Genomic DNA, 113,910 nt, shown 5'->3' with positions numbered 1-113,910 from the left:
GTCTTGGCTTCAGACATAAAGGGTCATTTTTTCTGCACCCATCTAGGCATCTCTAAAGTCCTCATTAATGTGTCAGTTTGTTGATTAATTATTCTAATGGCTGCAAGACATATCTTACTGCACGGCACAGCTCAGCTAACATGCCTCTAAGATAACAGTGTGGCTATTAATGTTGCTTTTGCCCTCACTGACTTTTATCTTTGAACAGCAACAGGTTGCTAATGATATGTGGTTATCGTTTTCGCATTTTGGAACATCAAAAATGCTGACAGACTAAGGTGGCAACGGTTTGTAAGCACTCAGGTAGAACATCAAAGACCTTACTAAAGGTTTAGTACACACCAGCAGTAGCAACAGTTTTAGATCTACCTGTGCCACCATTATAATCGCTTGGAAATCTGATACTGATGCTCATATGACATCCAAGAAATGCTTTTTTGTTAAATGGAAAGCAACATTACAGCCAAATGGCAAAGCAACTGCAAGTGCTTTGTTTCTATGCAGTGCTGAAAAGCCAAGAAGTTCACAACCTTGTAACAGCTGACATTGGAGAATAACTTAATGCTGCCAACAGGTCTTGAGAGAATGCAGAATTATATGTAAATACATCAAGTAAATGTTTTTAAGTGATAGGTCTTCACCCTGTGCAAACAAGTTGCAACAGCAGTATTTATCAAAAGGGTGCCTGATGCAAAGAAGATTAATTGTTTATGCAGAGGCATTCAGTCTGCATTGCAATGAGTGCAAGCACGGACAATAAACGCTTCTAGAAACCACCTCCTTCACGGCAATGACTGTGAATGAACTAAACACAGTGGCAGCAATTCTAAACATTATTTTAATACCTCCTGCCACTTTACATCGGTTGTGTTCATAACACTTGAATATATATTTAGAGTTGACACCAAGCAGAGAGAGTAACTGTTACTAAGCAGGCCAGAAATACTACTGCTTTGTTGAGGAGCCTCACACGTGAGGATACCCAACAGTGGAAAAACACACTCTTGTCTGGGGATCCCTGGAAACCTGTTGTCCCAGGGACAATTTTTTCAACTTGAAGCTAGTAAATATTTATCTTTTCTTGTTGTACTACCAGATTTCTATTACTATAATTAAGGTCTGGTAGTGTGGCAGGCGATGCTTCCTGCAAGATGGGCAGGGATCCCAGGGATAGGTCTACTTTGCTTTTCCTGGCTGCTCTTCAGAAGTTACATCTGGCCTCCATATTTCCCAAGGTAAAACAATCATTTCTGCTACTAGGAAAGTGGGACCCAGGGATAGGCAACATGTCAATAAAACACAAATGGATCAGATGGCTTTGAAGTGAGAGCCTGAATTTTGTGCAGAATTACTTGGCACATGCTTTGGAGATCTGCAGTGCCACAGGGACAATTCCACAGCAAGGCTTCACCCCCTGGTCAGCCTGGTCAGCCCCCCAGGCTCAGCTGTGGAGCTGCAACTCAGTTTTGTCATCGTTGTTATTGTTTGAGACATTTCATTTTGCTTATGAGCTCAGAAGAGAAAGTTCTCCCTGAAACGTTCTCTGCAGCCTAGAAACTAATGAGCAACAAGACAAGCGGCTTCACTTTCATCATATCACGTGCCAAACAGCAATGAAGTAAGTACATTGATTGCAAAACTGCAGTAATACATCCTCCCTGTCTTAGGTGGTTCTCCGTAAGGGATCCTACATACTGGACAAGGAAGAATAAGACATTATATTTTCTTAGGGTACAGCTTGTTGAGGGCTGAAAAACCTGTCTTCTGATCTTGCACTTGGTTGCAAGTCAGTAATGCATAATGAGGAAAAAGGTTCAAAAAACTTGTAAAATCATTAGGGGAGTTGTTTTATTGATACATGATTTTGTAATGAAGTTCATGCAGAAGTCATACAAAAATAAAAGACACACAAACAAAAACAAAACCAAAAACAAACAAACAAACAAAAAAAACATCCTTATTCCTAGAAAGTAAACAAAAAACATTTTCTAATTAAAACATTTAATTTTGACAACTACATAAAAAAAAAAGAATATTAACATTGAAAGTCTGATTTCTCTATAGCATTCTAATTCAGGACCTCATTTTCTAAACATTTAACTTGAACAGCAAAAAGAACAGCACTGATTTCATGCACTCTTTTTTTTTACTAAAGGTAACCACGAATACAAGCATTTTCAAGAGTGTAATTTAAAGTTAGTAAACACGTGATAAAATTTAGAACAATCCCTGCAGTACAAAAAGAAAATAGTATAATAACTTTTTACCTCTTACAGCCCAGAATATTAAGGCAAGATTTATGTAGGCTTTCAAATTCTTAAACCAAGTCACTTAGCAAAAAAGGATGAATACTGAAGTTAACATGAGATAAAATCATTGATAACAGCAACCCTGTCATAGAAAAATAACTCAATACCTAAGTGCAAAGACTAGTGTCAAATATAAAAATAGAAGCTAAGCATAGGAGGATCAATCATATTTTATGATATACTAATGCATAACATGCTATATACCTGTGATGCAAACACCTGCCCCACTTTCAATTGTATGTTCCTTACTGGCCACAATAACACTGCTAGCATCCTGTTAAACCTGGGTGCCATTAAGTAACTCGAGGCTGACAATATTTTACGAAGGCTAATGCAATACCTGTGCTTCCGTAATTTACACCAGTCACCAGGCTATCTATTTATCATTCACGGTACGTATTAAACTCTGGTTGAAGTAATAGTGCATAAGCTATCCCAATAAATTATGTCTGCTACATCAGTGAGACAGAAATGAAATAAAAAAAAAAAGATACAAAATAAAAAAATTTGTAAGAAGCACATTAAAAAAAAAAAAAAAGCTGTTTTGTTTAATGTTCTTGCCATGAGAAAATCTGCTGGTGGAGTTAATGAGAGATTATCTTGGGCAGAGGGCAGGGGGAGGGGGAAATGTTACGGGAAATGCTTATCTTTTCCAAATCTTTCTTGAGGGCAGTGTTAAAAAAAGGTTGATGTGATTGAAGCATAATGTCGTTACTTGCCAGGGGAAATGCAGGATGTTAAGAGGGTGATTAACCTGCCTTCACGGTGTGAGCATGTTGGCCCTAAATTTCTCTCATATTAACTTTTTAATCTTCTGAAGTTCTCCTGTGCAAACGCACAGGTAAACTCAAAAGGTCAGTTCTGCAGTCAGAGTGCGAGACGGGAGCCGAGAGCTGCAGCTACAGCCAGAGCTCCTCTGGACGCTTTGCGAATCTGAGGAGGGTCAGCTCCAAGGGTTTAGTTTAGATCCGTGCTTAGCTAAAGGTAATTGAGGGCAAATTATGACCCCTTCAATCAGAGTAATACAGAGCAATACTGCTTTTGTCAGTGTTTCTAGGGCTTGCACAGAATTTCTTAATGTTACTAGTAGAATTTGATCTGAACCATTGATTTCTCTGTGCACTTATAAACCAAGCTCTGTGTGTATATGATTTTTATACTACAGGACAGATCCACTGTCTAGCAGCTATTTTTCATCAGCCTCCCCCAGCCTGGCAACTAACACTTTTCTGTGATTTACAAAAAAATGTTCTCACTGTCAGCTCTCGGGAGTTCCTATTCTGGCTGCCTGGTATGCAGCAGAGCATGACCGGGTGCTGTGCCTTCACCCCATTAAGGGAAGACCTCTCCCAGGAGATTCGGGGAGAGTCCAGCAGCAGGGGCAGGAGCAAGGCTTCCCAGAACATACAAAGCTCCAGCAGGAAGCCCCAGAGGCAAATATAAGCGTGCCAGCTCATGTCTCCTAACACTGTAAGAACAGGCTGTTCCAGAGCAGGCATCATGACAGCCCAAACCTTGTTGACACCTTGGTGCCTGTTGGAACACCAATGAACAGCATCATTACTCTTAAATTCGTTAATAAGCTCGCTCAGTCTCAGGTGACTCTCCAGAGATGCAAGTTTCTTCACTTGCAGGAAAACTGCGTTCGTACCTTCTCCCAGTGCTGGTAGAAAAGAGTCTTGTGTTAAAATTATATCAAATTACAGCTCTAAAAATGTTAGAAAGATAAATTTATAAAGTCAAGTGCTCCAGAGCTGAGAAATAACAGTGTTAAAGTTTCCTGATTGCTCACATATAATTTTTCCTACAGGTTGTACTGTGCTCATGTTGAGAGCTGAAATTATACCTCTTGCTTTCTCCCCATCCCCTCCCAATTACCTCGAGGAGTCAAGCTTTAAAGACTCTCATTTTTTAGAGACTTGTCTAGGCCCTCAACTGTCTTGCAGTGACACATTTTATACTTATCAAATAATTATCTTAGAGCAGCCGAGTAGATGAACTGGCCTTGCTACATCAGCAGCTACCACAGCAGCACAGCAGCCACGCACGCTAGGCTTCCCAACCGATGAGTGACGCAGAGATGTTGCAAGGAAAAGGAAAGGTGTGTGACACATAACCAAAGCCTGTATAACACTCTTGAGGCAGGTGAGTGAGATCCTGGGGCACTTCACGACCTATTTTCCAGCAAATCCCAACGCCACTGTAACTCTGATGGCAAGAGCCTCAGCCGCAGTTCTGCACGCCTCAGTCTGACTTCTCCTTGGTTGCTCTGCCTAACAGATCAGCATCTTCCCTCCCCTCTAGAGTACAGAAGATAAAAGTCTTTCTGACATCTTACTCACTTTGTCATTGTGACTTTTCCAGCTTCTGTCAGTCTGTGTCTGTGTAATCTTCCCAGGACAGTTATCGGGAGTATGTGTGTGCTTGAACCTGAAAATTTGACTGGCCAGGGAAAAAGCATCTTTTTGGAAAGCAGAGGGTCTGGACCCTGACAGAGTCTTGCAGAAGAGGACAGAAAACCTGAATTTCCTACAGCCTGACCAGCTCTTTAATCACTAATATGCTCTTCGTCCTGCTCACTTCTTTCTCTGCCATCAAAAATAAATAAATAAATAAATAAAAGGTATCATTTCCATCTTTAAAAAGAACTCCATAAGTATCTTAATTACAGAAAAGAGTCTAGCTCAGTGTAGACTACACGTTATTTTGTCCCAGTCAATCAAAATGACAGATTAAATACCTCAACACCATTCTTAGACTCACTTGCATCAATGAATAATCTGCAGTCTGTTGCAAAAAGCTTTTCCACATACACCACTAGGAAAATCTATAACCTTATGCAAAGTGTGTGGTGCCAATCAAATATTTTTAAAGTAAATCTAGAGAAACAGAAGTGGTGTAATTTACATGCTACAGTGAGCATATATGTTACTTGATTATCAAAACTTTTATTCCATTTGCTGTAACAAAGTTTCCAAAATTGGCGTGCACTCATGGGACCACCTTTTACAAGACTCATTCAGAGACATATCAACAGTTAGAGCCGATTAGGTACAGGAGAACATTGTAGAACATTCACAGTTCATATAACCTAGTATAACAACTGCCAAACTCTATAATACCTTGCTTTCAGAAGAACAATTCGCCCCTTTATACATCAAACAGCAATTTTCTTAACTGCGGCAATTTCGTATGTGATGATAAATTCTTGTGGAAATTAGCCCAATAGTTTCTCAAGAAAAGTAATGCTAAGAAACTCCCTAAGCTTATTGGTGCATCTTATTCAAAATTCATGTATGATTTAAATACTTAAATATACTTATATTTCTTTGAAAAATTGGATGCCTATGCTCCTGGTGCTTGCACAGGTCTTCTTCTGCCTGGATTAGTCTCACTGCAGCTTGCACGATTTACCATGACTACTTATAATCAGTGGTTGAAAAATTGACAGGCAAGGTATTTTTCCCAAGAAAAGTACTTTGTAGGGCTTAAGGAATATATATATTGGTAATCGAATTTAGAAAGTGAATGCACATACATGTAAAGAAGGATCATTGTTAGCTGATGTGTAACAGATCTAGTCCATATTAATCTATACTGACTTGATGAAAATCCATGACTTCACTGAATTTTGGATTGAATCCTAACAATTGCAGATCTCAGCCAAATATAACATACTCTTACAATGGTGATTTTCAGATTGGCCCACTTAGGATAATATGCTTCATAAAAACCTAGGCTGTAAAACTCGTGAGTTCTTTCTAGCTTAAATCGCTCCAAGGAACTCGATTAATTGCAATTTGAACCCTGGTTTACATAAGCCTTTATGATATTTTGAAGTATCATAATAAATCCTCAATTTTTTAATTATTGTACATTAAGCACCCTAAGTCTCCCTTAGAAAAAAATGTAAGTCCAGCAAAACCAAATAATAAAGTCTATTTCAAAAGGAGATTTGTTCTTTCCTTTTTGTTTTGCTTTTCTTGTGTGAAAATATTGTGCCTTTTTGAACCATGAGTTTTACTTCAGTCCAGTGACTTGGGATTTCAAACATAAGTTACAAGTTATAGCCTAAGCCTGTATCAGTTTACTTTATGGGAGTCCAGAGTGGTTAAACAATGATAAATTCATGATAATATGTAAGGATTAAAAATATTTTCAGTTTAATGACCATCGATACTGTGGCCAAATTCTGCTCTTTTAAACCAAGATAAAATACTTTTAACTTATTTTCATTCAATATTATGAAAACCAAGATTTTGCTTATATGGAAATCAGAGCACAGTTCATGCCCTTCTCAAGCTTTGTTTATATCTTTTCCCCATCCAGCTTTTTTTGTGCTCAGTCTTCTGGTTTCAGTTTGAGCAACTGTTGGATTGGATTATTAACAATTTAGAAAGTTTGGAACCATTGGATTAGGTGTTTTAAATTTAATATTTCTTGTTTTGTTTTTCATTTGTTCACTATGAATTGGTGTGACTAAGAGAAATAATTTTAAAATGTTAACATTTTCTTTAAATCAAAAATGACTGCATTTCAATAAATTTGCAATAATCTTTGTTAGTTCTAATCTTACCATAATCCGTTCAATTATTTAAAATCTAGAAATATCCAAGCCAGTGCAATTTATTTATTTATTTATTTTTTAAATTTTGAATAGTCAAGTGCTTAGTTAGAAGTCCTGGCAAAACATCTGTATTAGCTTGTCTTAAACAAGGTTTTGACAACACTAGCATCTTCTATTATATAAGAATATTTCATCTGCATCAGTTTATTCCACTGGTTCTGATTAGTAATTTGCTCATCCACAGCTGAAAAAAAAAAATCGAACAGGAACTGAAGAATGAAAAGGGGATTATTCTCTTTTTCCTATCTGTACATAACAATACAGTGTAAGAGGAAGAGATCTATCATCTCTGAAATTATGAAGGATAAGGATGAATGTAAGCAAATTGATTCAATTTTTAAATTAAATACAATATTCTCTTTGTTTAATAATTGAATTTAGATGAATTTATATTGTTTTCTTATATATATAGCCTACTTAGGGTAATTTATTTCAGTTGCATCAACAAGATTAATTCCTAGATTTTTTATCCGTTGGAATTATAGTTTCTACACAAATGATGATACAATCATTATTTAACATATAAAAAATGCAAATAGAAACATATATATACAAAAAATTATACAAGTGCTTCAATAATATACACTAGATATGGTGTGCCCTACATATTAGCAAACTTCAGACAAATTATAGAACCCTTAAAGGCTTTCTGCCTGATAGTTATTATTTAGAATTTTTTTTTTTTTTTTTTTTACTATTTTGATTTAAATCAATTTGACCTAGTTCACAGGAACATTTTATTTCCCTGTGGCTTGTAATTCATGGTAGATATTTGTTGACCTTTAGGTAAAAATGATGAATTTCATAGAATTATCCTTTAAAAAATAATAATAATAAAAAACAACAAGAGTATTGGCTGAGCTTGGGCAAGCTTTTCCTTATTGCTGCCACAATAAAAACATTTGTGTGTAAAAGGTTTACCATTGGATCTCTTCCCTGCTTTATTGCATACCAGAATGTCATTGTCCAACTTGGTTCCTGAACTTTCTCCTTTACTCAGTGTTCACACTGATATCTTTTTTCTGTTAACCCAACTGCCTTTACCCTCTCTGACGTTTAGATAAATATACATTTAATGGTAACCTCACATAATTTTAAATTCCTTGAGGAGTATTTTATGTTATTCTAGATTACTGTCATTTTTATCTCTTTAATATCAGTAGATACCTTAATAGACTGAATAGTCCATGTTTTATTCTCCATCTAAATCTGTTTATAGGCCCTCAGTGATTTTTAATTTTTCTTCTTCACTATCAATGAGCACTTTATTTGATGATGAGAACTATTATTGATGTACCTAACTGTAGTTAGGTACAGTTTTATCCTTTTTACAAGCTGGCACTTTCTAACATGATCCTTGGAGAATATATAATCATAAAAAAATATAATATTAAAAAAAAAAAAAGCTTATGGTTGTTCTTATTGCTTGAGTAGTAATTTTGTTGCAAACATAGCTTGAATATTTTTGGTTTTATCAGAGTAAAAATGTAAATTTTAATATTACCTATCATACAGTTCATATTAGTTTGAATAAAGGGTTTCTCCTGGATTCCTAGAAGTCATATTCTCTTTTAATGTACGCATAGAGGCAATACTTATCTGCACACATCTCTGAGTAGTTTTGCAATGTCAATTTGAATTCATTATTATCAACTCATTTAGCCAACTAGAAGATGACCTAATCCCATGTCTATCACTCACAAATGTAGTCATGTTAGAATTAGTAAAACAGCATACAAGAATAAAAAATTGTAAATTCTTTTGTTTTGTTTTGTTTTTACATCTTAAAAGACACTACCCAGTTCAATTCTGCATTTTGAGATACAAAAACATGAAGGTTGGTTATATTCTTATGAGGAAGCTATTTAATTGACACACATTTCCTGGTAAGGGGATAAGACCAACTACAGGGGTTGACCCAATCTGAGGTCCCTTCCAACATGAATTATTCCATGATTCTAGGATAAAAATGTCCCTGTAGCACTTGGTGAAAAGAGATGTCCAAGATATATTAAAAATTATTTGACTAGGAATCTCTTTCCTGTTAGCATTTTGGTCAAGAAGAAACATTTCAGCCTTCTTGGCTGGACTTGGTATTGGCCATATTACACAGACTATTTCTTCTAGTATTGACATGATAAAGATGGATATTTAAATTAAACTTTTTCTCCTCTCTCAGGCTGTGCCACTATCTTTTTAGCAATAATTTTCTTTAGGTAAACACAGGAATATCTGAAAACATAAGTATGTTAAGAGCAACCAGTACAACTTGGAGGCAAACATTACAATGCCTCACCAGATGGTCTCCTAACCCAGTGCGGACACTGACCACTGAGCAAGTAAGAGAGGTAAATGCTTTCAATATGGGAGATCCTGGAGGTGAAGGAGAAGCTACTGATGGGAGAAAGAGCTTGAAACAAGATTTCACCTGCCAGCCACAGGAAGGAGAACAGGTGCCTTGGGGGCTAAACAACATCAGAAGATAAGAGCTGGTCCTGGAGAGTGACAGAACTTAGGGTTTAGAATTCAGTTCCCAGCAGTGATTCAATATTTACAAATACTTTTATTTGCAGAAGATAATACAAGGCTGTTTGGCCCAGTAGAATTATTAAAGAACTAATTTGACAGTGAAGTCCCACGTAGTCTGCTAATTACACAAAGAGATGGCACAAGAACTTCATAACATGTGCATCAGCGCTGCCCAGTAGGAAGCATCCCTCTTTCAAAGACATTTCAACAATTATGGTAGTAAATTTGTCTGCTTTGAAACTCAATTTCTGGCTGCTTGAAAGAAAAACGCATTGCAAAAGCAACATGTGTTCTTTTCCTCATACAAGAAAATATTTATGATAATTTAACATTTGTTCAAATGGTGAAAACCCCTTTTAATTGCATAAATTTTCTGAAAAGCTTCCTAGCTACAATAGGTTTATGAGTCATTTATTAGAAAAGGTTGAAGTTTTTAAGAGAATCCAGCTGTAACTTGCCCTGAGCATTGTACAAATGCTTTAGTAACTGCTGATGACTTTTTTCATGTTTGCGTGATTGAAAAAAATACCCAGTAGTTTTGTTTATTAATGCAGAAACTTGCTTAAACATATTCAGAACTGTTTCTGGTTTTATTGAACATAATCTCTTTGTTTCTCTTATTAAGAATGCTTTAATATAAACAATCAAAATTATGAAACTGTATGCCTTGTTCACATGGAAGTTGAGAACATATAAAGGCAGGAACTCAACCACTCTGGCCTTTCTGGGAACTACTGTTTGGCACCACTGCATGCTTTCTAGTACTTTCCAATTACCTGAAGTAACAGATAAAGAAAAAAATAAGGATAAGGGAAAGTTAAATTCTTGGAAAAAAACACTTATTTTTTGCAACTTTGATGGCATTTGGTTTAAACACTAAGAATATAAAACCAGTAAAATCTGGTCCGCTTGAGATGGTCACTTCCTGTCTGTCAACTGGAATTTATTTCTAGATTCAGAGGTGTTGCCTAAATGTTCTACCTGTGAAATCAATATAATATCACAAGGTGCCAAATTCCTCCAAAGTCTCGTGCTAAGTCTGCTGCCTTCACCGAAGTGATGCCCTTACTACATGTTCGTGGAAGAAGAGTTTTCCTTTTGAGCTACTGATCTAAAAATGAGCGCTTCTGCAAGCACTGCATTTTCCTTTGTCATGATTAAAGGAGAAAAAAAGAAAAAACCTCATGAAATTCCTCTGATATTTCTACCTATGCAACCTCACAGATCCTAACGGAGAAAATGAGGCTGTAACTCAACACATGATTTTGCATAGTTGGACCCATCTTAAATTACAGTCGTCTAGTATTACTAGCCCTGCAGTCTGACCTTGGTTTTAATTTTTAAAAGTTTACTTTGCTAAAATGTCTCTTTCTCAACTTCAGTGATATATTCAAAACAATGACTGAGTAAGCTAATAACTACAAAGTGGGCAAACAACAGAGCACTCATCAAACTTTTTTTTGTACTCTGATACCATTTTAAACACAAGGGATATTAGGAACGTGATTTAAATGTGCTTTGACATGGGAGATGATACTGGGGAAGATAAATGTTTTAAATCAAACTCTATTTAAGATAAGCATGGCATACAAAGTAGCTACTTGACTCTTGAATTTAAAAGCACAGTTATTCAGATACATACTTAAATATACACAAGTATATCTGGAAAATATGTTCAATGAGCAATGGTATTAGTAAAGAAATGCAATGTGCTTGGGCAGTATGCTATTTACTATTGTTCTGCAACTAATTTCTACAGCTTTCCAAAGTGCACATTCTATACCAATTTGAAGCCGAATTGAAAATAGGGGTGCACCAGCATGTGAGAGCATTTCAACAGCTGATGAAATGGTTTATTCAGAATTGATGTGTAAATCAACATCTTCAGCTGGTTACTTGTGTGTCAGAGGAAGGACAGGTCTCAGAAAGAAACAGACTGATGCTGCTGCCATCTCTCAAAGATCCTGGGTTACAAACACATTTATTATGATTATGATTATTATTATTATTTTATGTAAGTTTACCATTAGACAACCCAAAATACTTCCTATGGACCAGGATTTATATTCATCTCTAAATTTTCCTGTGTTTCAATAAAGCTAATCGCTACTTTGAAAACAGGTGTAGTAAGAGTCTGCTTCCCTGGATCCAAGATAGTCATTAAAACCAATGCAAAGTGGGAATAACTGTTAATATTGGAATTTAGTGGCCTTCTGAGCTCATATTGACCTGGCATAATCCCAAAGTCTGACATTAATGTCAAAGTTTGAAGGAAAAAAAAGAAAGGTTTATTGAGAATTCCACAACTTTCTACTTAGTAAGGGCCTATAGACAAAACAAAAACCCACTTCACAAGCAGTATGGTTGTGGTTTGGTCATGGTTGTTGGCAGGTATGCTGCCATCTTTCCTCACAGGCAGCAATAGACAGTGAAAACTCCAGGGCCACAACTAAAATAAACAGATTTTATACCTGAGGGAAGCAGAGGGTGTCAGTTTTCCAATGGTCTAAATAATTAATATCCAGCAGTTGAGAGACACAAGTTAATATAATATACTGTGGTTTCAAAATGTACCATAGAAAAAGGATAACAATAATCCAAATGTCATGCTGAGATCAGCCATTGTACAGACTGTAAGGTCTCCAAACAGCTTGCTCAAAGCTTTTCAGATTGACTCAGCTGTCCAAGCACCACTCCTAGATCTACCCTGAGAAAAAGGCGATGCTCTTATGCCTAAGTCTCTTAAAGTGCATAGACTTCTAAAATACGTTAAAAGTATCACTTTGCATTTGGGGTTGCACTGAGTGTTTCAGCTGGCTGCTGATGTGCTAACAACTCTTCCCAAACCAGACTGATAGCTAACCTGTACGGGGATGAAATCAGGGAAGGGTGTTTCCCAGGACATCAAGACCACATATCACAACAGGTGCTCCTGACCAATGATTACCATTTCACTAAAAACATTTTGGTTGTAGAAAGAGCTCTACTATCCTAACGTGTCTCCTCCTCACACCCTGTTCCTGTGTCGGTCTTTGAACAGAGCAATGACTCCATTGGATTTTTGTCAGATTAAAATCCACAATTTGTCTTCTGAAGCTTCTGAATAAAGCAATGAGAGATTTAATATTTATGTATCTGCTAATTGTCCTTTGGTTAAACAGAGAGATATATAAATAAAAACAGGGACTTGCGATTCAAGTAATGTATTTTGGGAGAAGATTTGTGTACTTTTTCCAGGTAATAGAAAAATCTCAGAAATCTGTTACTATTTGTGTTCACAGCATCTAGCACACTCTTGAAGTGTAATGCTCAGTGTTGCTAGCCAGTTATTGCCTCCTGTAAACAGTCGTTTATTGCATCTCATGCCTACCACGGGAAAACTCAGGAAGCTCATTCCTCACATTCTATATTCTGAGTGAGATGCTGTTCCTGTCTAAGGCTACCTTATATATTAGCATATCATCAATCTTCTTTAATACAGTGGCTATCTAAAAACTGTCTTACTTCCTCTCCTAAAATTAGCATTTCACTTTTTTACCTAAATGCATAACTCCCAGTTGTTATAATCCATCATTGTTGAAAGGTTTTTTTCCTACGTCTTTGTTTCTGAGCACCTTATAATCCTGGGACTTTGAAAGATACTGTATTTGTGAGAGGGGCTTGGGTTAGGTTTTTCACAGAAGTCTTTTCTCCAAAGCTAGCTTTTTTATTAACACATATATTCGACTGCAAAGTACAGCCAGATACTCAGTTACATCAGTTGTAGTTTGTAACACTGCATGCTTCTCAGATGGATACATGGAAAGGAAAAAGATGGTCTCTTTATTCAGATGAACAGGTTAATACTACTGAATTTAACCTGAATGTTCACATATTTTTAACCTTTTCATCTCCCAACCTGGTGAATTTTCAGACAAGTTAATGTCCCACGTGACATTATCAAGAGCTACTTTATATGTTGAAGTGTCTTAGCTAAAGAGCATTAAACTATTTGTGTGTACTAAGCCTAAACAGGACCTGCCTATCCCATCCTGATGGATATGCATTTGGAAACCCATCTGCTTATTTGCTTCCCTTCACTTAAGACAAGGTAGTTGCAAATCTTCACCTGTATTCAAGAAATTTGTTCCCACCTTGGCTATTCACTATCTTTTGTTCTATTTAGACCGTGGTTTTCAGTCATCCTTCCAAGGCTCAAGATAATTTTCAAATGAGCCCTTTATAAATTTGCTTTGATCCCAGTTTTGGCAGGCAGCTCCTGTCACATATTTTGATTGTTACTTTACATAGAGGTCCCCATACAACCCAGCCAAAGAGCGAAGAAGAGGAACGGCCTCCAAATATGGCGAGAGCGGAGCTCCTTTCTGGAGCGGTTTAGCACATCAGCACGCATAAGAATGAAGAGAACTGGAACAAGTTTTAAATAATGCTCTAAATAGAATGTGGTGAAACGTTCAGAACTTAAAACTACTACAGAAAATTGTGAAACAGATAGGATAACTAAGTCCCCATTAGTAAATATAATCATGTGCAACTCTAGCAAATAAAGGATGCTTCAACTCTCTGAAATTATGCCCAATGAAACAAAGGTTAAGCATAAGTCTTTAACATAATATTTGGTTTATAAAGAGCTAGAAAAAATTATACCATCAAACATGAAGGAAGAGGGTTTGTTTTTTTTTTAATTATTTTTTTTTCTCCCAAGCTATTATACTGGACACTTATAATTGCTTGCCAGAAAAAACAGTTTTCAGTATCCACCAACTGAATCTTAATTCAGATCACATCATTCTTTTGCTTTTAATTAGGATTATTTTATTTCTCCCCACTGCTGTTGGCTGCTCCTTTCATTTAGTCTCTCAACTTAAAATTCATGCTACTTCTCTGTATTCTGTGTGTGGATTATGATGAGGCCAATTACAAGAAGGTCTCAAACTGCAGTAACATTAATCAAGTGAACTTGATTAATACATGCATTAATACATGTATTGTAGCCAACAATAACTATTTCACATTGTTAAAGGCCAGATTATTTATACAAGTCTTTAAATAGGAAAATATAAGGAATGTCTTATTCTGGAAATACATAAGCATGGCATTCACATACTTCATGCTCACACAAAAGTCAAGACCACATCTCTCATTGTGTTAATATATTTTTTTCCATAATAGCAATAACTAGCACCTGTTGTAATGCGACTCCTATTCTCTTGTCTTCCATTTTATAAACAAAGGAAAGCAAATTTGATGCTAGCCTCTTTGATAAAGGAGTGCTTTGGGCTATATGCCCAAAAGTAGTTGCACTGCAGTTTAACCCAAAGGTTTGTACAATTTATTTATTTATTTAATTTAGGAAAATCTCAGTTCTCCCAGAGCTCATTATTAACTTCTACAGTACACAAAAGAGTATATCAGATACTTTGGCTACGTAAATTTTGGAAAGTAATAATTTGTGATCTCACAATGTTACTTTACAAATTAAATATCTAACTGTGGTAGCTTTCGAATCCTAAAATATGGGAGCTGATATCTATAAAGGAATCAAAACTATAAACTGCATAAACACTTTGAATTGCTTTTTGTTATACAATTGTAATGATTTAGTTTAGAAGAGCATGTAAAAATTCCTTAAAAATAGTGCATTGAAGAATGTTTATTGAAATGAAATTCTATGCACAAGGCAAGTCTTTTTTTGTTGTTGTTGTTAAAGTGACATTTTGCATCTTGTGATTGTGTTCCTTAAAAATAAGTACTAAGTAATCTACAATTAGCAAAATATAAGCATGTTTAAGCTATGAATTGTAAGTTAATGAAATAAGCTACTTTAATGAGAAAAACTTATTACTAGGAAATAGAAATACTTACAGCTTGAGAGTCAGCAGCTGTTTTTAAAGGACGCCATTAAGCTGCTGTTATTTGGACAAAGCTCTAGCCTCGAAGAGGCAGATTTTCTTAACGCATTGTACAAGTCCTTGGCAAATTGCAAAATCAATTCATTAAATTTAAATGGAGACTCTTGGTGTTTTCTGTAAAGATGTCCCAGGGAGTCAGTTTTCAAGGAATCCCTAATGTAAGCAGCAAGTTGTCAGAGAAGGGGACATTCATCACCTAAGAAGGCCCCAAATTAATCATTTAAAGAGGTGCTATGACACATTTTGGCGTTGTACTTGTCAAACTCCACGACGCCCTGAGCCAGTCACCCACTTCAAGCACCAGTAGAGGCATTCTGGCCAGCCATGCGCTGCAGGCCCCAAATTTCATCAGACATTTATTTATACTTATTTATACTTATATAAGCATTGTACAATGTCTTAAAATGCCATACGGTTTTCAATGTACTACGTGTGGTAGCCTTCCATCACATTATTCACTATGTAGAACAGACAAGAGAGTAACAGCTTCCTTTAACAGCTAGTCTCACTCCTCTCTCTCATAAAATGGCACTAGTACAAAATAATCAAACATTTCATTTATTAATGTGGAATGAGAGATTTGATTTTCATCATGCCTTGTAACTTTACTAACACGCTTGGTGTTATACAAAAGGACAACATTTCACAAGTGAGCTGCAGCTGGAGTTTGCACAACACCCCCTTAACAACAGATTAAACAACTTAAATATGAAAATGAAATCCTGATTTTTACCCTGTATGGTTCCATAAAGAACTGACTCCAAATAACTTTAGGATATATGTAACTGAAGAGAGACAAATTGTCCATAATAGTCCTTCTAGTTTACATCTAAGTATTTTGATAGATTTTTAACTGCTAAACTATTTTTAAAGTGTCCTCGAAAAACCTGTATCAGGGAGTTGAAATATTAAATAGTGAAAACTCAAAGACCAACTCCATGCTGGGGAAACTGAAAGCTTCCTAAGGAAGTTGGGCTTTTATCTTCTCAACAGAATTACAGTTGGTATTGACTAACAAACATCATGCCTCTGAGGCAAGGAAATTACACGGGCTCTATTTTCAAATGGGCACAGGAGCTGAGAATGAAGTTACCATCTGTGAATCACAGATGAAACTGGTTTTTAATATGCAGCATGGTGCTTTCAAAAAGCCCCCACCCTCTTCCTCTTCTGCCCTCATTCCTAGTCTGCTCACCCACTAGGAAAGCTGCAGTCAGTGAGACATGGGGTTAAACAGGTGATGCAGATCTGCAGAACAAACTATGTGTAAGTACACATACGTCTCAAAATTTGGCCATGATTTCCTACAACCATGACATTTCATGGATAACTGAAAAAGAAAACCCCTTTAGAAGCCTCCTATCAAGTCCCCAAAGCGGTTCAGTGTAGGACCTGGTCATGCAGCTAGTTAACTGCAAGGAAAGGAAGCACATCCAAATGAATTTCAAGCCTCTTCATGTGACTGAATGAACTACTCATAAAATTCTTCTCCTCTGAGCCAGGACTACCCTTTTTATCTCCTTAGAAGCCAAGGAACTACAAATGTGCAGGGATAGACTTTGCTGTCTTGCTGCCTCTAGGAAGAAGAAAAGAAGACATACAGAAGCATCTTTTGCTGAGAACAGCGTGTTGAAATGCTCTCAGGAGCACTGAAAAAGTATCTGTGGGGCAAGGAGACGTCAATTTTCTGCCAGTCTGGCTGGGTTCTACTCAGTCAAGCAGAATAACAAAATCTGCAGTTTGTCCTCATGCTAAATGCAACTCTGAACTGCAGGGCCAAAGACCTAGCAATGCTCACACAACCAGAGAATCAGAGGAACGGTGCATTTGAAAGAACTGCAGCTGTCATATAAAAAAGACATACATTTTAGCACATTAACAACGTGCCCCTTCCCCCCCCAGTTGGAAGATTTGGACACTACTGAAGGGATCTCCTACAACAGCTACCCTGCATTTACCTTACATGTAGAACTGTCCTTAAGGAACTAGCCCTCCCTGTGACTTGTGAGTTTAAAATCTTGGTCCTAACAAACACGTATTTAAGTAGGGCTTAGAAGTTACATGCTTTGCATAACACAGATTAATATCACAATTCAAGGAATACCGTGGTAGTGCATCATGGTGCTTTATTAGTGTTAGACATGCATTATTTTTTTTTTTTAATGGACAGAAATTAAAATATTAAGATAACATTTAAATCAAATTAAAGGAGCGGAAGTTGCAATAATGAAACAAAAATAAAGTTTTTCATGCATTCTAAGTTTATAGTTCTCACATGTGCATATAGTTGTGATTCTGTACCATTATTAAATTTAGACAAAGTACCATTGATTGCACAAGACAAAGATCAACCTTCAAGTTATAAGTAATGCTCATATCTTTTATCAACTTCCTGTATAACCTGGATCTTCAGCTTTTTATAGCACATTGTAATAATACAAGACATCTGGAAGCTTCTAAGATGAATAGGAATGGCTCTATCACTTGTAATATACAGTGGCTTCTTCGATGTATAAATTGTGAAAGATAAAGCAAATGCCCACTATGCTTTAGAAGACCATGACTTTTTCAACAGAAACAAATCTTAAAATCCTTCATAAACAGATTAAAGTGCTACCTATTGCATATCAAATACTTCCAGTGCCTGTATCTAGATTTAGAAGGTATAAATCCCTGAAAATAGGGTTTCATTCTCAAAGTGCTGACAGACCCTTAAATCTAGCATCATGAATACAGCAGCACTATAATCCTTCACCACAGACTTCAAAGAGAGGAAGTTAGTCAACATGCTTTAAATATCGCCATTTGAAAATCATACAGCTAACGCCTCTATTGTATCTACAACAGTAATGGATACGTAAACAGCAAAAAAGCAGGAGCTTACTTTACATAATTGATACAATAATTTTTCTTTAAAGCTGGAAGTGTAAATAAACCTCCAGTGCAGCAGTAAACATATTAAGACAACAGTTCTGTTTGTTTTAAGATGCTTCTAAGAAAGGGCATCCTGTACAGAAAGAACTGCACACTAGTACCTAAGGAGCATGAGTTTCATTAGGTCCCCACATCATGAAACCTTTCTAAATGCAAGGCAACATTTTCACAGCTGGAAAATTACAAATAGTTCTTGATACACAGCCAACAGCAATAAATGTAGTTATGTATAATCTAAGGAGAATGCTACATTCATTAGTAGGTGGAAAACCAAGCTAAACATAAAATACAGCAGCAAGAGGTAACATACATAAATACTAAACATCCTTCTTGAAGAGCAGAAAGTTTTGTTACTTGCAAAATTAAAATATGGCCTTTGTATTTGTTCTTTAAGTAAAGTACATCGCTATGAGCAGAGCTGTTTTGAAGGAGAATTTCCAAGTACATTGTGTGCATGGATGAACTTTTATGCTAATTTTTGGCAGAAGAGATCGAAATAATGTAGAGATATCCAAAATTTTCATCCCTACAAGTGTAAAGGGCAAGAAAAACTAATTGTAAGTGGCGAATTATTAAATGATCAACAAGAAAATTTACAATTTTATCATACAGGAGAAACAATTTTTTTTTTCTTCAACATATACATTACTCTGTATGAAGTATTTTCATTTGAAAGCTGCATTGTTCATCAAACACAGGTGGGGTGAAGACGCTTTTCAAAAATAATCTCAAAACATAGAAAAATATTAAAATTTGCTTTCTAAACAGAAAATTACATGTGTGCAATCCTTCCGGAATTGCTCCAAAGTAGCTTATATCTTTAGTCATAAAAACTCCATAAAATATTTTCAGAGTTGTAAATGTCCCATTCTGCCTCTTTTGGTATCTTTACCTTTTCCTAAATTGCATTTGTCGTTCTCCTCTCTTTCTTGACTAACAAAAGGTGCTTTTATTCACTTATAGATCAGATAAAGGCCTGATAGCACATTCAAAGCCTCACTAGATTTCTTCACTAATGCACAAAAATTGATCTTTTCGCTACCTTTAATCTGCTTATCATTCCTGGTATGCAAATATGTCAAATGATGTGCTTTTAGTCAATTATGCAGTTTGATATTCTACATTTACATTCTAAAAGAAGTGATTTCAGAGGTGCTAAATATAGTAGAGTTTCATTTTAATAATTATAAGTTGGCTTGCAAGTGAAAAGTCATTGGAGCATATTCTCTGGTTAGTTTACTTGTTAAACCCCATCAATGTGTATGGTTTAATCATCACGGATAGCACAGATCGTCTCATAGCGTACCAGTTAGTTTTAATATGTCTTGAATTCAGAACAACTGCAAAACAATTCCCCATTTACAATATGAGAGAACCACTTGCCTCAGCCAAACATTCAAAAATGTTCAAGAACTTTTATGGAAATACTGAGTAACTGAAATACATCTTGGTGTAATTAGGAAATTAAAATCTAATTGAGTGCAAAATCTAACTTCCAACAGTAAACGTACCATAACTTAGTACATAACCTTTGGCACTTTGAATATATTACAACAAATCTATAGTCATTTAGACCTTGAGTGGGTCAAAAGAACATTCATATGGTTTACGAGGTACAGAACTTGATAAATCCTTCAGTTGTCAAAAGAGAAATTACTTGAAGTTGGCCTCTTTCTTTGTCCCAAATGTCTAAATGCACTACAACTGGTAGGGCTTGACTGGAATTGCTGAGGCTCCATGCAAGCAAAATGACCTACCCTAGTGGATCCCAACGTAGGGCTGAGAATACTCAAACTACATTAATGTTAGCACTGGGGGATAGGAGGCAGTTCCTAAAAATGGAAGAAAATGAAAAGAACAAAGACGAAAAGAAGAAGGAAAAAAAAAAGGAAAAAAAAAGGAAAAAAAAAAAGGAAAAAAATGAAATCTGGGAACAATTGTACCACAGAATTTTTTGTCTAAGAAGAATAATTCTGCGCTGTCATAGAAAACTAACATTGTCAAAAGCATTAAGAGAGAGAGCAGAACTTTTTCAGCTTTTCCAGATGACAGTTAATCTAGATATTACCAATCTTTGCAGATTTAAAAATGAAAATATAGATCTTTTATATCTGAAAAAAAAAAAACAGCTATTACTTGATGATACAAGAAAACAGATCAGGTGTAGAAAGAGGAAGAAAAGACAGTCATTCCTTCCAAATCCGAATCTAAAATGTTCCCTGTATTTTTTTAATACCTTGTTCCTGTTTCACAGCAAGAGACTGAGATGCTTATAAAGGAAATTAAAATTAAAATCTACTTATGTTAATATTGTGAGGATTCTTCTCCTACAGTATTTTCCCATTATAAGTTCATCACGATATTTTGCCAATTTATTGAATAACAGATATCCTTTTCATATGTCATCTTACAAACAATTATTAAATGATCAGGAAGACTTTCATTACATTCTTCTTTCATTTGCCTCAATGAAAACTGACTTTTAAAAGTACTTACAAGTAATACAGATCTTTTTTTTCTTCTTTTTTTCCAAATGATAACCCTTTCTAAGTACTCTAGACGTGTTTCAGCAACACAGCCTAATTCTAAAGGCATATACTTTGTTGCCTTAAGTTTAAAAACCCGAAGAGACATATATCATGTAAAACTCAACCTTAAATTGAGTTGGTTATATACTTGCAGAATTATCATGTCTATTTAAGTCAGTCTGTTCATTTCTCCTATATTTTTACTGTAGTAGACTGACTGAACAAAGTATTCTTATCTTATTCCATACTTTTCTCCCATCCTATTTCTGACTCTATTAACACTGCTCGAAGTACTTTAACATATAAAAAGGCATGCAATAACTTCATACAAAAAGATCCTCAAAATAATCCTGTCATGAGCTCACTACCAAAGTTCAATCATTATACACAAAATTCAGCATTTAAGTGTAAAATAACTGATTCCAGCATGTGCCATTAGTGAAATGGCATGATATTTTTTACATTGTCATACAAAAAGCACACTGTATACAGTACAGCATTTACTCTGCAAAGATTGTGCATCACTGTTTTCTTCTAGCATGTGTAGAACGAACTGCATTCCATTGCAACAAGTCACACTTCGATTTAGTAAAGCATACTACACTGGCTTGAAAACAGTGGTTTTGATGGCATGCTGTAATATCAGAATTGATATATTTGCATAAAACCAATAATCGGTTGAGAAAACATTCAAAACAGCACAGGCTATTCCAGCTGAAACTGCCACACAGTGAACACTAAGCCATCATATAAAACTGCATGGACATATTTCATGTGCATTATTTACTCTACTGTAAGTATGGTGTAGCTAAAGGTATTTTCAAGAAAAAAAAATGTATGTAGCTAATCCAACAAAACATTACTTTTGGCAGACCCTGCTAGTGTTTGGAATTTAAAAAAACAATAAAATAAAACAAACAAAAACATGCCATAGTTCTGTCTCCCAGTTTCTGGAATTTCTTAGGACAAAAGGAATGAAAAGAAGTCAAAATGTTGAAGTGTTATTTCCTTCCACTAACGTATTCAGCAGAAAGTACCATCAAGGGTCACTATCTTAGCTTTTGGAAAATTTGCCAGCTTTTCGAGAAGGTTCATATGGCACTCTGAGAATGCTAGGTGTTTCTTCCATTACTCGTACAAGAAGATTATCAATGTAATCCTCCAGTTCACGAATATGGGTGTCCTTCTTCTTAAGTTGCTCTTTATGTTTTACCAGCTCCTGCAAAACCTCTTCATAGGTAAGGTTACGGTATCCTGCAGTGGCATCAAAAGGATTTACATCCTACAGAAAAGTTAAAACAAAATAAAAACAAACAAAAACAGATTTTATTAAACAGCTCATTGATCTGAACAAATTGTTGCGTTTTCATGTATTTCCCACATACATGTCCTAACAGAAGCCACTTTTCTTCTACAATATACCTCCATTTGCTCTAGAGCTTTTCCCTCCAATAACCGCACTGGAGCAAACAGCTGGAGACATGTTGCTCAGTTTGAAATGTTTCCCCCCACTATCATGTCAGCAAAAAATGTTGTTCTCAGAAAGACGTATCCATGGCTTGTGAACATCTGAGCAGTAACGCCAAGAAAGGTTAGCCGGTCCATTTTGGAAACCAACTACATGGTAACATTAATAATAATAGAAAAAGAAAAAGAGAAAGAGCCCTGAGAATTCAAGCCCAACCATAACGTTCTTGAGTTCTTGCCTTTTGAGAATATTATAGCAAAACATTTACTTAGCTTTAAATGACATCAGCCCTCATCTGTCTTTCATATTCTATTTTTAGTCATCAGTGGCTTGCCAGACCTTGGCCTCTGAATCATACATTACAACTTCCAATTCTAAATCTCAGGTGAAGTTAAAAGGCTGCATCTCATTTGCACCAGAGCACTTAAGGCAGAAATGTGTACTGCTAAAAGATCTGTCTTGCTTCCTTCAAAGCAGGAGGGGCACAGAATTAAACAGCAAAGGAAACAGAGGTGTTTCAGTAATGACGTCTGCTGACTCAGTAAATACAGGTACTAGCAGAGATGGACAAATTAGTCCCTGTAACAAAGGGCAACACGCGATCCAAAACACTGCACACTCGAGTGTCTTGTTCTGTGTTAAGAAGAAATCGCTGTGACCTTAAGGAACCAGATTAGGAAACATTTGTAAATGGATAAATGAGAAAGAGATTCTGAGAGTCAATTCATAAAGGTATTAGCACGATGAGACGTGAAAAACAGTAAGTTTTCTCTGATTCAGAAACTGAAAAAAATCAAAGATAGGGAACCTCTAAGTACAATCATCTAACCTCTCAAATCCTGAACTACCAGGGCAGCAGATGAACACAAGATAGCTTTTGTTTACAGTAGAAACTCCTCATTAAAAATGATAAAGCATGCACAGCTAGGTAGCACAGCACATAATCAAGTGTTCAGACACAAGTGTTCTGCTTCGTTCCTTTTCTTCCCATACAGCTCCATATTTACACATTGGCATATGTCAAATCATTAAAACATGCAGGTGGTCAAAGTTTCCAAATAAACCTAATTAGAAGTGATGGTGTACTGCAAATAGGTTGAATTACGACAGATCAATCAGCCTCTCTACATCAATTATATTCTAATAGCAGCTCCTGAAATTACGTGCTTTTAAAGATTTCTCACTACATTTGAGATATTTAATGTCACGTTTATGTACTTGTATTTAGTATCTTAAACTTACGTTATCAAGTTGCAGCGTTTTACAGGATCAATAATTCCCAGGTTATAAAAATGTCTACCTTGATGAAATTTATATATTGGTTAGTAACTGATTTCCAACAAGTATAGAAGAGAAAATAGCTTCACTTTGTGGTTGTTAGATTTTTAACACATTTTCTTCCACAAGAAGGAAGCTAAATCTTATCTTTACAGAATTATTTTTTTAAAAAACATTGAAAAATACATTAAGACTTCAATGTCTAAAATATAGGGTTTTCTTCATTTTCTGATTTGGCAAAGGAACTGGAACAAAGATGCAATTATGTTTTTAATTATTATATAAAGTTTACTGGAAAACTGTGTGTAATACATATGCTTTAAAGATGTGTTGCCATACACATGCTCTACACAGATCTTTTGAGTGAATAACTTATCACGTTAAATATACAAGAAAATTCTAAAATGCCTTTAGTACTTAGAAATAAATATTGTTAAAACTAGGAAGATTTTAGATGTTCAGTTTGAACAATTTAGTAACACAAATATATAAGGAGCAACTATATCCTTACAAAAACAGCTACTAGAAATTTAATTCAAAATATTAGTCTTCTAATAAAGTACTTTTAAAAAAGATTTTAAATAACAGGCTATGCAAAGAAGGATTGCCTCAGCTACAAATTCCTACTGGGGCGCAAACGGACATCCAGAGGAGATGGAGGAAGTGGAGTCAGATAAAACAAAGGCCTGGCAATCTCTGATCATCTCTTTATTGTTTTAATGAGGAATTCTGCTCTGGGAATATCATCTAAGCTACTTTCACATCTTTTGTCCTACTTACTTCATCTTCCTTTCAGTTCTTAATTAGGCCTTAAAGAGCTCACACTGCCCTTTCAACTGGCTACTGCTCCCATTCAAGCACTGCTTTCAGAGACAGGTGTTGGCACCAGAGTAGAAGACATACAAACATAATTACTAAATGTGATGCACAAGGAAGAAATATAATAACTTGGTGAGGGCTATTATTGCAGAACCTAATAATAAATTACTTCAAACACCTTAGAAAGCAATCTTGAACATTTTTAAAAAAAATCAAATGGTTTCATTCAAAACTATGGTTGAGATATAGCTTCTTCTCTCCTAATTTGTATTTTGTATTAGATGAGCACCACCTCATAATCCTGCAACTGACATTTAGGATAGCTGCTATTCCAAAAGAAAAATCATCAAGGATTTCTTTTACCACCTTTAAATCCTTTAAATAAAACAATTCACATATTATTTCTTAAAAGAATTATAACGATGCTTTTACCAGCAATAAATTACATGATTTGCAGTAGTACATTTGCAAGCACACAGAAACTGTAATTATGGTTACTTTACAGACAATAGCTGCAAAGTTAAATCAATTTTTTTGATGTTGTGTTTTGTCAGAGATTAAGTAGCCGCCTGGTAGCATTCAGTTTACTATCTGATCAAAGGCAGCATTCATATACTCTGACATCTCCCACCAGTTACTTACATTATGAAAACTTGGGTGTTTATAATAACATCAAATATTATTACAAGTCATTTCCATAAAGCAGCGAAAAACAAACAGTACAAAGTCATACTTCCTTGTGAAATTTGTTTTCTATATATTTTAAAGATTGAAAACAAACCCACGTTTAAAGATTTGATCTATTCACAGAACAAATTCTAGTAAGACCATATTTTCTTGCAAACAAAGACATTGTACAGTAAATCTATGGACTTTGTTTTGTCTTTTCTTTCTTAGTACACATTTTTAGATACCTTTAGAGTCAAAAGAGTATTTTGAATAATAACTTCTAGTACATCTATTTTTAGTGTTTTCTGCGAGGCTGTTTATTTATTATTTGTGCTATTAATCCTGCCACATATCAGTTCATTTCTTCCATTTGGATTGGCCACTTACAAATGGTCCTCAGGTCTCAGACTTTAGTGATAGGAAACACCTGCTAGGCCAGCTAATGCCTTGCTGCCTAATACAGGGTTACTCACCTGACTACTCTTCTCTAGAGCTCTCTGAAATACCCCGGTGTTGTTTTTTTTCACTGTGTGTGTAAAAATCTAATTATCCCTTTCTTCTCTATATCGTAACACCAGAAGTTATCCAAATATTTTGCACATTTCCAAGTTTATTTTAGGCCTCTAATTTTCCAATTAGATTCTCTGGAAACATCAATCAAAGGCAAGGAGAAAACAAACAAACAAACAAACAAAACATAAGCATTTCCTTATAAGAGGTTCACTAAGAATAATAGCTCATATTGTGCTGGGCACCAATTAGTCGGTATTTGCCGATGGTTTTCCATGATACTTCATAACTCACCATTGTTTTCCTGAGGTCCTCATTGCCAGAAGGATTCATATTAAAACTGTGGGGAAAACAAACAAACAACTATTAAAGGTCCGTTTATCTGAACAAAACTTCTACCAGAAATTACTAGTAAACTAGGTGTATTAAGTGTACAAAGTATTTATGATGATTTATTTACCTGATTTGTGAAACTTATTATAATTAGGACAGTATTCAAAGTTAATGGAAAATTTTGTTCACAATTTTTCCTTTCCTTCTGGTCATAAAATTAGAGTAAGCAATGCTAAGATATTACAGATTGAGCTTCATTAGCTCTTTGATTATTTCAAGACTTACCTCAAGCTTCTAAGCAAAAAAAAAGAGATACTTTAAATGAAATATTCTGGAAACAGGTCCCTGGGATGAGGTTGTTTAAAAAAAAAAAAAAGACGACTAATGTGTGTTGCCAGTTTTCACTGCAGCTGCCAGAGGAGAAAGGCCCTTCAGAAATTCCACTGAGGTCACCAGGTTAAGTTAGAGCTGAAAAGCTATCTTGTATTAATAATATTTATTTTACATATAAAATTGAGTAAATAAACTATTATCTTGTAAACATAGAGATTATCTCACACATCCAGAAGGCAAAGCTATTTCACGATTTTGTTGTGTTGAGATGCTTTTCTTCCTCCTTTTTTCTTCCTCAACTACAAAAGGGCAGTAGATATTGATAAAAGCAGCCATTGTCAAAGTGTCAGACCCAAGAATCAGTCCACTGTTCACACGGGTTGATGTAATTATTTGCAAATGTCTTCAAAAATCAATGCTTGCTATAGCAAGTTTCAAGAGAAACTAAGTCTTAGAGAAACCGTGCTCAGAATTTGGATACAAGTCAGAATTTGGACATGACTCACTGATAATATTTACTTGGTAGCATCATAGTAGGCATCATTCCTTCACATCACAAAGCCTACCATTTAGTCAGGTTGTACGTATTGTCTGTCAAGGGTAATGTCTGTTGGCAGCTTCTAGAAAACAGATCTCTATAGTTGGCTGCATTGAACTGGTAACAAGCTACTACGAATGCTACAAAAGCTTTTATAGACTTCAGATCGTAATGAGTTCATTTCTTTCCTATTTTTTTTACACTAGAGAACCTCAATGGCCTAATACTAATGATTAGTTCTACAGTCAACAAGCTGGTACATGAATACAAATAAATTAGTAACAAAATACTGCAATCTTAGTCTCTGGTTAAAAAAGTAAGTCCAAAAGTTACACAAGTAATTGTACACCTTTTTTATAATTTTAAATGTAGCTTAAAGGAAGGAATTTTGTGTCCATCACTCTTTGTGATCTGAATTTGGAAGCCATGTGTTTCATCGCGTAAAAGTGGAAGAGACACAATACATAATAAAACATCAGTTAGTGTACTTTTTTGTTTCAAAAGTAGTCTTTTGCTCATAGAGAAGCCCAGTGAACCATCTGCCAGACTGAGGATATTAGATGAAGATTGGATTACATGACCAGTCACAACCAGAAATAAAAAGGTGTCTGAAGAATCAAGTTCTGGCTAATTCCCATTGTACCTGTTTGTAACAGTGATCTGAAGCATTCTGCTGGAGTTTGCTGGAGAACGGTTTTGAATGAGGGGCCGCTTTCATCGGGTATTGTCTAACCAGCGAAAGGCAGGAACCCTCCCTCACGGCCTGCCTTTTAGTTGCACACTGATGTGTCAAACCCATGATGAACTTGTTTCATTCATGGCTGCCTTTTGTGATCCGAGCACAAAAAAAAAATGAGTTAACTGAACTGGATCGAATTAGCTTGGTGAAAACCAAGAATGTCTCTATTTAACGAAGTGTGGCGTTAATTTGGGCTATCTTTCTTTTGGGACTGTTTCCTCATGTTAGACAAGATATAGAATAATGCGGCCCGACTGCTCAACTGAGCGACTTTCTGAAAGGTTAAAACAGCAAGATCTTTTACTGCACTGAATGACTTTATGGTTTCTGCGAAATAACTTCTGGGACTCTCTTTCATAGCAGCAGCTTAAAAGAAAAGGGGCGGTCCTGACCAGGAAAAGTTACATATGAAAATTAGAAATATAAATCACTGCCAATATGGACTAATTTTTTTTCAACTAAAAACGTCTCTCGTTTCTCTAACATTGCAATTACAAAAGAGTACATCCGCCTATTTCACGTGAAGTAATTTGAATACCCCTGCAGAAAAAAATGAAAAACTATTAAATGCAATATTCACCAATAAAACCCAAATCCCATGAATACTCATATTTTAGAGAGATATTTGGAAATATACTGCTTCTCAGTGAAGCAGGAAGAAACAGGTGCTGAGATTGCGTCTAACATTTTCAAGTCAGATTGTCTAACTAACTGACTTGGGAGCTCCGTGGCCTCGCCGAGCCTCACTGGGTTTCCTGCCAGCTCTTCCAGCCCGAGGTGAACGTGAGCAGTTGCAGACTCTCCCAGCTGCACCCATAATTCACTGTACAAGAACCTTTTAATACCTTGAAAGAGCATACTGTAAAATTATGAATGCACACAGCCGGGGGAGTTACAGATATTGTGCACTGAAATTAACAAGAGCATTTAGTTTTGCATTTAAATTTCATCACAATAATACACAACCCTTCAGTTATCATCCTACTTGATCACTTGATAGCTCATAACAGATTACAGAAAACACACCTCTAGGACTACAGCCCAAGAATTGCACAATGATCATAACCATCCTTCAAGCAACTCTTTTCTCAACTCTGTAAGAGCATTCCAAAAGTATTGATCTAAGCAATAATATGAAATCGTGTCATTTTTTACTACATTACCATCTCAGCACATAGGCAAGTTATAGTCCTGTCTCTCTTTTTTTTTCCCCCAGGGCTTGATAGATTTGCAGGGAACTTTTGCTATGGAAAAGTTTGGGAAAAAAAAAAGTTTTTAGATTGCAGTTCACTGTAAAAAGAGACTGTAAAATAATGGCATGCTGACTATAATTACTTTCTCAATTATGTCCAAGCTAAACCTGCTCAGTTTATAAGTAAAAAGATGTTTCTTTCCTAACAAATGGATTTTCTGCCAACTCCCCTGAGAACTGAAGTCAGACTGGGTTTCTCTGGCTCATGCATCATCAACATTAGCACTGTGTGTACCTCCCAGGTGTTACATCTGATTCTGATGCCTGCTTATTGCATGTACCTTCCAACCTACACAAACTGGCCTGACTGCTCCTTGCTCCTGTTTCCTTCATCATCTCAAGGAACGGAGTCATCTTCTACCTCTTCTGCTCATCCAGACAGGCTGAGAAGCCTCCCTCTCCATGTCAGGGTCACATTGCAGGTCCCACAGCAATTGGTATCAGGAGGTCCATAGATCTTCTCTTACAGCTAATAAACTTTCACTGTCTGATCACCTTCAAGAAATGTAGGAACTAGTAAAAGAAGGCAAATCACATTGGCAGGACTGAGGAAGAAGGCACAGATTCAAGATCAGCTGCAGTAAGATCGAGAAGGTGACTGACCAAGCACGCCACCCAGCTTCCACATCCCCTCTAGCCACCAGCGGTACAATAGTCTCATTCAATCTAGCACAGAAATTCATCATGCCCCCATTTCACTCATCTGGGAATTCAATTATTTGCCTTAGGAGTTACTTTATATCAGATATTTTCACCACATTAAATCATATCCATTATTTTATTACAACCTTGTCTTTATATGTTTACTGAACAGTAAAGCTTGCTAGAATTTCTGTGTTTTATTAGCTTAGATTTCAGTTTAGGTACGTGAGATGAGAATCCTGCCCTATTGCCATGTTGCTGGGGGGAGAAAAAAGATGAGAAATAAATATGGTATAAAATGATAATGGTGACAGACATACTGAAGTCTGATTCTAAGTTTTGGATGACTACATCATAATCATAACAAGCATATTATTTTGTACTTTCTTGCTATTTTCCTTAAATGCATTTTGTTAGAATCACATGAAACCCTCATGCTTCTTTCCTAACACCTCCCCTTTATGAGGCAGTTTCATAGTTACATTCCTGGCTGATTATTTGCAGTTTAGGTAGGAACTTCAGTGGAAACATTCCAGGAACGGTGTGAAGGATGCACTCCTCCAGCACTACCAAGGTGAAGCACTGCAAGAAGAGGAGCCGCCCACTGCTGAGCCTTCCCTGAGCTCTGTGCTGGTATAGCACTGTCTGGGTTATCTATTGTTAAGATTAAATGTACCTCGAGTTGAAGATTTATCACAAGCTCAAGTTTATAATTGGAGTTTTTAATTTTGTCTTCTGAAGTTTAATGGTAGTTAAAAATTCAAACATTAGGACTAGTGGCTGCTTAAATATTTAGCTTCTAAATGCCTAGAAATTAAAACCATGCTTATTTTTTTTCCCTATAACTGATTTAACCATTTTAGTGCCTAAACCATTTACTCAACAACATAATGAATGGGAATCAGGCTCCTAAATTATGCTTTATGGAAATCATATTTTCCTAAGGAGCAAAAGCTTTTTACTTATCTTTTGTTAATCATATTAGTTATATGATCACTGCTTTGTATACTATTAGAAATTAAAACTAGGATACTTACATTAATATTTAATACTCAAAGTATTGAAGTATTATATATGAAAGTATTTCATATATTGTAAAATATCCATTGTATCAATGTGTTCAGTGTGAGCTTTCAGTTTTGTTTAATTCAGAACATCTCTGTACAGGTAATTAGCAAAACTCTACCATGGTCATTTTCCGTTAGTCTAAAAATTATTCTTCTTCCTATTTACTTGGTCTTTGTCCTGTTGCTTATTTTTCTTTGGATTATCACAACACACATACCAGCAACTTGAAATGCTAAGATACAGTTTAAGTTATTACCAATGTACTAGAAAAAAAACAAAAGAAATGAATAAAATCAGATACAGTTAATGAAATTCAGAAACTGAGTTTTCCATAGAATATTATTAGCCTGCTGTGTCTGGCAATGCAGACATCACTTTAGACTCTGAAAAGGAATGACTGTCACGTCTGGCAGTTAAGCAAGCATATTGCCATTTCTTTCCCAATCAGATTCTGGGGAACATCACTTAAGACACTTTGCTATATAAATTGTCCTGCTGTCGAGCCATGCTCCGAAGCCTTCTGGAGTTTGTGTAACCCCAGGAGGACACACAAAGAGCATCAGTTTTTGTTGCGATCGCTCCATTTTCTTAATATTGCTAAGACGACTCATGCCAAGAGTTAACTGGACCAAAAATCACACACTTTGAATGCAAGATGCATTTTTATTGCAAACCATTTGTTCCCAATCTACATATTCTTTACACAGACTCCTTTGGAAATGACCTGTTCATGAGCGGACTGCTGCACTCTGCGGAGCCCTTCTGATAGCAGAAGGCTCCATGAAGATAACGGAGATACAGACTCAGAGTGCAGTCCTTGATAACGGTCCTGAACAAAATGCACTTCAAGGAAGCAACCTTTCCTCTGGTATTTCTCTTTATATACATATATATATCAATCAAATGTAGAGCAGTAAAAACACTACAATGCAACTATACAGTAGCACAGAAGCTTTCAATTATAAAACTTGAATTTAACAAAAAATAATTGCTACATACTCTTGTAAGGGAGAGTTATACTAAATTTATTATGGCTAGCTATGCTAAAGAACCTGAGACAGAAGTGAAGCACAGCCTACAGTGTTTGACTTTCCTCAATGACTGCACCAAATAAACTGTTTGTAAAGACTAACAGCAACTCAAGATATGACAACCCTTAAACAACACAGCCTCAGCACTTTGAAAATTGCATTGTTTTGCCTGAAATGACACATATTTTTGAAAGTGTTTTGTTGGTGGTGTTTTTGATGCTTTAAATAAAGGATACAAGAGCACAACTACATTACGCAGTCATTCACGTATCTGTAAGAAAACTAAGAAGCAGATATAAAAGTGCTAAGGTGGATCCCTAATTTATGCATATGTATAAACATCTTCATTTGGAAAACAGACATGAATCGGGATCCACAACAGGCTGTGGCTGGTTTTGAGGCATCCAACACTGCTGGAGACAGATGGAGGGAACTGGAGGCATGCAGAGCTGCACTTGTGAGCTCTATCTGATGGGTAGCCTTCTCCTTCCAAAAATGTTGATATCTATCAATTGGTATCTATCAATAATGGACCTTGTATTTGCCCAGAGCTGGACACATTATTCATGTAAATTCACTCATTAGTCAGGTCTTACAAGCTATCTAAACCCAAATTGATCTTAAGCAGTGTACTCAACCAAATATTAATGCAAGTTTTGGAAACAAACAACAGTTTAATATAAAAAAGTTAATAGTTTTAAGCGTTTAAATGTTTCTGCTTTTATTAGGCAGCTGTGCTATGGCTAAAAAACTCATGAATTTTTATCCACAAGAGACCACTAAAGATCCTCTGTAATAAAGGTTGTGCCAGCACCTCTATTAGGAGACCCTACTTATACGGATCTGTAGTCAACCAAAAAAAATCACCAATAACCCTGAAGTAAAACTTTGCATTGAAAATTTGAGAATGATTTTTGAATGCTTTTATTAATAAAGAAACTGGATATAACTGTTCAATATTATTTTAAAGCAAACAGAACAGGCAGTGCATTCCCCCTTGGGACACGTGATATGCATCAAAGCCTTTCAAAAAAGATTTCACATGGCCTAATGTGCACCAACAGTTAATGAAAGCTTAAAAAAATTGTCATTCTGCAGGAAGAACTTTTAAAACAGTGTTCGTAAACCTGACAACTAATAAGAAGTCATTGCTGGTAAACAGTCTGTAGCAGAGTAATACTAAGTACTAATATTTCTAATTGTAGAAATAGTGGGTAGTCTCTCTCCAGGAATCAATTGCTCCAACCCATCCTAGTAATGTCACAAATAATGTGATCATTGATTTGTGGCAGCTTTAGGAAAGATTTCATTATTCTCTCATCACATGGTGTGATCTTTCTAAATCAGATACTAACCGTCTTAGCAGGACAAACCAAGACTCCCTGCATGACTTCTCTTGGTTTCGTAGATTCTTGTTACCTCTCATATACCTGTCATGTATTTGTTTTGTTGATTGAAGGATGTGCTACTGACAGCTTTGCCATCCTGAATTAACAAATATTAACAGTCTAGAAAATAATTAATGCATTGCCATAACCTATCAAAATTCTACCTAGCAATGATCACACGACTAGAAATACGTGTAGTCAAACTTCAATAGAGAACTGAAAAAACTTTCAAGAAGAGCAATGCAGTTGTGTGCTGTTCTTAAAACATGACATGCTAACACCAGCAGATGAAACAAAATTCTGAAAATAGTGCAGTTTACCTAATTTCATTTTTGAATAAGCGAGAAGTGCATGCTAAAATGTCTGAACAGACCTTATTGCTCTAGCAAGCACAGCTATAAACTCATTAAAGATCAAATTTTCTAAACAGGGCACAGGAAAAAAAAAAAGTGAGATGTATTGTGCACTGGAAAAGGGTGACATGCTTTGTAAGGGACTACACGGACATTACAACCATTTGCTCTGATCGGGTAGTTTCTGGGGTTCCATTTCCATGGAGCTGTGTCCAGTAACCATGCCCATCACACATAAGGGGCAAAGCTGAAACCATTTAGCAGTCATATAACGTTGATGTTCAAGTTATTGCACTAATAACTTATCTTCACTGTGGTTGGAGCTAACATATTTTACTTGAGAAGTGCAGTTGACTGGTGCCAGGCACCTGCTCTACTAACCCGGCTCAATAAGCTGACCTAGAAAGCCAGAGTAACGTGTGATTTTGCAATAGCCTCTCTAATTAGTTGACAACCACACATAATATTAATATTTCCTAAAATTTAACATCAGCTGTTCCTTAGGCTCCAACTCACCAATAGCTGATGTTTATATAAGTGTTATTCATACTTTCTACTACATAAGATATAAGTTATGCTTCTTTCCCCACCACTATTCCACCTCCCACAGTTTTTAGAATATAGCACATTTACTGCTTGAACTTCGGATAAAGCATAAGCAGTATGCAGCATAAGCTTCATCTTATTTTGTCGAAGTTTAACAACATTTAGGTTATGGAAGTGCTATTTTATAAATTGTTTGCATTTAATGCATCTCTATATGTGTATACATATATGTATATATATGTACACTTATATCGTATTCCAGACGTAGAGAACCATATACATATATCACACACAAACATATATTTTACATATAAATATACATACACACACTACATATAATGTTTCTTAGAAGGTTCACAGCTATCAACCCAGTTTCTGAGATCCGGAATTTGATCAGACTAGTAACAACCTGTCAGCTTTAAATATTGGACTATTTGTTTCCCTGTGTCCATTGCCTAAGATCTTGTTAATTACCTAAACTCTCTTTCTGTAGGTCTTGTTAATTACCCGTCTCCTGTCTCAGAGGACCTTGTTAATAACTTGTACAATCTCTCTAAAAAGGTCCTAATAACACATTAAAATTAAAGATGCTTTTCTCTTAGCACTTGTCAAGTGGTGTAAATTGAGAAATTTTCACATCATTTTATTAGCCTACTGTAGTGCATTTTCCTAAACACAAACAATTTCAGAGAAATGATGCATAAGCTTTGGTCACTGCACAATAAAAAACCTTTGTTTTCAGGGATTACTGTCAATTTCTTTAACTGTGTTCAATACAAAATCCACGTGGCTACTGACTGCAAATTAACCTCTTGAGAGCCACAACAACAGAAGTAATTGTTAAGAATGAATGCATTTAAAGATAATAATAGGCACACCCTTCAAAACAGTGGATGAAGAAATACGAAGACAAATCTATTATTGGTAAATGCTAACTAAAAATACTAGAACATGTTGCGTGCTTCATCGGCTACATAAGTGGTTTGGAACTAATGAATTTTGTAATATTTACAAAAGGCATTTCTTCTTTCACGAGGAGACTGCAGCATTTTGAAATTGTCAGGAAAACAGCTCATAAATATCTACATTATACTTGCACCAGACAATAAAAAAAATAAATGTGACACTACAAAACCTAACAAATACTAATGGATCCACACAGCATTTGGAAGAGGTAACAAAGCCCCACTTAACAGATAATGCAGAAAGAAGACTAAGTCATTTTCCCAAAACCACAGAAAAAGCCTTTGCCAGAGCTCAGATTAATAGAAAGTACGGGTCCTTATTTTGTGATTTCCTGGCAACTCATTTTCTACAAGAAAAAAAAAAAAAGGCAGATTTTATTTTGCTTTTTCAAAATACTTCTTAATCCTTCTTGAAATAACAATAAACAATAGTAATAACAATAAATTTTAACTTCAAATAATCCTGGTACACTTTTTGCTTTTAGGTAAAAAAAAAATGTATGTACATATATATATATATATATATATATATCCTGCAACTGTTGTCGAACCAACCACATCTACATTTTCTGTATCAGCAGCTAAGACACACATGGAAAATGTATTTATCTTCATTCTTTTAATTAGTAAATAACAGGAGTTACTGACAGAGTATGAATACAGCCAGCTAGCACTACGTAACTGGTTGGGGTAAGCTCTGCTCAGCAACTCCCCCAGCCCCTAGCCAGCACTGCTGTTATGAGCTGCTGTTCCACAGATCATTGTTGCTTAGTCAAGACTACCAAATCAAATTAATTAGGATGGACTTGAGGCCTGACCCCATTACCTTTAAAGACCTAGGATTAGGCCCATGGAGTATCTGTCACCCTTTTTCAGACCTGAAACAATGAAGGAATAGAGCGAGTGCACTGACTCTCTAAGCCTGTTCACTTCTGCATGAAGCCAAAATCATCTCATGCTCCCTTTTACATGGAAAAGAGTTTGAAGATACTCCAAACACCTTGAGGGAAGCAATACAGAGTATATTATTATGAACTAAACCCTTTTTTTTTTTTAAATCAATTAAAATCACTGGCCAAGGAACATTAACCATATACACTGTGAAGTGTGGATATGACACTTGACTCAGGTAATATTTGGGTCATAACAATCATAATCTCTGTTACAGACAAAGTGGTCTTTGCCTTGAGATATCAAATTCTGACCTGGAGAAGCTATCAGAGCAGACACGCAGCCCGTTCTGCCAGCTATGCACTGAGGACACTATTTCAGCTCTTTGCTCAAGGTACACGATTACCGAACCTGATAACATCAGAAGTTAAATAATTTTCCCCTACTCGTTCCAAAGTGTGCGTTTTACATTTTGTATCTAAGCAGGACAAACATTTTTCTGTTATGTCTGCTAAAGAAGATACTCAAGTAACAAACTGGAAGCCAGGTTCTGCACACTTTCACATCATGGGACAAGTCACTGACTTCACGAGTAACGACGTAAGACTAACAGTCTGCTTCGTTATACACTAATGCAAGCTGGAAGAACTAACTGAGAATGATAGCAGAAAGCAGATGATATCAAAACGTCCTTCAAATATTCCTTGAGCCACCCACAACTTTGGCAACCACCACATCAGCATGACACGTAACTGTAACAGTCAATTTCTAGGTTATACTTTTCTGCCCAAAGCTGTGATGGCGAATCTAGAACTTCGGCACTGTCAGTAATAGAGCAACCCAAACGTTTAAGCACAAATACATGACCCCGAGTGCCACTGCCAGTCTCTTGTAGATCCACTGGATTCTAACCTAAAATTTGTCACTTTGCTCGTAAGAGGTTAATAGGCAAGGCAAAGCCAAATGTCAGTTGCTCTTAAAGCAGTTAAGCAAACTGATAATGATAAAAATAATAATTAAAATAGCAAATATACCTGAAACAAACAAGTGGCAGTAGGAGCCTCTAATGATGATGATTAAAAAGGTAAACTTATTATTTTTTATAAAAGTGATGGCTGATGAAATGTTTGCTATTACAAAGACACTTGCTATAACGTTAACACGTAGATTATGTTATAGATCACAGCTATCAAGGGAGGCAAGAATGTGAAAAAAAAGACAAAAGGATCAGGGAGAGATGAATCATTGAATCTAAATGAAAACAAAAGAGAAAGTAAGAGTATAAAGAGGCACAGATGTATAGAGGTATCCCAAAAATGAGACCCTCTTCAGTGTAAGGTAAACATATAGTGACAGTTCCTAAAGACTGGATTACACTCGTGAGGTTGTACAACCCCCTGAGATCTTGTTAACTAGGTGACAGAGGAGAAAGAAAAAAAACCAAACCTCCTGTGGTCCTGTGGCTGACTGAGGTATAAATATATTTGCAAAGGTTTTTAATTTATCTATTTATGCACGTTTCAGTCCAAGGTTGGTTGGTTTGCTTGGTGGTTTGTGGTTTTTTTTTGGGGGGTGGGGGAAGGCATATTGTGAGTGTGCGGCTTTGTTCAGTGTTCCTTTGTTTTCTTTTCTTCTGGTTTGCACCAGCTCCATTCTGGTCCCATGGCTGTAACGCACATCTTCCCGTGAGTTTCATCAGGCAGGAACCCATGAACACTCCATCATTCAAAGCAACGCACAGCTAGGTGGGGATAAATGGGAGATCCAAGTGCGAAGCAAACTCCTCATCCACACCAGAACACTGATTTTGGATACAGCTTACTAAACAGATACTGCCTGCCTTACTTGCAAAGATGGTATCCATCCAAAAGAGATTCATAGTGTGCTGAGTAAACAAAAAACAACTCAAAATCTAAGTTGCCTGTGTATGCTTTCTGCATACCGAGTTTGTTACTCAACCTCAATTATTTCGTGCCCATAGATTTATACAGTTCTTTCTTCACAGTATTACTAATTCTAAAAATTAAAAATGGATTCTATTCAACAAATCCACCCCAGATAAAAGGTAAACTTAAACTGTAAACTTATTAAATATGCACATTTTATATTAGTTTCTACTTCAAAAGAAAATCGTTGTACAAGATACATATGAAAGAAAGTGAACTTATTGTAAAAGATTCTCATAGACCATAATAGTGGTGCACACAAAAACTGAGAGTTCTAACAAATTATTGCATGATAGATATTATTTCATAGTAGCTCTCTTATCAATAAGGTCAGAATGTTTACTATTTTTGGCTTTTTGAAAATAACAAAATAAACTTTTGATAAGACAAATAGATATGTTTACATAAAAGTCAAGAACTAGTAAAAGAGTCTCACACAAAAAGGGGGAATAAATGACTAGAGTCCTTCTGAAGGGGCACTGTGATGAGCTTTTTAATTACAAAACAAAGAAAAACAGTCCATCATGATTACTGTTTAAGATTTATATTTATCAAGATCTGTTACATTCAAGAACTTCAGAAGATTTCACTACTTATATCTAGCATCTGCCTGAATAGAAATTTTCATTAAAAAAAATAAATGCTATGTAATTTTAATTGTTATTTAAATTACTTCTCCTTAAAGGAGCTTATTTAAATGAAAGTTTAACTTCTGACAAACCAAGCTACATCCTAACCTTACTCTAATCTTCATTAAATAAATAATAATCTAAGACTCTGGCTGTAAACCTGTTATTTAAGTCAGTTGCACTGACTTGTCTTGTAGGAAGCACGAAGAAGATAACTCATTGAAGTCCGTATGAGCTTCTCGCAACTGAATCTTTTCTATAGTTGTTCCATTTCAGTTTATCTAATTCACATCCAAGATTAGTTTTGTTGAGAAAAATGATTATAAGTTTAAAACAGGAGTGCATACATTCAAACCTATGAATAAAATTGAGTTGGGATACAGTAAGACTGATCTGTTCTAAAATCTTAAATAACAAGTTAATGAGGAACAAGTCAATTATTTAACTGCTTAAACATATATATTGGATTCAGCATAGGCACTGTGTATGTATGTATGCATACACATATATGTATATATAAGACTATCTTCCTCATTGGTAAACAAAAGCCAGAAGGGAAATGAAATTTTGGATACAACTTTTTTTTTTTTTTTTTTAATTTAAGGAAAACAAGTAAACTGTTGATAAGCAAACAAAGATTAGAACGGATTATTTAAATCAAAGTTTCTTATCACCCCCTGTAACTCAATTCACTTTGCTTAGCATATAAACTGCTGTCTTGTATAAGGCCTTGAATACACATGAACTCAGGAAAGCTACAGTGAGCCAAATGATTTCAAGCATGATAGTGCCCACGCAGATGCTCCCATTTACAAACAGAATGGTCTTCATTTCTTGAGGTTTCGCACAGACTTTAAACCCTTTTTTTCCCAAGTGGTAAAAAGTAGAGCATTTGTTATCATTACTCAAATTTTCTTCACCACGTATTTATTCTGTTTCACGTTTCCCTTATACTTAAACCTTTCCCTAGACTTAAAGCATTGTAATAGTTAGTGATGAAAAGCATTGTAATAGTTAGTGATGAATGTTCAATGAAAGCAGAAGACTCTCAGGAAGAACCCATTCTGAAGCACGAGCAAGGTTTTCCACAAATGCAAGTACCCAAGAACAGTCAGAGTTCATATTAGCAATATAAATATAACTTCTAAATGAAATAAAACTGTATTAGAAGTTGCTAACTTTTACTTAGGAACAGATAAGCAATGATATAAATGTATATAAAGCACAAAGATTGTGTTTCTCAACACTTCGCATTTTCATTTATATAACATATTCAATATACCAGATCAAAGTACAGTAGAAACCTACCTTGAAGATGGCAACATGCTTGTAGGCTTGAAGTTTGTCACAAACGGATTAGTCGACTCAAAATCAAAACTCTCCTGATGAGTTTCCCCAAATGCACCGGGTGATTTCAAGTCCGTAGAACTCTCTGATCCCCCATTGCTAAATTTATCTGACCTCCTGCTGTCTTTTTTCCCCGTCACTCTTTCAAAAAGACTTACTTTCTCTTTTTTCTCTTTTTTACTTTCTTTTTTTATTTCAACAGGTTTGGAAAACAGACTTATGTTTTGATCCCATGCTGCTGGGCTTTCTTCAAATGGATTCTTCTGTCTTGGCAGCGTAGCAAATTTCTGGGGTAACGAAGCACTCACATTGGTAAATGGGTCGTTTTGTGCTTCAAGTGCAGTTTCATCAACTGTGCTGTCAAGCTGGTTCATTTTAGAAGTATCGACACTTAATGTCCTTCTATGTGGAGACTTTATACTCCCTGCAAACAATCTGTCATTAGTACATTATCAATGAGATAGCACAGAACACCTTATGACATGCAGAGTATCCATTTTAACTTAGGTCTTGGGTTCCAATTGAGTCTTAGTTCAAAACATGCTTGAATAACTAATCTATTTTTAAAAATGAACAGCTGTGGCCTCGACTTGGTGGTTCAGAAACGTTTAAGGAAGCAATAGATACTACAGCATTTTATTTTCTGTGTGTGAATTTATTTTTCTGTGTGAAAATTAGGTTGTACAAACAATACAGCTGTGGCTAGCGTGGCATTCCAGAAAACAGCAGTAGTCTATTGCATAATAACTTTGCACAATGCAAAGTACTTTCAGTTCTTCGTATAAATCAGGTTTAAAACTTTGGTGATAGTTTTTAAACTTTTTAAAGACACTTTTATTTTTCAGAAGACATTATTTTCCCTAGAGTTCTTTCTTGAATGCAATGTTTCATTACAACATACTCTTAAATGAGGACATAAGATGAAAAATGATAAATTATCATACATTATGGTTTATAAGTTATTCCTTATGCTCAGAAACAGCATTTATAAGTTACCACCAACTAACAGAAGTGAAAAAAATATATATATTATTAACTTTTTAGCCTTGGAATAGCTTCATAAACTAAAGAAACGGACTTTTGAATGTCCTAGTAGCAGCGACTTGTGATTATAATTGCCAAGATTAAGTAGCATGAGTTTTACTTACCGCCTTCATCAACCGAACCAAAAGATTCTAGCTGACGCCTGAAGAGATGAGAGTAGCCAACTGTGCCGGATTTTAGTTTTTCTGAGGAGACATGTGATCCTGTTAAATCTGACATTGAATGCGCTGAAGATAACCGTTGAGGTCCCAAAAGGAAAGGTTTTTTTGGTTTTGATTTCATTTGTACTTCACCACTACATATCTCTATGTTTGCATCTGGTATGTGAGTGCTTGGAATGATTGCAGAGGATGTATCTGAAAACGTCCCATCATTTTTTCGACCCTTCATTTTGTCTTTTAGTTTAGCAAAAGGGGATTTGGTTTTGTCCTTCATTGACAAATCAAACATACTTGCTGTCATGTTATTCCTCATAAACTGAATATTGACCTTTATTTCTCCTCTGTCTTTAGTTCTTTTTCCTTGTCTGGACTCTAGGTGAAACCACCTTAAAGGAGAAAAAGAACAAGTTAAGCTGTGTTTTCCAGAGGCTAGTCATTGAATTCTAGTTAGTTGGTTAATGTCTGGCTAGTATAATTAAAAATAGGAAAACCAAATTCCATACCAAAAATCAAAATATTCCTGTATTGAAAAGCTTTTTAGTCCGTATTTGTTTTTGAAAGAAGAAGCATTTAATAACTAAAGAGGCATGAAGCTCTTTGCACTATTCACTTGCTGCAAAAACCAAAGTCAACTCAGTGGAAGCTTACTAAACTTCACCAAAGCCAATGGGCTCACATCTGCTTACAGATAATTTGTACCTCATTAATTATAGATACAAACAAATTTTATTGTACTATTAAAGGATCAGTGCTATTTTTCAAGTAGCCCTTATTTACCTGAGATGCATTAGACAAATGTTTACTATGTGCCAAGGATTTGATTCATTAACCTATTCTCGTTTGATTTTGCCTCAGTTTATGTGCTAGCAAACGTTCTTCCTCTCTGTCCCTTCCTTCTAACCACTGGTAACAATTCATATCAACTGCACTACCAAGGAAATATCTGAGACCTTGGAATGATTTACAATCATCATTTTGGTTTTGCAACTGCAACCCCTGCTGACAGCGACAGCATCTCCACAAGCAGCAGTGGCAGAACAGCGAGCACGTAGGGTTGGGTATCTAACACTTGCCCCATCTTTTGCAGGTCACCAACAGGATTAACTTTAGGACTATTTCCACAGGCTTTGGAACCATGTCTCAAACCTCCACTCAAGGCTTTTTCTAAGTATTGAGACTTTTTCTAAGTATTAAAGTGCTCAATGGCTTATTTGGTTGGTACCGTGAAGGAAAAGCAATATACCACTTCTCAACCTCCCTCAAAAGTTGGGGAGGAGAGAACAAATCCCCTAAAGGACAAGCTCTTCTACCTGTAGAGATGATGCTAAACCTTAAGTCCCGAAAAAGTGCACAAATCCCTCACAATTTATGGAATTACTAATTTCAAAATTCTATAACAATATATGTATTTTAGCTCTGTGCTTACACAAGTTAGACCAGTAAAAAAAACAGCTAAACACTGGAGTAGCAGCATCCCAACAGTTACTGTAAGACGGTTCCGTGTAGTAACGCATTGCCAGGAGCAACGCACGCATCCCAGCACAACCGTACATCATCATGATCAAGTAACTTTTGAACCGGAGACTAAGAAATGAAATTGCCTATCAACGCAGATGCAAAATTGATTATGCAGTTATACATACATTATTCAATACTGCCAAACACACAAAACAAGGTCAGAGAAGGAGAAAAATAGCCCTCAATTTCCTTTCAGATTTCATAAATGTTTTTAAAGGTGACAGCTGAAATCAAGTTTTCAGGGAGAGATACTATTTTTTGAGTTGAGAAAATACTTTCAAAAGTGACCTTCCAAAGAAACAATGAAAAGGTAAAGAGTATTATGGACTTTATTGTTGCCTTGTGACATCCAAAATGTTTTATATACCACAGTAAAACAGAATAATTAAGAAATATCAGACACTGTCCTGACACTCTGTCCTGACACTGGACAACATGAACCCAGACCAGCAGGTCCAGGAGTTCAAAAAGGACAATTAATGAAGGATGATTAAACTTGCTTCCTAAAAGTTTTCCTTCTGCTGTGAGATAACTTCGCTTATGTATTTTAAATGAAAAGCAAAAACTGAAATATGTTAAGCGTCTGAAAAAGATGGATGGTTTTTCCTTTTAGTTAATAAAATTTCACTTCTTGGTAACTGATTCCAGAAACTCTTTAATTCATCTACAGTCTCTAAAGAAAACATACACAGCAGAAACAAGAGTGACTGACTCTTTTTTATGATGCATAACATCACAAAAACTGGAAGACAAGATAGGCTGCTTCCTTTAAAACTCTTCTTTAAAAGAAATTATGTTCATACGTTCTTTTTTAAAAAAAGAGCAATTAAAATATGTGTAACAAGCAAGCAAAGCCTTTGCTTATAGATCTCTACAGATTTTGTCTGTGTGAAAAAGACAAGAAAAAAAAAAAGAGAAAGCCCTGTCCATGATTGCTTACATAGTAGACAAACATATATAAGGCTTATGACTTTTTGACATTCAAATTTATTAGCTCACCTAGACGGTAAAGAAACATTTTCCCTTTCCCTCCCCTCTTATCTCTCAAACAATATTGTATCTTCGATAAGATTCACGAATTTTCATGTTTCCAGTTAGAAATAACTGAAACTTTAAACACGTATGACACATGCTAACTTGTTTTAGAACAGTATCAAGACACAAATTCTTCAGCTTTTGGTGTGTTGAAGAAAGACTTTTCATTTAAAACTTAATTCAACCCAATTATTTACATTCTTATCATGAATTAACAACTACCCCGTGTCGCTATCAGCACCCCCCCACTAATGGTATACCTACGCATACTGTTTTGACATTCACCAGGTCTGAAGGAGAGAATTTCGGTACACAGCTCATACATCGACATCTGTGGATTGTACGTTTGTTTTCAAAGCAGACTTTGAAGAACTTTACACCAAAACTAAGTTCAGCTGGGAAAACAAAGAAACTCTCCTTGCCCTAGTGAGACAGAGATGCACGAGGGACTGGACCTTGTACCTGGTGGGACCAGGCTCAACGCTATTTCTGATTCCAATAGAATTTAATCATAAACTTTTTACTCTAGCTAAATTCCTCTGGACTTCAGTGGAATTTCTATTTGAAGAATGATTGCTAGATCAGGTCTGTGTATAAAACACATACATTTAATTTTTATAGGCATTTCAAGGAGGGTTTTTTTTGTTACCTTGGAGAGTTTATCTTGATTAACTTACAATGAAGGTTCCATATGCTTCAGCTCATAACAGGACAATATGAGAAGCAGACTCGATGATTTTCTTCAAATTCAAAGGCAAATAATTATTTTTTTAAACAGATGAGAACAAATGCAAGCAATGCATTTGTGTGGAGCTGCACGTGAATAAGCGAGTCTGTAAATGTTTCTTATTAGAATCTGTTTCTACAACACATGGGCGTGAGCAACAAATAGAAAAACAGTGCTGTACATAATAGAAAAAAGAATTGGAAAATGAAGTCCACTGTTTTCAGATAACATTTTGATCTTAAAATACTAAATTCCACTATACCACTGCCAATTTTAAAAATTGTAATGTATTATAAAAGCCAATAAAACTTGCTATTTTGGTTTTGTTTACAGTACTTTTAGCCACAATAAATGCTCCATTTGTCAGGCTGCCATAAGCTTATTCTATAGAAAGCCTGAACAAAGTAGGAAAATAGCCAATAACATACACGAACAAAACAGGGTGGCTTTTATGAGAGCAGATGCCCTTTTATTTAATAACCAAATATTACATCCAGTCTTGCAGACAGTCTTTATTTAAACAGACCTTGTACAAAGTCTGGCAAATTTTCTCAACTTCAAAGGAAGCCCTACTGCCTCCTGAATCACATTCATACTTCTTGCTCTCACCTTCCAATGTTCTGTAGGACAACATCCTCCATACACTCTCTAATTTCTTCTTCTCCCCTATGGTTTCCATCAGAAGAACCATTGCTTCTTTTTCTCATATGGTTTTGAGTGTGCTAATGGGCTTTCCCTGTCTTGCACAGGTTTCTGATCATTTTTATTTTGTAAGTATTATATAAACTGTCAGTCTACACGCTGGCAATTTTTTGAACACATAAAGAGATCAGGATTCATGGCTGAATAGGAAAAATCCTGTTGCTCAGCCTGCCCTGAAAAACAAAGCCCCAATCTGAAGAAATGTGGCAATTTTCTAACCATGACAAAATTACTTAATTTTGGCCACGCCTACAATTAGGGGTGGAAAAAGAAAGCTCCCTTATTTCTGGGAGAGACGCTAACAATCTTCTTCACATTATTAAAGAAAATTGTATGGTATGAGTGTCAATGAATCCTGCACCTTAGGAAAGGCAGACAGGAAGAGTAAAGGAGAAAAGTAAAGTAAGTTACTATTAATAAGTTACAAAAAATCTAGTCTGCTTAATTCCACCCAAATAACTAGTGATCTACAAATATTTGTATTTTCAACACAATTTCTTCAACTGTTCTTTTATTCCCCTTTTGCTGATTTCATTTTCCTTCCATGTACTCGGTTTTCCAACTCACTCTTGCTTACCTCTACTACTCCCGTTATTCTTCATCCTACATCCAACAAATGTTTTGAAAACAGTATCTTATTCCTCCCCTACTAACAGCAGGAAGCTGATGTCATGGTGTCTTACCTTCAAACACTGCCATGGAATTTGACTGTTCCAAGACTTGGTCCTCCTCTTGTTTTAAGCAGTGTCACTCAAGCTATTCTGCTCAATACGTGACTAACAGTATAGGCATGAAAAATCACCATCTATTTTAATTATATACAACTTTATAAGCCTCCAAAACCACTGGGATACCTATCTACCAACTTCAACAGGCATTAGAAGTCTTCTAGCCAGCACATTCAACCTGTGTGTGAAAGAGAGGATCTTCTGACTCAGTTTCCTTGCCAGTGCTGAAGATGGGAGCAAAAAAAAGGAATTTTCCCCCTCATTTCACTGCTTCGCAAATATGGCATTCTGCTTTCACTCCATAAATACCTACTGAGTTGATCTAATATCCCTTTGCTGTAATTTTTAGTTTGAATCAAAGATTTTTGCAAAACCCTGATTTTAATTGTGAAATTACTGAATTAATTCTGTTTCTAACCTTGACTTTACGGCTAAAAGCAGTAGCCTGACCTGGTAAGTGACTTCACTCTGCTACGCAGTTATGAGGAGGTCAGTAGGTACTTATCAAACTACCCCTAAAAACACCACCAAAATCCCAGTGACAGAACATGCCCACCAGCCGTCATGGGAAGGAACTACTTCATGTTAGATTACATTTGTCTGAGTTAGATACGCTGAAGAAATTTACTCCACCAAATCTCAGTAACATAAATGTCCTCAGCTAATGGCTAAAAAGCAGCATCTAAAGCCCAGACTTGTCTAGCACATTCATTAGCAGCAAACGCACTTAAAAAAAAATGCAGAAGGTATTTTTTCCCAGTAAGTCACTCGGACACTCAAGAGTCTTACCAAAAAGGTGGAAAAGTAGGAAAATTAAGGCAAGGGACTGAGCCCAGCCTCCATAGCGCATGAGGGGAAATGAAGAAGAAAATGGATTATTTATTAAGATAAGTGATGACATTCACAAAGATGAATACTATTACTTTCTGGAAGCCAACCGAAATGAGATATACAAAGTAGAGTTTAAAAATAAATATTACAGACTGACATTGTAACACCACAAAACATATGGGAGCTGACACATATTACAATACCCGTACAAAGGGGTTAGCTAACATCAGCTGGAATCAAAGTAATTAAACCGGTCTTCGTTTACACTATTTATTGTTTTGGCTGAAGACTGTGTGTGAAAACTTTAATTTCAGAAACAAAATAAGTGAAGGTATGAGGATTAAGGCGAGTTATTTCTCTTGTGTGTGTGGAAGCATGCGTGTGTGCACAGAAACTGGAGCGCAGAAGTATTGCAGTCCAGATGGCACTCAGGCTCTGAGTCAGAATTATGACTTATTCGGGATATACGCTCACAGTTGTTGTCGAAACCTAAATGCTGGGAATATTGCTAGCTGATTTTAAAATATTGCTATGTTGAAGCTACAGCTGGGCTCCACTTTTTGGTTTTCCCCATAAGCAGCTTTTTCTTCTGTTTGTTCCCCACTACTAACTTTCCTCCTTCTTTTTGTTTTGTTTGTTTCCCGAGTGCTACCACAAAAGCAACAGAACAAATCCATATGGATCCTCCACACTGCTTATTCTTTTTGTACCTTTGAGAAATTTTGTAATTACCACTCTTCCCACTTTTGACTAGAGCAGAATGAGTTTTTCTCTCTTGCTTTAACCACAACATTTTGATAATTTATGTTACAGCCTGCCATTTCCACTAAAATTTAAGACTGTAAAATGAGCCAGAATGCATTGTTCTGGTTTGAAATAAACGTAAGGCTCAAAATTAGTAAATAATATTTATTATGTTTTGTATAATTATTTATAAAAGTGTTCCTTGACGAGCACTGAGCCCCCCCACAATCATGATTTCTGTTTATTCACAGTTGTTTGCTGACTCGATCCAAGCTGCACTGGAAGCCTGCCTCCTGCTCACGCTGCTGCAGATGAGAGAGGACAGGGCAGAGGCAAGCGAAGGGGGAACCTCTCCGTATAAAAGAGGGCGGCTGATGAGAAAGAATTCACATTAATTTGGAGGAAGTCACAACATTTTCCTCTGTTTCAGGAAGCTCAGCAGTTATAAGGAGAAGCACGTACGTTAATGTGAAGTGGTATTGATAGAGGTCAATCTTCAATTTTTGTGATTCGCTTCATGAGAAGTTGTTTGTGACTCTTTTATATGGCCAACGTACACAGCGGACAAACATCTTAGATAACGCCAAGACTCCTTTACTGTACTCTGCTCAGATAAACATTTTTGTCAATACTGCTGCAATTTGACGGTGCGGAGAGGAGGCTGAGGTATTACAGAAACCAGGGAGAAGGGGAAATAAGTCACATACCAAAAATGTCTCCTCCAAAAAAAAAAATCTTTAAGAAATAACAACTCTACTACGGCCTGCCCCCTCTAGATTTACCCTTCCAGAGAAGTGTTGCACCTTAAATCAGCTGAAGGTATAATAAAATTAGCTCTCCAGGAAAGCTAATAAAGGAATGGACAATAAATAATGTGGAATTAGAGGACAACAAGGACCAAATGAATGCTGATGAAATAAGTAATATCATGGTGAAAGCTAATGAAAATTCTTTTTTTCTGTTGTTGTGCTCATTTAGCACACAGGAGGGGAAAAAAAAAAAAACACACTAAGCAGTCATTAAGAAAGCTACTGAAAAATACTGCAGTAAATTAAGATGTGTCAGTAAATGGGTATTTTTTACTCCATAGTAATTCAAAAATGTGTTTTGATGTTACGCATTGTCAGATCACCAGCAGTATTAAGGCAACTATGAATTATAACTGAATTGAAATAATTACAAAAATATACATACACTTTAAAACAACACAGTCACCCGTCGTCATTTAAATTTAACTGTGAGAGCGGAAGAGGTGTATTTGTTCTAGAATAGCAAGCCAAAAAAAAAAAAAAAGCAATGTATTTACCAGTATGAATAAAAAGGAAAATTGCCATGGGATTTTACTGCAAAAAAAATTAAACTATGGTAGAAATCTACGATCAGAAGAATTATGCTCAATATACCTCCAATGAAGCCATATCTCCCAAGTTTCTCAAACAGTTAAATAAACTCACTAAAAACTCCTGACATCTGGAGCCTAGTTTTCAAGCCTGGAGAAATGAACAGAAAGAGTAAAAAGAGCCTGCCCATTTCTAATTACAGCAGAGTCGCCAGAGAGACAAATTTACAAAGCTACCACGATGCAATGGGCACTTTTTTTTTTTCACAAAGGCAGAAAGAAAATGAACTAGGATCCTGCAGATGCTTTGGCTGAGGTCTCTGGAAGAAACCTAGCAGATGACCATCTGAGCCGCATCTGGATCTAACTGTTCCAGGAATTTTCACTTTTAAGAAATTGAAAAATCATCGGTTTTAGGAAGAAAAAGGACATTGCATGATGGTGTATACAGAACTTTCACTATCAAATTATACTAAATCGTTGCTTTGTTTCATTAAACCCTTTGCCAGAGCAAGTTTCTTAGAACACCAGACACGCAAATCTTATCGTGAGGCCTCTGCCTAAAAACTTCACTGCAGAAAGTATTTTTCTTAAGGTGTCACAAGCAACAAACAAAAAGCGTTATACATAAAAAAAGGATTATTTTTCTCTAGCATGTTTTTCAAGCTGCAGTGAATTTGTAAGGGTATTTCTTCCAAATTATCAAATATTAAATAAATTTTTTAAAAAATACAAAGAGCTGAATGTCACACACCCCGTACTCTTCCTAGAAATTCAAAATCAGCTGGTAGCCTTCACTTCTCATACCTCCTTACTAAGAAAGCACTAGGGAATTGCTGACAGGGTTCAGCATTGTGTAGAATATTAAATATCTTTTTTGCAATACCCTGGTGACTCTTGAGTCTGTCTCTTACAGCACCATATGTACAGCTGTGTGGGAAAGAGGAAGCTATTAAATATATTAAAAAGTAGAAATATTACCAATAGACACTTCATCAAATAACTGGATCTCATTCATCCCCAAACAAAGCAAGAAATGTTAAGGTTACATCAACATAAGAAAATAACTCTGGATTTAATAACACCACAAGCCTGTTGAACATATTTGAAAGTAAAAACATTGCTTAATAAAACAGATTAGTGTTTCTGAAACAATGAATATAGCTTTCAACCATCAAATGCTTCGGTAATAAAGACATTGGACTCGGTCTTGAAAGGTACTGGGTATCTCACTTCCCATACCACAGTCACAGCTAGATGGTCTTCAGGTCCAAATATATCACCCTTACTTTACTGCCAACTTAGGACTAGGAATATTTTGTATCAAAAAGGATTTAATAAAAGGAAAAAAAAAAGCATTTTTTTGAGATCACATTTGTGAGTATTTTCTTGAAAGTTTGCCTCCCTCTCACACACACGTTCAAATATTGCATCTACATCTCCAGCTAACGCTTATGGGAAACAGCAACAGCAGACATGCGTTCACGAAGGCATAAAAGGAGACAACCACAATAACTTTTCAAAAACATCTAAATGCTTAAGGACCACGTTATTTTTTTTTTCCAAAACGATTTTCCAAGGGACACATTTTTCTTGGTTTCTAAGCATATAAAGACCACAATAGGAAAGTGGATTTTCGATGGCTCCTACCTCGTAAGAGTTTAAATCAGCAGTCAGAGAGCACGTGCTGCCAAAACTCCAAGCAACCATCTAGCCGCGCTTTTACACGCGAGACTTTTACAAGTAGGGCTGTTAGGCTCTAGAAGCCTAACACCCATCAGCTTCTAATAAGATCTGCAATCTTAAATGCTCAAGTAACTCCTGAAAACAGGACTTAGGCTGTTTGTAAAAGTTTCCCAACGGTCCCCTGTCTGGTGAAGCATAGCTCGCAGGCAGCGCGGAGCGCTCTCGGGAGCCCTCGCGTTTTCAGTGGTGGTCTGGGGAAGCATCGCTGCACATTTACGTAGCAGGAGTTCTTCTCTCACACTTCAGAGAAAGAAATGAAAGAACAACGAACACATATGAAACCAGGCTAAGCACAACTTCATGTAAAAAGTACTGGCAGGATCTGAATATTTATTGAACTGACAAGGACTATGTTAATTTCGCCAGTTACAAATTCTTGAGATAATTTTTTAACACTCCAACACTATTTTTACTAAAATTAATGCAGAAGTGTCTGGATCCCCAAAGGGAAATAGGTTTTCTTATTCACAGTAATACATGAATAATTTACATATTTTCCTACAGTTCGTGAATACATATTTTTATCTAGTTTGACAAAGTTTTCACATTTAGTAGCACTTTTACGTCATTCATTCACCTTTTTCTTGCAGAGCAGCTAGGTGTTTAACCTAAAGCAGTTGTCTACTGACTTCCAAGATAATTATGGCTGATGATTAAAAGAATATTTAAGATCTATGTCTGAAGAGCACTGAAACTTTTTGAACCAAGTGTAAACAGAAATTAAGACCCTAGGGCTAGAGGCATTAACATGTATTGCAAAAAGATAACTGTACCGCTACTGGTTTGCCCTATCTTTTTAAGATAAGCAATTAAAAGGTGTATTACTTTGCACTACAGACCCACAAGAGATTCTTTATGGACATGTTGTTCCCTGTTATATGGTTAGGGAACATACTGTTTTGTTAAAAATTCAGTTAAAATAAAAAAAAAAAACACAACACAAAGCAAAGACAGCTTTGACCTGTCTTTGGTGCTCCTTCAACCTCAACCACCACTCCACATAAGCAGAACCAGGTTTTGAGATGGTTTTCAGGCTCTGATCAACAAGATCTGGCTAGTGTTGCTGCATTGACTGCCGCCTCCAACTGTCTGCTCCGACTCTGCTGGAGGTTGACGCCTCCACAGCACAGTCAGCAAAAGATAAACGATGCCAGAGTCTTAGTCACTGATGCAAAGTCCACCATCTCACCATAAACCACCACCTCTAGCAGAAGAAATACCTCTAACAGTAAAAATGCCTAACGTTGGTTTTACCAGCTGAGGTTTGGGCACAGGTTCCTTTCTACTCTACTGATGAGAGATGAAGGAAGAAAGACATCTGGGGCAGGAACTTCTTAACTGCTGCAGAACATCTTTGACCACTCACAGCTTGCTTAGAGGTCTCTCCATGCTGTTCTTGTACACCTTCTGTGGGACAAATCTAGCTAAACCAGACATAAATAATATAGTCACAAGCATGCTAGCAGTACCCTTACACCTATACAGTTATTCCCATACCCTTTGGAGGATAAATCACACTGGCACCAGACATCTTTGTGCAACCATTCCCCCCCCAGAGATGCTAACAATTTTACTAGTTTAGCTAAAAAACAGACTCACAAGAACAAGTTAGATACATTTACTGCTCAGTCTAATAAATTGCTGTGATGCTTTTTTTTAAATTATATTTTTATTTTTTGCATTCTAGTGACTGAATTTGCTGGCAAACAACATTTTTACTTGAAAAGTATTCTGTAGGTAATGATGGAGGCTACTACAATGGCGGAAATTTCTCTTCCGTCTTCTCTGTAGAGGCCTGCTTGCAGGATCGTGGCCTAAGACTAATCAGGATCAGAAAACTACCATACTGCTGTGGGAAGCCTTCATTAAGTCACAGTTCATTGACCACTAAAACATAAATATAAAATATTTAAAGACACTTAGTTGCAGTGATTGAAGAAAAACATTTTTAGAGGGAATGACACCAGGCTTCAACAGAGCCTGAGTCTCATACATGGTTCAAACAGGTACAAGCTGAATGGGGATACTGCCTTTAGCAGAACAAAAAAAGAAATCATTAGAAAAACAGACTGTAATGAGCTCATGTTGCACACAATAATCTGTCACAAAGTGTTAATGTTATTGACAGCCCTGCCCTGCACTGGGTGACCACTATGATTTCAGTAAACTTCTCTTTGGAAGAGGTCAGTCCCCAGTGACATAACTGTATATGCCTGGGGCTTTCAACACACCAGAGAAGAAAGAAATGCCCTAATTTCATTTCAAAATTCCTTAATCACAAGGCTATTTCCCATCCCCCCTCCAAAGTGCATGCATACAAGGAATACAAGTTATAACGAGAAAACAAACAAAACCAAACAACTGTCACTTACTCTGTTTTCCTCCTTTGCTTGTCCTCAAATATATCGTTCAGACTGATTGCCACCTGGCCCAAAAACTTGTCCAGCCCCACCAGCGACCTGTGCATGACAATCAGGTACAGGATGTATCTTTCTGGGTTCTCCTGCATGAGTAATCCAGGCAGCTCGAAAGAGGCCTCCTCTTTCCATACTGGATCCAGGGTCTTCTCGGCTACCGAGGTGGAGTACTTCTCCTTGCCCAGCTGTATGATAGTGTAAGCGTCGTTGGTGCCACCTTTGCCTTTGGGCTTCAGACCTTTGGCTTGAAGAACCGTGACTTGCACGTGAGTTGGGAACCACTTCTGGGCTTGCTCTGCCAGCATCATCTTTGAAGCAGCAATACCCGAGTCCAGGGCACTTACAGCGGGGACACCTGTCAGCCTCAGGGCGCTCTTCCCCCGGCACTTCTGCCTACGGCTGCCACTGACCGGCCCCCGGCAGCCCTACCGGCGGCTCCATCCTACGCCCTACCGGCTCCCGCTCTCCCTATTCCCGTCCCCTCGGCCCGCCGACACCTCTCCCTCCCGTCCACGGCCCCCAGCTTCTCCCGGGGCCGCCCGGCGCTGCCCGGGGCCCGGCTCCCCGCCCGCCCGCTCCCGGCCGGCCCCGCCGCCCGCAGGGCATCCCCCGGCCCCGGGCCCGCCTCAGCCCCCCTCGCCCGGGCCGGGCTCAGCCGCGGCGCGGAGCCCCCGCAGGCCTCCCCCGGCCCCTTACGGTCTCGGTGCTGCCTGAGGGCGGCGGGCAGAGCCGCGGGGCCGGGCCGGCGCTGCCCCGCCGCCGCCTCAGCCTCTCGCCGCGCTCCCCCCGGCCTGACGGGCCTGGCGGGCCGGCTCCGCCGCTTCCGCCTTCCCCATGCTGCCGGCGGCGGCGGCGGTCAGAGGGCAGAGGGCAGGGTTCGCCCCCTCCCAGCCGCAGCCACCGCCAGAGCCGGGCGGTGCCTCCCCTTCTCCTTCTCCTTCCCCGCCGGCCGTGGCCGGGCTGAGAGGAGAGGGGGGCCGGGCCCGGTGCCGCCCGGGCGCCCGGCTGTGGGGCCGGGGGGACTTCACCCGCATCAGCCCGGGGAAGGCTCCTCACGGGGGTCCGAGGAGGAACGGGCTCGCAGGCCGGCCCCAGCCCGGCTTGTCCTGCTGCAGGCTGCTTGGGGAAATCCTGGAACTTTTGGCTTCTTAATTTTTTTCCTACCCCACCCTGACAAGTGTATTTAACTTAAATGAGGAAGCAAAGATAGCTGGCAGACGTTTTGAGGGCACAGTTTTGTTGATGTTACACACCTGGAGTCAACGGGTGTTTCTGCACATGCACCTGTAAGCAGAGGCACAGGCATTAACTTCACTTCTGCAAAAAACAGAAGCCCCCCCCCACAATATTGGTTGCCAGGGTCTGTATGGTCTGTATCCCACCCATGTAAACCACAGCAAGCAGAGATATCAGCAGCCCAGTCAGATAATACTTCATCCACCACCCCTCACTCATGAGTCCCCAGCCGGTGGCCCACAGGTTAGTGAGCAACAAAAGCTTGGGAGACCTTCTCCTGCTGCTCTGAGCTACAGGAAATTAAAAAGCTAAAATTGAAGGCCATTAGGGAGAGTAAAGTATGATGTTGCCCACAACACATAACGCTGAGCGAGTTATTGTCCAGGGTCAGAAAAGGTTGGGGATCGCTGGTCTGCACACAGTCATTAGTTTCCCTTTACAAGCCGAGCCTAGGCTCATGTTATCTCTAACAGTTTAAATAACTACTTGGATGACCCTTAAGTTTTGACTGTGAACTGGATGTTTGTCTGCACGCTCTGATAATTAATACGGTACTGGCATGTAGTTCCTCTTCCTCATCATATCTGCTTTTTGTTCTTGTTGGAAGATAGTCCAGTTGGAAATGATAACTTCAGAACATTTCTTGGGATCATACTTAGACAAAAGCATGTAAATGAGTTAGCTAGGGTAGCGTTTCTTGAAGAGTATGAATGCTATAATTATCTGCCTTGGTTTGGTATTGGTGAGTGTTGTGGTTTAACCCAGCAGGCAGCTCAGTACCACACAGCCTCTCACTCACTCTCCCCAAGTGGGATGGGGAGAGAATCAGAAAGGCAAAAGTGCGAGAACTCATGGGTTGAGGATAAAGACAGTGTACTCAGTAAAGCAAAAGCTGGGCACAAGCAAAGCAAAACGAGGAATTCATTCACTACTTCCCATCAGCAGGCACATTCAGCCACTTCAAGGAAAGCAGACCTCATCACATATAATGGTTTCAAGGGAAGACAAACGTCATCGCTCCAAATGTCCCCCACTTCCTCCTCCTTTACCCCTGCTGTTATTGCTGAGCATGATGCCATAAGGAATGGGACATCCCTTTGGCCAGCCTGGGCCAGCTGTCCTGGCCGTGTCCCCTCACAGCTCCTGGTGCACCCCCAGCCCAAGGCTGGCCGTGCAGAAAGTCCTTGCCTCTGTGTAAGCACTGCTGTGCAACAACTAAGCATCGGTGTGTTATCACCACTGTTTTCATCAAAAATCCAAAATACAACTTCATTTGAGCCTCTACAAAGAAAATTAACTCTATCCCAGAAAAAAAAAATAAAAATAAAAAGACAATATCCACCCCTTATTCCATACCACTTAAGCCATGCTCAGGTCCCACACTTTCCTATAAATCCTCATTAATCACGACTCTTCAATTAATACACTGATATTCCCTTAGTCTGTAGACCACCCCTGTGAAATGTCCATAAAATATCCAAGGAATTTTTTTAGTCCATGACTTAGCTTTTATCTGTTATGGTAGTTGCTCAAGACAGGAGAAGCAGTATGTTGTGTGGAATTACTGGTCACCAAAGCCATCTCGGGTCAGGTCACTTGCTCCGCTGCTTGTGAGGCTCATCTTCCAACATTTCAAGTGGTTCCTGCTACAAGACTTCCCATAACATGCAACTCAGAGTTACAATAATTTAAAGATTTATCCATCAAAATCTCCACCCTTGGTCCCTTCGGATCAGACTACAGGGTTTAAAATTGCAAAGAATTCCTCCCGTCGTCCCTGCTCCAGCCTGGACTTAGGCATTGGCCACAGTCCTTTAGAGGGGTACCTGCTCCAGCATGGCCTTTTCCATGAGCCACAGTCCCTTCAAAGGTCTACCTGCTTTGTAAGCACTGCTCAGCAACAACTGAAATATCAGTGTGTTATCAACATTATTTTTCTCCTAACTTAAAAACAACATACCAGCCACTATGAAGAAAATCAATTCTATCCAGCTGAAACCATGACAATGAGATACCATTGATCAAATTAAGGCTGCACATCAACTCTTTGGGATAAATCACCTTCACCCCTCACCTGGAAATTGCTTGCCCTCCTCTCCAGCTGTCAGTGTCCCCTAAGATCCTTCGGTTTCTTTCCAAAACGTGTCACAATAAGTTGTTAACAAAGTTCCCAGGCTGAATGGCTGTGCTTGGGGATGGTGTAGCAGTATTTCAGACAAATGGCTGGGAAAGTGAGGAAGGATAATGATAAAAGTGTTCTGCAGGAGACTGAGGTCATGGGGAAAAAACACTGGGGAACCAGTAAAACATATGTAAATCACATTATTTTTTAAACGAATTTTACCACATACAACTTCTGTTTTAATGGAGTATTCTTCATTGCATCAAATCTAAACCAAGCATGATGCAATTATCAAATGAAAACAAGAAATGAATTTTAGGTACGCAGAACGTATTTATTTAATCAGAAATTTAAGTCAGAAATCACGTCTTGCATGCTGTGTCATAGAAAAAGTTTTATGAACTCTTACAGCGGGCAGGATTTGTGCTTTTTCCTTGAATTTTATTGGTATTCTATTATTTCATCTTATTGTGCCTTTCTAAATTGGGACTAGCTTGAATACATATGTTTGCAGCTGAACAGGGGAAGGTGAAGGAACTTTTGTAACTCGGCCTAAAATATACCAACACAATACACAGTCTGCTGTTCCTGATTTAAAAGTCAGTGACAGATTATTAGTCCTCTTCTCTTTGTCCATAACCTGGCATGTGAGAAGAACAGAGGGGAGCCTTTCTCCCTGTCATTGCTCTCCCTCTCTCTGTTCATCTGGCGGAGCAGGCAGTGGGGACCTCTCGGCTCACCCACTCCCGTGAATTAGAGTGAATTTTGTTCAAAGGTGCACCAGATATAATTTATTCCCTCTTATAGCCCTCCAGGGTCAAGCTGCAATCCAGCCTTTTGATTCCATCCTCTTTGGAATAGGGACATTGTCTTCTTGAATGTAACGTGCAATATAAATGACAAAACATCTCAGTTAAATAATGATATCTCCAGCAACACAGCATCCCCTGACACTATGTTAGAGCATTAATCCAGAAACGACTCAGATTCCCATTTACTAAACCACCGCCACCACTCAGTGGCTGCACGCACTGTAGGTTTTGCTCATCCCCGTCCATGGTTCAGCGAATATCACACTAGAAAAATCCATTTTGTTTTCTGTGCACTGCTGTGGTGACAAGACTGTAATGTTCCTTCACTTTTGCTTTTCCTCCATGTTGAGACCAAGCATTGTGGGTGCAGGACAAACAGTGCAGGAATATCAGTGGTCATTAAGATTAAATATGTTGCCTTAGCAGTACAGTGGGAATGCTAATGAGGATGACTAATCTTTGAGAAACCATTTTTTCTGCCTGAATTTGAAGCAGGCACTAACCAAACAACAGTTCATGTGGGGAAGGATACCATGAAGCTGAGGGGTGATGGATAAATTCTCTTGTCACTGTCTCTTTGCTGATTAGAATAAGCAGACAAAAATAGATACAGGAGAAGGAAAGTCCTGGGACTCTGGAAGAGATAATTAAAACTCAAATGTCTCTTGGGTAAAGAGAGGCGTTTTCCTTAGGCTGTGTTTTTGGCAAGATCTGCAATTCATGCTTGCTCGTGAAAAGCACTCATCTTTTTATGTGTCAAGGTCATCACGTTCCTTCTTCTAGTTAGCTCATGTCACTAAAATGCATCTTAGTCATAAAAAGCTGTTTATTTTGAGTGGTTTATTTAGGAAGGAATTACAAAGTGGACTGAACATGAGGGAAGGGGCGTTGCCTCAAAAAGAGGAGGTGCAGGAGCAGCCAGGACAGGACAAATAGTGCAAATCAGAACCATAGAAGCCTTTCTGAGAGCAGAGGTTCTAGCTTTGATGACTTTTCCTCAGCAGCAAGAGGTCTGGCCTTGCTTTTCTCAGCTGTCTTCCTCCAGCCCTCCATGGGTAGAGGGAGTTAGGGGAGAAGGACAAGGCAGAGAAGGATACAAGAGCTACCAGGCTTCCTGGAGGCCAAATCATTTTTAACACGATGTAGCTCTCAAGGGAGATACTTTTGAATGCAAGCTCCAAGCGTAACATTTTAAGCTCAAAAATCTTTAAAAAAGAACTGGAAGAAAAGACATGATTGAATATCCTCACAATAAATGGACTTGGACAGAAAACAAGGTACAATGATGAGAGAGTTTAAAAAGCGATTATCACAGAACAACAGTGGATATCTACAGCGTATTTAACATGGAACCTTAATCCTCATGTGTGCCATCTATCTCTATTACACATTCTTCCAGGCATTTCTGGCCCAAAAGATCAACTTTTTAAATTTTTATGTTTTTATTTTAAAAAAAAAGGGTATTCCAAGAATTACGGTGGATTTTTGTCAGTTTCAGTAATTTGAAATTCCCTCTCCACTCTCATTACTGAGCCAATGGTACATCTGATTAAACATCAGTCTTGATATTCTGGCTGCCCTTGCACAAGAAAGGCAAGAAAATCTTTTAGCCTACTCTGCTCCGAGGCTGTTCGATCCTCTGCTTTTCATTTCCAGCTGCATACTTGCTAAAGAGGATCAGAGCAGTTTACAGTGGTAAACTGGAGCAGATAATCTGGTGATTTAATTTCTCCCCGACTTCTATTTATGAAGTAGGAAGCTTGGAAGCTTTTTGCCTTTTTTTTTTTTTTTTAAATGCTCTCTCTTCTTTGAGATTATTTGCTGAATGATTCTTTGTTGGCAGATCTTGGGTGATGTGTTTGTTTTGAACATTATGCAGTTGTGAGGTACAGGCTGGTTTTGTCTAGACATGCAGCAAGCTCCTGCTTTCAGCCTAGCCGACTAACTTTCAGTAGCTGTTGCAACTGTCCAGATTACACATTTACTGGAGAGACTATGCAAATTTTTGAGACCGAACACAGTTGTTTGTTAACTTTATCTTAGCTTTTGTTATTGTTTCAATTACTGACTTCTTCAGGAATTCAGTAGAATTAATTGATTGCAGAAATCAGATTGCTGGGCTCAAACCCACCACAGTGAATTGGAAAGTTTTTCTCATGCTACTGTTTCTGTCTGCTCTCTTGGTTTGAGAAAAAAAAAATAAATCGTTAAGCTGAATGTATTTTGATTGAAATATTAAAAGCTAGGTGAACATATTCATTGTGTTTCTGGTCTGAACCCAAATGCTGCATCCCCAAGAATAGCGATTCTTGGTTTTCTTAGGCTGGATGAGCTAGGCAATGTCCCGCTTGGCATGGTCCCTTTTACTTTTCACCTTCCCTCTTATGGCCTGTGTCTCGTCAGATCTCATCCTCCAGCAGCCTTTGGCCTCAACAGTAGGCTGAATCTTCCTACAGCTCTCAACAGCCATACACACACTTTCTTGCTGGTTTGAAGCTCTCAGGTACTGCCACTGTCATTTCTTCTGTGCCTTTCTCCTCTGTCACCAGGTATGGGTTTTTCCTCCTCTTTGCTTAGGATGTAGCTTCGGTCTTCCCTGCCTCATTCTTCACTGGTACACGAAGGATGGCACGACAAATAGCAAAGGAAAAGCGTGCATAAAGAAAGGGTGAAGGATTAAAATAGGCAAATGCACATTGAATTGTCCTTTGTTTTAATTGAAATCTGGTACTTTTCAACCAGAAATCTGGAGTCACAGTTACACTAGAATATGTAAAATATCGGACTTCAAATAAACACCAGGTAATACTAAAAATGTTGGAACCATCATCTTTTTTGTTCATTTTTCGTTGAACTTCTTTCACAGCCTTTCAACACTGTCATCCATTGTGAAGTTCAAAGAGGCTTAAATGCTGTAAAACAATCATCAAATGCTATAATTAAACTTGCCAGTCATCCAGATTTGACCCAAACTGCCTGTGTCTCAAGATGTTAGTCAGGTGTCTGCGTTAGACTTCAGTTCAGTTTTATAAAACCATGGAGACACCTAGCTCTCAGCAGCTTTAGCATAAGCCATAGGCAGGCAAATCATTCTGTTTTTTCTGTCAAAGCATCCCAATTGTGCAAACTCCCCATGCACTTCTAACGTAAAATACCCACAGGATACCTCAGGCACACCAAAAGGCCATGGTCTTGCCCGAGACCTGGGAGGATTCACATTGCCTTCAGGCAGACCTCCACATGGGATGGCACCAGGCACATGCAGCCCCTGAGAGCTGGATCCAGATTTCTCTTTGGTTCTCCTAAAATGTAATGGAAACCTCCAAGTGAACCCTTAGGGAAGCACCCAATTTAAAAGAGACAGAAACACAAACTGAGGCTCAATCTAAAGAATTACATTAGAAATAGAAATTGCCTGTGTGATATCTATTTTCAGACCTAAATCTTCACATTCTTTTCTTGTTTGCAGTACATATCTAATGCTTGAGGGTTGCAAACAACTTCCATGCATTGGAACTGGACTTAAATAACATAAGGAGAGTCACGGATAATTTTGCCCTCTCTACAGAGAATAATCGTTTTTTTTTTTGCACTTGACATGAACTAAGAAGTGTTAGCAGTATAAATAAATGACTTGAAAATTATGACCTTTCTGGTTTCCCATTGAATTAGAAGAGAAAAAAAAAAAAAAAAAAGAATAGATTTTTACCATTGTCCGAGTATGAGGTTTCTTTAGAAGTATTTTTTCTGGGTTTAAATATATCATACATTTATTCTCTCTTTATAGGTCTCCAAGGATCTCAGAGACCATTACCTCAGAAATTATCCCAAAGTTATCAACTCTCAAGGAAAACCTCAGCAAATACCATAAAATTACGTCCCCAAAAAAGTTTTTAATAACTGGACTTCTGCCCTTCTCAACTTCTTTCCCATTGTTTACAAGACCTAAACATTCAACATTGATAGGCTGCCACCTGAGACCAGGTAAAAGTAACTTATTTGCAGATACGTTAAATTCCAATGTTGCTTTGTGTACTAAGCTTGCAGTTACAGCAAGACGGTGAAGTATCTACCCACCTTAAAGCAGAAGCCGTGTGCTGCTTGAAAGAGTGAAAACAGCCTTTCTTCTTAAAGTTTGGTCTTCTTAACTAAAACACACCTAAACTTCCTCCTCATTCCCAAGACTTTTTCCCAGGCTTAGCTGCCCCCAAAATTTCTTCCCAGAGATTTTCTCCTACCAGAGGCCTACCCCATGTCTCTTCTGTTGTTGAAGGGTCTAATGGAATCCACCTGCACCACTGAGTCAGCCGTGATTAATCTGCAGTTAACTGCAGGGTCTCAACACCTCCGATGTGTTGGTAACAGGAGAATCCTTATTCCCTGATGATACAAGGGGGGAAAATAGTAGTAATAATAATAAAATAAAAGTAAAATAAAATAACATAGCCATAGCATAAAATGTTTTAGGAAGGAAGGAAATTTTATGTATTTGTTAGACTTTAACTTGACATGAATCCTTTTCAAGTCCTGATAAACCAAGACATGGATTTTCTAACTCTTCACCCCATGTCACAGAGCTGGTATAAATCTCAGAACGATATTTGGCATTTTGGGAGAGTTTTTTTCGCTTGCTGTGTTGATGAATAGTTCAGATTTTATATCATCATTGACATCTAGCAATATAAATTTCAATTTGGCTTCAGCATGGTCTTAATATAAATATGTGATTAGAGAAGGAATCTGAATTAAATTGCTGTAGTTAAGTTTTATGTGCATTAAATGTATGTACTCCAAGCACTCTTCTCCAATGTTGCTTACAACCCTCTTTTCTTTGAAGCATGGTTTATTCTTAGAAAACTCAAGCTGCTCCTAAAATTCTGCTCCCAGTAAGAGACAAATTAGATAAAAACAACTTATTGAGAGAAGAGAGCTTACAGAGCTCATGCAAATAGACATAGAGTGCTGCTTGACAGCCTTCTATGCTATTTTTTTTGGTAAGAATTATCCAATACCCAGACATATAACAGATAAAATTTGACTTTTCCAAGATATCTGTACTGCATCTTCCCAACACCAAAAGTTGGAAGGATTGCGAGGGCTATGGGAATACTGCAAATTTATTTTGGCACTGCCTAGTGCTTCAAGCATCCTGGAAATCAGCACTGGATAAGTTCTCATAGTCTAGATGTAAATTAGCCATATGCGCGTTAGTGGCGTTATTTACAGATTGAATTGTGCAACTATACTTAGGGCCTTAGATAAATTATTTGTACATTGGGTCCAATTTTTGCTGTCATTTACAGTAATATAAATCTAGGATCACTCCACTGAAGTCAGTGGGGTAATTATTTTGAACTTTCTCCAGTGTGACTGAGAGCAGAACTTAGCTTCTGATTAGTATTTGCAGCTCTGAAGCCTTCTCCTCTACACTAGAAGTCTCCTGAGTCTGCTCTGTCAGTTGTGTTCACTATTGCGTTAGAGATGTGCTCAGTGAATCTACCTCTGTCTGAAAGCAGAGCCGTGCAGTCAGACTTAGCTCTTGTTGGAGTAAATAAAAATGAAAACAGTTACCCTGTGTTACAATCTCTTGCTGGATATATACCTTTGTCTTTTACGCTCCCTTCTTTGTTTCTAATACAGGAATTTCCATGAAAGTTTGTCATTGGAGCTATAACTGGTTGAGCCTCGCTAATGAAGTCATCATGAACAGTGTTAGAATACAGGGGCCACCCTCTGAGCTTCTTCACCCACCACTTTGAATGGACCTTGTGTTAGCAAGTGATATGCTTCCTTACCTTTGCCTTAAGCTTTTCACTGTATCTTCATGGCTTAAGCCAGTGGTGCTCCCTTTTCCCATTTATATTTGACAGAACCTTCTATCTAACTGTGAAAATGTGGTGAATACAAGTAAAACTCCATCTGTTGGAAAAATATGAAATCAAAGATGAAGCACATCAGTCTCAATAGAAAAATAAGAACCATGCTAACACATCAGCAACTGTTCTCTAGAAACACTCTCACTGATGTTGGAGTAAATAGGATTGTCCATATAAGAACACAGATGTCTCATCATCCAGCAACATATGATGTTAAGGCATTCTAGTGTTGGATGCAACTTTGTAACTGTGGTTCAAAGCTCATGTAAGAGAAACACACTGGGATACTGGTTATATCTTTTTCAACTCAGTATTTCTAATGAGAAGAAGATGTCTGAATGTATTTTATGTAGGTCATAATCATTTGAAAAAATGCATTAGCAGGCACAGGTCTCATAAGTGATTTTAAATCATCTCCATATTTTGTTTTCCTTCAGCTTCTCCTTTGTTTCTTTGCTTCTGCTCAAACTCATTTTTTCTCTAACCCATATTACTACAACAGCACGTTTACCTTCATTTGCAGTGCTAGAAAAGGCTGTATAATTAAACGCTTCATTTTGGCCATCAGATGTTCCATCTGACTCATTTATCTCATCTGGATTTTGTACAGTGTCCTGCCACTACCCGGGTCCTTACATTCCTAGGGAAAAGACCAAGAGGTCACAGAAAGTTTTAGATAAAGCGTTAGTAATTGCACCTCTGTTGGATTTGAGTGGCATGATAATGCATAGAGCCTAACGTTACTGTGAAAATAATCCTTACGCAACAAAACTTAAATATTTTCACAGCCAAGATACTACTTTCGAGGTTCATCCCTGAAATTGCTTAAATCACAGATTCGCTTCAACATTTAAGTATCTAGCATGTGCTCCCAAAGAAGACATTTTTCCAGACTTTTCTATCCAGTGGCAAGCCTGACAATTATGAGTCTGTGAGAGAAAAGAGATGGAAAGGTAGAAGAAGGATTAGAGCAGTTGGGTGGTGCATGGCATCAGTGGAATTGAAAGAAGCAGATCACCTGGCTCCATTTTTATATTTTCTACAGAAATATAAGTTGAGGTAACAGATGACAAATGCAAAACTATTTAGATAATGCAGGCCCATGCATTTAAAAAAGATTTTACCAATAGCATGACTATTTTATAAGCCTCAAAATACTTTCAAAAATAATTTCACTTTTGAATTTTTGAATATGGTTTGGATAAGGTATGAGGAGAACAGGAACAGAATGATTACTGTTTACTTATTCTCAGTGTAAGCATGTAACATCTCATCATAGATGGATCTTTAAGGAAGGATCCTCACAGATTAAACATTCTAAAAACAAAATGTCGGGTGATAAACTTTAAGTTATGCATGTGCTCTTCCTGTTGGACAGTCCATCACTTTGGAGAGTGTACTCAAGAGCTGAGGATGCCTACTGGGTCTGTTCCCCTTTGAGGGCAGTCCAGGCATGGAGGGCATCAGGAGGGAAAGTTCTTAGTGCTGTGGACCAAGTTAGGCACTGGTGACAGAGCTTCCCAGAGTGTCGGCCTTGTTGTGAAGAGGGGACCATTTGGGACGTAAGTTTCAATGTGGTTCATATACTGGCTTTGATTTTGCCAGCGAGTTCAACTGGGTAAGACTGGACTGACCCCCACACATCCTTGGTCATGGAGATCACCATGATTAACAAACCTTTCCTGGCCACAATGCCTCACCTGGAAATCCTGGGCCCAGCCCAGTTCATAGGTCAAGCACAGCGTTTCTCCTCACATCAAAGAGCTATCCAGCCTTGACCTAAAATCGTCTGTGATGAGGAACCCATGATCCTTTTGTAGAAATTTTCCTGATGAATAGTTAACCTCACTGTTAATCCTGTCTTCTTTATCTATAACCTGAATTTGTCCACGTTCAGCTTCTAGGCCTTGATGCACTTCTACATGCTAAGTTTCAGAGCCATTACAAATCTTCTCCACATGTAGATAGATATTAATATGTCATAATCAAGTCTCTTAACCTTTCTTTTGATAAAGTAAACAGATTAGGCTGCATACATCGATCCCTACAAGGCAGATATTCCAGATCTTGAAATCATTCTTTTCTGATCTATTTTCAATTTTCCATGCCTTCTTTGAAGTGTGAACACCAAGACTAGTCATGATATTCCAGTAGTTTTCCCACCAGCTCACACACAGCTGTACTTCTTGTGCCAGAATCCCCAGCCCAGTAATTCTGCTGCTAGCTTACGTTTAGGAAATTCAATCTAGGGCATTAAAACACTTGCTATATATTTTCTCTTCATAATTGGAAAGCAGTGAGAGATCAAGCAAAGGATCAAATTAGGGGAAAAAAAAAGTTTCCAATTCTCAAGCTAATTGTCCTGAAAAGTTTGGAGAAGATTGCTAGAAAGATACTCTCCCATAGAGCAATCGAGTGCTGAATGTAAGTCTGTTTATGCTTTGGACACATCTGTATGGCAGCAGCATAAAGAGTGTGGCATGCTGTTTAATATCTGTCAGGCTTCTTTTTTAAACCACTTAATAAGCATGTATGTAAATTCCTACGCAATAAAAAAGTTCTAACAACTTGAACAAGAATAACCTTTTATGTGGTGGCTCCCACCCTTAATCCCAGCTTCTACATGCCAGTTCCTCCCCCCGCTTTCACATCCCCATCCCTTGACAGGTGCCAGAAGGTTTCAGAATTTCCTTGTGGCTTCACCATGGGAACTGCCATTTCACCAGGAACGAATTTGACCCGCTGAGCAATAAAGCTGAGGCAAAACATTTATGCTCTACCCAGAATGGGGGAATTGCTTGTCTTTCTGTTGGCACTCTCCTCCGGCGATTTTTTAGCCACTAAGACCTACATGTTCACTCAACCTCCCTCTACATTCACCTTGAGAAAGAAACAGAACTTTGAAAGTGTCATTTTCCCAGCAACAGCTGCTGCTTTTAGCATCCAACAGTCCTTAAATCCATAGAAGGCTAGTTTATACGGACAGGGAAGCATTAAATGCTAGGAAATGAGGGTCTTTAGGTAACTATTCCAGATCTGCTATATCTGCAGTTACAGCAATTGGTGGTGTAGGTGGTGTTCTTTTACTGGCTTTTAATGAGACACATTTATTACTGCCTTGCGATAAACCAAAGTAAAGCCATAAAAGTGACTTTCATTGAACATTTGTTTGAGTTCTGCCTGGGTCTTATAAAGCTCCATTTGTTCAAGACTTTAGTTTTTGTTTTACATGCCTGCCACCTTTTTTGTAACAGCTGTTATCTCCTTCAATAGCTGCATAAAATAAGCTTACCTGCTGTGATACAACAAAAACTTGTTTCATGACTTGTGTGAGACAGAGTCTGCGTCCTTGCTCATGGTGGTAGAGCCTTCATAATCTAGTAAATCACTTGAGAAACCCACCTACTCCCTATGAACGGATAGAATGCGGGATTGAAACCACTTACTTATATTTATTGCAATTTCACAATAGCTGAAAAAATATCTGTGTAGGTTGATAACAACTGAAATTTTAAGAATAACAGCATCTAATCCAGCAGTCTTCATCCCAGGGAGTGAAGTCCCAATGGTTTCTGAGGGATCTGTGGTAGACCAGAACCTTCAGCCGAGCCTTCATGCTTTTCTAGGTCCAGCAGAGAATCCAAACTATTTAAGACTTACACATTTTCTTCATCTACAGAACTTGTATGCATTTCCCTAAACACGACTTCCAATATTGCAGCTAAACTCTGAAAATATTCTTCAAGAAATGGTTTTAACAATTCACCTTCATAATTTAATACCTATTAAAAACTAAAAATGAATTAGATTTGGAATTTCCTGGATTCTTGTGTTTGTCATGCAAATTTTCAGGGCTGTTCTTTTTATGATAATATGAAATAAAGTAGTTTCTTATAGTTACATTGTAAATCATTTGCTTTCTATTAGACGCAGCTGGTTTCGTTACAGTAATGATTTTGTATGGGTGCACACTGCAGTGCATATTAAAGGCAATGAGACATTCTTTTTCAGGGCTCACATGCAATTGATGTTTGTGCAAATATAACCAGATAATGACAAAACTGTAATTTATTATCATATATTAGTGAGTTTGTCTTTTTTCTCTTCTCTTCTCCCAAATGCACCTTCTCATAAGCTGCCCTCCCCCCCCAAAGAAATCCTTATTTTTCCTGTTTACAGAAATGACTCCCCACCCCTGCAGATGCAGATTACAGTTTTTCAGCTCACTAGAGATCCAGAATCAAAATCTAAACCAGCTGGTGTTTTCAGGCGGGTGTCTTACTTTAGCTTACTCAAAAGAACACAAGATGAACGGTAAGAATTAAATAAACCACAAATTATTTTGGGGACTGTCTGGTTTGTATTAGAAATAAACTTTTCACTGCTGGCTGTTGTTTCAAAAATATTGCCTCTATTTTTGATATTCATCCTTGGGATCTAACACAAACTATGTCTTACTAGTTTAATCCATTGTTAGGCCATGTTTAAATATCTTTTATTATAGTCATGTGCTATAAAATAGTTCTCACTGGAGTTTGCTGGCTCTGAGCCAGAGGGTAATACTGCTTCAAGTGGCACAACACAGTATTAAAAGATTTTTTTTCCTTTGGTGTTGGTACTTACCAATTTCACACCTTGAAAAGAGCCAAACTACATTAAAAATGTGATATATCTACTTTGAGTGCAGTGACTAGAAAATGATTATAGAGCAAAATGAGAGCAAAGAAAACATTTTAACTGTATCAACATTCTGTTCATTTTTTGTGTGTGATTAGCAATTTATGTAATTCCTTGCTGTAGAGCCTATCAATTATATCCAAATATTTTTTCAAGCTGCTGTTTTCAAAAGTACATTTGTTTTTAACTTGCTGCAGCAGGACCACTCACAGGACTATGATGAACACGACTTAGCTCATAGCTAACATTAAATTAGGTCACTTGTATTTAGAAAGATTTTTTCCTCTCCTGAAATGAATGGTGTAACATCTCCAATTCAGCTTCTGCAAACAGTTTTTTTTTTTTTTTTTTTCCCTCATGCACAGCCACAGTCACAGAAACACTGCCAATAAAGTCAATGAAGAATGATGATAATGCTTAATAATGTGGACCTTCAACTCTGCAAGCATTTCATCAGGAGCAGATTCTTTCCCTGATGCATTTCAAAATATTTCCAGGTATGAACTAGGCTCCATTGGGATTGTCAAGGCTTAAGACAAAAAATTGCTACCATTACTTCATCACCGTGGTTTGCACCAGCACCTCCATTCTGGGATATTATGACATTCAGTTCTGTTGTTTCTATTATTCATGGGGAAAACATGCCCAGAAAGGAAGGAAAGAGATTGTTAGGAGCAGTTAACCTCTGCAGCTTCCAAGGAGAATGCTAACATTCACTATATGCCAAATGCAGACCTATTAGATTGAATAATGAGTAAGTATATCTGAGACTTTGTACGAGACAAGATGAAAACAGATTGGGCAGGCTTTTGTACCGTACTTTATTACCTAGTGAAATGTAATTTGATCCATTTGCAAGAGGAAGAACCAGAGATGCTTGTTTCAGAATTCAATTGTTCCAGAAAGATGTAAGTACCCCAGTGTCGTTATTTCTATATAGATTTTTATGAAACACATATCGTTAGATTTTTACAAGGCAGTAGGCTCTCTTAACAATGGCAGCAAGATGAGCACGGCAAATGTTAGGGGTCTGAGCACATTCCTCTGTCAAATCACAGGGGCAAGAATATACACTTGCAATAGAGCTTTGTAGAAATAAAACCAGGAGCAGACGTCCAGCTCAGTCAGGATGTGGTCAGTTTACTTCCCAGGGAGGTGACTCTGTGCTGTCACTTCATTCTCCCAGTCCCAGGGTGGGGATGTTTAATGAAGTGCCTTAACTGACAAAAACCTGGGCTAGGTTCACCACACAGCATCTTTAATGGTGGAAAGTCAGCTTTGTGTTTAAACTTGGCTATTGATTTTAAGGTGTGGTATTCTCTACTGTGATTTAAATTTGTGTTTTAGAGATTTCTATGTATTTGCTTTATTTCGAGAGTGAGAATAATTTTAAATTTTGATCCTGCATGCTTGAATTTGCAGTAGGCATGTTAGAGAAAGATTATGTTTGAATCTTTAAAAGGGAAGCACAGAATTCATTAGCATAACTTCCACTTTTTTTTTTCCTTGAATCCCTCTTGAGTTGAAATAAACAGGGAAATAAAAGACAAGGAGATATGGTCAGAGAAAGGAAAAAAAAAAAAAAGAGAAGAAGAAGAAAAAAAGATAAATAGCCCTTATATAAATCCCAGCAAAAATGCTGTTGAGAATAGACACTGCTGTATTATCTAAAATACCTGTTGAGCCAATATCAAATAAGCCACATACAGCTGGACACAAAAATCAGTTTGCTGCATATACCTCCAGGAGAGGAGAAGAAAAAACATCACTCTCCATTATCACCAAATTGGAAATATTTAACATGAAAAAATATACTATAAATAAATTAACCCTGGAAGTCAGACAGCAGCCCAGTCCCTTGCATGGGCAAGTGTACCTTTTAGTTTTATGGAGATACCATCAAAGTTTCTAGTGCTTTTCTTTTCAGGAAAGTATCACCAACATCAAAGATCTCAAGGCTGACTCCTTCACTTTCCCGTCCTCTTTGATTTTTCTTTTCTTTTCTTTTTTTTTCCCCAACATCATTGGCTTTTTTTTTTTTTTTCCTGTGCAGACTTGGGAGTAACTCCTGAAATGTCTGAAATCATATGAACTGACACACCCTTTTATCCTTTTGTTTCTTGTTCATTGGCGTGGTACATGTATCATCTCTTACAGTAACTCTTTCCAACACTTATCTCAGCATCTTTCTTCTCATTTTGCAACCAGCATATCCTTCCTTCTAGAGGGCTTTCCCACTTCTCACTATTTCTGATTTTATTAAGTTCTGCCTTGTTCCCAGAAGAAAAATCCCCATCCTAATGTATTTGTCTTTTCTTGGACATGACTGTGTCCTGCAGTCCTTCAGTCAGCTGCCCCATTCCTTCTGGAAGAAGACCTCCTGCTGGTATCCAGTTCACTTTACTTTTGTGTCTGGAGGCAGACTTTGCTCCCTTTCCCCCATCCCTGTTACTCTGACAGTGGCCTCAGCAGCCTGGCTGTGAAAGTCGCACACCTGCTGTATCTCTGCTCACCTCAGCATGCACTGGCTTTTAGCTTGGTATTTGCTGCCCCGGCAGAAGAGCATTCACATATTTTGCAGGACATTACAAGTGATACTGAGGTTTCCACATGCAGTGAGTGCAAACACCATCTGTCCCTGCAGTCCAGTCTCCAGACACTCTCTGGGGGTGGCAGCTGAAGTTCAGCATCCCTTCCTTCCCAGCTGTAGCCCTCAGAGATCGCAGATTTAATTTTAGTACCACAAATTGTGCCTTACAAAAGGTATTGTTAATCCTGTACATAACAGGGAAGGATGTCAGCTGCAAAATCCAGGTTGAGATCCAGAGCCAGGAGTGTCCAGAGCTTGGGATCTGATTCACACCCATTCCCAATGCACAGCATCTAGATGAAGAAAGAAGACATAAAAGCTCTTTGAAGTATGTCTGAACACAAGAAGAGATTCCAATCACTTAAACATGATCGAAAATCCGAAATGCAAAGCAATTGTAGTTCATTATACCTCATCATTTACTCACTTCCTTATTTTTCAGTCTGCTTTTAAACTCAGAAGCATCTGAAATCCATAAATTTTATGCCTTTATCCTCATTTAAACACTACTGTAGATGCCATTAAAATATCCATACATAGGAAATCTCAAGATACATTGCTATGTAATATACTTAAAGATTTATCATGGTGGAATACTATATAAAGACAGGGTAGCCTGAAAACCATCGTATAAAAGCCTGTAGTTATGTATAACGAAGAATCTTACCTTTGGTACAGTAGTAATGCACTTTTTATCTGTCTTGCACACATATGCTAGTTGCACATGCAAATTGAACAAATGTTGTCTTGAACCAGCAAATCTGTCCTAATATTTTGTAACTTTTTATGTAGAAGAAAGATGAGGATACACATCAACTGTCTTCACTTGAGAGTTATTTTACCTCAAGAAATGGAGTGTGCTGGTGAACTGACCTTCTGTTTCTGGGGTGTTTCTGAATGTGGTCTCTTTATCATATGACTGACTATTAACCTAAGGGAGATCAGGATTAGATCTCAGTCTGCTAACTTCTGTTGTTTAAGTAAAATAAATAAATAAAATAAATAAATAAATAAATAAATACATTCTGAGGGTCTCTTCCCCTGTGCTTCCTGAGTGTAAGTACTTCAGAGACAAAGAAAAGCTGATGTTATACCCTGGCTCCTGATCCTGAGACACTTGCTCAAGCTAAACTAACCCTTTGCTCACATGGATAGTTTGCACTTTACTGAGGGAGAGAGAATTCAGAGAAATAATTGTGGGATCTTTATTCAATAATCTGTCTTTTATATGGATAACAACACAGCTTGTAGTGCAAGTGATAAATAAAATAACAGCACAAGAAAACATAACAAATATTTGGAGATTCTATAATGTTTGACTCTGAAAAATCAGATTTTTTGCATGAATGTTCATGTCTGAACTAAAAGTAGGATTCTCTGTTGGGCCCAGTTGACCTGGTGAGGAAGCTCACAGACATCAGCTTTGTGCTTTCCCTTGGGTGAAGGAGCCTGCCCTGAGGAGTAACAGGCAGAGGCCATCTGAGCAGAGCACTGCAGAAGGCTCTTGGGAGTAGAGGAGATACCTGTGACATGGCCTGAATTTTATCTGGACACAGATATATTCACAACTCACCTGCAGCAGTCACTATTAAGGGTCGGCCAAGCTCGTAGTTCAATGCCACAGTGAAAAAAACAACCCCACCCTGCCCAACCAGCATGAACACATCTGATAGACAGATGGACTGGAGAGTGTTCTGGAAGTTAGCTATTCGCAGCATGAGGATAAAAACAGCTTCCAGATGAAATCACAGGTGTTCCATCGAATTCTTTTAAAAACACACCAAAATCTGAAAAACAAAGGGAGATCCTTAGCCCTGTCAAAATAAGGAAAAACATCTAGAGGCGTCATGACAGTAGAGACAGAAAAGAAAGGAACTGTAAAGTGAGTAAGACGAATGGGTTATTTAACGATTAGCCTGACTATCTGGGGTAGGGAGCATCTTCCTTTACTGCAGCCATGCTGGAAAGAAGTTGAATAACAGGGCTTAACTGACATCTTCTGAGGTGGAGCTGGAGGCTGGCTTAAAAATAGCTCTCTAGAAACTGCCCTAAGAAGCTGTTATTTAATGATATGTCTGGTTGTGGATAGATTTTCTCCTGACCACGAGCTCTGCCTGGTGGTACTGATTTGCTTTTACTGGTGGAACATGGCAAGGTGCCCTAGGCCAGAAGGGCTCCGCAGCCGGGGACAGATGAGGCAGGTCTGCAGCGCAGTTAGCATGGCACAGCTTCAGATTTAGACAATTCATAAACTGCTAGCTCACATTCACATGTGGGAATGCAAATGTCCTGAGCAAATTTCAAGGTTTTCAGCGTAGCAGCAGACAGGCCCTCGTGAGCCACCTTCGACAAGAGCAAAATGAGGGGGCCTGGCTGTAACCATTCCTTCCCCTATCGCCTGCTTCTGATTTCCATTCCACCCAACACCTAAATTGTGTCTGGGAGGAATTGACAGTATCTTTAGAGGCGATGTAACAATTGTGGCCTGGTGGTACGAGCACAGAAAGATCCCCTTCCTGACCACTGGGTATCAATACCTACAGGAAGCAGCCGGGCCTACCATAGCGTGCCTTGTCCCATTGCTGTGCTTGGCCCTGCACAACCTGCAGAAACCCCGCTTGCTGACCCTGGGGCAGATCTTCACTGTAGATCAACAAGATTAATGGCACGAGTTGTTAGTTTCAAGACCCAGCTCTCCAAATAAAAGATATTTTTTAATTACTGTCCAACCCTATTAGGCACAGGGCTGGATAACATGTGTTTCCTCTTAGAGATGAGTTGCCCCAGCGGCGGTCCCGGAGCACATTTTGCATAACTCTTTCCCCCTCCCCTTGCCCTCCGTGGGCCCTACCTTTGTGCTGATGTGTTAATGTGTGGACACAGTGCTAATGGCTTGGGTATGCGTCATCTTAAAAAGCAGTTTTGACCTGCTTTTTTTTTGTTGGGCCTGTGTCACGTCCGTGGTGCTGGCTGCTTCCCGCAAGTGGGCAGGCAGTGCCAAGTGGTTTTTGGATCTTCACTCCTTACCACCTGGTCTGACTTCTCCTCCATGATAAATCTCTCTCCCTTACCCACCAAATACCAAGGCTGTTTTGACCCAGGGGGTTGGTTTCTTATCTGGTCGGATCGTTATCATTTTTATCCATGTTTTTGTCTTTTGATAGGGTTTAGCCACTCAAGAGTTGTTAAAGGAGGGGGTTTGCAGGCATCTGCAAAAGGTGCATATTGTTTTGGCATTTGTCTGAATGTATTTTAGGGCAATTTCCTTTCCCACGGTGTGTAATAATTACTCGGATTCAAGCAATAGTTTTCACTTGGATGGCAGTATTTGAAAAGGTCTCAGCCCAGCAAAGGGGGGCACAGTGCTTTGTTCAGTGGGTTTTGTCCATCCAATAACCTGGGAAGAATCCTGCAGCCTTTACCTGTGCGAGTAACTCACAGCCCTGTGACTAGACTTAGCAGGATTACATGGATAATTACAGGATGTTCAAATGCAAGATAGTTGCAGGATCAGGCCCATCATTTTCAGTACGATGGCTGGAGCAGATGGTACATGCTGCAGTAGGGTTGCAGGATGAAATTTCCATTTGTAATTCTGACATGCTCCAGTTTTCTCTTACTTTCATTTGTCTGTCCCTGCTGCTGGTCAAACCAAAATGTTCCACCATTCAAATACCTAGCAACAACTATTTAATTTGACAATTTGTAGATGGTATTCCTGTATTACCCTTTAGGACCTTAATAATAGGTTTTTCTTTAGTGAAGCATTAAAACATTAAAGGCCATAAATTCCACAGTCACCTGTATCCATTTATTGCTAATTTATTATGGAACATATCATAAAACTTTGCTTGACATATAGGCCTCTTCATAACTATAAATCTTTTTTCAACTGTTTAGATAACTTATGCTTAAGTTCAAGGAAAGACCTCTACGAGCAAATATTTAAAACATCTATTTATTATGCAATAGTTACATATATGTACTACATGGAAAATACTGGGGAAAAAAAAACAACACCACTCTTTATTCAGATTACTTACCACTTCATACTTTTATAGGTATACAGCTATTATAAAAATAAAATAAAAACTCTGTGTCAAGTATCTACTTTATTAAAAGGTTTAAGAGGTCTAACTGAATAAAGCTGTTATTACAGTTAACATCAAACATACAAATGTTACTCTTCAGATATGATTTGTCTCTTGTAACCTGGAACCACTGAAAATATTGTAAATGTGCTTCATAAAAGTGAGCTCATCAGAGAGAAGATGAAAGTTTTCAGACTTTATAATTCCAAAACAAAGTACAGTCTGTAATACCGTGCTTCAGAACTTGATCTTGTTCTCATGAAGCCAGTTTTAAAATCCCAGTGATGCTGGATCAGATTCATATATAGAAATAATTTGGAGGTTTCATTTATTTTACCTCAAAATAATAGTTTTGGCTTTGATAATGTTTATGTTTGTTGTTTTTAAATTACTTTCTGTTGTTTTGTATGAGAAAGTGTTCTTTCTCTTAGTGTATAAATTCAAAAGTTTCTTGTATATACCAAATCAGCCTTCTACAGAATACTTTTTTTTTTTCCTTTATAGTAGTAAAATTTCCTTTACCTTGGCTGAAATTTAGGATGTGTTAGCATACATAGTAAAACGATTTTAACAACAATGCATGTGCATATACTCAGCCAGCTTCTTTAGCAAGAAATTGATTTGTAGAAAAAATGTTTGGATGTTTCATTAAAAGACTGTTTTGCACTCCATGTTTCTAAGTTTTTTTTTCTTTTTTTTTTTTTTTTCTGCAAATCAGTTTGCGTGCACATCTAAGGTCATTTTCATTTTTGAAACAAATTTCCATCTTAGTGCTGTCTTCATCACTTCAGTTTGGAAGGGGTTTGTATATGCTCTGTGGCCTCAGGATTTTCTTGTAAATTGTTCAACTACAGAACTAAAGCTATGGTGAAAGGCCAGAATAGTACAGGAAGCACAAGTCTCATGTGGGTATATCAAAGTCATAAAAGAAGAATGTAAATCTGCAAATCTAGATGAAATGTTACTTTTTCAAGTCACCTTATTGTTTCCCTTTCATAGCAAAACAATCACAATTTTACAGAATTTCACGTAGCTGAGAAAACCACAAATACCACACCTTTAGCATCCAAAAGAAAACAAAGCAGCTGATTTTTCCAAAATGTTTCTTTCTTTTCCTTGTCCTTTTGAGCACCCTTTCCCCCATGCAGCACACGGAGGCAGCTCCAGAAGCCACACGCAGCGCCGTATTGCTTGGAGAGTTCCAGCATCGATCGGGCTGCTTGCACCCGTCTTTTTCTCAGGTTCATGTGTCCATAAAAATATTCATGGTTTGGGCCTCACTGAGAGAAATAATAAGTCAATATACACCTCTCCAAAAAATAACGCCAGCGGTCAGTAAGCTTAAACAAACAAGTTATGTTTTGATTAAATTATCTATAGCAGGCTCATTTTAATATTACTTAAGGACTTTGTGTGCCTTTGCAACAGGCTCCCAACACATCTCTAAATTCTCCAGTACCACAATAAATAATTTTTTATATTACTTCCTAAAAGTTGACCCCAATGGATTGTTTAATTACCTATACTGTTGATATCTGACAGAATAAGCAATTTTCCAAGTTATTTATGGTCTTATATTTCACCAAACTATGTAACACAATGTCTCTTTAAATGCTGTCAGGTGCTGTGAAAATTGTCAGCCTCCAGCAGTGATGCCTGTGGAACAAGACGAGGTTTAAAGCTGTCCCAAGAGCAAGTTTCAGTTACTGATAGCATCTTACCAAAATAAGAGATTTACCTTTAATAAATATATTCCAGGACATTCTGTGATGGGACTCAACAAGCCAATTAACCGTTATATTCAGATGCTTTTTTTTTTTTTTTAATCTGCAGAGAAACTCCTGGGCCAGGCTCCCTTCTGGCACAAGTCTGCTTAAGTCAACAAATGGAGTTACACCCGAGATGAATTTGCCATGCTATGTTTTTCTAAATAGATTAGGGGTCATTTGAAAAGCTGTAAATAAACCTTTCAAATTCTTTAAGGCAAAAAGAAACAAATCTCCAAGAGGAAGAGAAAGGAAAAAAAAAAAAAGAAAAAAAGAAAAAAAGATTTATTCTGCTTTCCCAGAACTGCAAGTTTCCAGGTGTTCACCTTTTGATCTGGCTACAGGCAATGATTTTCTGAAGTGGTTTCTGATGGTGCCTGACATCATTTATGGCACTCTTGAACAATCTTGTAATGTGCTAAACTACACAAAATTAAGTGAGTTAGTGGCTAGCTAAGAGCAGCAAAAGGGCTGACGGTATCACAAGTGCTTTGCTACTTGCAAGAGCATCTGTTAGTTGCTTCGAAGCAGCGTTATTTCTTTGATTTGGTAACGGGAATAAGATAATGACTGTTCCTAATTGTTAATAGGACAGTAGGGTGAGAGGCCCTTGGAGTCTTGCTGTGCTTGATGCTGTACAAACACAGAGCAAAAAAACAGCCTGTCCTAATAACTTACAGGCCAACCGAAGGCAAAGCACGGCAATGTAGGCAGCAACCCTTGGGGAGGAGAAGGAAAAGCAGGGTGAACCTGCATTAAGTCAGCACAGCTGTGTGTGTGGTTGGACAGCCCACGTTACTCGTGGTTGATCATTTTTTTAACATATTCTTCATAGTTTATAATTAAAAGACAGAACAAGCCTTCCTGTGAGCTAGAGGCACATCAAAGCAGGACTAAGCTGAGCCAGTGGGAACATTGCTATTTATTTACATGGTAAAAGGCCAGGCCCATGCAGCACAAGCAATGTTGAGTTTCACTTTTCTCTTATCTTACGACACCCTTCAGACATCCCTTAGATACCTTAAGAAGAAAAATGACCTACAGCTTGAACAAGCCTAGAAAGGTCTGGTCTTGACAGCGTGTTCAAGATGCACGGTAAGCAGCAATGCCTTGATTTTGGTGCCCAGGTCTGGGAGATCCCAAGTACCACTGTCTCACCATCCACTTCACGCATTTCAGTAAGCCAGTGCTTCTCAGGATCAAACTCTAAGTGTCTCCAGGGTCAGAATGGGCACATCAGTCACCCGTGGCAAATCATACACATTCACTGAGCTTCACTTCTTTCCACGTGAACTGCAATTCATGAGATTTTTCTTGGATGAACTGCTGTCAGAGAAGTTCTCTGCTGAGCCCAAGGAGGGGAGCTGTTGGTGATAGTCTTCATCTCAAGTTCTCTTTAATTGTTTTAGCCCTGCTGGGCTCAGCTTAGTGAACTCTTTAAAGAAAGGAGCTGCACACCTGAACGGTGTTCTGCGATGAAGTGGAGGGCAGATCTGATATGGAAAAAAAGAGGATCGTGGGGATATGGACTACAACTTTGATTAGCTGGCATTTCCTAAGAGCTAAAGGCTTCTTGTAAATATGAGCTCTGCTTGCTGCTGTCCAGGCAAAAGATACTACAGTCATTCGGAAATGGGATTATCGCATCATCTCCTGATGTGGTCACTAACACACCAGAGCACTTTCTTGTGAATATTTTAGTGAGACAGAGAAATCTATGCAAGGTATCAGTTCCCAGCACAGAAATCAGTGAAATGCTGCAGTTCTGTCATTTACAAAATATTTAATATATAAATAAATAATTAGGAGCCTTGAAGAATTTGTCAGTACAAACGTTGATTCCAGAGGTTGAATTTGTTAATAGCATTTTAAATTCTCATTTCCTATCAACAAAGACTATGAATGCTTAGCCAAATTAATAGAATTTTGCATTGTCTGAAATCTCTTCTCCCACTGAAAAAGTATAAGAAGAGAAATATATCTGAGATTTTAAAGTGATTTTGGGATGTCTCTTCCAAGTGCTTATTCTGCAAATCACTAGATTAATACCATTTAGAAAGATCAGGCAAATGAAGCTGCAATTAAAAGAATTAGTTAAATCCATTATAGGCTGCTGGCCTTACTCCCCAACCCAGGAAGGATTAAGCACCACACCCAAAGTCTGTTTGATCCTATCTTCAGGGTACTATTTATTAATTGCATTTAATTATTCATGGCAAACCCCAAAATGAAGCAGTTGAACATTAATCCAGCTGTTACCTTTCCCTTAATTCAGGGGCTACTTTGGCATGCTTTTCTCATCTTCTTGTCTTTTCCACCCATAGCTTTGCAGAAAATTTGCCTGAGAACCCCTTGCTGGCAAAGCAGCATTATTTTCTGAACGATAATGGGTCACTCTTTGTCACTTATCCATGTTAAATCATCATTCTCCATGAAGTGACTTGGAGCCAGTGTTAATCATTACAGAACCCAATTACGCTCATTAGCAGGCTCTGAGACCTGTGCAACTTTTTTTTTTTTTTTTGGTGGATTGTTAGCATCTTAAAAAGAGGATTCACAGCAGGCAAGTGACCAAAAAGAGCCATTAGAAAATAAAACTGATAAGAAAGTCCATTCTGTAGGGTTTATTTCTAATCCTACTTTTTATTTCAAAGAGCAAGTCCTCCTCTCTCCCATAGTCCAATGGCCAGCATATTTAGCTGGTACCCATTTAACATAGGTAGACTGTGATTGAAATCCTGTCTTATTTTGAGCAGAATATGAAACCACTGACATCTCCAAAAACTAAATTCGAGATGCCCCAAAGGTAATTTTACTCTCCTGGTCCTCCACAAGGCTTGTGTTACTCAAGTTCAAAGCAAACACAAGGTAGGTCACCCACTGCAACCATTACTTCGTTACCAATATTATATTCACTACAGTTATAGAGTAACTATAGTTAGACTCTATAACTACAGTTATATCGTATAGAGTATATATTATATTTACACAGTCTTATGACTCAGATGCTATTCAGTGTTTTTAGGATAAAAGTAATTTAATATCTTTAACCACCCAGGTTTTGTAGGTTGTCCATAACAAGGATGGTTTAGTGGTTGCTTTCTGCAGTGAGGGTCTGTCTGTATGAAGAACGGAGATGATCAAAACATTGTACAAGTGTAACCAAAAAAATCAGCAAACAATGACCTAAAACTGCAGTGGTCCATGTCTGAGGGCAAAACAAAGGGAAACACTACACACTTATCTGCTTCCTATTCTCACTCCATGATCAAAGCTTTTAACTTGAGTTTGTTCAATTCTTAAGGGTTTTCAGGCTGTTTGTGTAGTATGGAATACCAACACAGAAGTGGCACAAAGTACCTGATGTTGAACACCAAATCTCCTTTTCAAAACTGAGCTCTTCTGCGATCAGATTTAGAGCTGTTTTAAAAAATAAATAAATAAAATAATAAAAAGAATAATAACATTCCTCCACCTAAAACCATAATAATCTCTATTCTTGCCCCTGGATTTGCTGATGTGCCATGGCTTTTAAGTATTTACCTTCTAGATATGAAGCTCCTTAGGACTACATAATGCCTTATTATTATTATTACTAGTCCCTGAAGTCATAATGAAGTCTGGATTATAGCACATTCTATATTTAAGTTTCCAGGACCAACAACTATTATATTTTCTTTGTTCTGAAATTAAAAAAAAAAAAATAGTCACATAGTTAGTTCTTTTCTGCACTACACACCAAGAATAGTTTAGCAATTTCATCACTGCAAATGCTTGGGGAAGCCTAAAAACTTTTTTTTTTCTTCTTTTTTCCCTATTGGTGGGAAGATACTTCACAATTTTATTATTTTGTTTTACTAATCCAGTGAACTGGTACAAGTTAAAACCATTAAATGGTGTGAGTGAATTTTAAAAAGAGGGTGTATTAGGAAGGAAGGAAGAAGGAAAGAAAGAAAGGGAAGGAAGGAAGGAAAGAAGGAAAGAAAGAAGGAAAGAAAAGGAAGGAGGGAAGGAAGGAAGGAAGGAAGGAAGGAAGGAAGGAAGGAAGGAAGGAAGGAAGGAAGGAAGGAAGGAAGGAAGGAAGGAAGGAAGGAAGAAGGAAGAAAGGAAAGAAGGAAAGAGAAGGAAGGAAGGAAAGAGAAGAAAGAGAAAGAAGAGAAAGAAAAGAAAGAAAGAAAGAAAGAAAGAAAGAAAGAAAGAAAGAAAGAAAGAAAGAAAGAAAGAAAGAAAGAAAGAAAGAAAGAAAGAAAGAAAGAAAGAAAGAAAGAAAGAAAGAAAGAAGAAAGAAAGAAAGAAGGAAAGAAGGAAAGAAGGAAGAAGGAAGGAAGGAAGGAAGGAAGGAAGGAAGGAAGAAGAAAGAAAGAAAGAAAGAAAGAAAGAAAGAAAGAAAGAAAGAAAGAAAGAAAGAAAGAAGGAAAGAAGGAAAGAAGGAAAGAAGGAAAGAAGGAAAGAAAGAAAGAAGGAAAGAAAGAAGGAAAGAAGGAAAGAAGGAAAGAAGGAAAGAAGGAAGGAAGGAAGGAAGGAAGGAAGGAAGGAAGGAAGGAAGGAAGGAAGGAAGGAAGGAAGGAAGGAAGGAAGGAAGGAAGGAAGGAAGGAAGGAAGGAAGGAAGGAAGGAAGGAAGGAAGGAAAGAAGGAAGGAAGGAAGGAAGGAAGGAAGGAAAGAAGGAAGGAAGGAAGGAAGGAAGGAAGGAAGGAAGGAAGGAAGGAAGGAAGGAAGGAAGGAAGGAAGGAAGGAAGGAAGGAAGGAAGGAAGGAAGGAAAGAAAGAAAGAAAGAAAGAAAGAAAGAAAGAAAGAAAGAAAGAAAGAAAGAAAGAAAGAAAGAAAGAAAGAAAGAAAGAAAGAAAGAAAAGAAAGAAAGAAAGATAAAGAAAGAAAAAGGACTAGTAGCGACCCAGATTTCCAACAACATGGAACTACAGGGAAATATTATCCGAATAGAAAGGTTTTAGTCATCTGCCCAGATTTCTGCGTCCAGACATCCCAGACAACCTGTACATAAGTGAAGGCACGGTGTACTGCAGGACTTCAGCCACAGTCAGAAAGTGTCAGGCTTGTGTGGGGAACTGTGGACAAAAACATGCCAGCCCAACAAAGAACTGCCTAAATAAGAGCTGGGCTGCTTTGGTTCCACCTGGTCTTTGCTAGGCCAGAGATGCTGAAATTACCTTTCATAAAGAGGTTTGAGTTATTCTTGACAGAAATTTGCCAGCAGATGTTTCCTTGATGGTCTCTTAGAGCCAGTTTGTCAAGCCTGTGAGTGACTTACAATAGTTTTGCCATTATGAGCACCTAGAAAAATATGTCTGATAAAATGGTATTTTTTACTGCTCAGCTGAATTTAATAAAGAAATAAATTCAAATTATACCTTTGTATGCACCTGTGCAGCCCCAGTGCTATGAAAAAGTTCTGCGCTGATGAAACAGCTTTTGGAATCAGCTAATGTGATTTGTGATAATCAGATAATGGCTATAACAATTTTTAAATAAATTTCAAAATTAGAAGGGTTTCTTTCGGACAAATACCATTATGGCATGCACTGCCATTGTCGTATGTGCTGTTACCATTGCTCTTGCTAAACTCCCTTTTGCTACTTTCCCGTTTCTTGAGGTGCACCCTGCTAGGGATCGAATCTTCCTTAGTACATAGTTTCTTCATAATAATGCAGGTTTATGTAAGCATACAAGGCTTCTGGCCAGTTTGTTCCCTTGATTCATATTTGGGTGGGTGGAGGTTGTTGGGGTTTCTGCCTTTTTTTTTTTTTTTGCCTTTTTTTTTTTTTAATATTCTACAAACTTCCCATTATGTTTCTACAGCACAACATATTTTCATATCAGGCAGGAGTTGTTCACCAGTCCTTTGTTTTTCAGGAACTCTGCATTTGGCACATATTGTGATGGCTGACAAATATAAAGGGGTATAAGAAGGCATTTGGTTTCAGAGTTACAGTTCTAGTGTAAATGAAATATACTGAGGGAAGAAGAAACTAAGATTTTGTGCTCCATGCAAGTAAAAAGCCTGGTTTTCTCTTGAATATGAGAAATAGGAAGATTCTCTTGTGTATATATTGCAAGAGCAGTTGTCTTGCCACCGTAACTCCTAACAGAGTTTAAGTCTCCCCAACAGGAGCTGAGCTACGTGACAACCTTTGCACATCAAATTCAGTGGAATATCGGGGGGAAATGCAATGAATCGAAATCCTTATCCCGCATCCTCTTCTCCTCCTCCTCATCTCACCTCAAAGACAAACCGCCAGCTCAAGGTTGTCCGTACCAGGAAGCACAGAACATCATTTTCTCCACTCTCACCTGTCCTGCTGGGAGCCTGCTGTTCAGACAGCATCAGGTGTGCTCACCCCACTCATTTTCCAGTGAGCTGAAGCAGATGGAGAGCAGGGAGCGGAGCCAGTTCTCTGGTGCTGGTACTGAAATGCAGAGCACCGATGGGGTGAAGGGGTTGGGGGTAAGGATGCTCAAGGTTGACTTCTGCGCAGAAGTAGGCACGGCAGCGCTGCTCCGTCTGCAAGCACCGCATGGGTGTTCGCATAATAGCATTCAGTCATCAGAGCTGAGCTACACACCTACACCAAAGGCTGTGTGATATAACAGATTATGTGGGGGTGGATTAGAGTATGGAGAATATGGGGAATTCGGAGCCAGGGTTTTAGGTTTGCTTGATGTTGCAGCTAATTGTTGTCCAAAGAATCATTTAATGGAAGCACAAAGGAACTCCGCCTGAAATCACCTCATCCAAGTTCGCTGGATTTTAGGTGTTGAAAGCCAGGATCTGGGATGTAATTGTGTAACATTACATGACACATCAGGTGTCCTAAATCCCCCTGAATTACAGGCACGTAATTCAGGATGTGCCTCAGGTGCCCTGGGAGAAAAAGACGGATACATCTAGGGAGCAGTTGGGCTCTCAGCGGCGATGCTGTGGGAACAGGCACAGCGGCCAAGTGCCTGTGAAGGCGAGGAAAGCGGGCCCAAGGTGCTCCGAGGCAGCAGGAGGTGTGAACCCAGCCATTCATCTGCACCACAAATGAAAGCCTGGGGCAGGGCTCACACGTACAACTTGTCTCCGTGAAAGCTTGTCCATTTTTTTCCAGTGATATCAGCTTTCCTCATAAAATGCACTACCTCTCCCTACAAAACCTTGCTCTCACATAGGTGAGTAATCCTACCGACTTCCAAGCTCATGACTTGGAAATGCTCATGAGCTTTTGCTGGTTGGAGTCCAAATGCCCTTCTAACCTGCACGCAACTATGGAAAAAAAGTGCTGGCGGAATGGGAAAAACTGTGGTCCTAAAATACATTTAAGTCCTCTCCTTTCCAAACCTCAGCTGGCAAACACAGTGATGCAGATGCTCCATCCTGAACCACAGCTGTTCAGTCTCCCTGGTTTGTAGCCCCCATCATCTGCCAGCTCTGAAGATGGGAGGAGGACACTTGGGAGTGGACTTGGGTGCTGTTAGAGCAAAGCTCCAGCACTAGCTAGTGCTCCAGCACGAGCAATGCCCTAAAAACCAGGCAGCTCTGCAGAATGAAATAGGGCATTTTTATATGCGGCTGTGGTACGGTGGGTTATGGTAGGTCACATTTGTCATATCTGACCGATGCTCGCTCGTTCTAATAAACCCTATCTATCTGCAAAGTAATGGATTCTGCAACCCTCGTTTGGGTAATTACTTTTTAATTTTAGTTCTCAAGGATTTGTATTCAGACTTCTTGGGCAGATGCAGAGTCTGGCCTGCCTGTTCCTTGGAGGACACGTGTTTTGTCCCAGCCAGGTGTGTTCAGGGCCACTAATTTTCCCTCTGGGACCCTCTCATGGAAGTCTTCATTTCACTATGGCAGGTCAAGTCACTTTAGATGCTTCTCAACAGGCAATTACGTACAACAGCTCTGTTTCATAGAGAGCAAAGCGCTTCCATTAGCAAGGGATAGCCTTTGGGAATCCACAGACCTTGACATGCTGCAGCACAAGCTCGTTTCTTTTTCCTTTCCTGCTTTCATTGTATTGTATTCTAGACCCTGCCTAACAAAGTTTTCCTGCCTAAAAGTTGCTCTTTGCAAAGGTGGGAGAGATGTTGCTTTATTTTTCGGTTTCAGCACTTTCCACATCCATGAGAAGAAAGGTTTGAGTTTCCCCTAGAGTTACCACGTACGGTTATTATGGTCTTTACTCAGGGTAACACCAGTCTGACAGCTTCCAGTGTATTAACATTGTTAAATATGTTAATAAACATGCCATTTATTATTAATATAACATTCTTCAATTACATTGGTGCAGTCTTATCCAGCAAAAGCAAACCTGGGCCAAATATACCTTTAAAACATCTGCACACATGGCAGTGCCAGCCAAGGGTGTGACATTGTGGGTTTTTTTATTTTTACAGTTTTTAAGAACACTTCACGCTGGCAAAAGCTTTTGGGGAAACACAGCTTATACTGGCATCAAGTGATTTTTGCTCATACAGGTCGCCTTGTTTGCAGAACCATTTCAGGCTGTAGCAGAAAAGAGCACTCCGGCCAGCACAAGCTGAGCCTGTGCCAGGGCATACACAGCCCAGCCTTGCTGGGCAGCTGCAGCTGCGTCACACCATGCACAAACCAAGACTTCATCAGGTAGTGCTAATGGGGAACCTTTGTCCTTTTGTCTGACCCCTATTTGCTCCCACTAAACCCTTTCTTGCTTCTCGTTAGAAAGGTTCACTGATACAGTGAGGTATTGGCATGCTTTTGCTGCCTTCGGTTTTTAAAATTTTTATAAAGTTCAGGTCCTCAAAACATGGCCCAGCATATGCTCACCCTGATAGAGGGAAAGCACAGAAAAGAAAACAATTGCTTATACACCAGGTTGGATTGCATGATCTGGTCCTAGCTTCATAAATAAGGAAACTCCTTGCTTTTCTTGGTATCCCCTTGGAACATTTGACAAGCATAGAGTAAACAGAGGAGACCAAAGCCTTTAGATCCAGAAGAAAAGCCTTTGGGTTGGGAGGAGACCAGAAGTACCTAAACAAGGATTTTCCTTTTGATGTGGGTTACTGGATAAATTCCTTCTTTTGGAGATGTAGCAAGACTTTGTTTGTGTAATATGTCTACCTTTTGTGATGGGGAAGGATTACCATATTCTCAGTCTTGAAAATGTGCCATTTTTATTTTGTGTGAAAACATTTTTTCCCCATTTTCTGTACTGTTTGAGGGTGAAAGTGGACGATCCTTCCTCTAAGGTCAACCGATAAAAGAATAATCCCTTTTCTGAAACCCTTTTCAAATTGGTTAATGCTCTAACTGAAAAAAAAAAAATAAATAAATCTAGCAATGAAGTATACCTGAAACAATTTCTTTTTAATCCAAGAATGTTGTGTTTAGTCTCTATGCAGCTATTGGACAAGGAGGCTGTGAGGTCTTGCCAATGGTAGGAATTGCATCTTTCTAAAAACATGTAAATCTGTGCCTCCTGTCCTAGCGTAAGCTGCTGCGGTGCTGCCCACACGTTCCTACGGGAAGCTACCAACCCATGCAATAGGCCAGCAAGACCCTGCATAACCTTTGGTGTGTTTCACATACACATCTTTCACTGTGAGGTACTGAGTTGTGACATCAAGGAGTTAATGTGGACAAAAATGTTTGATCTCATTCTACTTGAACTGATTACATTTTGAATTCTGATACTGCTACAGCAAAGCTGTAGATTTATCTTGAAGTAATCCAGCAGAAAGGCACTATTTTCCCGTAACTAGCAGCCATTCTGTTTCTTAAAAGAAATTTGGGACAGATGTGTGTGTCTTCTTATTTCAGTGAATGCAGGGAGAAAATGTATTTTATTTCTTATTAAATAAATTTGCCCTGTTCATCTCAGTATGTGGGACTGTCAAAGTTTATAAATTTGGCAGTATTTTAACATGATCATTCTGTTTTTCTTTAAACCGAGTTATTAAATTGATACATTTTTTATAAAAAGCAGAACCTGGTGGAAATTTATTTTCTCATCTTTTGACATTTAGCTGACTGTTAGGGGGTTTTAAGTAACACTGTATCTTAAATCAGAGTGGCGGAAAGATAAAAGGGCTCCCAAAGCCTGTTGAAAACCACCCAAACGATAGGGGTGCATTGGGTACTTTGTTGAAATGTTGGTAAAGTAGTGTTTGTTTGTGATTTTTTTTTGTTTTGTTTTGTTTCTTTCTTTTATTTTATTTATTATTTTTTTTTATGTGCCAATGCTTCTCTCCCATCTCCTCTCCCCTGATCATGGGTAACTAGAGACAAACAATTCAGGTCAGATTTGGTGTGAATGCAACTCAGGTGAAGGCCAGACCACACAATGCTGACTCTGGAAAGCTCTCTTACCTTTCTTTTGAAGAAAACACTTGTTTTTGAGTTGCGTCATAAGAAGCTGCTATGACTGGATGAGTAGGTACCAAAGCAAAACTCCAGACCAAGATCTTAAGAAGAGATTGAGTTTCTTCTAGTCTTTGCAAACCCTGCGAGAACCATTAACTTCCTAACAAACAAAATTAGGCATTTCTGTGGGGAAGGGGGAAAAGTGAAAGCAAAGAAACATGAAGAGACGGAAACAATGAAATCAGTCTGAGGTCAGGAATAGACCAACATTTATTTAAGGAAAAGTGATTGCTACTTACTTTTTTGTGCAGTATTGTGCACGCTACCTGAAGAAGAAAGGACACAACATTCAGAATTGTACCAAGATTTGCATTAGTTCCACTGCCACACGAAAAAGCTGTTTCATTATACCCTGAACTACACTGTGAGCTTCATTCTCCTCTAGCTTATTGTGGTTCTACCCATAGCAAAGACTGCTCATATCAGCAGAATTACTTAATGTCTCCATTTGCATGACTGGGAATGGAGTCAGAGCCACAATTTAATCATTTTTAAAATCACATGTTGCTAAGAGTTTGCTCAAAAGAGGTCTCTCTTCCCATTTCTCAAAACTGAGCAAGTTGGAGCTGAGATAAAATTTTGGAAGGAATTTCAATCTGATGGGCAAGTTCAATGTTCCAGCATTTGCTGTAATCCCCACACAGGACATTGTTTGCAAGAATTGTTTGTAGAAACATCCCATGGAACATAACCCTTTAAGAACTGTTGATCCCCAGGGTCCTGGAATTGTTTATTTGGACATCTCTAATCAAAGAAAGGTATTTTGTATGGAAAGAAAGAAGGTCCTCCTTGCATCGTGGGAGATGCAGTCTGGGCAAAGAACAGGTCCCTCAGTTACAGCTGGGCACAAAAGGGAAGTTGCTTGAGAAGTAACTCAGGAAAATATAAATTAATGTTAACTTGGTCCAAAACAAAGCTTCACAGCCAGACTCCAGCAATAACCATGAGGCTGAATACATTGCTTCCCACTCAAAATCTCACTGATTTGCTTTGTGGCTGGATGAAGCTTTGGATCAAGTACACTTTCTAGTATTGGAAAGACCATGATAACAATAGAGACAAGTGCTTGGGCCATGCAAATCAGTGTTACCTGTAAAAGTCAGCATATTCAAGAGCAAATCTCTGATCAGTGTTTAGCCACTAAATGCCTTCTCCCCTCTTCTGCTGTCTTGCAGTGGAACATCTTCCAGGAGTCACTGGACAAAGTTAATCCCAACACAAGCACTGATTCAATAATTGTCAATATTTATCTCATACCTATGTTCTGTAAAATGGGAGTAATTCCATTTGCCCAGTTTTGGCATCCTAAGGTGAAAGGCTTTGTGGAAAGTACAGTTTCTTGTAGCAAACCATTTGCCAACTTTTTTCTAGTAAATGAGATGTCTCATTTGCTTTCTTTCTCATGCTAGGACCTGCAGCAGGGCAGGAAGCAAACCAACAAACCAAGGACATTCATGCATCTGCCTCAGCTGAATGCCTTGTGTTCTCCTGGGCCAGTAAAGGGGAACTAAATATCAGGTCTACAAAGTATGAAACGGAGAATTTACGAGCTTCCTCATGCCATGTGCGGTAACGATCGTTAACTGCTGTCCTGAGCAGGAAAGTGGCGTAAAGCACAGCGGCTGCTGACTTCCAGCTCGATATGAACGCAGCACCTTGTCGATGGGTGATACACAGTGCAAAACGGAGGAGCAGCAATCCCTGCCTTCAGTTTTGATCCTTGCTAGGAAGGTAACAAAGGGAACAAAACATCCTTCGCAAGGTGCTGATTCGAAATCCTCACCAGGAAGCTGGCTGAGGGTGCTGAGGAGCGTTTATCGAGCCAAGGCTGCAGGAGTCCCTTCCCTTCGGTGCTCCACAGAGCAGGGAGCTTGGGTCAGGCCAGGAGGAGCTCCTGCAGGGCTGGGGCACCCTGCCCGCATTCACTTCATGCCACATGTATCTACAACCAGCCTTTGTTCAACCAACAAAAGCAGACAGCATCTCAGTGAAGAAGAGCCCCAACTACTACAGGCGCACTTCACTCTCGAGTGGCTGGCTGTCCCACGCTGGCAAATTAAATGCAGAAAGAGCGATAATGGTTTAGCAGGGAGAAGAACAGTTTTTCCACCTCTTATCTGGAGATAATGGTGGAACGTTGCAGGGTGGGTTTTATTTTTTTTTTTTAGCCTCTTCCCAGCACCTGTGCTTATTTGTTGAACAATTTATAGCTCCATCTGAAGTATTATCCCGCTGACGGTAGGAGGCATTTGCAGCGCAGCACAACATAATCCTCCCCTCGGAGATTAAGACTATTACCTCATTGATGCTCCCAGTCCCTGCCAGCCTTGGCATACCGATGTACGGCATGAATACAGGTCTGCAGCACAATGGCTCACTATGCTACCAGCTAAGCCACTGAATACTTCTACAGTCATGCCTTTTATTGCCGGAGTGACATGACAGTAATAATGGATAATGAATTCTGTTAATGAGATGACTTATTTCAAAAGTAAATAAAGCTCAGGTGTCACGTGGATGAAAAATCTGAAATATCTACAAATGTGATTTAGACGAATGTTCCAGGAAATAAAAAAAAAATAATAATAATAAAACCTAACCGTGCTCTGAGGCAGCTGCGTGGGTAAGAAGCAAGAAGCGGAACAGGGCTGGTGAGGAGGGTTGTGTCCCGGCGTGGATGGCTGCTGGCACCAGCCTTCCCAGAGCCCTGCACGTGGCCGCATGGTGCCGAGCACCACCTCTGCTCCCCGCCTGCTGCTCCGCTCCCCAGGGCAGCGATGGCATCAGCCGGTGACAACGCTCACCGTGTTCGTCACAAGAGGCTCTCAGCCTGCTTGCACTGACACTGAGGGAAACACAACCGTCCACTGGCACATCCGCTAAATGATATTTGTTCCTTTACCACTTTATAATGGTTTTCCCAGAGTCACTTCCTGTGAAGAAACAACTTCTGCATCTTTTTGCTTTACAGAAACGTTCTGTCTTTTTCCTCTCCTCGCGCTCTCAAGTGACTGAGCTGTGTCTTGCTTCATTTTCACAAGCCAGTTCACTGACAGGCACAAACCGAGTTTATAGCAGCTCGGTTTATCGGACGTAAAAACGTTATCAGCAGCATCAGCACCACACAGAGATGTAAACACGCATCGCCCATGAGGAGCAGCTATGGCATGGATGCTAATATTAGAACTGCCAGACAGCCTTTGTACAACTCAAGGTTTCTTTATTGACCATAAATGCATTAAAGCATCAAAGAAAGAGACTACTTGGTGTCTACAGGCATATTTATCTTCCGTAAGACTTCTTGCCCCGATGTGGACTCTGACTACTGCACATCTTTAATACATTTATCCTCACAGCATGCCTGGGAGATGCCGAAGAGCTACGATTTGTATTTTACAAACAGAAAACTGAAGCACCGAGGGAGAAGGCAGGCAGGCCCGTGAAGTGAGAATTCAGTGAGAATTTCACCCTAAATAACCACAAAACCCAGGCTATCGTCCAACTTCCAGCACTGCTCCTTTGTAATCCAAGGGGAGAAGGGTCCTGAGGAGAGAGCAGAGAGGGATGAGGGACCCCAAAGAGGAGGCCATTCTGAGCTCGCCCCATCACAGGAACCTGCCCACGCCACGGCAGCGCAGCAGGATGCGGCCAGCCCCGGGCTGAGCAGGGCCGCGGCCCCACGCCATCCTTTGCAGAGCGCTCAGTATGACTTCGGGCTGCTGCGAAGCTGCCCCGCTGTTTGGTTGTTTAAGCTGCGGCTGCAGAGGAAAAAGGAAAGCAAAACCAGGGCTTGATTTATATCTCGTGGTTGCTGGAAGTCGTTCCCAAAAGAAACAAACAAACAACTCCAAACAGTTTTAAACTTAACTGTTAAAAAAAAAAGAAAAAAAAAAAGGGCAAAACACTTCTATCATTTTCAGTAATTAAAGCACGAGCAAAAACTAAAAACTCCTCTGGCTCTTTTCATTTGATGACTTCAAGCCTATTTTTTCCCCTCGCATACTCCTTGCACATTTCATTCCTCACAACCCCGTCCCCATTAGTGGTGATGACAAAGCTCCCATCGCTCCCCGTGTGTGGGAGAATCACACTGTAAGTATGGATTTAATCACCAACCTTCAAAGTGACTAAGAAGGCAGATAGACGGGATTCCTGGGGAGACTTTCAAACGTGAAGTTTGACGTCCTGGCTCTTTTGAAAACGGTGCTGTTCTTTCCTAACCACTGTGGAAAGCCTGCCCTGCTGGGGCTAATTGCAGGTGTCCCGAGGTGCAGGCACCTAACTGGTGCCAGTGGCCGGGGAGCAGGGATGGGGTGGGCAGGGCTGCCAGCTCAGATCCTGCTTCTGGCACTACTATTCAGCCTGGAACTTGTTCAGGATGGGCAAGAAAGGGTCATTCTGTTTCCAGGCATTTCCCACATCAGCAGTGTACATGAAAAGCATCCTCCCTCTGGCAATGCTGGCTCATCATTTTTTTGGGGGGGGAAACAACTAAAATCCCTTCAGATACCACCACCCCTTCAGAAAGAGCAGATCAAAACTCAGGGATTATTCTCTTAAGCATCTCTAGCTAAAGCCAGTAATGGGTTTAATTAAAAGACGTGCCGAGCGGGGCGCTCAGCACTGAGCCAGCCTTTCTCCCCCAGCCTGCGCTGTGTAGGTGAGCCCCATCCTCAGCCCGTGGCCCAGCCTGCCAGACAAGCAACAAGTAACAACCAAATCCAGCTTGCAAGGCATATTGGTCTGTGCTCAGAGAAAAAAAATAATGTCATCACAACTAGTACTTTCTTGATATTAGGTTTAAAAACAACAACAACAACAAAACAGCAGGTAGTTTCAATATTCTCCTTTTTTCATGCATAGGAAAGGAAAGCTGTGAACATTCACACCAGAGAACAGAAAACAATTCTCTTACACTTATCGAAATTTGATTTTCATTTTACCTTACACATTTAAGAAGGTTATCTCTGAATACCAAATGAATCCACTTTCTTTAGTGTGCTCATTAACTATGATTTTGTATGCATGAAATGATATCATTGGGGCACTGTTAATATAAGCAGTTGGGTTCTGGATCCATACCTTTACCTAGTGAAGTCAATGGGAAAATTCTCATTTATTTCAGTGAAGGTAAGGCTGGACCTTAGTGAATACTTATCTATCGGAGCATGGAAAAGAGAGCAGTGCATGCAAGGAGATGCAGATACGCATCTGCTCACACTTTTAGGCAACCTGAAGACACACAGTGCACTTCCAAGCAAAATATAAGAACACCTTACCCAGTATTAAGTAACTTTCCAAAACAAATACAATAAAAGTATGAACAAATACAATAAAAGTACAAACAAATACAATAAAAGTATTAAGGCATGAAAGTATCTGCTTATTAAGCAAAATGGCATTGCATAAAAACAACCATTGCATATTGAGAGGTGAATTTTGTTATGTGGACCATGCGCAGCCTGAGGGTGTAAAAACTGAGGGCTTGTGCTGGTTTCTGTGCTGTCAGGGCTGGAAAAAGGAGAGCTTAAATTGCTGTAGAGCTGTGCTGGCAGAAGTCCTGACCACTGATGCGAGTTTAGTGGTCAGGCTGTGCTTTTATCAGCATACCTTTTATTCCACTTGGTGGTAGTTTTAGTCCGCTGGTCAAAAGTAAAGCAGGGCCTTTGTGTATATTAGCAGGGCTAATTATCAGGGCTAGACTGAAGGAAGTACCGGAAAGTTAATGTATGAATACAGAAGTGATTATGTGTTTCTTGTACGGATTCCAGTGCCCCAGTTCAACCCACATCAGAAGAAAACGGGCGCTGCCCACAGGCTGCAGCCTTCCCAGTGCATTGTGCAGCAGCTTCCAGTGCAGACTGAGCCTGAGTTGAGTCTGCAGCATCCACACTCCTTGAATTAGAGACAGCTGCACATTCCTCAGTTATTATGAGTTATCTTCATTTATTAGCTGCTTCCATGTGCCACAGTAGCGCCTGCATATGAAAACGAACTGAGCCTGCATTTGTAAAGATGACTGCATACAAAACTCAGTCCCCTTTCATTTACAGGGTGTTTCATAAACAGTTTGGAAGTTGCTTCATATGTGTTTTGCTGTTTTGTTTTCTTATTATTTTTTTAAAGTAATGGCTCAATGTTGATTGTATCAGCAAAGCTATTATGCTGAGTCCCTGCAGTAATTTGTCAAATAATCATCTCCTGGCACATAGTTTTTTCTACAAAGGCACTAATGATTACAAGTATGATTAATAACTGAACTAAACTGTTGTTGCTGGGAAGTTCTCAGACGATTCAAGGAATCGTGACCTGTGTAAAAAACAATGTTAAGAACAACAGAAGCTGATCGTGTCCCGCGGAAGGAATGCACGACCCGCAGTCCTGTTTCCTTTTCCCCTGCCATGCTTTTTTATTAGATCTCTGGATAGAAACCTTGCGTGGGTCATTCCCCGGTCAGCTGCTCATCTCCACTGTTGTTCCAAGCTTCCCAAGCCACCGCAGGAAGGACAGGAGGATTTCTTTAAGGATTGGTACTATTTATAAAATAAATATAAAAGCAGGCCTCCATTTTGCACAAGTGACGAGCCATGAGAACTCCAGCAGCTGTATATTTGTTGAACACCCGCCTCCTGTGAGTATAAATTGCACCTTACCGAGTAGAATAAAATACAGTCCACCAGAGACTTTGCTGCAAGGTGTAGCTGCTTGTCTGTGGGCAAGTAATGACTTGCGTTTTCAGCTGCTCCTTAGTAAGAGCCTTAGTAATTGGAATCAGTTATTCAAAACATCTCTAAATGTGATTTAAATGGCAAGGATTTAATAACATAGAAAGAAGTCATTACAGAGGTTCAAGCAGGGGAGAAGGGAATTCCGTTTTTCAGAGCAGAGGGAGAAAAATAAAGCAATTACTTGATGTAAAGGCCAGAAACAGGACTCCTGCTGTCACGGAGAAATCAAATCTGTCAGCAATTAGTGGGATCTTAGGAGGCAAAGAACCCTTCAGTGTTGAACAGTGAATAAGGGGTTAGCAATTATATGAACTGATAAAAGTGTTCTGGTTTTCAAACAGCAGGTTAACAAGGCTTACTTTTTTCATAACTTCATGCAGATGTGATGAGTCACACTTTGTGACATTTTTCAGGAGGGCTGCATGCAAAGGTAAGAGAACAACAAAGCGCACTGCGTTGCCGTTGCGTCTAAGATGCTGCTGACTTCGTTACCCCAAAATGACACACAGCCCAGTGACCTGGCCAGCCCCGCTGGCTGGCACTTCTCACCGAGGCCAGGCAGCTCTCTCTAGCTTACTTAGCTCCGCAAAGGCTCTGCCTTTAGAAGTACTGCCATACGTGGGCACTAGTGCGGCCAAAAAATATAAAAAAAAATTGGGTCTGATTCTGTCATGCCTTTGGCTTTCAAGGATGGGGCATGCTCTGAAATCCCAGCAGAAGGTGTTTATACCCTAAAAGACTGATCCTGGAATGGAGGAATTCATTCAGGGACACAGAAAACGTCGTGATTATGCCTTTTTAGTCTGTACTCTTGCTAACGCTATAGATGCTTCATAGATGTTACGTGACTCATTTGCACAATACAAATAACATTTGCAGGAAACAGAGATGAGGGCACTTTCTCGGTACGCCAGAGGCAGAGCTAGAGCTCAGGATCATGTCCTTTTATTTATTTTCATAGGGAACTTTTTAAGCAACAAGAAGCAGAAAGAGACTAGGAACTCAAGCCATCCAGCGTGTCCTGTGGTAGACACGCAGGGTAATGGTGAGCCTGGAAGACTTCACCTTCTCCTTGCCTCTCCTACCATGTCTGCAGGCACCAAAGCCCTTCAGAGCAGCAAACAAAGGAGCTCTGGCAGTTTCAAAAGGCTTTCTCTCTCGAAACAGTGGGATGAAGTGTGTCTAGACTGAGATGGAAAATCCTCCTGGAATGTCTAAAGAAATTAGGCCTATTGAGATTAGCAGAGAAGGCCTTTCAGAGGGATCAACATACACAGAGAAGACTGCTTTATAATAACTTTTCTCTAAGTGAGGACTCCATCCACTGAAGCAAAAACCCCATTTCAGCCTGCAGCAGGCAAGGACTGGGGGCTGCTGAGCTCCTCCAGCAAGGTGAAGAAATAGGATCAGCATGTGCCTGCCCAGTGGGACACACTGGGGCTTATTCCCAGTCTGAGGTTGAAGGGGACCGGAGTGCTGGCTGTGAAAACCTGTGGTCTAATGCTCCAAGAAGGAAAGGTGCAGCTGGTCTGGGCTACAGTACTGAGCCTCACCTCATCTGGTATGCCTGGGAGTGAGGCATCAGCCCATCTTCTTGTGATTTTTTTGAAAAACTCCCTGATGTAGAGCTATGGTGGCATTGCAGAGCATAGTAGCATGCTGATGGGTGGTGTTGCAAAGGTAAATTAGAAGTTGAGGAAAACCAACTCAACCAAAAACCCAATCCAGATCAAGATTTCTCTTTTCTAAAAGTCTTACAAAGACATCCTGGGCAGAAGGGAAGATAATATAAAATACATAAAAAAAAAAAACTGTTGAAATATAGTATTAACCTACAAAGCCGTGCAAATCAACCTGTGAGCAGTGTTTGAGGGAAGCATTAGGTCACCCCTGTAACCTAAATATCTTGGAAAACCTTTAAAGCAAATTCAGATCTACACATTCAGAATACCTAAATTCTGTTGAACTTCGTTCATTTCCTAAATGATTTTAAATTTAATATCTTCTTTAATATGTATTTTAAGTCCTTCGAAGGCTTGGAAACCACCTAAAAGATATCAGAAGAAAAACTCATACATGGGTACATCTCGGGGGGAGCCTGAATCATCAGGTGATTTGAGGAGTAATAAAATGCATATTTATTTTTAAAAATAATATAAATTCTTTTAAAGAAAATGCAAATTTCAGGAGTTTTTGTCCCATGCACTGCTCTGAAAATAACTGATTTTAGAATTGCATTGCAGATGAATCTGTGAGCACATCTGTTTGTGTATGGAAAGATAGTGGATGTACAGGGGAGAGAATATTATTTCCGAAACCTGAGCCCATCACCCTCTTTTCCTCTCCTGTGTGCTTACAGGACTGCGTGAGCTGAATATCACACTCTCTGTGAAGAATGGCATTTCTGATCCCTCCTGCTTTTTCTAGGATGAAGGAATACTTCCAGGGAGATTCACTTTCAAGTGAATTCGTCAGGTTGCTCTGACCCAGGTAAATCCTTTGGATGTCATATCAAATGCTTGAGATAGCTTCCCTTTTTAAGCACCTTTTGAACCCAGTCTTGAGTTTCTTCCTGAGCCACGATTTTTGGCTCACAACGTGTGCATTAACACACAATTACCTCTGCTCTCAAGAGCAATTCAGGTATTCATTATCTTTCCAAAGCAGTCCTTGTTTTAGGTATTTTACGATCTCACATTAAGGAAGTGCCAAACAGTCAGTGCCTATTGAAAACCAGAAGTATAAATCCTATGTACGTGAGTTTTACACCAGTCCTTTAACTGGGAAAGCACTGAGATGTAAGGAAAGATTGCTTACCAAAAAGAGGGGTAGGAAAAAAGAGACAAAGTCCTGGCCTGTGTGATGGACCTAGTTAGGGCAGAATGGTAAGTGTTACACATTCAACACCTCACGTTTTGCTTCCAGGAACTGGCAGCAAAACATCTCTTCTAAATCCAAGTACGTGCAAATCACCGACCCCAAGGAAAGCCCAAACAGTGCTGAGAGATGCTCGTGGGTGTGCAAGCAGAAGGATGGCTTCCCACCTGCCATCCAGTAGGGCTGGAGCTGATGTCCATGGGTTTGGTAGAATTTCCTCAGTTTCTACTCCAACACCTCAGAATTTCTAGGAGGTCTCCCACCTTATTTTGGGAGAGTTGTATCCAAATTTATCAAGAACGAGATGCAAATTCCAGTCTGAAGTTTTGAGTTCCCTGCTTCTCCCAGAGCAGAGATCCTCAGGATTTATTTAAGAAGGAGCTGCCAGGAGCTGGTAATCTTGCTGGCAGTCCAGCTGTCTCTGAGGCCTTCTTGTCTGGGGAAAATTAGTAGCGTTTAGGGAAAAGCTTTGATGTAAAACAGCATAACTTCATGTTTCTTTGAACTTCTTCAGTTTGGCTTCAGGACTGAATGTGGCACAAAGACCACACTTGTTGTGTAGCTCGCTGATTCCTCCTTGGTCATGGACAATTTCCAGATTTTTCTGGTGGTCCTTTCAGATACGACAGCAGCTGCCGTGGAGCAGGTAACTCCTCAGGAGGGCACGTGTTGCCCCTCCACGGTTCAGAGAGTGCCTATGAACACCTCCTGGGTCAGCCCAAAATCCCTTCCAGAAGGAGCTCACTGGAGACCCAGCTCATGGTTTTTTACAGCAGAGTGCCTCGGGACCTGCAGGCACTGAGAAGACAGTCAGGCAGGAGCTAGCATCTACGAGTGGCCGTGCCAGGACAGGCTGTCCCTTGACGAACAGCTCCCTGGAGGTGGTGACGGTGCTGCACACCCGCAGGGCCACCCGGATTCCTCTGGGGAAACCACCCTGACATCCCCATTGAGCCATTTTCTCAATCGCTCTCGAGATTTCCGTAATGAAGATCTTATCTTTGGCAACGTTCATCCGAGGATATCCACAAACACTTTGCAAAACAGCACATGAGGCATCCGCAGCTACTGGCCACTCAGTAAACTGATTGCGTCAGGCCAGAGGAGAAATTTATTTCCTCCTGAAACAAGACCTCACGAAACCCCTCAGCTGGCTCTGCCGCCAGCTTTCCGTCGCATTGCAACCTCCGACGGAGGCTGGAGGTTTAGGTCAATCGTACTGCAGTTTGCCCATCATAAAAGGGATTTTTCACAGACTCAGGCTTAAGTGCAGTAGGCTGGGGGAGTGCCGCATCCGTTTCCCCCTTCCTGCACCCACTGTGGGCTTCGGCGTGGGGGTTCCCTGGTGGGGAAACCACGGGGGCAATGCTTTTCAGGTACGTCAGAAGCAGAGTTGCAAAACAAGCTATGATGTACAGAAAAAACAGAGGCCTCCGTGTTTCCAGAATTACTGTTTCAGCACTAACTGACTGCCTCTTGCAAACAAACAAGCAAGCAATAATTTTCTACATAAATGTGGTCTAAACCAGAGGTATATTGCTTTTTTAAAATGAAGCAAAAAGCAACGTTGTAATTGTTTAGAGCTTCCTAGGTTTAAAAGGGTAAGTTATTTCTGTGACCTTTTAGTGAATATTGGAAGAATTTGAATTATTTTAACATGACACCGAGAAAGCCCTTCTTCACCTGAAAAACAGAAGGTGAACAAAATAGTTTCAAAAACTATTTCAGATTTTTTTTTTTTTCAATCGAAGGAAAAATAGAAGTATTTTTAATTAGGGCTAACTTGTCCCAGAGTGCCCAGAGCCCTCACCAAAATGCCAGCAGCCGTCCTGAGCCATGGCCACCCCCACATGCAGCCCCCGGCACTGGGGCCAGGCACGCGCCCACCGGGTCAGGGCAAATGCAGCTGCCTGCAGAGCCGAGGCAGAAAGGCCTTACAGAAGCAACCATTATCCTATATACTGCTCATTAACGAGTCAAGTATTTTAAATTAATGCTTTGCCAGCTCATTTGTTTTCATGCTGGAAGAAAATCTTCCAGGGCTGTATTCACATAAATCACTTCTTTGGACAGGCTCCTGACGCTACAGGGCTGGTGGTGGGGAAGAATCCCCTTCGGCTGCAGCAAGCTCTGGTCAGAGCTTGGGTTTTTTTTTTTTTTAGGTGCTCCAAGATTAAAAATCAGAGCCTATCCATCATAATAAGACTTTGTTCTGAGGGTACCTGCTGTGGACACATCAGCGGCAGCAGCTGAGATAATAGCTGAGCAGGTGGTAATTATCGTGATTAACTGCTGCTGTGTACCTTCAAATTTCAGGCAATTGCTGTGCTTTAGCACCCACCTTTATTGGGGGCTTCCCTGGGCTTTCAGTGTGAGCCTGTCTGCTTTATGGGATTTCGCAGGCTGTAAACTCTCTTTGGGCACCGGACTCTATTATTTGCATATAGCTGCTAAATAATGCTAGCAACAGCAGTTAGAGAAATTTGGCATTTTCCAAGCCGTACCTGCAGTCACATTTTCCAGCAGTCCAGCCACTTGTTGCACAAGCAGAGAGAAAATGAACCACAAGCGCTGATCTTTCTCTCTCTTAACCTCAGGGCTCCCAGCTTCGCTCCTCCCTGCTGCTAAATCACAGCTTATTGCTATTTTTACAAGAGAAGATTAATGGACTTAAATGGGCACAGGTAATTCTGCATTGTTCGAAGTCTCTTCAAATAGCACCTGCTGTAAATTCTTCGGTGCTCATTATCTCGGCAACACATCTCAGCCTTTAAAAAGTTTGTTCGGTGGAGGAGGGGTGTGAAGGGTCATGGTGCCCCAGGAGCGCTGTGAAAGTATCCCTGGGGTTTTATGGGTGTTCCTGGGGAGGGTTTGCTTTTGTGGGTTCCCAGCAGGACCCAACCCTGAGCATCTCGGAGGGGATGCACGTGGCTGCACCAGGGCTCGCCGAGGCTGCGGGAGAAATGCCCACGCTTAGGGCCTCGTGAACTTTTTGCTTTAGTAATTTCCTCTTGTTCGGTGTGTTCAGCGCTCAGCTGAGCTTTGTTCCAATAGCTGGGGGGCGTGTGACTTCACCAAAATACAAAACACACACAAAAAAAAGAAAATGCTTGAAAAATCACAATGACATGGTTGTGTTGGTAGCTTGTGATTTTTTGAAATGAAATGTGCCTAGACAATGAAAACTGAGCCAAGACACTATATTTTGCAAGCAACCTCTTTAGCCTCCAAAGAGGCTCTTTGGCAGAGCTGCACACCAGTAAGCTACCTGCCCCATGCAATCCCTTTTTTTTTCACTCCTAGGAGAAATGCACAATACGAAGGCCAACGTGGCGTTGGGCAGGCTGGCTCACATCACAGCAACGTGCAGCAGGTTGAACTGGATGGTTGTAAAGAAACAGCAGGTGCAAAAAACAAATGGCAAGCACAACAAGGGGACAACACAGGGGTGCGTGCACGGAGCAAGGCTGCAGCGAAGGGGCTGCAACTGCAGCACGGCGCGGGGGCTGGACTGAGACCCGTGCCCACACTGCAAACCAGCTGGGTAGGAGGGATGCAAATGAGCTGTGCCAGCGCGGGAAGTACAGGGCTCGTGTGCCTAACTAGTTGCAGGTGGGAAACCGTGGGCAATGTTTCAAGAAGTGGCTTTGAAAGTTGGCCCGTTGTGACCATAAACAAGAAACTAAAGAGCTTTACAGTATGTACTTACAGCTTTTAATTTTCTCTCCCTGTTCGCAGTTATCTGAGTATCTCACACGCTGGTGGACAAGTATTTTGATTGTTCAGCCCTGGTTTTACATTTAATAGCCCCGCTACCTTCTCCCGACAGCGCCCGCGCTCTGCTCCCACATGTGGAACAGTTTACATTGCCCTTTTGCACAGCGGTGGAAGAGTCGAGCTCGGCTTGTGCTGCGAGCAGCAGCTCAGGCTCTTTCTGAAGCCCATCAGGAGCCCGCTCTCTCTGCCACAACTATCGCACAACAGGCGACACAGCACAGAAAAAGGACCGGGATCTGGCAGCGCTGCCTGAAAGCAGGATTTTCACCTATTCTGCAGTTATTCTGCAGCCCCGTGGCACCAAACATTCATTAGCAACCAGTGCAATTTTGGAGCAAGTTGTATTTACGCGCAGGGACAAGGACTCATAATCGTTGTCATCTACATATTGTTGTTTTACATAACAGCTGCAGTAGAGCAAGTGCACTTTGGTCAATAGTTTCATTTATAATAAAGTAATAAATTAGGAATATTTTTCCCTTGACAATAAGTTTTATGCCAAGATTTTATGTAGCTTAAAGCAAGTTGTCAATTAGGCTACTTAAATTAATTTTTGGCAGCAGTTAATTGGAGCCTAGAGTCTTTTGTCTTTAAACAGCTAATCCTAAACAAGAAAATACAATGATTAAATGTTTCTTAAACAATATTATTCACAGAATTTAAAATATAGCATTTAATTAAGATTTGGACTTGTTAATCTCTCTCTCTTTTTTTTTTCTTTTTTGAGAGATTAATTTAAATTTCTTGAAATAAAAATGCTACCATGACTCTGATTAAACTGGCTTACCACAGGGCTATGGTCTGAGACCTTGCAACACTTCCACAGCTCTTATGCCCAAAGGCAAAGGATTTTGGATTCATTTCTAAAGAGACATATTTTGTCCTTTCAGAGAAGAAGGACATTCACCTCTGGAGCTCCGGACCTCTGAGTTGTGTTCGCAGGATAAAAATGTTGTATTATTGCACTTATGTTCTGGTAAATGCTCTGAATAAATACAAGACTTCAGTGAGCAACCCCAACATGGCTGGCTTCTGGGCAGAAAACCAAGACTTCTTAAAACCAGAAATCATGGAGGTTTACTTCAAAAAGACCAGTAACCAACAATTGAGTCCAAGGCTCTGATTATTCTAATGTGTTTCCTATCAATGAAAGTAGGGCAGCTAGAGAGAGGTCTCCCAGTCTTGATTTTAATTTTTTTCTAGTTCTGGAAATCTGCTGTATTCCTGGTTAAATGTAACACATGGTATCATGATTTGAACAGAAATGAGTTCTGATAGAACAATAGTCCTGACTGAATCTCTCATTTATATCCACAATCACTTCTGAAAAAGAGAGTGAGTTATGGCACAGATCTTTGGTACGTTACACAGGAGTTAAGATTAGATAATCATAAAGCTTCCTACTATGAAATCCCTGAAGATAATTTGTAATTAATGAATTAATTAAAGAACAAAAAGATGCATTCTCAGTGATAAGTGTATCTAGTCACCTTCTTCCTCATAATTCTGGCCGTCAGTGCCTCCTTCTTTACCAACAGAGAATCTACAGCAGGCAGACTGCACATGTTTGAGACTTTCTGGAGCAAGAGCCCATTAGCTCAAGTACCCTGCATGGACATAATCACAGAAAGGCAATCACAGAACACCAGACACTTGGAAAGAAGGAGGTACAGACACGTGGAGAGAACATTGCCAGCTTTGGGGCAGCTGGAGATCTCACGCCATATTTCCCTGTCTGCTCTCAAGGAGTATCTGGGGCTCCACACACAAAATGCAGGATCTGAGCTAGCATTTCACCTGGCCCTCTCATTACCACTGCGACAGTCCGTGTGAGGGGAAACCCATTGCTACTGTTTTCTGGTGGGAAAATCCATTGCTAGAAAACTTGTGGACAAGGACAGCAGGTGGAAGCAGCGAGGGGGTATCCAAGCTTAAAACCAGTGAATTGCTATCAGTGAGCGATGTTAATGACTTCTTTCACAAGAGATTCACAGTACCACCAGTCTGATGTATTCAGAAAGTCTCTCCTCATTTATAGGGTTTTACAGATAAACGGATGCTGGGTTCCTTAATTAACGTCTTCATGTGTTTGAGCCTTCCAGCTTTGCATTCTTGACCACCGCTTTCCAGACGAGTGGCTAGAAAATTCTTCCCTTCTTTGTTTTAAAATAATTTAAAAAATCATAATAAAAATAAAAAATAAAATGCATTCACAAGGCTCTGGCAATTGAATCTTCAAGAAAACCATCCAAATTCATGATTCATCCTAAAACCACAAGGAAAGCTAAGTATGCTGCTCAAGGCCATATGTCTCACAAAGAAGGAGCATTGGTTCTTAACTGGAAGCACTGTGCCTGGTTGTTATTTGAAAATTAATAGGACAGCTTCTCTGTTACGGTTGTGTTCTCTTATATCTCAATATCATCCAGCACAGCAGCACTGCAGCAGTCCACAAATATAAATAAATAAATGAATAGGCAAATAAATAAATAAAAGAAAGTGGGAATGTCTGAAATCAAATGTGAAATGGACTAGGCTCCTCTCATTGCTCAATCTGATTGAAATGCAGAACAGCCTTTTCAGTTATTTAAAAACAATTTCACTTCACTTGTGAAAAGCTGATTTTTGGTCTGAGACACAATGATTTAACTTTTAATGAAAACCCACACATTGGAAAGATAGTCATCAAATATGGAATCAAAATATAGTATCAAGATCAAATGCTTACTCATGGGCAATTGCTGAAAAAACCTTGAACTATATAAATTAAAAACAGATGCTTTAAATTAAAACACATAAATTACTGATGCTGATATTACTATAAATTTCAGTGATGAAAATACATTACTCAAGACTTTAAGGGAGACTCTAAAGGTTACGTATAGGAGTACTTTGCATTATTAAACAGAGTGTCACTTGAAGAAGTTCCCTGAAAAAATGTAGGAGGTAAAGTATCTCAGATTATTGTGACATGATTCAACTACTAGTGCTGCTTTTTATTCTGAATAGATGTTGTATTTCTTGGACATTTGTTTGTTCAGTTTCTGGTGCGTATTTAGTGTTTGAACATAGAACTCTGTGTAGCTTGTTCTGTTTCCATCTGGACATATATTTTCTCCCTATCCCCTGTATAGAGAATGCAGCTGGAACCAGTAACATCTCTGCAAATGAACTGAACTTTTAAGTTCAACCATTGAATCATGCTTCAGGCTGCTTAGTGTCTTTCAAACTCTAGTGTAATTTGGTATTATTTCCACTAAATAATGGCCAAATCTTGTATGGAAAGCTTCCATGTCCTCAGGACAGTGGGCTAGTTAAAAAAATTTATCCAGCGTAAACATTTAAAAACAAAAAAACAAAATGAAGTTTTATTTATAGCTCATTATTTTAGAATGGTGACATTTACCTCAGGCTGGAGTATTAGAATTTTGCATTAAGCAGTTTTGGTTTTGAACTATCTGAAACATCTCAGTAGTGTTGAAAACCATGTATCAGTATAATAAACAGATGTTATAAATATATAAAATGTGTATACATGTACAGCTGAACTATGTGAGTTCACATGCATGTGAAAATAGACATTTTCTTAAATACACATATATGAAGTACATTTTATTAAGAAAATTCAAATTTTCATATATTTATTCATAGCTTTTTATATGAAGACTTCTTTGGTTTCTTTTAAACCATTTCAGACTTTTCTATTATGACCACCCAATATTTATTTAATATCCTATATCTAGTAAACTGTTTCTCTTCTAGGACTTTACTAGATATAGACAAAGTAATGCTTAAAGAGAAGAAAAATCAACTCATAAAAAATGCACCTTGTAAATAACATAAAATATTTGTTCATGAGTTTCTCTGAATTCTGTTTGTATTATTATTTGTAACAATGATACAGTCAGTGGGAATGTAGTATTGACAATTGATGTAACCAGAATTTGAAGAGAGAAAAACGATGGAAATTCCATGACATTTTTCCATTCTGCAATATTTGTAGACCATCTGTGGTACTTGCAGTCCTTGACTTACAAAGTGAGAGCACAAGGTTTTCTAAACTCCCTTTCTAACACACACACCAACTTGTATTTCTGTGTGAAGGAAGAGATTTTTTTTTTTTTTTTACTGTAAATTGACTTTAGATTCTTGATGGTTGAACTGCCTGAAGATAAATTGTTGGTTTTGGACATCCAGCTATCATTAATTTATCAAGGGATCGGGTGTCAAACCCTTTAGGCATCTATGTAATTATTGGAACATCAAGTTACAGAAACAGAAATTTATACATAAGGGTTTTTTTTTTTGTTTGCTTGTTTGTTTTTGTTGTTGTTCATTTAAAATACTAATTGTAAACAGTAAAATGGGTCTCTTCAGTAGTGAAAATTATTCATTCACTGTCTAACTCAGTCAGCTGCACTCTATCTCTAAAACCAGAACTCAAGTGACCTAGCATAGTTGGCAAAACCCAGCTGATTTCCCGTGATGCTTTTCTTCACATGTAAAAATAGCTTAAAAACAGATTCTTATGTCAGGAAGCTCTACCAGATTATCTTCAATAACCTGCTGAGAGGATTTCACCAACCTGCCATATATTACACCCAATTACTTTTCTGTAATTAAATCATATCTTCCAGAGAACAACCAAGCTAGAGAGCCCCCAGTTTCCCTGACAGATTTTGCCCATGGATAATCTGCAGCACTGTTAGAAACATTTACCTTACTTGTAACTGAAAATCACACAGTTATAATATCATTTTTTTAAATTTTTTTTTTTGTCTTTACACCCATTTTCAAAAGATGCAGAAAAATGCTTAAGATACAGTGTCAAGCATTGCTCCCACTCTGCCTGCACTTCACCCTCCTGGTGACCACCACCCTCCACCACTTCAGCAGAACAACTTTTTAAAAATGAGACCATGTATTTTCCTAATCCACATTTTGTCATTCTTCCTTTCAAGCTTATGCAGCAATTTGAAGCTGTGCTAACCTTCCTATGACCTTGAAAAGGTAAGGGAAAACCCTATGTTAACAATTCTTCTCTCTCCTTATTTGGGTAAACTAGAAGCCATGAGAGCCTTTTATTGACTTTCACTATAGTTTTCACCCTTGGCAGTACAACTGAACCTGCCCTGACCTCTTTTGACCAAGCGCCTTTGTCCAACAAACTGTTCAAAGCATCTTGCAGCCAGATGTGAGCCCCCACACCCTCGGTGTATAGGCTTGACTGTACAGATCTCCTGCTACCTCCCCTGACTGCTTGTACCGCCAGCAATTGCCTTCAGCTTGCTGCCAGCTGGCCTGATTCTGAGATAAGACCCACTGGCCGGGTTAAGAAAATGACACCTGATCGTGGGGCTGGTCTTGTTCCCATGAGCTGCACCCTCTCAGAAGGCTCAGTTGTGTCTTGAAAAACCACTCCATGCTGGAGGAAATAAAAGCAGCACCTTCCTCAGGCTGTGTGAGGTAGGCTTTCAACCTCCTCTCTTCTTCTAGCAGGGTTTGCTCTGCATGTTCCCCAAAAGGAGCAGAAGACTGCATTTGCAACCCCACCAGCTACAAAAGGGGAGCAGTGAGGATGGGAAGAGACTCAAGAAAGCACTAATCTGTGTCATGTAGTATGCTTATCACTGAATAAAATAACATTCTCAGAGCGGACAATCTCTCAGTCTGCTTGGCAAGAGCTCACGAAGATCTCATGCATCGTTCTATATTGGTCTATCTCAAAGACCATTCATGCAAACTCCTTGTATCTTATAATTGATGTGCATAGGATGTTCAAACTCTTTGTATCTTACAATACATCGGTGTGCCCGGAGCTTGGGTACTTGGTTAGGCAGCTAATTTTGATCTCATGGAAGTCAGGGTGTAGACAAACCCATCTGAGTAGAGGTACACAGAAAGAATCAACAACAATCTCTTACTTAAGTCTTACAGAGCTTACACTGACTTCTGTAGACTTTGGATTAGATGTAGGCTTCAGGGTTGTTATCAGCTTTTATAATATGAAAACTTCTTTGAATCACATTTTATTTCTTGTGTTCTTTGCATTATTTTGTCCCAGAATTCTATGAGCAAGTGTGTTGTGGTTTTTTTTGTTTGTTTGTTTTTCTTTTCTTGTTCACCAGCCATTTTGACCACTTTCCAGTCTTTTGCCCTTGAATGGATAAGCAGAACAAAGTACTTCTTTCAGTCCTATTTTGATCTTATTTTGACTCATTTCTCAATACACTTTGACATTCCTGTGTCTTTCAGAAACAGTTGTTTGTCAGCTTTATCCCTGACTAACGCAGTATTGAAAACCCCAACACTATTCACTGCAAAGAGCACTTCTGACTTCTTGTTTATTCTAAGATTCTCCTTATACTTAGCTGCCATCTCTGTCTCCCTGCTCCACTTGACTATATCCAACATCTGGAAAGCAGATCAATCCCTGAAGTCAATCTGACTCACATTATCTGGAAATAGCCTTGTTCCATTATAACAAGACCTTCACTGCCCCATTGCCTTCATGGCTGAAAGACATCTCAGCCAATGGGGGCATGGATTAATGTCCTGAAGGGAAAATGTGCAAACCTTCTAACGAGTTTTTTTTTCTCTATAGAAAGAACCATCAGCAATGAAGCTTCCTTGTAATTCTTCAGTTAAGCACTCAAAATTATCATTATTACTTTTTTTTTTGGGGGGGGGGGGGCAAAAACGAGACCCATGTAGGAAAAAAATGTACTCTAAAAATACCCATTTAGTAACAAATTCTCTAAAAGAGAATGAGTTGCTACCAGGTCTGATCTACAAGTCAACCAAACCCCTGCCAGTAAATACTGACATATCCCCACCTGGCAAAAATAAAAATGGGTATTTGAAAGTTTAAATATTCACATGCCTATGAGATTTTCAGCCAACCCTACAGGATGTAATATTGCTGATAGTCCTTAAAAAAAGGCAACCAAAATATGAAACCTTCTTTCTCACCCCTTCGACCCCCGTCAACACTGTTCATTTGGATCAGGTGTTTTTGAAGTTTGCACATGGCAGTCTCATTTGCATTTAATGTCCTTCAGATTACTTCCTTTTTGTTGTGCTAAACACCTCTCTCAGTTGAGTCTAATTTGATGAGGTCATGCTGTGACTCTTGACCCTGTGGGTTCTAAATGAAACCATCTGACAAAAAAGTGAGTAGAGTGAGTCTTTTGCCTGTTCATGGACATTTGATATTTGCAGATGTGCAGCAAGTTTTACAGACAACTTTTTTTGCCACGCTAACACTTGATTGGAGAGGTGGAAATAAGCAAATTCCTAGAGAGAGTAAAATATTCCAAAAATAAACAGGTTGTGGTAGTCCAGTCTCCACAACTCCACTAGCTAAAATAAAAATAAATCATAAGAAGTAAGTATGGCCCATTACCTAAGTCAAGGGAATCCTAAATTCTAGTGAAGTTTTTCTACCCCAATAATGACTTAATATCTTAGGGTTTCCTTCCAATGTCTGTGAATGGACACACCTGCATGTCTTGGCATGGGGACACGGGGACTGTCTGATGGCTCGGAGGTGCTCTTTGTACACACTGGAAGCCTCCACCTGCTTGGGCTGATGTGCCCATAAGGAAAGGCTGAGGAGGTGCATATTTATCTCCAGTTGTCTACAGCCTGTATTACACAGAGGGTCAGTTTTGATGGTCTCGCAGTCCTCATTTGGCCTTAAAAGTCTGGGTCTGTTACTACAGCTTTGAAATTCTCTCATGTACTGATCACTTCATTCCAGGCTAATATTATGTAGAGAGAGTCACTGGAACACTAAAACGTAAAGCCAAAAAAAGTGCCAAAATATTATTCCAGACTCTTCTGGCCCCAAAATAGATCCAAGTTTTACTAGAATTTTATGATATAAAACTGGAAAAGGAAATCAATAAACTCAGAAATTTCTTCAGTGTTCTCTGCTCATCACCCATTACTTTGCTAGGCTGGAAGTGAGACCGTGCTTAAATAGTATTTGGGTTTTAGCCAAAATACACTGAAACTGTCAGAAAGACCTCATCAGTGAATGTTAGATGAGGCCATATATTCCTTTTTATTTGTAACTCTTCCCATGCCAACGCTCCCTGCTTCCACAAACACACATAATTTTCCCTATGAACTCTGTGGCTAATTGTTCAGCTGCCTGTGGTATTGCATGGCCTCTGTAGCAAGACTATTTCAGACTTATCTGACTGTAGTAAATCATCTTGAGATATACTGTAATTAAGTAGGAATATGCAAAGCATCAGGCAGATTATCTTTGAAATGCATCAAAGTACATTATATTATAAAAAAATTAGGAAAATCTGTAGGTCATATATTCACTAAACTCCTCTACCTTATATGAAAATGAGTCATTTTCCGTCATACCCTGAGGGTGAGGAGGCAGTCAAATGAAGAAATAAAAGACACTGCTAGTTAAGAAGAGCAGACCATGCCAAATCACTAATTAAAATTTAGGTTTTTTTTTTTTGTGTGTGTGTGTGTAGAGAGCAGGTGCATATGCTAAAAGCTCTTCCAGAAATGGACTAACTTTTACCTCACTTTTTTATAAAAAAAACTATTTTACAGACCTGTGTAAGAGTCTCAAATACTGAATATATTATTGAACCAAATTATTAGAGATACACATGTAAAGATGGAGTGTTGAGAAATGCGTCTTAATTTTCAAAGAGTATTTTCAATTAATCTGGCATCTTCTGAAAGAATAGGTTAAAAATCAATTTAAGAATCATTTTAAAACAGTATTTTTGATCAGATTCTATTTATATTATTCAGGAATGAAGATGTGTAAATAAATTTGGCTACATTTTTACACAACTTTAATTCCTGCAGTTTCAAGACCCCAAGTCTTTTTAGTTGTCCACTAAATTACCCGTGTACCTTATAACAAGATAGAAGAAAGTCATCTTTGCCCTGTTCATTATGATAGTCCTCTGAAACTTTAACTACCTGAATGTAAGCTATTATATATATATATAGTTTGTGTAGACAAAGCAGTAAAAATGGTTCTTTAGAAGTAAATGTCTGAGATTTTGTAATATTTTGATGTATCCATTTCTATTTACACATCTCCAAATCCTCAAAATTATTTGGAATATCTGCAATCCCACTGCCTTCAACAGGAATCACAGGACAAATTGCAGGAGGAACTGTACCAGGTCCTCATCTGAGAGAGGCTGCAAACCCCTAACTCCACAGGAAGACAACAGAATCTAAACAACACACCAGCTACAATGTCCACCCCTTGGGTACCCGCAGCTGTATGGCCCAAACTAAGGAACAGAGTTTTAAGCAGCAGCTCGATATTACGGACAACTTGGAAAGATGAGATTCTGCTAGGGGTAAAAAATGCATACATGTATATTTATAGTGGATGATATTTTAAAATAACCATTTCAACTTAGAAAAAAAAATAAACTTGCATCTGAGCACATTCTGGATTACAAACAAAATGCATATTCATCAGGATTATAGCAAATTTGGGCCTAGAGAAAGACTGGGATTTTCCTTGTGTTTTGTACACTGCAAGAGAGGTGGGCCAGAAGCACATGCATGCCTGCTAGCAAGTGAAAGCCTGCTGATACCTAAACCATTGGGGGCTCTTTCCAAAGTCATTTATCCTTATATTACTTGAAGATTACTCATGTAATCCTGTTTGTAAAGCTGAATGAAATTGTAACATACTTCCTACAAATACTCATCTGAATCCTTAAATGATATTTTCTGACTGTGTTCACATGCCCTTGGTGTTTACTTTTCCAAGGAATTCTTGCAGATGAATTGACAGGCTCAGAAAGAACCATTTTTCAGCAAACATTCTTGAATACTACTCTTTGTCTGAGTTTTTATAATTATTATTCATATTACAGAGTTATTCAGAGATGCCAATCAGGCTACGAGCCCTATCACGGCAGATCAAATTAAAATGACAAGAATTGTACCAGAAACCTGATCCTATGTATAACACTCTCAATTACATGCATGGCTCTTCCCCATGGAGGCAGAAATCAGCTGCTTCTGTAACACTCTCAGCTGGGTTGGAAGAGACATTAGACAGTAAAGATTTCAAGTGAACGAACAATGCACAACATTAATCTTCCTTTAAATCATGAATTTAGCTATGAAGTAATGCCGGTTAAAACGATCTCAATAGGTCTTCTGTGAGGCTCCCCTTCATCTGAAATATTCTGGTTTTCATGGTGACAGCAGATGTAAGAAATTATGTTGCCAGTGTATTATGCCACCATGCGAAAATAATAAAATAAAATAAAATAAAATAAAATAAAATTATATTAAAAAAAAAAAAAATCTCACAGAGTGGAGAGCCAGGGAATTTAATGAAACCTGTTCAAATCAAGGCATGCATTAGGTGGACGAGATCTGGCACCATTTTCTTGAAGCCAGGATCTCTCAGTTAATAAATAGGGAAAACTCTAATACAGAGCTCCACTAAGGCACTCCTCTCCATACCTCCTGTCCTGGAAGGGTGCTGCCTGGCAAAGCAAATAAAATCAAGTCACATGACATGCATTTTCCTAATAAAAATTTCAAATAAAGATAAAATATCAAACGGCAAATTTGAAGTCCTGAGCAGAATAAATTTGGAAGCCATATCCATTTCAAAAATCCGCCTCAAAATTCAACATAGTTGGCAGCTAGGAATAATAAAACAAGACCATATGGACTTGGATCAACCTATTAAAAGTATGCTATTCTGAAGGGCTGAGTCCAGCTTCTCGGATATTATCTGCCTTTAGTGACCTTGAGACGTGACCATTTGATTGCACCAAAGACAAATTTACCAGGTTCACTTCTTCACTTCTTTGAACTGCTAATCTTGGAGTATCCCTACAGTACTAATTTCAGCTAGGATATTTACCAGGAAGCTGTACTACTGCACTGTTCCACAATGGCAGAAAGACTACGGCAAACAAATTCTCACAATGAACTTTCAACACAACTAAGAGAGGAGGTACGCTGAGGAGGGAGAGGCTCGTTCATATTGCAAATCTTATTTAAGCTGTTCATTTTTATCAGTGTAGCTAAACTTTTTATTGACTTGTGACAGCATTTTAGGAGTGATTTCACTTCTCGGGGGATCATTGTAAATATTTTCTTTGTCTGAAGCTGTCTTAGAAAGCCACCCTCCCCTCCAAGAAATTACTGCACTTGGAATCACGTCTTGCTTAGATCACAACTAAAACCATCAACAGCCTGGTCTGCTTCCCTATGGGCAATCAAAACTACTGATGATGTGGAAAAAAAAAAATGCTTGTCTGAAAGAAAGAAAAAAAAAAAGAGCCTAAAGACCCCATTTAATTTGCACTAGAGCAAATTTCTCACCTGGCAGAGCAAGAGCGCCCAACCCCAGAGGCAGCTCCTGCCCTACTCTTGGTCCACCTTTCCTCACCTCATCCCCAGGTCTGTGACATTGTGGATGCCCGTGGGGCCAGCTGGCAGCTAATGGTGGCCCGTGGAGGGTTGTGGAGAAGGCTTCCCTGCATGCCCCCCACCCGTCAGCCCAGGCGTGTGGTCGATGGGCAGAGGTTCCACGACACGGCTCTTGGTGGAGGCCCCAGAGCGGGACCTCATGCTCAGAATTCATCTTCCTTGTTGGTCTGAAACAGCCCTGGTTTGTCAACCCCCAGGACATGTTGCAAAGCACATTTGTTTTCCCAAACTGAGAAAAACTGGGAGAACTCTGGCAAGAGATCACAAAGAATGGAAATTTCTTTTCATCTGCTAGGTTATGATTTATGTTAATGATTGGGCAAAGGAAGGAGGGGGACTGGAGAGCAGGCTGTCTGTAGGGCTAGGAAATCTCTCCAGACAGAGCACTCAGCACTGGTGACGAGGGAATGCACCTTCCCTGAAAACAAATAAACCACAAAGGAGCAGGTGGGTGCATGGCAGATCCAGCCGACAAAATCCTCTCACTGCAGAGAGTGCAGGAGAAGCAATTGTTGCTTCTCATTGCAAATTGTAGCCAGAGCCATGGCAGGGCAGGCCGAGAGAATCCCAGTCTCTGCAGAGATCCCCTGTGCAAAATGTTTCTTCCAGTTTTGCTCAGGAGATCAGGCTTTGGCTACAAGACACAGGCAAAAGTAAATGTTCAAATACAGTGACTGTTAGTATGGTAGCAAAGCTCCTCTTTCCCTCTGCCTGAGTGAATTTCTTTCTGCAATTTTTACATACTTTATTACACTGATCTCAAATTCTTTAGCACTGTAAATTTCAAGACCGAGACACAAATAAGCATCTCCTAGACTTACACACACATATTTTTAAATCCCACAGAACTTATCCACACAACTTCAGATGCAGATTATTTCCAGTTCATTGCTATCTAGGAGATGGTGGAAGAAGTGGGGAGGTGAAGGAAGGAGAAAATGGCAGGAGAAAGGCCCAGACATTGACACACTGCAGCCCAGATCTTCCAGGGAATTCATGGACAACAAGGTCACACAAATCCCAGTGACAAGTCTTTACTTATGAACTGCCTTTGAACATCTTGAGCCAACCAAATGAAAACATGGCTTGCCAGACACTCTGGAGCATTGCAGACAGGTTAGATCTGGGCCACTCTACCTTAAACTTCAGTTTGCTTCCCAGACTCTTCAGCTTGGTACTTTGCCATACAAAGCCTCTATACCACAAGTGCAGAGGATTTGTCTCTGCTTGGACTGACAGTGCCATTCAGTCCAGGCTTCCTGCTCGTGGTCCTCAAACCTTCCAAAAAGATCAGCCTCACTGGGATCAAACATAACTGACATCATCACCACTCCCACCTCTTTGCCTCCCTAATCTGACACCTTTCTCCAAAGGGGCATCTCTGTTCCTACACAGCTGTGTACCCCAAGTGTCCGCAGCCCTGTTTCACCAGCTTCAGCTCAGAGACACGGGACTTCCATCAGAGAAGAGGGCCCAGATGACTCACAGCAGATGGAAAGGGTGTAGAAGCTCAGTAGGAATGAAATGGTAGCTCCAAACGGACCTGTTAATGGGTGATGCTGCCCACCCCAGCCCCATGTCAGCAGAAGATACTGTAGCAGAGGTGATCTTCCGCTTAGCAAACCCTAAGGCTTTACCTTAGTATGAATGTTCCTTTCTAAAACCACCGTGAAAACATCAAAAAGAAAACTTACATCTGAGAATCTTAAGGACTTTCTGCACATTAATTAACCCCGCAGCACCCAGAGTGAGGCAGGGAAGTGTGTTTAAACCAATTACATGGAAGATGAAGAGGAGGAACTGGGGGGAAAAATGCCTTGCAGATGTGGGGAGTGGAACCCAGGCTTTCTGGCTCTTGGTCTCGGATTGGCTTCCCGGGAGAACTGGAAGTGAAACTTTCCCTGTAGAGCTGTCGCTCTGTAAAATCAGCTTGGCAGTGTGTGACAGACATAATCCTTTTCCCATATGTTTTATTTTCTATAAATAGCAAGACATCTCATTAGCATTCAGGAACTTCGTAAGATAAGGAGAGTGAACAAACAAACAAATATCCAAACTATTTCCAGAGAATTGCTTAAAATCCCATGGAGCCCAGGAGGACAGAATAGGATTTAGCCTTCTCGCTTCTGATTTCCCATCACCTGCATCACCCGTGACTGGGCAAACACTTCTGCAAATTGCAAGAAGCAGTTGAACCCCTCACAACACCCTGCACCACTGTTGGTGAAACAAGCCCTGTAGCATGCACACAGAGTATTTTGGTTGGGTCATATCACAGAAACCGTGTAATCCCACCTCAGTCTTTGGCAAACCACAGCCACAAGACAGAGCGATGAAATATTTTTCACGTTTCTGACATTCGTGCTCCACACTGTAACAATCGTAACCTTCTCTATATTCCTGTGAAACGACAATGTTTTTTTTTACCATCATTATGGAAAAGTTACAGGAGATTTGCGTGAACCTCCCATGTTTCCAAAGATACAATACTGCTGGGATTGTTCTGAACAGTTTATCATGGTATAGCCTTGCAAATTAGAGAGTGATATAGTCTGTCCTTGACATTAAACTTGTAATATGCACACTCTCAATTATTTTAGTCCCAATTAAAATAATCTTTCAGACAATTAGACTAGGAAAAAAAAAAAAAAAGACTATTTTGTATTTGATTATTGGCTGAAGGTTTCTTAAACAGAATAAAACGTGCAAGAACTGCCACACTAAATTGGATGTGGAACCATTTTGTCCAGCACTTTTCCCAATATTAGATATCAAGAAAAAATTTACAGGATCGTGAAGAGAAGCCTGCATAATGAAGAGTAAGAACTATAAAGCAGCAATTCAGTTTCATCTGGAAATTTGAATTTTCAAAAATAGCGTTTTGTTTGTTTGTTTGTTTGTTT

General features: G+C 39.0%; 1 protein-coding gene across 1 annotated transcript; it reads right to left on the bottom strand.

Annotated features, from left to right (window-relative positions):
• Window positions 1-17,486: 17,486 nt before the first annotated feature.
• RAB11FIP2 (RAB11 family interacting protein 2) lies at window positions 17,487-53,437 on the bottom strand. Its single transcript, XM_013195594.3, has 5 exons — window positions 52,532-53,437; window positions 40,733-41,175; window positions 39,546-40,008; window positions 25,878-25,923; window positions 17,487-22,121 (listed from the first exon to the last, which is right to left on the bottom strand). The coding sequence occupies exons 1-5, from the start codon at window positions 52,882-52,884 to the stop codon at window positions 21,894-21,896; spliced, it is 1,533 nt and encodes a 510-aa protein (XP_013051048.1). The 5' UTR covers window positions 52,885-53,437; the 3' UTR covers window positions 17,487-21,893.
• Window positions 53,438-113,910: the final 60,473 nt, after the last annotated feature.

Source organism: Anser cygnoides, chromosome 7 (genome assembly GCF_040182565.1).
Source record: "Anser cygnoides isolate HZ-2024a breed goose chromosome 7, Taihu_goose_T2T_genome, whole genome shotgun sequence".
NCBI classification, from domain to species: Eukaryota; Metazoa; Chordata; class Aves; order Anseriformes; family Anatidae; genus Anser; species Anser cygnoides.
The sequence above is the reverse complement of the archived record's forward strand: the minus strand, read 5'-3'. Positions and strand labels throughout refer to the sequence as shown.

Coding starts and splice junctions, on each gene's coding strand:
- RAB11FIP2 (XM_013195594.3), bottom strand. CDS start 52,884: ATGATGCTGGCAGAGCAAGCCCAGAAGTGGTTCCCAACTCACGTGCAA. Junction 41,176..52,531: donor AAGCAAAGGAGGAAAACAGA/GTAAGTGACAGT, acceptor TTCTCCTTTAAG/GTGGTTTCACCTAGAGTCCA. Junction 40,009..40,732: donor TGGTTCGGTTGATGAAGGCG/GTAAGTAAAACT, acceptor GATTGTTTGCAG/GGAGTATAAAGTCTCCACAT.